At 39.7% G+C, this 144,179-nt stretch overlaps 4 protein-coding genes and 1 pseudogene across 5 annotated transcripts in view; 2 read left to right on the top strand and 3 right to left on the bottom strand.

Annotated features, from left to right (window-relative positions):
* Positions 1-2,305, bottom strand: part of LOC139470359 (uncharacterized) — a 34,704-nt gene extending 32,399 nt beyond the window's left edge. Inside the window, exons 1-2 of the mRNA XM_071252753.1 lie at positions 1,886-2,305; positions 1,267-1,467 (exon numbers count right to left, since the gene is read on the bottom strand). Coding sequence (XP_071108854.1) covers positions 1,267-1,467; positions 1,886-2,305 — 621 coding nt within the window. The remainder of the gene's footprint in view (positions 1-1,266; positions 1,468-1,885) is intronic.
* Positions 1-10,553, top strand: part of LOC139470360 (coiled-coil domain-containing protein 34-like) — a 54,720-nt gene extending 44,167 nt beyond the window's left edge. For both annotated transcript variants that reach the window (XM_071252755.1, XM_071252754.1), the window contains exon 4: positions 10,340-10,553. In XM_071252755.1, coding sequence (XP_071108856.1) covers positions 10,340-10,485 — 146 coding nt within the window. In that variant the 3' untranslated portion in view covers positions 10,486-10,553. The remainder of the gene's footprint in view (positions 1-10,339) is intronic.
* A 4,027-nt stretch (positions 10,554-14,580) lies between these two features.
* On the bottom strand, positions 14,581-17,095 carry LOC139470039 (uncharacterized; annotated as a pseudogene).
* A 6,965-nt stretch (positions 17,096-24,060) lies between these two features.
* Positions 24,061-125,379, top strand: LOC139470356 (uncharacterized). The gene is made up of 12 exons (XM_071252750.1): positions 24,061-24,152; positions 26,059-26,203; positions 26,752-26,951; positions 31,606-31,739; positions 32,857-32,951; positions 35,291-35,360; positions 37,484-37,686; positions 38,281-38,331; positions 38,558-38,632; positions 92,381-93,019; positions 112,532-114,256; positions 114,514-125,379. Exons 1-12 carry the CDS (start codon positions 24,061-24,063, stop codon positions 114,592-114,594), a joined length of 3,510 nt encoding a protein of 1,169 aa, XP_071108851.1. The 3' UTR covers positions 114,595-125,379.
* Positions 125,380-125,462: 83 nt separating this feature from the next.
* LOC139470357 (cilia- and flagella-associated protein 69-like) lies at positions 125,463-143,680 on the bottom strand. Its single transcript, XM_071252751.1, has 20 exons — positions 143,390-143,680; positions 141,337-141,399; positions 140,801-140,866; positions 139,941-140,127; positions 139,300-139,398; positions 135,829-135,902; positions 135,349-135,427; positions 132,908-133,085; positions 131,456-131,631; positions 130,948-131,069; positions 130,147-130,366; positions 129,571-129,735; positions 128,500-128,618; positions 127,879-127,997; positions 127,218-127,492; positions 126,518-126,930; positions 126,210-126,296; positions 125,996-126,060; positions 125,781-125,823; positions 125,463-125,599 (listed from the first exon to the last, which is right to left on the bottom strand). Exons 1-20 carry the CDS (start codon positions 143,510-143,512, stop codon positions 125,474-125,476), a joined length of 2,799 nt encoding a protein of 932 aa, XP_071108852.1. The 5' UTR covers positions 143,513-143,680; the 3' UTR covers positions 125,463-125,473.
* Positions 143,681-144,179: the final 499 nt, after the last annotated feature.

The following is a 144,179-nucleotide window of genomic DNA, read 5'->3' as shown; positions in this document are numbered from 1 at the left end:
GCAGGTACATACATGATCAGTGACAGTGTGGTGGCGGGTACATACATGATCAGTGACAGTGTGGTGGCAGGTACATACATGATCCGTGACAGTGTGGCGGGTACATACATGATCTATGACAGTGTGGTGGCGGGTACATACATGATCAGTGACAGTGTGGCGGGTACATACATGATCCGTGACAGTGTGGTGGCGGGTACATACATGATCAGTGACAGTGTGGCGGGTACATACATGATCCGTGACAGTGTGGTGGGTACATACATGATCAGTGACAGTGTGGCAGGTACATACATGATCCGTGACAGTGTGGTGGTGGGTACATACATGATCAGTGACAGTGTGGCGGGTACATACATGATCAGTGACAGTGTGGTGGGTACATACATGATCAGTGACAGTGTGGCGGGTACATACATGATCAGTGACAGTGTGGTGGTGGGTACATACATGATCAGTGACAGTGTGGTGGGTACATACATGATCAGTGACAGTGTGGCGGGTACATACATGATCAGTGACAGTGTGGTGGGTACATACATGATCAGTGACAGTGTGGCGGGTACATACATGATCAGTGACAGTGTGGCGGGTACATACATGATCAGTGACAGTGTGGTGGGTACATACATGATCAGTGACAGTGTGGCGGGTACATACATGATCAGTGACAGTGTGGTGGTGGGTACATACATGATCAGTGACAGTGTGGTGGTGGGTACATACATGATCAGTGACAGTGTGGCAGGTACATACATGATCCGTGACAGTGTGGCGGGTACATACATGATCTATGACAGTGTGGTGGCAGGTACATACATGATCAGTGACAGTGTGGCAGGTACATACATGATCAGTGACAGTGTGGTGGCGGGTACATACATGATCATTGACAGTGTGGTGGCAGGTACATACATGATCCGTGACAGTGTGGCGGGTACATACATGATCTATGACAGTGTGGTGGCGGGTACATACATGATCAGTGACAGTTTGGCGGGTACATACATGATCCGTGACAGTGTGGTGGCGGGTACATACATGATCAGTGACAGTGTGGCGGGTACATACATGATCCGTGACAGTGTGGTGGTGGGTACATACATGATCAGTGACAGTGTGGCAGGTACATACATGATCCGTGACAGTGTGGTGGTGGGTACATACATGATCAGTGACAGTGTGGTGGTGGGTACATACATGATCAGTGACAGTGTGGTGGTGGGTACATACATGATCTGTGACAGTGTGGTAGCGGGTACATACGTGATCAGTGACTGTCAGTGTGGTTGGGTATTCCTCCACAAGGTACTCCACAATGACGTTTCTCTGGAAGATGACGGCCTTCTGCAGTGGTGGCTGCCCGGTCCGGTCGCAGGCTGCAGCCAGCTGGTGGTGGGTGAGGACATGCTGCAGGTCTTTCAGACTGTTCCGCTGGATGCTGTGGTGGACCCTGTCCACCTTCACCTGTACAGACAGATACAGGCAGATCCTATCACGAGGTCAAATGTTCAAAGAGTAGTATTCTAAAACAGTAAAACTGATAATTATTAATCATAAGATTTTATTAGAGCATGTGTTACGTGTGTCCTTAGCAGGGATTTAATGATTTTACATCCTCAAGGTCAAGGTTGTACGTAAATGAAGGTCAAGGTTATACGTAAATGCCCAACCTATTAAATCCTATTTATTTAGCTAGTTTTGTCATCTCCAATTTCAAAGATGTGTTTTGTGACCCTCAAAAGGACACTCAGGAATTTTCAGAGAATGAACAGTGACAATAGTGACATTATAATAAAATCAGTCTGTTTACAATGGTATTTAAGGGGCACTAACTGGCCTGCCCAGCAAGATATTGTGAGGAATTATAAAATGTTGTACCCACCATAAAATCAGGCAGCTGCTTGAAGAACTTTGCTATGTCCAGCTTGACCTCCTGAATGCAGTCCACATCCACTGGCCAGGCATCCCAGCCCTGCAGAAGCAGGTGCTCCAGGGGGCGCACATCTTTACCCAGCGCCAGGAAACCAACATGGCGCAGGATCATTTCCTGGATGTGTGTCTTCTCGTATAGACAGGCCATGTCCAGAGCTGTGTCAGCATTTTCATCCCGGAAGCTGATGTCTATGTGCCCCAGGAGTTGTTTTATCAGATCCGACTGAGCTCCTTGGCCCACAGCAGCGTGCAGGTAGGACTGACCATCTCGCCCGCGGAGGTTCACATTCTGCTCCCGGAGAAGTTTCTTCAGACCTTGCAGGTCATTGTCAAGTAGCGCCTGGTATATGTCAGTGTCTTCTATGTCCATGACAGTAGCAGTCTATCTGATACCCATGGGAACAAGATCTGACTGACAATATGATCTCAGTCTTGTTGGTTTTGTCTATTTTCCAGCTCTCTCCAGACTTGAGAGCATTTGTTAATTTAGTTGGTAGTTGTATGTGTACAGTGTACAGGATAGCACTGTCTATGCTTAAGTGTTATCCTTGATCCTCAGCCTTGCCTCTAGAGGATTAGCCTCTTGCCTGAAAAGAAGACAAGAGAACTGAATGTTTAGAGGCCCGTGAAGACCCAGGTTAAAATAGATCTTCAGCAACCCATGATTGTTGTAACAGGTGAATAACAGGATATGGTGGTCAGGCTCGCTGACCTGGTTGTAGCATGTCATCGTATCCCAATTGTGTAGATTGATGCTCATTACATCAATCACTAGATTGTCTGGTCCCAACTCAATTATTTACAGACCGCCATCATATAGCTGAAATATTGCTGAGTGCAGCGTTTATAAACAACAAACAAGCAAACAGAAGGTTAAGAAAACATCTGTTTGCCTGGATTTTCATGAAGTTGGCTCTAGGTGAAGTAGGTGGCGCACATAGTAGAGTAGAATGAACAGAAGGGCCTACCTGCCATCAGTGAGACAGGTGATGTACCCTGTGTCACAGCATTGTATCATGTTGTAGTTAGAAGTTGGCACCAACAATCAGCGTTAAGCAGGGAGTAAACCTGACATCCAACACATACAATTTCAGTCTCATGTGGACTTAACACAGGGATTTTGTGAATAGTGAAGTCCTGAAAAAAATAGGACTAAAGAAATGTTCTTTATGCAACACAGTAGCACGATCAGGGGACTGAGTGTGGCCTCTGTGTGATGAGACTTCCTCACTGACTCTAGGTTGTATCAGGTACAGTTAATACTCAAGAGACATTGTCACAAGATGCAGGATACATTCTTATGTTACTCAGATCCTTGGATGTCAAGCACATGTCCTGCAAATCAGTGATGACTATATCTGTACAGGGTTTTACGCAAGGCAGAAATGTACATCCAGTACACACAAATGTATCGAATGGACGCAGAACAAGATTTCTATTGTGTCCCAAAGGATGTACAATAATATTAATTGTGCCAAATTCTTGACACAGAATAGAAAGTTCCTGTAATTAAAGTCATTATTTAGTCTTACAGTACACCATTTCAAATTTTTTCATAATTTACAGGACCCTGTAACGACCCTTGAAATAAGTAATTAGGGGTCCAGTATACATATATCTTTAATTACTCACCAAATTAACATTTATCAATAATCCTTTGCTTATTATTACTTATTAATGATGGCGGTTTAATGAAAGCAGTTGTCTAGAAAGAACCCTCACAGATGTTACTCCCTCTCGCAGCTGATTGTTGCCACATGGATTTGAACTTTAAGATGAATGTAAATAGTAATGTAAATTGTCTGTGAATAGCTGAATGTAATCATTAAAAGCAGACGAGGCATGGCCAATTAGCATGGGTGATTCAAACTATTCTTTACCCTCTTTGTCTGTTTCCTAACATTGAGTGATGTATCTCGTGTGAGCCCGATTACCCTAATCACACACAGACAGTGTCTCTGTTTGACATAAATCACTACCAACAAGCTTGAGGTGAAGCCGTTTGTGGGCTCCAAAGTGTGGAGCATCGCCCCCTCTTCATGTATGTGAGGAGTATATTATAGCATATCTGGGCTGTGAAATCTGCAATTACCATTCTAGCCGTCACCCACAGCCCAGCCCCTCAATGTGATCACAACACAGACTGGCGTGTCGAGGACCCCGCACAACTTGCGTAGTTACCAGGTACCTGTGAAACTGTTGTCCCTGTTGCTGTCCTGGGGGGATGGACCGGACAGCACACACTGTGAAGAGGAATCTGAACTCACTGACAGCGATATAAATCTGGTATTGATCTGCAACTAAGTGACTTCCTGTCAATACAGTAATGACAGTGTTAAGCAGATCCGAGTTCGAACAACAAGTAATTAATTACCTGCTGGTTTGTGCTGAATACCTTATCCGATTATTGGGATTAATTCCAACTGGGAGAGATTATGCTGCAACTGCTTCCAGGCTTATGCAGTATGCTGAGTTATCAGTGCTGTGGCAGGAGTCAATGCACTTTATCAGTGTCCTAACACCTGCATGACATTGCTATCATTAAACTGTCATTGCTGCCTCCTCAGGGAGATCATCTTCCTTCTGACTCAGCAATTAGACCTACACAATGTACTGTTATTTAAGGAAGAGCTCCAAAGACACAGAGTAGATCTCAATCAGGAAACTTGATGAGAATTCATTCAGTATGTCAACTGGGTTAGCAATGACTTGAAAAAGCGTTCAATTAACATGATTATTGTCCTTTTTTTAAAAGGTCTTGAAAATCATTAATGTGAATTGAAAAAGCCTTGAAGTTTCTTAGCAAGACCCTATCTCAGGGAAATTATTTAGAAAATTAATACATCTTTCCATTCTTGAAAGAAGGATCACTGAACCTTTAAGGAAAGCCTTGAAGATTCTATATGAACCCTTGTTAGATATCAAACAAGTTTTCTTGGGGATGTACTGGTTATAACATAACAATTAAAAAATACTGCTCTTTAGGCTGTTTGTTTGGAATACCTGATAGATAATCGGATCTTCAACATGTTCACTGTCAGACAGATGACAACAGTTGTTGGATATGTTTGCTTTACTGCCTTAGCATTATATAATTAGTAAAAAAGGTAGACAATTATACCTGTTCCTATATTTGGGTTGTGCAATACCTGGTATACCAGTATATTGCAACACGGCTGTCTGCAATACACGTATCACAATACAACCCTTGTGTATCGTTATTTTCCAATACAGTTACAGAAGAATTACTATATAATCACATAAATTATATCTACTAGTTTGAGGTATTGCTCTACCCACTAGACCAAGGAGGTGGTTTGATACAGAGGAAATACGTAGCCCATGGAGTAGCAGTGAGGGACAGCTGCCTGCCACACTTTACACAGGGGCACACTGTACATTAAAACTTTCACATCACACCATGATGAAAACATACATCCGACATAGGTCATGTCATTATTGTACATTTGATATCAATTTGTAAAAAGAAAATTGAAGTTGTATTGAAACCCAGTAATACAGATAATAGATAAGTACCGTACAAAAGAAAAACTGTACATTTAGCATGTTTAGTGGAAAACAATGTTTGTGCTTATAAATTTGTTGTGTTCTAAACAATCAACTCACCGTGATGGTTCAGTCACATAGTCATCACTGATACTTTTCCCATGATGCTGTCCTCATATGTGTTGTCATAGAAACATGACAACAAACTTCTCCTGACCTCACATAAATACTGAACATCACTTGCAAGTTAATTATTGAACATGTCTAAACTTTGCTGTCATGGTTGACTCTCAGTTCCCTCAGCAAACCTGCTTTCTCTCTGTGTCAGTGAAGCGTTTGTGATGTTTTTTTCTTATGTGATCAGTTGTTCACACTGCTGAATGAAACAGATTTTGACATTCAATCAGTTAAAACTGCCATGTTAACGTGAATTATTTACTATGTGTTGTCTCATGCTTGAGTTCACCTGAACCAAGGTTTTCATGCTGAAGTACCTCCACTGTCAACTTGAAGTTATACCAATTCTTGCATTGAAGACAGTTAGCACTTTATCGGGGCTATTTAATTGTTTTGACATGTATTTGTATTGCTGGTGTTTCCTAGAGACTGTTCTATGGCCTTGAATGAGACTATTCTGGTAGATGTCAGATCTAGTGGTAGACCTGCTCTGTCTGTATGTTGTCAACCTAGCCAACAAAGCCAATAACAACGTTTGGTGCTGTGTTTACTGTATCAATAAAGTGTTGATTTCCCCACATTGAGAGGAAGTCCTGTGAAGGCACAGTAGGTTGACCTAACCTAGCTATATATCTATCTAATTTCGGGGATGAACATAAGTAAATTAGGAATCTTTCATCTTCGTAAATGTTCTGTTCTCACCAAATCTTCTGATATCATGGCAGTGCTAAAATATGATTAATAAAAGGTGACATATTTATCTTAAAAAATTCAGTATGAAATTAAGTGTAGGTATCTCGTCTAGGTTCCAAGAATCGAACACAGGGAGTATTTCTGGGCATGCAATGAATGAAGATTATATTCAGTACTTCACCAATCTAGGCAAAACATATGAGTCTGCTAACCTGAACACCTCATAGATCATTTGCAGTATAATTAGGCCTAACATAAGATAGCTACATGGTAAATCTCAAGAACAATGAAGAACGAAGCATGGTTTCATTTCACGATAAATCATTGTTCTATCATGACGTCATTTCTGGAGATTCCTATATGCGCTCGCAATTTGATGACATCGTATATTGGAAGACGTTATGTTTGAGAGGGAAGTGTCATGTAAGTTGTTACCCATAGATGTAGCTGGAGTACACAGACAAACATTGTGGCCGAACGATCGCATCCGAAAGCTGGCAAGATCTGACAAGCGGTATCAGGAGAGAAGGTACAGATGATCGACGTGAGGATTGTGAGAATATACCGACATTAACAAACTTAACCCTTCTGTTCATAAAATGAACTTGTCCGACATTTCCGAGTTCGGATTCTATTCAGAGAGTCATCATTGTTAGAATTTGGGTAAATAATTTTAAAGCATGTAGATTTCATCAACATCCTTAAAAAGGCTGTACATAATGTTGATATTGTTGTTTATTGTACAATAAAATATTGCAGGGATAATAAACCATGAGGGGCTGTCATACTGACTTTACAAACAAGTGTCAGAATTCTTGTCTTTCCTTATCGAGAGCAAGGGTAATACATGAATTCTTACACAAGTTTTGTAAATTCAGCTTGACAAACATCTGAGTTTAATCATTTCCTTTTTACCCATTATTTTTTAATCCTTTTAAGCTCCCCTGCACAAAAATACAGTGATCATGACAACCATCTCGAAAAACCACAACTGTCGAATGACCTCAACTATCTTCAGCTGTGATAGTGTTTCTAGTATGACATCATTCCTACATTCGTCACAATGCTGTCTGGATTACGTTAACTTTTCAGTGGTACATGTGAAGTGATATTTGCCCTAGTGCACATATGATTTTTTTTTAACTTAGTTATTTCTAACTCTATGAGTAATAAACAGCAGTATTAAACAACATTCACTGGAATATAACAGTCTTGTTTATACTTACCACGATGATGGTAACAGTTCACTCACTAGGCGCTGTGTGTCTCTTGAACTACTCACAGTATAAAGTGTCACAACCCTGCCCCCTCCAGGATGATGGTAACAGTTCACTCACTAGGCACCGTGTGTTTCTTGAACTACTCACAGTATTAAGTGTCACAACCCTCCCAGATAGATGTCTACTCTCCAGGGTGATGGTAACAGTTCGCTCACTAGGCACCGTGTGTCTCTTGAACTACTCACAGTATAAAGTGTCACAACCCTCCCAGATAGATGTCTACTCTCCAGGATGATGGTAACAGTTCACTCACTAGGCACCGTGTGTCTCTTGAACTACTCACAGTATAAAGTGTCACAACCCTCCCAGATAGATGTCTACTCTCCAGGATGATGGTAACAGTTCACTCACGAGGCGCTGTGTGTCTCTTGAACTACTCACAGTATAAAGTGTCACAACCCTCCCAGATAGATGCCTGAATGACTGATGGATGTCATCTTTGTTGACTGACAACCATGGTAACAGTTTACTCTACCCAGATATCCCTAGATCACCATAACAACAGCATCTTGAAGCATCCTGTTGACCGTTTCTTTCAGACTGACAATTGCAACGGTGCAATTGTGTGTCAATCAATATGCTTCATTAGCCAAGGAATCTCCTTAGGTGCAGTTGAATCATTAGTGGATGCTTGATTATAACTTAATGAATTTGGTCGACAATGTAATGACCACATGGAACTTATTCATTATATGTGAGTCGGAGTCCTAGGTAGTTCAATTGCACTTAGTGTTATCAATGAAATTCTACTAGGAGCTAAATGCTGTTATTTTATTGATAATTCTGACTGTTTAGTGAAAACCTTTATTTCAGATATTGAATTTGCCCTGAGGTGACAACATATTTCCCATGTCAGCATACTAAGGAGATTTTTATTGTATCATTGTTCTGAGGCATTGCATATCGTCTTTCTTATTTGCCACAACTGCTGTCAACATTGTAACTAATGACGACAGGCCCAACTTGGCTCTCATCTCATATGTAAGTTGGGTAGATAATGTCCGTATTGCAGCTGTTGCCAGCTGATTCTTTACTCATGACGACAGGCCCAACTTGGCGCTCATCTCGTTTATAAGTTGGGTGGATTCTGTTCTCATGATGGAGCACTTATGAAACAGTGAACTTTGCACCTCACCAGGGTGTCTTTGATGAGAGTCAATAGCAGTTATTGTTGAACTTTAAGTCTCTGCTGAGGCTACATTTATGAGGAATGTTTCAATACGACTATTTCCCGATATGATTCATATAGTGATACTTAATTACTAATTAGCACCAATTCTGTATGAATTTTTATGTTACAAAGGGCATAAACGCCATTAGAAAGGCTTCAATCAAATTGAATATCTGGTCTATGAAATGAAAATCCCTCATTTTTGTCAAACTATATTTCAGATAAAACTAGAGTGTCAACATAAGTATTTTCTTTTATCAAATAATACAGCAAACTCCCTGTAGATGTGCACCCTAAATTATATTAATCAAATATGAATGAATGGAATTTGAATTAAAATATGAAGTGGTACAGGTAAGTGTGAATAGTGTATAGTATCGTTTGAGAATTTTATTGATGTATTGTGAATCGTGATATTCTAAAGTAATATCATTATAAGATTCTCTTTGAGTCATTGGCAATAATAATTTTGGATTAAGAGACTTATTTCTGATTGAATTAGAAATACATGCATTGTCAGTTTGTTCAAAGTGTTTGCTTTTTTTATGTTTTTGTTTAGTGTGAAATGTATTGTCATTTCGGAGTCTATTTATGATAATTATCCAGTATTTTTAAAGATGCCTTGGATTATATATCCCTTGACCCAGCTTTTATTCAATTCAAGGCAGCCATTATTTTGTATAGAGTTTTCTTTTTCAATATTGTTTCAAATGTCCCTCCTCCATGTCTTGTCTCTACCATGTCTTGTTCAGTTGAACAGGCTGTAGGTTAAAAAATGGCAGGGTGTGTTTTGGGACGTAAACGTTAAACCAGTATTATATGCTGAAAGTGCCCTTCTGCTTTGTAAGTCTGGATTTTTAGTTCCTATTTGTTGCATTTCCCATTCAGCAAAGCAGAATCAAGGTTAAGTTCCTTAAGGGAGCATAACTTTTAAGCTGTTCAACATAATTATAATATTTCGTATACACAGACAAGCGCCAAACTGAATCTTTTGTCTCATTAAAGTGAGATCTTTTACTCCCAATATGATAGTTCTCTGCAGGAAGAACTGATGACACCTCAATAACCGGTCACACCAAGTGAAACCTTTGAAAACATTGAATTGAATGTAAGGATGCATGGTTGTCATCCAATCAGATGTCAGCTTTCTTACCACCTGATTTGGAAATTTTGGTCTTAGCAAAAGAAAACCACCACAGAATACCAATGTACCCTTGATAGTTCAGCCTTTTGGGTGTAGATGCCATGGCGATCAAAAACGACTTGATGTATTAAATACATGTACCAGATATCCCAAAGCACTTGACACTGATTGACTGATAAACAGTTCACTTGATCTTCAAGCAGTAAGGTTGCATACTGGAGTCAAATATCGGATTCTAGTTTCATGAGACCGACAGGATTTTATGACTGAATATTTTGCTAGCATTTCCAAGATAGTTTTTCAGATGTAGCAAGTTTAGATCAAGCCATGATTCTGGTGCTAATTCCCTTGTCCTGTTATGTAACCCTAACCATCCTTTTCCCATCCATTCTTTCATTATGCCTGGAATAAAGTTGACAATCTCTGTTTCAGGTTACCATGACTCTGCAGCCTACCCAATGCCATCTTTCTACAATCCACAACCATGGCAACCCATACACATACCTCGAGTGAAGAATGAAAAGCCAAAGAGGCCAAAACCAAAGAAATATGTATGGAATCCGAATAAGTACTATTAAGGGTTGATTTTATTCGGATGCAGAAGTATTTATTTATGTTAATTTAATTTGTTTAATTGTTAGCGACATGAGACAATACCGGTAGGTACATGTATTTATGTGTGATTTGTCAGGTCACCTCTGATCACACAGCTACTGGTTATCATGTAGTGCAGAAGGGGAGGACTCAAGTAGTAATATCTTAGGAGACCCCATTTCGCCTTTCGGAAATATCATACCAAGAAGCTAATTACATTTTAAGTTTTATTATCAGGGCAGACCAATTAATCTTCATTTTTCTTTCTTCTCATTCTCTTTTTTCTCTTCATTTGACGGTAACAAAAAATATATAATGTAACTGATTTAAGGTGAAACTGATTTCCACATGGACATTTTTGTGTGGGTGTTATGTGTCTTTAGTTTGTAGCTTGAAACTGGATTGTATTGCAAAAGGAATTTAAACAAACTCTTGAGTAAGCCTTGTATGGCCTGTTTGTGACTTCATCTGGATTCATATATGCCACATCCAAATATGCCACTGGTAATTGTTAAAAGCAGGAATTAGGGCTGTGACGATTCCAAATTTACTACACGGGTACCCACACCTCTATTACCCAACCCTACCCGGGTATCCGCTGTTGGTGTCAAGAGATAGGTACAAAATGTCCGATTTGGAATAGTTTGACAGTAGCCCTGGCAGAATGTATCTAGATATAAAATGATGTGGTCATGCATACACTCAAGTTGACTGAAGTTTTAGCTATATATAAGTCAGAAGGAATGTGTTCATAGTCATGAAGAAATCGAACATTAGACACTCAAAATTGTCATGAAACCATGTAGGTTTATAGTGAATTTTTCTCATGAAACAATATATCACGTGATTAACCACGGGTCTGGGTAGTCCTGTGGGTACGCGGGTCCTACTCAGTACCCACCCGCCCCAAGTACCCGAGTTACCTGTCCCAGCCCAAGCAGGAATATACAAAGCTTTGATGGTATGAGAAGTAAGTCATTATGTGCACTTACTAGATGCTTGTAGTTTGTAGAAAACATGCTACTGATTACAACTGTTTTGTGTTGAGTCATGACATATGTATGTTGGCATATTCCGTCCATTTTGTTGATATCTTATTGTTCTCTAGATCTGTATATATCACACAAAAAACCCTCCACCCAGCTGCATATATCAGACCCCCTCTGGCTCTGCCTATGCAATTGCATGGGAAAATGTATGTTAATATTGATTGAAACAGCTATGATGCATGGGGCATCAGTGACTTCAGTCTTATGTACTTAAAGGGAGATAATTCACATAATTGAAGCCCTCATAAAATATTGCTGATAGTATCAGATTTTGTTGTATTATTTGGGGTGTTATTTTATTTATTTAAGGCTGACAAATTGAGAGAATATATCTTAAATACATGCCATGGTTTAATTAACTTAATTGTTTACTGACATTTTCCAAACTGTAGATAATGGTTAAAATATAGATTTACGCACATTTTCAAGTGCTATGACAGTTGCAATGAGAAGCAAGGCATTTGGCACAAAAATTCAAGCAGTGTTCCTAAGATGTATTGAGTGATTTGGCATGAGATTACAGTGGCATTGTGTGAGAGCGTGTGTTTTGTTGAACAAGCATGAATCTCACTCCAAGTGCTTGAGAGTTGACAGATATGTAGCTCCGTGCAGCTACCTGTAGCCAAACCTATGCATGCGCTACCACTGGAACAATGAGGAGAGCTAATGCAGTATGGGATCAGCATCGGGACAATTCTGCATTAGCTCAAGTCACACAAATGAGAGAAACATGCAAGTACTATAGGTGTTAACATGTTTCACTGAGTCATCAGCTGGAAATAATCTACATAGCTGCCATGTTTAAAGAACTTTCAACCACTGCTTCTGAAAGCTATTATTTCATCGGGCAGAATTTTAATCTTGTGTGTTTCTTGCCTCATCAAGGCAGTCACTGGATTGGTTGGAATTTTGCGATTTGGTTCACATTTACACTGCAAATGGCCATGAAACATGAAGTATATTCAAAAGGCAGTATGTGTATTATCCTTAATGGAGGTATTATTATCCTTGATGTCTGGAGTCGTAGAACTGTTTTTGGCATGTGTTTTGAAACAGAGAATAAAGAACTTGAATATGTATGCCCATGGTAATAACATGACCAAATTTGAAGTTTATGTTTAATTTTCTATGGATTATTGTGCCTACAGCAGTGTACTGTTAGAGAATATGGTACACAAGGGGTACATGTTTTCCATCATGTGTGTGTGTAATTTAGCCTTGTTACAAAGCACTGTCTGTGATATGTGTAACTGTATGTGGTCTGAGGATCAAAAATAAATAGCTAAACAGAAATTGGTTGTGTTATATATTGGTGATGACATTTGGGGAGTTCTCAAGTGACCACCCCACTACAACATAAGGCTGCGAGGTTAAAATTTATTGTGCAGAGTTGCATCCCTTAGTTATGCCAGAATCAGATGATCATGAGTTTGAATCCTATATTCAACCTGATTAGGATTCTTTGTCTGGACCATGAATTTCAACAAAGTGGCAAACATCTAGGGCCTGCATTACCCTGGGTTTATTACACCCATTAGGCATGTTAAACTGATACTACTTAAATACTTGTCTAAGTGGCTTCACACCCTTGAAGATCTGGGGTAAAAAAGGTCTTCAGCAACCCATGCTTGCCTGAGAGGCGACTAACGGGGTAGGGTGGTCAGGCTTGCTGACTAGGTTTATGCATGTCATTGTATCCCAATTGCGTAGATAGATGCTCATGATAACAGTCACTGGATTGTCTGGTCCAGACTCGATTGTTTACAGACCGACATCATATTGCTGAGTGTGTTGTTAAACAAGAAACAAACAAATCTAAGTGGCATTACAGAGAACAGAGGTATTCCGTCTAGGTTGAAGAACAACAAATACTTATTGGGGCTTCATGGGATTTATTCCGTTCTCCAATTGGGGATATGAAGATCCCAGCACCAGATATATGTACTGATATACAATGATAAGAATCTATAATGAAACAAACATACCATTACTTTATTACATTTGGCATTTACTGTATACCATGAGCGTCACTTTATCTAAGCATATATTACACAAAACAATCACAGATTTCGGTTGTTAGGCCAGAACAGCCATCAGTATAACATTACATACAAATCCTGTTCATATGTTGAAAGATGGATCAAAACATAATGCATTATAAGTTGCTGCAGTCACAGCCAGGATCACAAGGGGTGCATGGGGGAAGGGAGGCATGAAACCCCATGGACCCCTCGTGATACTGCTACAACGAATTTATCTTACCAATATGTTTTTATCTGCTATTGTGAAAGAATTAAAACAAATTCAAAATTGATAGAAAACAGCTGTCAAAGTGAGCTGAGGTTAACTTGTGCTATGTTAAGTGACTTTCATTGACTCGGAAAAATCCAGGTGCAGCCTGTTTTCCTCGTGGTCAAGAATAAGGGATTTATTCTCCCGCTCAGAAATTTATTTCCCTCACAGGCGAGATACATACTATTTTATCAAGATCACACAGACCAATCGGATCTCTTCATTCTGACATGGAGATGTGATAAACATATTTATACTAAACAAATAATTACTCTTGATGAGGCCAATATGTGAAAACAAGGACCCAAGGACATGACGCCTGAGGTGGTCTGACCGGACGGAGGCTACAGGCCCTGAGATGAGGTCGTGTGTGTGTTTGTTATACCACTATTAAGAATTCCATTGGTTAATACATACCACGTGACGCAACAATACATTTCATGTAGACCCCCAAATCGTGTGACTGACCCTGACCTCGAATATTTCCTCATCACATAATCAGTATGGACCTGTCACGTGATGAATATTGACTCTGCTAGTCGCCTCTTAGGACAAGCATGGGTTGCTGAAGACCTATTCTAACCAAGATTTTAACATCTAAAATGCAACTTGACAATCAGTTATGTTCAACTCTTCTTGACCCCTTGACCTTCTTCCTCTTTTCCCATGTTCATCCTATTCTTCAAAATGTGTGCTCATCACCACTTTCCTCCTCTACCCCTTCTTCCCCCTCCCCTTCTACCCCTCTTCCTCCTCTACCCCTTCTTCCCCCTCCCCTTCTACCCCCTCTTCCTCCTCTACCCCCTCTTCCTCTTCTACCCCCTCTTCCTCCTCTACCCCCTCTTCTTCATCTTCATCTTCCTCTCCCTCCACATATGCTGAACCTCCTGCATCTTCTACTGCCTGTGTAAAGACCACTTTGGGAACCTGGGTACACAGTCTCCGCTTATGAAGGTCAAGGCTTCTCTCTCCTCTGAAGATCCCATGTCCGCACTGATCACAGTAAAACAGGTTGGATCGACTGAGAACAGGACACAGACGGCGCTGATGGAGATGTAGAGAAGCAAGACCTCGGAGGTATCCTGTGTTACATGCCTCACAGGTGTACAGTCCACTCCCGTTTGGGTTACCTACACTTCCTCCCTTGTTACCACCAGGGGCTTGTTTGCTCTTTCCATCCTTCCTGGACTGGGACTTCTTACTGCTTGTATTAGCTCTACCTCTGTTGGATGACATGGTTGTATACCTTACAGTCAGTCTTATTTATGACTTCTGGAAGTGTTCTTGTAGGTTTCTGGGCAATTTAACATCAATTGTCATTTGATGACAGACAAAAGCACTCACAGACCGTTATGTAGACACTGTTGGAGTTGTTTGATGGAGTGGCTGTGTGATGGCATCTCACCCCACAACAAACTCTTCAACACTGCTAGAACTGAAGAAAAATAGTTCACTTGAATATTTTGGTCATTATATCCTGTTAATTTTATGAGACATTTGCAGGGAATATTTCCATCAAAAATGAAGAGAACCACAATGTAAGTCAGGACATTTCATCAAAACAGATGCCAAGGTGGTGTACTTCCTGACATGTGTCACTGCCTCGAGACCCTTCTCCAGTGACAATACATTCTGGAAAAATGTCATTTGGACAACCCAAATTGTATTAAATATCAGTCACATAACCAAATACACCATAACAATATGTCACATTATACCATTCGCTCATCATGTTATACTATGACAATCATATAACATCATACTTACACACACAACATAAGTCACTGCATCAAACACCATGCAGATCTTATTAACAGTCATGTAACACACCATTACCTGACATGACATGAACACACCAGACGGTTCACATCCTATACTATCACGTAACATTATACATACACTGTCCACATCACAAAATAAATTCACCACATCGCAACATACACTCACCACATCACAACATACACTCACCACATCACAACGTACACTCACCACATCACAACATACACTCACCACATCACAACATACACTCACCACATCACAACATACACTCACCACATCACAACGTACACTCACCACATCACAACATACACTCACCACATCACAACATACACTCACCACATCACAACATACACTCACCACATCACAACATACACTCACCACATCACAACATACACTCACCACATCACAACATACACTCACCACATCACAACGTACACTCACCACATCACAACATACACTCACCACATCACAACATACACTCACCACATCACAACATACACTCACCACATCACAACGTACACTCACCACATCACAACATACACTCACCACATCACAACATACACTCACCACATCACAACATACACTCACCACATCTCAACATACACTCACAACATCACAACATACACTCACCACATCACAACACACACTCACCACATCACAACATACACTCACCATATCACATCATACACTCACCACATCACAACATACACTCACCACATCACAACATACACTCACCACATCACAACATACACTCACCACATCACAACATACACTCACCACATCACAACGTACACTCACCATATCACATCATACACTCACCACATCACAACATACACTCACCACATCACAACATACACTCACCACATCACATCATACACTCACCACATCACAACATACACTCACCACATCACAACATACACTCACCACATCACAACATACACTCACCACATCACAACATACACTCACCACATCACAACGTACACTCACCATATCACATCATACACTCACCACATCACAACATACACTCACCACATCACAACATACACTCACCACATCACAACATACACTCACCACATCACAACGTACACTCACCACATCACAACATACACTCACCACATCACAACATACACTCACCACATCACAACATACACTCACCACATCACAACGTACACTCACCTCATCACAACGTACACTCACCACATCACAACGTACACTCACCACATCACAACATACACTCACCACATCACAACATACACTCACCACATCACAACATACACTCACCACATCACAACATACACTCGAATCAGACTAGGATTCCAAATGATGACGACAAACGTTCACCTGTGCCGCCCCCTCCTTCCGTGTTGACAGTGAGATGTCGTCAGTACCAGACAGTGGTTTACAACACAGTGTAATAACTACACACGCTGTTACTTCGAGCCGTCATGGTATATACCCCTTCAGTTTCATAGCATGCTGCTTTTCTTTAGACAGTTGTCAATTTTACTACTTTCGCTTTCGTTTTCCCGTTTCCGGCGAACAAACGCGAGTGTTTACTTTTTTCCCTCTTCCCGATGCAAGTGTGTTTACTAGCTTACATCAAAGTTCAGTAGACGCCCTTGCCCCGCCCGGGAAGATGATTTCCAGGATACAGTGTATTGTTTTTAATTCACATTTAGTTAAAGCTGTAGGTCTAATGTAAGCTATGAAATTAACACGTACAAACATATTTGTAAATATATACGCGTCAAAATAGATTATTTTGAATTAATAACAAAATTTCTAATTGCGTGTTTCTTAAAAGCAAACGAATCTTAACATTATCCATGTTTGCATTGAGTATCGGATGCAGCTCACAGTGTTTCTGGTATCACTGACGTTAGTAAGCAGAAACACATGCATAAATAACACTGGTCTCGAAACACTATTCAGCTCACTTACCGCTATACACCCGTGTCAGTGACGAAGCACAAGTATACCTGTACACTCGTCATTTCAACACGTGTATAAAACAACATACCTATTATATTCTATTATAGACGTTCAGACGTCCGGGCGTTTATATCGCGCAAGCCGTTGACCTGGCGTCTATTCTATTTAATGCGGGCACTATGGCAACTCACTACCTCATTGAATTCCAACTTCTACTGTCATACAAAGGGTACATTTGCAAGAAACAGCCATTATTTATCACTAACATATCACGTCTTAGCGATCCGGCATCATGAATCGAATATCCTTTGTGCTATAATATTGATATAAAACACGCCTCGTTACATGCATGCAGTGTGAACGGGTAATTTATTGTTAACAAAGGTTAAATTACCCGAACGAAAAATCAGAAGAAAAATTATGAACAAGTATCAGCACAACAAACGTCGCACCCACATGCCTTCGTGTTCTTCTAACTTCAAAATGCATATCAAAGACATGATTATTTTAGAATAGGCAACACTAATATTTAATGTTATAACGTTGTTAATAGCTGGCATATCATAATACATACACCGTCGCAGTACGATTTACACGAGATTGTCCAAGTCACCGTGCCTGACCACCATAAGTACGGCTCTTCCGAAGGTTGGCTGAACAGTGAACACTGCTAATGTATATATATACTCAACAACAAAAGTTCCTGTGACACCAATATTTTAGTGTATTTTCAAACAAGTAAAGACTGGTTTTCAATATTGTAGTTACAGAAAAGAATGCATTCCATGCAAAAGTTGACTTTTATGCAAGCCCCATGCATTTCACTACCGAAGAATGGGTATAAAAACATGTGCATTAACGGGATTCCATATGCATTGTTTAGCATCGTGCTGACAACAACCACTCAGAAACACAACAAAATTACGCAATTATTCAACATTACGAAATGCCACGCCTGTCCGAAAATGAGCGTCTGCGAGCCATTGGTATGCTTGAAGCAGGATCAAGTCAACGTGTTGTTGCAAGACAATTTAACGTCCACAGAAATACCATTTGGTATTTATGGCAACGTTGGCAACAGACGAATGTAGTCGGAGACCATCCTCGGAGTGGCAGGCCACGTGTAACCAATAATCGAGACAACTGGATTCGAACAACCCACCTACGAAATCGATTCCAGCCAGCAACAGTGACTGAAAGAAGCATCCCCGGCCTTCGACGAATATCTTCACAAACCGTACGTCGTAGCCTCAGATGTGCACGCATTGTCGCCAGAATACCCGCCAGACGTCCCATTTTGACAGGAAACCACCGTCAAGCACGTCTACAGTGGTGCAGACAGCGTCTGCGCTGGACGGCCATGCAGTGGGGACAAGTTCTATTCACTGACGAGTCTCGTTTTCACCTCAGCCACAGCGATGGACGGATTCGAGTGTACCGACGTCGAGGTGAACGTTACGTCAATCATTGTGTCATGGAAGAAGATCGGTTCGGGGGCGGCAGCGTTATGGTATGGGGTGGGATTACAGCAAGACAGTGCACCCGTTTGATAGTGGTAGAGGGAAATCTCAATGGACGGCACTACCGCGACGAGATCATCGGCCCTGTTGTTCTACCGTTTTTGCGTCTTCGTGGCCCAGGCATTACCTTTCAACATGGCCCGGCCTCATATTGCTCGACTTGTTGAGGATTCTCTTCAACAAAACAACGTGATTGTCATCCCCAGGCCGGCTCGCTCCCCTGATCTCTCACCAATCGAGCACATGTGGGATGAGATGGGTCGGCGCATTCAACGTCAACCACGTGTTCCACAGACACTCCAGGAACTTCGAAACATGCTCCAGCAGATATGGACAGATATCCCACAGGACTTTGTGCGACGCCTGGTCCATTTCATGAGACGAAGATGTGTTGCTTGCATTGCAACCAGAGGTGGACACACACGCTAATGATTTGTAAATTGACATTTTGGCATGTTCATGTATTATTATGAACTCACGCATTTTCTGAAGTCAGGATGGCAAACTAAACCATTTGAACACTTACAGGAATCTTTTATTTATTGCAAACCGAAATTGTTTCAGATTTGGTAAAAAACATAACTTTGCATTAAATCTTATTCAATGGCACAGGAACCTTTGTTGTTCAGTATATATTACACCCTTAACAGTTTGCATGTATTGAGTACAATACTTCCCAAGCTTACAGGTTGCATTTGAACCAAATACACGAGGATATTCCTGCATGCATTGAACTTAGGAACAGCACTCCGTGTTAGAAGTTGTGCCCGGCAACCTATACAAATATATATTATAGATGACTTATTGGATCAGGTGGTAAGGCCTCAGGCCCTTGTGTCGTTACTTAAATAGTTCTAGATCAATTAATATCACGAGTGTCGGAAATACACTGTTGGACCATATCCTATTAAATCTATAGATAAAGAATTAATAGGATAGTGCATTTCTGATACTCGTGGTATGAACTGATCTATAAGCAACGACACAAGGGCACGTGGGTCAGGCTCGGTGACCTGGTTGGTGCACCGGACGGCGGGGATCTTTGCTCATAATATATGTCCCTGGATTGTCTGGTCCAGACTCGGTTATTATCAGACCGCCCTCATGTGGCTGGAATATTGCTACAGTATGGCCTTAACTAAACAAGAAACCTATACTTACCTCCAGTGACCACGCGGTATTGCTGGAAATGTGATGAAAAGGATGGGGTCACACTGGGGCAACTTTCCAGTCCCAGCAAGTTTTATTCACGTCCATAAAAAACAGTAAATACGACCACACAAACAAACAACACATGCACAAGTCCACAACAACAATTATCACAGAAGTCCGCAGAAGTTGTTTTTTAGACAGATTTTGTTTTCAGTCATCGCTTGAGGACAATCTTTTTCGCTGAAAGAGGGAACCAAACATCTTTGGGGACACAACCAACATATCCAGGGCATTTTTTTTGTTATGCCCCGCGGATCAGAGAATAAAGTTTTCCCTTAGGTTTGTCTCGTGGGACAATGGCGTGCCAAGTTTATAAAATCGGATGGTACTAATTCTATTTGTTTCATATGGTTAGTATTTGAGACAGCGATTTGGTGATACATTTGCTGGCTCATTTGATTATCTTCTGGTTTTCGAGTCAAGCCAAAAGTTGACGAATAAAAACCGATCATATTAAAAGAGCATTTTTGTGAGCCATATGTAGTTTCCTTCTTTATTGCTGACAATGCAGTGTATCGGTGTATGCATGGTGGCAGTTACCGAGGATGACATCACATTGTACTATCTATATTGCTGACGCTGCAGTGTATCGGTGTATGCATGGTGGCAGTTACCGAGGATGCCATCACATTGTACTATCTATATTGCTGACACTGCAGTGTGTCGGTGTATGCATGGTGGCAGTTACCGAGGATGACATCACATTGTACTATCTATATTGCTGACACTGCAGTGTGTCGGTGTATGCATGGTGGCAGTTACCGAGGATGACATCACATTGTACTATCTATATTGCTGACGCTGCAGTGTGTCGGTGTATGCATGGTGGCAGTTACCGAGGATGCCATCACATTGTACTATCTATATTGCTGACGCTGCAGTGTGTCGGTGTATGCATGGTGGCAGTTACCGAGGATGCCATCACATTGTACTATCTATATTGCTGACGCTGCAGTGTGTCGGTGTATGCATGGTGGCAGTTACCGAGGATGCCATCACATTGTACTATCTATATTGCTGACGCTGCAGTGTGTCGGTGTATGCATGGTGGCAGTTACCGAGGATGCCATCACATTGTACTATCTATATTGCTGACGCTGCAGTGTGTCGGTGTATGCATGGTGGCAGTTACCGAGGATGCCATCACATTGTACTATCTATATTGCTGACGCTGCAGTGTGTCGGTGTATGCATGGTGGCAGTTACCGAGGATGCCATATCACATTGTACTATCTATATTGCTGACACTGCAGTGTATCGGTGTATGCATGGTGGCAGTCACATTGTACTATCCAGTGACATATATATATGCATGAACACTACGCTTATAACCTGAGAGGGGCAAAAGAAAGTATACCGACTTTGTTGTGTTGATAGATTACGCCTCTTTAACAATCACTTATTCATGAAACAAAAGATATTGGTTCAATGAAGACTGGGGCATGAAATGAATTTGCAACCACATGACCCCTACCATTTGAAGTGTAAATGTGTGCCGAAGAAAAGTAAATTGACTGATTTTCAAAGATAAAAGGTCTAAGATACCCGGAAGCAGTTGTGTATAAAGCGATTGTTGTTTTTTTAATTTGTAAAAGTTTAAAATCAAATTCTATAAAACAAATTAAACCATGCATAGCAGTAGTCTTTGAGTTTTGACTTAGCCCCAGAACAGTTCATTTTTGGTATATAATATCGCTAACTGAGAGGTATCCTTTCTCTGATTACCAGTTTATAGTTATCACAGGACACGTGAAGATCCGGGGTAGAATAGGTCTTCAGCAACCCATGCTTGCCGTAAAAGGCGACGTTTTATATGCTTGCCGTTAGAGGCAACTAACGGGATCGGGTGGTCAGACTCGCTGACTTGGTTGATGCATGTCATCGTATCCTTGACTGTCTGGCCCAGACTCGATTATTTACAGACCGTCGTCATATAGCTGGAATATTGCTGAGTGCGGCGTAAAACAACAAACAAACAAACCAAGTTACCACAGGATAGAGAGACACAGACTGGCACGTATGGTGTCTGTGAAAGAGTGGGTATGCGCACCTCACACCACCTACCCCATCTGGACCGATCAGTACCTCGATCAATGTAGGCTGAAGAAACAGTTCAAAAGTACTAATAGTTATTTCATTTATTAGGTTTTCAGACATACCCCCAAATACCCTTTCATTTTATAGAATCAACTTCAACTTGACTTTATGACACAAAAGGGGGCGTATTTTTAAGGAAGAGATATTTCTTTCAAGGGGATTTAGATCATGTCACCGGCTAGATTTAAGAAGTGCGGGACATTTTATGGATCAATTCAGCGGGCACTCTTAAACGTTGTTACTGGTTAATATAAAATGACATGAATAACCGGTAGATCGAGCTCAATACCTAATGAAGTGATTAGCTCCATACGTAATGAAGTGATTTTAAAACCATTTTATCAGTTTGGGTTATATGTTGAATTCAGGTAACCTAGCTCTAAATTGAAAACACAGCATGCACGTTTGTCTTCTATGAGGCTAATATCACGTGTGTATACGTGGCATAACAACATGCAGGTTTTGTCGTCGTTAATGGAGTTCCCAATAAGCCAATAAAAAACGTTGGCTCGGTCAGGTCCGACCCCTCAGAGGGAATTATGTTGAAAATTAATTATAGCAACGAACTTCGTAAATGCAGTCCATCATAGTTATCGCCTCAGAACTTTAGTTTCCAGCCACCCTTGTACTACCAAATCACTGGTCACGGGGAATCGGGGATGTTGGGAAATAAATGTACTAGAGTCAGCCATTTGACATTTTGTATTGAAATCCATATTTAGCAAATTTTCCATTCAACGGGTTATATATATCTTTTAAAATCAAGTGAAGGTATAACAACAGTTACTGGATGATTTTAGACTTTCGGGAAAAACCGTTTGACGATAAACGAAATAATTACTGTGGAAGTTCGCAAGACAAATGAATTTTCTCAACTATTTCACACTGTGCCAATGAGGAACTCAACAAAACTCATATTTTATGCCCCTGCAACGTAGATCTATTTTCATTAGGATTTGCAAAACATGTGCCCTACATTTTAGACTGGAGCTTGTTTATATCACGTGACATGCAGTTTGATTTCTATTGGCTAGCTCAAACACTGTGGGAAATTCAATGTCGAAGGCCGAAGGTAGGCAATCGAAAAGACTACAACATATGATCAAAAATAGTACTTTCAGAAAATTATTCGTGTATTTAGTTAATTATGACTTCGTGGTAAACTGCTTTGGGCTTTTGGTATGATAGAACTGTACTACGTTGCAATTAGGCCTATAACTTATTAATATTTGCTCACGACAATCGTAGCCTTGATCATTTTCAAACATTGTTTCACTGTTGGTGGTTTTAGTGACAGAGTTGAATGAATTTTGTATATGTTCAATATCATAACAACGGAGTGATGATTATTTTAAAGATTTTAAAGATGTAACGTTCCACTGATCACTAATTGCTGCACAAATATAGATGCAAAATGATTTGGCAGTGTCGTTTGGACACTATGCGGCTATTTCAAAGGGAAGTAACCAGCTGGTAAGACTAGGCCTATCTAGAAAGTACAAAAAGTGTAAGACCCTACTAGTTGCGATCGATCACTGTATTATCAGCTGCTTTGTTGGCTACCATCAGATTTATTCCTGTTTTAGATCTTTTGTTGACATGAGTGAAGTGTATTTTGTAATGAATATTATATGATGTGAAAGATGACGTTTGCTCCTCTTTTCAGGTTTGGGTCAAAATGTCATCAACAAAAAATAAAAGTGCTAGAGCAATGAAAACAGCTCAGAAATCTGACAAGGAAAATTGCCAACCCATCAGTCGAAAGAAAAGGTAGGCCTAGTGGTTGTTTTTATGTTTTGGAATGTCCTGAGGTTTTCTTTTACCTCCACCTTCGTAGGTGTCATAGTCATCATGGTCATAGAGATAATCATGCACATGTGGAGACACACACATGAAATAATTAGCAGTGCTTCATGGGTTTGTATGCACTGCTACTCCATCACCCACAATACATGGTTGCTGTACGGTGTCATGGTGATGTGTCTATTTTTAGTCCGCCAATGACATCATGTCATGTGCAACTCACGGATGTCAAATGAGGCCTACTCCGTCCCTGAATTTTGTGGAAACCCTATCACTGCCTGACATGGAACTCATGTGTAGAGCATGTTGCACATGGTGTACTCATTTGTTTCACACTCGCAGGAACCCAACCATCATATCAGCCCAATGTTTTCATGGGTGATAGAGGAACACACATGTATACCTATACATATCCGTGAAGTAATGACATGAAACAAAGCTAACTCATACAAAGTAATAATTGATAAATTATAAGATATCGATTATGTCCTTCTTTTGGTCTTTTATGTGGAATCTTATTTACAAGTCTATCTTGGTGAAATAAGGCATGTTCAATGTTCAAACATAAGCAAGCCATTCAAAGGGTTCTCGTCATAACCCTAATACTAAAACTAAATGTTACATATTTACAGTACCCACAGGTTCAGCTACAACCATTACTGTAGCAGCAGAGCCAAATACCCCCTTAACTTCTAATGACTCATGAAGGTTCGGGGTACAACAGGTCTTCAGTGGGGCTGTAACGATTCACCGATACCTACTTTATTATTGATACTTTTGTTTGTGAGATTGACTATAACTAGAACAGGAACCAATAAAGTTACTTCCCGTAATGGCTGAAGTAGCATATTGCCACATGTAAGCATGGAAGAATGTGGAACCTGAGGACGCGCCGACTGTTACATTTAATAACCATCCCTTCATTTAAAACTGTTTTGTTCTTGTAGTTTTCTTTGTAAAAGTTTTTCAGATAACAATAAATAATCGATGAAGAAAGAGGTTTCAGAACTGTATGTCAGTGGTTTCATAATTTCGTACTATTTGATGTGTATCGTGATACCAGTAGTATCGTCAGTCTGTATTGTGATATCAGCTGTAGTCTTCAGCAATCCATGCTTGCCGTAAAAGGTGACTATGCTTGTCGTAAGAGGCCACTAACAGGGTCGGATGGTGAGGGTCACTGACTTGTTTGATGCATTTCATCGTATCTCAATTGCGTGGATTGATGCTCATGGTGTCAATCACTGGATTACAGACTGTCGTCATATAGCTGGAATATTGCTGATACGGCTAAAAATGACAAACAAACTGAACTTCTTACACTACATTTATTCGTATCCCAGAGAATTTAGGTTTTGATGTTTGATGGCTCATTATAACTAGGGCTGTGACTGTAACTCTGGAACTTGAGTATGGTGGGTACTGAATAGGACCTGGATACCCACAGGTCTACCCGGATCCGTGCACATGATATAGAGTTGAATGACAAAAAATATCTTTGGTTACACTACAAGTCACTAATGTTTGCATTTCTTTCCGACTATGCACACATTCCTTCTGACTTTCATATGTTTATAAAAGATAAATTTCAGTCAACTCCAGTGTATGCATGACCAGATTGTTATATATGTGTGTCTAAATACTTTTTACCATGGCTCCAGTCAAACAATTCCCAATCTGACAATTTGTACCCAAGTCTTGCACCTACAATGCTTACCTGGGTAGGGTCAGGTAATGGGTTGGGTACCTGGCTCATAAATTTGGTCTTACCGGCCCCAGTTAAAACCAATGATTGATCAGTACTGTTATTAGTTAAATATGTCATTATTGAGGACAGATGTATTTTCTTAATATGTTCAATTCATTTCTTCAGCAAACTTCCTTTACCAGTTGAAGATGTTACTTTGAGGAAGATGAAGACTCGTGCCAAACCGGCTCCCAACTTCAATAAGTTGCATTCTCAGTGGACTCACAAGTTGCAGATTGGGAAAGCTTGTCAGAAGAAGCCATGTACTGTGGTAGGTCTAAGCTGTTAGGATGTGTCATGATTAGGGACATATCTCGATATAAGATTCAAGATGCATGATACCTGTTAGAGAACTCATGTACCATCTGTACAACCCAATCTTTAGTTGAATTTTGGAATTCATTTTCATCCCAGTGTACATGTCCTCATATTTTATTATAGTGTCATGGCTTCAAAACACAATAGGAGCGTTCACTCGTCACGCTGAATACCCGGGTTCGATTCCCGACATGGGTACAATGTGTGAAGCCCATTTCTGGTGTCCCCCGCCTCGATATTGCTGGAATATTGCTAAAAGCGGCGTAAAACCATATTCACTCACTCAAAACACAATATTTGTGTCATGGCATGAAGTTTTGAAATACCTTAGCTGAAATTGTAATGTTGTGCCCATTATTGATAGCTGAGGATCATAAGCGAATTGCCCGTGCCCTGCCTTATTTCCGGTGCAAAACCAATCAGTAAATCAGGCCTTGTAGTGACATTTTATGAATTGATTTTGATCACTGACATGTCATTCTCAAATGTTTGTAAATGCAGTCTCAAGAATTCAACTTGACAAGGCCAGGATCAAAGGCCCAGGTTAAAGTTGAGGAGGTGACTGCGGTGAAAGGCCTTGATGTTCAAGCAGGAGACCGACAGTGTTTCACACCAGATGCCAAGTCAGCAAAGGACCTGGAACTAAACAGAGAGCTGTCTCCTTCTCAGCAGTCAGGCCGGGCAACAATTGCTACATCCAAGTATGTACCACAGACATTTTGTGGTAAAACATATTCAATGGCAGTTTGGAAACCTCAGTTGCTTAGGAGGAAAACAACCTATTTTTTAACTTATCCTGCATTACTCCTTAATGCATATTGTAGTGGCCCGGACCCTAACTTCTGATAAACCTTGACGTCTGGATGTAACTAAGAGTCAAAACACTTCTTTTCAATGAATAATTTGTTTTTATTCATGTGGGTATAACAATGCCTTATATAGAGAACACAATGCTTCAAAATAAGTAGATCCCTCTGAGCTTTAAAGTTTATTTGTAAGGACCAGTGTCAGGGCAAAATAATTATTGCCTGTAACTATAATGGTAATTTACTGCTATATATATAGATGGCTTCTTTATCTGAATAACTTTACAGTTACTAAGATAGCCATTTGTGTCTGTTTTCAAAAATGCACTCTGATATAGAAATGAATTATGTAAGGACAAGGGGAACTGTGGGGCTGAATTATCTGCCCTTGGATTGAAACTGACCAAAGTCAGAATGACCCGGTATGAGTATTTATACCAATCAATTAATTACATCTAACTGATTCACTAATTGCCTTCCAATATCACAAGATGAACAATTACGTCCTGCTACATCAAAGCTACGTCCATGCTGCCTGCCACGAGGACGTAATAACAAGCAACATCGAATGGTTGTTTGTGTATGCATTTGTGTATGTGTATGTGTTTGTGTTTGTGTTTGTGTTTGTGTTTGTGTTTGTGTTTGTTTATGTTATGTGTTTGTGTTTGTGTTTGTGTATGTGTTTGTGTATGTGTCTGTATGTATGTGTTTGTGTATGTGTATGTGTTTGTGTTTGTGTTTGTGTTTGTTTATGTTATGTGTTTGTGTATGTGTATGTGTTTGTGTTTGTGTTTGTGTTTGTTTATGTTATGTGTATGTGTATGTGTTTGTATTTGTGTATGTGTATGTGTATGTGTTTGTGTTTGTGTTTGTGTTTTGTGTTTGTATTTGTTTATGTGTTTGTATATGTGTTTGTGTATGTGTTTGTGTATGTGTATGTGTATGTATATGTGTATGTGTTTGTGTTTGTGTTTGTGTATGTGTATGTGTATGTGTATGTGTTTGTGTTTGTGTTTGTGTATGTGTTTGTGTATGTGTATGTGTTTGTGTTTGTGTATGTGTTTGTGTACCGTATATCGCTGTGTATAAGGCGAGTTTTTCGTACCTAAAATGAGGGGGCTAAGAAGGGGGGTCGTCTTATACACGGAGTCGAAGATCTCACATTTTTTTCCACTGGCGATGTCAACCGGCGTCCGATAGCCAGCCCAGCATTTGACAATAAAACTTCGCATTTCGTCCTAAATAACTGTTCAAATAACTATTTCCATACATAAACATGATTTGTATCTCTTTTCCTTGAATAAAGTTTAATAATTTCTGCAAATAAAGTTGAAATGACCCTCTCCTCGATGCAGATTGTCAAACCAGCTGACACGGTAAAACAATCAACATCCGTGAGTAGAGAGCCGGAAGTACCGGTAATCATTTGCATATTGCACATGTGACCTAACATGTGAAAACCGGTGAAGCTGAAATCAATTCCCGCTGTTTTTACAGTTGTATTAACAAGTGTTGGAGACGGTGTGTACAAGTGATTGTGGAATAAAAACGCTGAATGTGAAGCAAACATAAGCCTAGTTAGTTACAACATAGTTAATTGGCGATTAAATTACTCACCATTGTCTCTTATATGTTATTACTTCATAAATGAATTTTATTTTACGGGCACCAATTTGGTGTCGTACCGTGTAAACACAAAATGGCGACGTGTGCCGGAGTTACACACGCGACCTATCATTGTAGAAAAAAAAACAACGCAAGATAAACATATTTTTATTGCATATATAAGGTTTGTGTGCGCACTTGTGATGTGTGCGAAATACGCATCAGTCGGAAAGCGCACATTCAATCTCCAAAGTAACTAACTAACTAATTTGTGAAATACGCTACAGTCGGCAAGAGCGCGTTAAATCTTCTACCGGTATATCAGTCAGACTTGTGATGTGTTTCATTCCAGGTCGCCTTATACACGGAGTATAGGATTTTGGGTTGATTTTTAAGGCGTGTACAGGGGGGTCGTCTTATACGTGGGGTCGCCTTATACACAGCGATATACGGTGTTTGTGTTTGTGTATGTGTTTGTTTGTGTTTGTGTTTGTGTATGTGTTTGTGTATGTGTCTGTATGTATGTGTTTGTGTATGTGTATGTGTTTGTGTATGTGTTTGTATGTGTTTGTATGTGTTTGTATGTGTTTGTGTATGTGTCTGTATGTGTGTGTATGTGTATGTGTTTGTGTATGTGTATGTGTTTGTGTTTGTGTTTGTGTCTGTATGTATGTGTTTGTGTATGTGTATATGTTTGTGTATGTGTATGTGTACGTGTACGTGTACGTGTACGTGTTTGTGTTTGTGTGTGTGTATGTGTATGTGTATGTGATTGTGTTTGTGTTTGTGTATGTGTATGTGTTTGTGTTTGTGTTTGTGTCTGTATGTATGTGTTTGTGTATGTGTATGTGTATGTGTTTGTGTATGTGTATGTGTATGTGTTTGTGTTTGTGTTTGTGTCTGTATGTATGTGTATGTGTATATGTATGTGTTTGTGTATGTGTATGTGTATGTGTTTGTGTTTGTGTATGTGTATGTGTATGTGTATGTGTTTGTGTATGTGTTTGTGTATGTGTCTGTATGTATGTGTCTGTATGTATGTGTATGTAGTATATGTATGTGTTTGTGTATGTGTATGTGTTTGTGTATGTGTATGTGTATGTGTTTGTGTATGTGTATGTGTATGTGTTTGTGTTTGTGTTTGTGTATGTGTTTGTGTATGTGTCTGTATGTATGTGTATGTGTTTGTGTATGTGTATGTGTTTGTGTTTGTGTATGTGTATGTGTTTGTGTTTGTGTATGTGTCTGTATGTATGTGTATGTAGTATATGTATGTGTTTGTGTTTGTGTATGTGTTTGTGTATGTGTATGTGTTTGTGTATGTGTATGTGTATGTGTTTGTGTTTGTGTATGTGTTTGTGTATGTGTTTGTGTTTGTGTTTGTGTATGTGTCTGTATGTATGTGTATGTAGTATGTGTTTGTGTTTGTGTTTGTGTATGTGTCTGTATGTATGTGTATGTAGTATATGTATGTAGTATATGTATGTGTTTGTGTTTGTGTATGTGTTTGTGTTTGTGTATGTGTCTGTATGTATGTGTATGTAGTATATGTAGTATATGTATGTGTTTGTGTTTGTGTATGTGTTTGTGTATGTGTATGTGTTTGTGTTTGTGTTTGTGTATGTGTTTGTGTATGTGTTTGTGTATGTGTATGTGTTTGTGTATGTGTATGTGTATGTGTTTGTGTTTGTGTATGTGTTTGTGTATGTGTATGTGTTTGTGTATGTGTCTGTATGTATGTGTTTGTGTATGTGTTTGTGTATGTGTTTGTGTATGTGTATGTGTTTGTGTATGTGTATGTGTTTGTGTATGTGTTTGTGTATGTGTATGTGTATGTGTTTGTGTTTGTGTATGTGTTTGTGTTTGTGTTTGTGTTTGTGTATGTGTCTGTATGTATGTGTTTGTGTATGTGTTTGTGTATGTGTTTGTGTATGTGTATGTGTATGTGTATGTGTTTGTGTATGTGTTTGTGTTTGTGTATGTGTTTGTGTTTGTGTATGTGTATGTGTTTGTGTATGTGTTTGTGTTTGTGTTTGTGTTTGTGTATGTATGTATGTGTTTGTGTATGTGTATGTGTTTGTGTATGTGTATGTGTTTGTGTTTGTGTATGTGTTTGTGTATGTGTATGTGTCTGTATGTATGTGTTTGTGTATGTGTTTGTGTATGTGTTTGTGTATGTGTATGTGTTTGTGTTTGTGTATGTGTTTGTGTATGTGTATGTGTTTGTGTATGTGTTTGTGTATGTGTTTGTGTATGTGTCTGTATGTATGTGTTTGTGTATGTGTTTGTGTATGTGTTTGTGTATGTGTATGTGTTTGTATGTATGTGTTTGTGTATGTGTTTGTGTATGTGTATGTGTCTGTATGTATGTGTTTGTGTATGTGTTTGTGTATGTGTATGTGTTTGTGTATGTGTTTGTGTTTGTGTATGTGTTTGTGTATGTGTATGTGTATGTGTTTGTGTTTGTGTTTGTGTATGTGTTTGTGTTTGTGTTTGTGTATGTGTCTGTATGTATGTGTTTGTGTATGTGTATGTGTATGTGTTTGTGTTTGTGTATGTGTATGTGTTTGTGTATGTGTCTGTATGTATGTGTTTGTGTATGTGTCTGCATGTGTGTGTTTGTGTGTGTTTGTGTATGTGTTTGTGTTTGTGTATGTGTTTGTGTTTGTGTATGTGTCTGTATGTGTGTGTTTGTGTATGTGTTTGTGTATGTGTCTGTATGTATGTGTTTGTGTATGTGTATGTGTATGTGTTTGTGTATGTGTTTGTGTAGATGTATGCAGTAGTAGACACCGTTTGTAATATTCAACCAGTTGACAACTCAGTTTGGATAAGTGGTTATGTAAAATGACTACCTTTTGAGAGAAAACTGCCAGTCTCTCCATATGCACTAGTCCTCTGATACAGTGGCCATGTCTAATCCTGTATTTTGTATCACTTCAAGATTGACAACAAATACGGAGAGAGGGTTTCTAAGAGAGTCTCGACTTGATCACCCCTTGGACAGACACCGACCTCCTGCCAAAAGGAGTAAACCCAATGCCATCTTGTCTCTTGCTGAGCAACAGAAGCAAGCAGGTGAATCAAATTGTTGTTCTGTATCTTCATGGTTGTATTGATTTGGCTGCAACACTAAAAGTACACTCATCAAAACTGTATCTTTCGTGAAATAGGGGATCTCTTGAGGCATGGTGAGATGGTTTATTGTTATGAAGTAATGACATTCAAGTGCTGATCTTATTCATCAATCCAAATTGATACTTTCATCAATTGCACGATAAGTATGACTTACCTTTATTAATCATGAATGTTGTAAGAAATTAATGTCTAATGACAGCCCCTTGTTTGGATCAGCACTGAGTTTGGCTGTTATTCAAGGCTAAAAGCTACTAATTAATTATTTGGTAAGATTTAGTTATGTCCAGATAAGATTTTATTGTCATACATGGTGCATTACTATATACAGAAAGCACCATACCTCCCAAAATGTTCAGTAAACATGACAAATAATACCAAATGCATTTTTTTAGAATTCTTTCAATTCAGGAGAAAGAATGAATGTGTCTCACCACACATATCAAAACCAATTTTGTGCATAATTATCACAAGGGAATATATATCCACCACTTGCAATTTCTTTATGTCTGATTACTTATTTCAGGGAATTAATATGGTAGCATATACACATGATATAAGATAGCTATATGTTAAAGAACGAAGGGTTTATTTCACACAAAACATATTGTTTTATCATATCATAATTTCTAGATAACTGAACATACGCCCTGCAATTCGATGTCGCAGCTGGAAAATGCAGATAAACTCAATGGGTGAACGATCGCATCCCAAAGTGTGTGAGATATGCAATCTGTGATTACGGCCTTGAAAATCAAATAGACTCGTCTGACATTGCCAAGATCTCATTGTATTCAGGGAGTCATCCCCTGCGGATAAATATTTTTCAAGCTGTAAATTATGATGATATCTCACATAATAAGAAATGAATGACTCATGGTCGTTGTTCATGGTACAATAAAACACTACAGTTAGAATTCACCCCTCTGTGCTGAGCTCTTTATGATTTATTCTCCCTGCAGTGTTATGTAGTATGATAAACAACTCCCCCTCGTCATTTATGTCTTTAATATGTACATGGCATGAACAGATACAACAATGATCAATTATCTTTTTTCAGATCTGCCTTTCAAGACTGACAAGTCAGCTCTCAGTAGCATCTTGACCAATTCTGGAATAGATAATCGTCCATCTGTGTTCACTCCAAATAAGCAGGTACTTTGATTTAATCCAAAAGGCATATCAATGATGGGTTAGACCGCTGTTTGTCAGTCCAGAGACTAGTGGATGCATATCGCTATAAAAGTGCAATAATTGTTAACGCAATATGAACCCCATTTATCATTTTTGATAGAAAACATAGAAAACGTGCATGATGAATCAACACTATTTGTTCTGTGGCTGTCTCAATTTAGCAAAATACCTCCCCATCTTTGTTGTGATGCATATGAATGGATTAACAAGATTTCCCAATGTCTCCACACACCATACACCAAATCTATCTTGTACGTTGGTGGATATATCACTTACGTATATTGGAGATTGGGTACCATAAGTTTTATCCACTTTTCTATTAAAATCCATTAATGAAGCATTTGATCATGCCCAGGAACATGGTTAGTTACCTCCCTTTGATCATGGAGGCGTGTATGTTTCATAGCCCCAGGCTTCATTCCCCTTGACTCTGTACCGGTATGTCTCAAGTTACCTCGGGTTGTATAAGACTTTTGAATGGCTAATGCAGTAAGTGTATTTGTAACCAAATAAACAGTTGTGTACAATCAACCTGAGAAAGAACCTCCCTACAAAATGTATTCCTTGATGAGTAAAATACTGGAATACAGTATTTGACTACCAATGGACTTGGAAAATTTAAGGATTTTTAATTTAATTTTTTTTAAATGGAAATAAAAACGAATTGTGTGGCGAACTTTATGATGAGAACCAAGACTATTATTTTTTTTAGCCTTAAGACTTTCTGATTTAAAGGTCAACTTGCAGAAAGCATGGTGTTGTGTTACATATTGAAAGAACAATTAATCGATCGTTAATTGTTTTTGATGGGGTATTGAAATTATGAAAAATAATATTTTTTAACTTTAATCCCTCCACAACAGTGTGCAATTTCCTTCTTGCTTCAATTATATAACAGTGTAGAACATTGTGAAAACAACAATCACCGGAACACACCCTCCGACCACCTCGCTCCTAGCATGCTACTACTCATCACTTTTTCCTTCATCGCCAATAGTGAAGGGACATGTTTGCTTCCTCTCCACATTTATGTTTTGATCTATTTGACTCTCCTTATGTACATTCATCTTAATAAATAATATCACCTCTTACCTTACGCTCACATTCTTTCCCCGCCATTGTTAACAAAACTCATGGCAAGTAAAAGCTATGTTTTGGTGTCCGTTTCTCGCGTTTTTAATACCTCCTTTGTTTTAACGTGAACACCTTGCCTCCTGTCGTCTGCTGCTGATTGCCCATTGGCAAGCCCTCCCTCGCATCCGATCGTGTCAGTCGATCTGGAGCTAACCATTGCATGGAACAAAAGACATTTCTCCACGCGCCTCACCAGAAACCATATACACAGGCACAGCTTCAGGGTTATCCGCCTTGGATGTTAGGTTATCACCCTGCTTATCTACAGCCATTCCAGGTGCCCTCCACCTGGCCTAACCCATTTTAGGGTTTAGAGTTTCAAGCAGCCATATTGGCCATTTGTTGTGGCAGACGATATTGCAGGAAAACTCGCCTCATGCTAGCGATGGACAATGCCTCCTGGACCTCACGTTCACATTCTATCGTCTCATAGACGAAATCCCGTTAGAGGTGAGGGCTCATCATATTCTGGGTGTTTCCAACATTCTCACCGACTCCCTATCTTGCTCCATCCAGTCAGTCCGCCCCCCACAGAGTGGCAGTTAGACCCGGACGATACAAGACGATTTCCCAGACCTTCGCCACACATTACAAGCACCAGCTTCAGATGTTTGTATAACCAATACCAGAAGCTCTGGCTTGAGATCACACGCACTCACCATTGAGTGGAACAGCCTACACGCGTGTGCGTTTCCACCTCTGGCGCTCTCGAGAAACTGGCATCCACAGGGAACATCCAGATTGTTTTGGTCAAGCCTCTAAGCTTGTCAAACAAGGAGGCAATGGTTGGTCAGGCTGGGTGACTTGGTTGACTGAGTGTCACCATACCCTGACAGATTCACAATTTTACCCACTCATATATATGGTCCAGATTTGATTATTAACAGGCTGCCTTGATATAACTGGAATATTACTAACTGTGGTTTTAAACATCAAACAAACTAATTTTTACAATTCAAATTTGCACTGACAAAACATGCTTCAAAGTAAGAAGTACAGAGTGCCTTTATTCACTGTGTCAGCATGTTATATTCTTCCATTCGTGTTATGAGAGTCTGTATTTTGGACATGATGCCTTTAATTGCTGGACAGTTGGATCCACTAGTGTTGCTCTTCTTGCTGTGGTCTCATTATTGGTAATTCTGTCATTTTCTTGTGCTCTTCAGTGTCCGAGATTATCCATCTACTATCAGGCTGAAAACAGGGTCTCCCTGTTTGACAACTGTATCAAGAAACGTGAGTAAAATACACTAAATCATTATAGTCATAATGTTATGATGTTTATGTTGCTATGGTTCCCTTTATCAGTGTCAGTGCAGCTTTCAGTGAAATATTGATGCCATTCTCAAAACCAAGATCTGTTGTCAAATTCACTTTGGAAACTATTTTTGACAAGCGAAATCACACCCAGTCTGCAAATCTATTTACTCACATTCTCAGTGACCAGTTGGTAACCAGGGATGTAGATTTTGTATATTTACCGGTACCATGCAGGGATAAGAAATTCCATGTATTAGAGTGCTTTTCATAAGGGCATGAATCCAGAATCGTAACTGCATGATTATAAAATGTTCCTGGTGCCTGAATGAAACACTTAGAAAACATTGTTTAGTTTTATGCATACCTTGTGACTGTGGCTAGATGTATAACGTAGTGTTGGTGGGGTAGGCTTTTGTAAAGGCATTAGCTTTTCAAGCTAAAGATCCGGGTTTGATTCACCACAAGGGTACAATGTGTGCCCCCTTTTTCTGGATAATATAAATGAAGTACAAACTGGCTACAGACAAACTCATTTTTTGTCTGTAGCCAGTTTGTTCTTTACTGCATCATTTGTGACATGATGACCACCTCAAGAGAAAAATCCAGTATTAACAAACCTAATTCACTCAAGCAGCATTTAATGATATTCAGTTGCTTATGTGAAGCACCTTTTACAATATGCCCTTGTCATTTGTTTTTATGATATTGTATGAGTCATAATTATTGAGAATTGAAAAATCTTTAAAATTGTAAATTTGAAACCCCCCCCCCCCCCAAAATAAAACGTATTTTAAGTGAGCACAAACCTTCTTTAATCAGATCACAGTAACATCAGTATTTTATCAGACCACCATTTGCTTCCAAACACAGTTTTATTCGATTGGGCAAACTTCCTATGAGAGAGGTTAGAGTCTTGTGGGTGAGAGAGTCACAATATCGCACCACCTCACGCTTCATGTCATCAACTTTGAGTCCCCACACATTTTCTTTAGGATTTAAGTCCGGGCTGTAGCTAGGCCAAAACGGTCACATTGTTGTGCACAAACCACTGCCGGGCATGTCTTGTGGTGTGTTTGGGGTCATTATCCTGTTGCAAAATCCGAGTATTTCCATAACAAAACATCTGCATTTGGGATCAGGTGAGCTTCCAAAATGTCTGTATACCTTTCACTGGTTAAATTACCCTCAAAGACACACATGGGCGTCGTTCCAAGTGAAGATATCCCTCCCCAAACATGAAACTTCGGACTGTACTTTGGTCTCTGGTACAATGGAACGGAATGACATTTTGTCCACATTTTAACATTGTTAGGATACACCCATACAGAGCTCTCATCTGTGAAAATAACACTGTTCCAGTCAAAGTTTTCATTGGCCAAACACCACTCTACATGTCTATCCATGTGTTCTTGTTTCAAGAGCGGAGAGGCAATTCCTTTCTTTTTTTCCCATCCAAGTTCAATCAAACTGTAGATTCTTACTGTAGATTTGGATACATTTACTGTCCCTCTATTTACCATTTCATGTTGGATATTTGAGATACTCGCCCTTCTGTTTTTAGAAGCCAAAATACCCAGTCTCACACAATCACCAAACACCAGTTTTCGAGGTCTCCCCGCTCTTTTTCTGTGCTCAATTCCTGAACCATTCTCAATATTCTTCTTAACTCTATACACTGTAGAAAGAGGAGTATCTGTGCTCTTTGCTAATGTAGCAGCATCAGTGATGCCTTCATCTTGGAGCTGTAGAATCAACCTTCTTTTCTCCTCTGCACTCATTTCTGACGTATATCAGGAAAAGTCGTCTGCTCCATAATCAAGGGAGATAACTCTAATTCGCAACTTCTAAAATTGAAGAAGAGTTGCTTCCCTTTGACCATACCTCAATTTTAACACTTGTCAATATTGATATTTTATGTATGCTTCCTTGAATATGACATTAAAATTCTCAATAATTTTGAACCAGACTATATAGCATGAGACAGAACAGAAAACATCTTTAAAAATAATCATTAACATAGAAACATCTTCTGGCAGTTTCATACCCCATGTAATTGAGGGTGTTTGTCCTCCTGCAAGATAATCGCTTGCATGTTTCAGGATTGATGACCATTCCCAATGATGTTGAGAAGGTGATGGAGACTGACAGAATCTGCATTGGGGAATCCCCCTATGTGAAGGGAGCTAGAGTCAAGCCTGTGCGAAACTCTGTGTATCCTGAGTATGTCCGGAGAACCTTCCTCACTCCCTCCACCCCCAAGGCAGACATTAACAGTCCCATCTCAGCAGTCCCAGCCAGCACGGTCAGTAGACAGGTCCCCCTTGGCGTCGTAGAGTGCAATATGTGTCAAAAGTGCCTTTTCATGTTTACATGTCTACGACCTGCATTACTATGGTATTTCTTCTATTCTTGTCTGACATGTCATGCTATAAGTGAAATACTGATGCTGATTCTATTGCTGATGTAAAATAACCTCTGTATCATACTGAAACCCAGTGTTCAAAATTAAGGGGGAATCTTTGACTTTCATGCTTTATTTTGATTACTGGAAACCTGTGTCGTTTCCTTTGTTTGGTTTGTTTGTTGTTTTACGCTGCACACGGCAATATTCCAGCTATATGATGGCGGTCTGTACATAATCGTGTCCGGACGAGACAATCCAGTGATTGACATTATGAGCATCAATCCATGCGATTGGGATCGATGACATGCTTCAACCAAGTCAGCGAGTGACCACCCGATCCAGTTAGTCGCCTCTTACGACAAGCATAGTCGCCTTTTTACAGCAAGCATGGGTTGCTGAAGACCTATTCTACCCCAGATCTTTACGGGTCGTGTAGTTTCCTGATGCATTTTCAATTTGTAGATATTGTTAAATATCATTTCATCTTTGCAGGCTCGACGAGTACCAAATCCAAATTATAAAGCACTACAAGGATCTGTTAATGTAAGTGTTTTAGACTCTGTGATGCTCCATTTAATTCAAAACCTATTCTTCTCCAGTTGTTTAAGAGTTACAGAGCATTTACTATTCATAAAGGTATTTCTATTTTGATAATGATAAAAAGATGACACTGTAGAGGATATAATCAAATTCCAAGCAAAGGAAACAGTGATAAACAAATGATGATATTGATATGGCAATAACTAAAGGTGTATCTATTGTGTTCCAGAGAATTAGAAAAACCCTCAGATGGGGAGACATACTGGCAAGTCCAGACTGCACCCTTAAAGCAGATAATCAGAAGGTAGGTCAAAACTGATTTTTGTAGGCTGTGAGCCTGTGGCAATAAAGTTATTGTGGTTTTGGAGATGTAATCTGAACGCTCATTGGTCTAAACACTTTGAGGTTTCCCTCTTGCTGAAACCAGGCCCAGGGGTTTACTTGCCCAAGGACAAGTGAATAGGATGGATTCCTTGCCCGGATTGAAGTTCTAGTTGCCCGAAGCGTTCCGTTGAATAAAGTATAAAAACATTGATAGCATGACAGGTACACTTGCAACTGGTAGCCCATTCTTTCAAGGCTGTTTAAGGGTTGAGTTCATTCAGACATTTTATTGATTGGAAGAATGCTGTTGAGATTTGCCTGGCTGAGTACAGTGATTTTGGATGCCTTCACAATTTACATATCAGAATACAATCTCTCTCAAGTGGCATATTGAATGAAATGTGAAGTTTGTCATAAATATTTCTAAACATGACTTACAATTTCTCTTGTATATCCTGTTACATTCTAGGCATTTTTAAGTATGCGGGATTATGATTATCACGTAATTATCTCATGAAAAAGCTGGAATTATAGGAAACAGCTGTTCACACCTTAAGTAACCATTTTTGTCCTAGGAACAACTGTCTTTTTTATTTTAGTTGCTGTTTTTACTATATTTATTTGAAATAAAAATGATCACAATTGCTGCACTTTGGTATATCGCTGGTTAGTTTTTGCATATGGAATAGTTGGGCGTGTCATCATTTGTGATCAACCATTTGTGATCACACCTGGCTCCCTGTCCTGCCAGTATCAACCATCCTTGACAGTATGGTGTCTACATCCGAAAGTTCTTCTAGGGGACTTACCACTGCCCAGAGATTGACCTATTCACCACCAGGTTAAACACACAACGCCCCAGATACGTCTCTCCGATTCCGGATCAAGAGGCTTGGGAGTACGGCGCTTTGGCCATATCGTGGGAGAATCTCAATGCTTACGCCTTTCCACCAACAGCGCTTCTACCACAGGTCATTCAGAAGGTGGTTGCCACAACTCAGCTATGCCTGATTGCGAAGAGATCCTCTCCTTTAATCTCACCCCAGCCTACTCCATCCATCCCTGGACATCCTACATCTATGCGTTTGGCTCATCTCCAGAAGTGCTTAGTCGCAAGAGGGTACTCGAGGCGAGTAGCAAAGAAAACTAATGAGGCTCATCGTACTTTGACCAAAACCTTGTACGACCATAAATGGAAAGCCTTCGAGGGATACTGCCGCGGCCTATACCTCTCCTGCAACTGGCTTCTCCACAGCAAGTTGCGGAATATCTTCATTGCTACCACAACAGGCGTGAAGATCGCTTTAGTCCCAAAACTTCAAGCTCTTCTCCGCACCTAAAAACTCGAGAAACCAGTTGTCCAGATTTCATCCACCCATATGGGATTTAAATCTGATCCTTCGACACTTGACGTCAGCATTATATGAGCCTCTCGAAGAAAAGGACTTCGAGCAGATCACTCTCAAAACAGTCTTCCTTCTAGCTTTTGCTACTGATGAGATGGTCAGCAAGATACATGCCTGGGATGTTAATAGGATTTGATTTCAGAGGCACAGCCATGGAAAGGTCCATTTGGGTCTGTGATGGGACTTCATCGCAAAGAACCAACTCCCTGGTCAACCCGACAGGCTATTCACAATCCCGTCTTTCGGGGCAGTCGGGTAGCCTAGTGGTTGAAGCGTTCACTCGTCGAGCCAAAGACCTGGTTTCAAATCCTGACATGGGTACAATGTGTGAAGCCCACTTCTGGTGTTCCCGCCGTGATATTGCTGGAATATTGCAAAAAGCGGCGTAAAACCATGCTCACTCACTCACTCACTCCCGTCTTTGGCCTCTATTCTACATCCCGAGGATCGTGAGGTCATCTTGGTATGTCCAGTCAGAGCCTTACACATCTACCTGCAGGCATTTCGACGATCCCGGAAGAGCTTGTTAATCCACATCTCCCAGATGGTTACCTCAGAGTTTTCCTGTACAGCAGCCTCCTTTTGGTTACAATGTACAATCCTCTGTGCCTACAACTTTGCGGGATTGACTCCACCTCAGTCATCAAATTCTCATGAGACTCCACAATGGCTCTGCATAGTAATTGCTCCCTCGGCACTATCATGGAAGGATGTTTCTGGAAGTCACAACTTACGAGATGTCTCCGTAACTGATGTCCAAGGGCGTCACCACTTCAGTCAGCTAGTCCTGACTCAACAATTAACGACAGCCCATCAACACAGCTTCGACAAAGCGTAAAATGAGATGCCAAGCAAAAGAGGCCTACGTCATTAGAGTGTTTGGGTGAGTTTGCTTGTAGAGCTAATTGACCCCTTCTGGGTTGGTTCCAAGTCGTGGTTGGATAGGTTGCCCTACTTCAAAACCACACGGTCGTCATAGTACGATATCCTCTGCGAAAACACACAACGCATGTTATACCCAATGGCATGACGTTGTGTCACAGTGGCGTAAAGGGGTGTTCTCACTTAAGTGCAGTGATCCACCCATAAAATCACGAGTCATTGTCTTCGGACACGAATGTGTGACAATCTTAGGATTGAAGCATGTTTAGCCACAGTTTCCTCATATTTATCTCACGGTTATAAGACAAATACAAGGTGGGGTAATCTCCAACCATGGGATAAATGCCTAGAGTGAGATGGATAAGTTTAAACATTTGTAAATTTTATAGTAAATTGTATATTTATAACACTTATCCTATCTCACACGATCTATGCCCGCTCATCCATTCCCGCATCACAATTACTCAATCTGTCAGCTTCAAGAAAGACAATGATGAGGCAGAGAGTGTCAGGTGGTCAACACAGGTACGGCAAGCTGCACGAGATCCAGGTGCAAGACCTGATTGACACGGTTGTTGCCAAAGTGATGCAAGGGATGTTTGGGCGAATGAAGCTTTGAAGCAGGAAACTTTGTTGTGGGACGTTTCCACACAAGGATCGGAAGAAGAAGGATGAGATAGGATAAGTATTTTGAATATACAATTTACTGTAAATTTACAGTTTTGCTTGCCTGAATTGAAAATTCACTTGCCTTGCATGTCAAGCAATGGGATTTTTTAACCCCTGAGGCTGTGGCTTGATTCTTTGATCGAATACACTGCAAAGTGGCCATATATATTTTCATGGATGAGGGAGGAACATTGTGTATGCAAACCCTTGAATTACTGAGGATGATGTTTACTGTACAGGTTATATGCAAAACTAGGTTTGATTCCCCACATGAACACAGTGCATGAGCATATGTTAGTGTCCACCTGCTGGAACACTGCTGAAAGTGATGTACAACCATAGTCCATACTTCCTCACATGAAGAACTTCTGTACATCCATCTTCACATCCATACTGTCTCACACGAATATAAGGAGTGTTAATTACCTCTGTGTCTGATACAGTTGACTTCCTTTGTTTATGGCTACACTCACCAATGTTCCAGCTTTGTCGTTGCAGCCTGTCTATGATTCAGTTGATTGCATTTTCAGCTTTATTCAGAGTCAGGGCACAATGACGTGCAATCGGGCTCTAATGAAAAGCATCAGATACCTGGGATGTACTCTGACCCAGAATCCCCCCACAGGGGGCCCATCTATGTTGCTGTGCATATAGACAGCTTCTATATTAGATGAAAAATGAGTTGGGATGAGAAACAAGCATTAAGCCAATCCAAAACAAATAGCAGAGTGTTTAGTAAAAGTGTAAATCTGCAACTGACAGGTGTCCAATTACAGTTGGTGATTTCCTGAGTACCGTGATTAAAACTTTCACAACAAGGGAACATAACTCCTCATGACCTATCCGTCTACACAGGGATTTTATGATGTCTCATCAGTCCTGGGCCCTCTTGCTCAGAGCAGCCTTAGTTGCAATCTATCTTGGGTGCTTACAATCAACTTGACTAACGACTTGCACTAACCAATCTTAGCAGGATTGTAAAACGACTTGAATGTAAGATCACAATCTTAAGTAAAATCAAAATCTTTAATAGTGGGGGTATGAATACTTTATGCTTGATTACCGGCTACAGTTGCTTGTATATCAAGACTGGAACTGATTGTGGTGTTCTACATTTACCTCTCTCCCCCAGCACCTTGCACAGGTCTAAAAAAGGTTAATTGAAGGATTATGTCATGTATTTCTTCCTGCATTGATTCTGTCATGATTTTGGGATTGTGAGTTTACCCGTGAAGATCCAGGTTAGAATAGGTCTTAAGCAACCCATGCTTGCCGTAAAAGGCGACTATGTTTGTCGTAAGAGTCGACTAACGGGATCAGGTGGTCAGGCTCGCTGACTTGGTTTAAGCATGTCATCGATCCCAATTATGTGGATCGATGCTCATGATGTCAATCACTGGATTTTCTGGTCCAAAATTGATTATTTACATTATTCGCCTTTCACGACAAGCATAGTTGCCTTTTTACAGCAAGCATGGGCTGCTGAAGACCTATTCTACCCCGAATCTTGAAAGGCTAATAAATTCTGAGAGGGAGAATAAATCCTTCATACCCTGTCATGAAGAAACAGTTTGCACATGGATTTCTGAACAGGAGAATATGTCTCTTGAGGCCCGTACGAAGCAAAAAAGCGACACCTTTTTAACAAGGAAATGAAAGTCACATGATAGACCACAAGGTAACCTCAGCTCAATTGAACAGCTGTATTCTATCTTTTTGTAATTTGTTTTAATTCTTTTACAATAGCAGATTAAAATATGTGGCATGCATAAACCACATTTACCCCTAGTGATACTGATACAACTTATAATATTTTCAGGAAGAAGGTGTTCAATGTATATTCACTGGATATGAATTATTTAACAATATGATATTTGCTAATTATTTAATAAAATATAAAAACTACTTTTGCTACTTATGAAACATCACATACATGTCTCATCATGTGTGTTTCCTTGTTTACAGAATAATTGTATTTATTTAAAAATTCATATATTAAAACCACTCATCCCACTTGATTTTAGATGTAAAAAATGATTATGAATTCATATGATTTTGCACTTTGACTTGTATATTATTGCGGATTATTTAAATGATAAAAAAAATAATTTATTATTTGAATGTATCCCAAACGAAATATTGGCAGAGCTTGGTGCATTTGCGACATAAAGACATTAGGTAATGTACATATATATACACCGAAGGGGGACACCTTACATTTTTTTACTTTCCTTGATTTCTAAAAGGTATGATGTTTCACACTTCTTTTGGCATAGAGTCAGGTGGAGATGGTGTTTTACCTTGACTGGATAGTTATCTGGTTCACAGTCGTGATTTATGATATTTCTGATGTGAAATCTGTGATGCGTTTTTCAGATTGAGTTGTCTAATCGAAACATAGTTTAACTAAATGAAATAGAAATGTTTAAAATTAAACCATATCATTTGTGTAAAACAGACCCTATCTTGCAAACCAATTTGTCAAGTTGATTCAGGTACTACAACAATCTTAGCCAATTAAGATTGGTCTGTGGATGCCCATTGTGACTGAAGTCTAAGATCATGATCTTAAGGATCTACAATAATTGTAGCTAAGATTGTTTAGCATGTTGAGTGAATTTTTGACCGGATTTACCCTGATTGAATGATGTTGCTTGTCCAGTCACAAGTATTTGCCCGTATTATGTTATCTTTATTTCAGTACATTGACCATGCTCCTAAATTCTCTCAAAAGGCATTTCCTTGCAATATTTATGGCCATTTTAGACATTTGACTCCATATCTAGATGAGCTACAGAACCGTTCCGGTGTATTTAACATTTGATTTTAATCTTTAAGAAACCCTTACGTACATAAAACAAATATGTGTTGGACTTCTGGCAGATTCCAGTCTGAGATGTGAGATGATAATGTGTGTGTCAATGGCACTGTATATTCTTAGTTCAACACTTCTACTGTTGGCAGGGATTTACCTGGGTCTATCATTCTACATATTCCATTTTTAATATATTTTTTAGGGTCTGGGGGACAGACTACTATAAGCTATGAATGTATTTAGTTCACGAAATGTCACTTATCTGCAACATGCAATCTACAATTTTGATAGTTGTAAGACACACCCAACTAGGGCTGGGACGGGTAACTCGAGTACTCGGGTCAAATCGGACATTTTGTACCCATTCCTTGCGACCTACAGTGGGTACCTGGGTAGGTCGGGTAGTAGGGTTACCCGGGTAGTAAAGTTGGACTCGTCCAAGCCCAACAGCCAACATTAAAACCCTACATTACTATAAGGAATTTCAGGGTAGGGCCCAGGACTGCTTGACTCAGAACCTAACAACCCTATAAAGTCAGGCCCCAAAGTTTCATTTTTTACCATATGGCTACAATACTATTTTCCAGTTAGCTACTGGTAAAATCAAGAAGCCAACATTGTAGGTAGCCAAAAACATTTGAAATTATCTTTTAGAGTCATTTTAATCAAATACCTATTCCTATGTTCAAGTCATAGCATTAGCCTTGGAATTGTATATTAACCCCACATACTTCATTTGTCATTTTTGTTTCTTTTCACAGCAACAATTTTGCTTTACGTTCGAATGTCACTGGCAAGGGTGGTTTCTCCATGTTTTATTTGCATCCATGGGCTTGGAATAATGTTAACCATCACAAGTTCCAATGTTACTGTCATCATTGTCTCGCTCACAACTCTGTGGTACAATTGTTTTTTGCTGTGAGAAGATGGAAAAGTACTTTGCCATGATGTTGTCAAGTACATTGGAATGGTTTACACATGTCACAAGTTTGTATGCCTGATGCGCTGCAGAGTAAAATTATTTAGAGTAACGGAACCCTCACTGCACTGCATTGAGCTAACCAAATGTTCATTGTTTATATGAGTTCCATTGCAATTAGAAAAACTGATGATCAAGACAACGCTGTAGCAAATGTCAATCAAGGTAGTCATATGGCCAACTTTGAAGTTTTGAAAGTAGATTAATTGCAATTGATCTCATATTGGCCACCGTGTTAGTCACAACTTTGAGGCTTAATCGTACAACACAGAAAGTCAACTATTTTGCAGAATCACTTAACGAGAAGGAGCAGGGACGCTATCTCATTATTATGCTTATAAGCATTTTTTTATGACAATGGTTTTGCTTATGTTAGATAAATATTACCAATAAACATGACACAGTAACATGCTTGTAATTTTCAGAAGAAAGGTAAATATCCATGACCCATGTCACTTTCCTCTTTATTTAGTAGGCATACAGGGTTGTGACTAAATATTGTTCAGATCTGTTTCAGCCACTCAAACACTACCGGTACCTCATTCAATAAGTAAGACAAAATGTGTTACTACTTCTCATTACATATTTTTTTATTTGTATATTTTGTCAGTTACTTATTGAAGCCCAACTAAGATCTCCGATAACTATATACACATCAACATAGTTTGTAACATGTTGAATGAAATAATATAATTTATTACTTGCCCGTGAAGAGATCACCCGTTTAATAAACATACAGCTTTATTACACATTGTGTAATACCAAAACGCGTGCTTATGTACTCTCGGAACACGTTTCACGAACAAATATTGAAAGCTCTCAACATCCCCTGGCGTATTCAACGACATTGTATGTGGAGATGATAGATCACTGGGAGGAGCTTATGCACACTCGATGACCCCAGCAACCTTGTTGCTAGGCTGACGTCACATGGCATTGTTTCGCCGATGGATCGTGCAACAAAATTCCACAAATTACGTCATCGGGTATTGTGACGTCAATGTAAACTTTGAGGTGCAAGGCCCCGTTCCACAAGGCGATCGTGCGGTAGCGCAACGACAGTCGTTGGTCTAAGTTAAATTATGTGAGTTGTGATAGCCTTAGCGCTACGATACGTTTGTGGGACGAACGCCTGAATCCTAAAGGTGGACCATTGTATGATATTAAATTCATACGTTTCAACTTTTGACGTGTTTGAAGTATTATTCTGTTAAACTCAATTGGATTATGCCATTAGGATCGTGTAGGTGTCAGCCTATTTACACTCAACAGTATAATTCTAAAAACATTATAAATGACAAGTAATAAATAAAATACTAAACTCGCTCTCGTGTAAAACCAATTTTATGAAACTCGTGAATAGTTGTGGTATCTGACTCGCTTTCGCTCGTCAGATACCAGAACTATTCACTCGTTTCATAAAATTGGTATTACACGGGAGCTCGTTTAGTATTCTATATGTCTGTTTGTGTTGTCTTGCCTAAACAACACACAGCAGAAGGGGGAACACTTCTTTGCAAACTCATTAGAAAGTTTGTGTTCTAAAATGCCTGGCATAGTTCATCTCATATGTCAACCAGTTTACTTTTTGCCCTCCGTTACTCTAGGAGCTTGGTAAAACCATTTTTGTGTAATCTTCACCCACTTTTTTTCTCATTTTCTATCCAAAAAGTGATTTTTGCTGTTTACAGTAAGAGTCTCAGTGATAATGTGAAACAGATGCCAGTTTATGCTCCTTGTTTTTCTTTAACTATTCTTTTTATAGACCTTTTTATAACCCCCATATGAGAACTCGCATCTCAGGTGAGTCGGGGGACCCATGTAAGTGAACCCCATGTGAATTGGCGAAGTAATTGCACTATATTGTATTAATGTTGATGTTATACAAAAATGCTTGGAATATTTTCTTTCTATATTTACAGCTTGACCCCAGAAAACTGATAAAACACTACCAATGCCCATTTTATGATAAGTGATATTCTTTGGACTTGGACCCACTGAAGTCACATACCTAGTACTTGAGCTAATGCATCAAATGAACCAAAGTAACTTTGGTTGGAAAAATGAGATATTTTGACTAAGTTAGAGGTATCGAAGCAATGATTTATCACAAGGTGTCAACATTGCCCTGGACTAAATTAAAATATTCCTTCTATGATCCAGAGCGTTTAAGTCAGTTTGTTTGAAACTGATTGATGTTGCAAGGATTACTTACTGCCACAAGTCTCTGTCCTCAGCTCAGTGGGGCCTTGGTGGCCAAGTGTTCTATCAGGATATAACATTTATACTAAGTTTTCACATAATAATTAGATCCACAGCAAGTGCTTTTATGTGTTATCACGGAGAAACATTTATACAAAATTTCATGCAATTATAGTTTAGCAAGTAATACATATCATCAGGTAAAATGCATATACTTTTAAAATATCAGTAGTTTCAGTTATAGTATTTGAGATAGATGCTAGCCTAACAAAAGTTGTCTACACATATACTGAACTACAAAAGAAACATTACCATGGATAAATGTATGACAAACCTTATTTGTCCAAACACTGTAAACATACTTTGAGACATATCAAAAAGATGAAACTTGACAAAATTGATCATGTAGGTTGAAACTAAAGTGTCAAATGTTCTTAAAGTGAAACACAACACTAGACTCTGAGAAAATCGCATCACAAGTCAGTATCTTGTGTGTCCGCCATGTGCATTGGTGACTGCCGTGCAATGTCGATACATGAAATAGATCAGGCGGTTGATGAAGGCCATACACATTTGAGCCCACACTCTGAGGAACACCTGACACAGTTCAGCTGCAGTTGTCGGCCTTGTTCTGACGTCATTCAGCAGTCTTTGCATCTCGTCCCACAGGTGTTCAATTAGATTTAAATCGGGACTGAGGGCAGGCCACAGCATGGTTCTGATGTCATTCAGTTGCTTGCGCAGTGTGGGCACGGGCGTTATCATGCTGTAACTCGTGGTTGTGGTGACGTGCCAAATGAGGTATGGTGTGTGATCTGAAGACTTGATCAATGTACCGAGCTGCTGTGACACCATTGCCTCCCACTGGACCGATGTTCTGGAAGACCACAGGGCCGGCCTTCTGTGCAATACAAATTCCACCCCACACCATGATGCTCGGACCACCCCACGAGTCTCTCTCAACAACACAAGCATCCGAATAACATTCCCCACGGCGTCGCCAGACTCTCTCTCTGCTAACTGCTGTTGAGATACAGTAACGGCTCTCGTCTGAGAAGAGGACTCTTCTCCACTGCTGGTGGCGCCAATGCCGGTGCTGTGTTGCCCACTGAAGATGATCCCGGCAATGACTTGGTGTCAGAATGGGTCCTCTGTGTTGCCTGTGACAGTGGAGGTGTCTGCTCGTCAATCGTCGATGCACATTGTTTGCACTAATGTGTTGCTGGTGTGTCCCCATTGTCTGTCGAGCAGTTTCCGCAGCAGTAACTAAGCAATCTTGAAGATGCTGTCGCACAATCTGATGATCCTGAGGTCAGGTGGTGACCCTTGGTCTTACACTACATGGTCGGTCATCTGTAGTGTTGGTGGTCCGTTGCTGGAGCCTGTATATGGTCTTTACGTGGACTTGAAATGCATTGGCTACTTGCCAGGCGGTTTCTCCAGCTTGCAATCGTGCAAGGGCTTGGTGTCGCTGATTTCTTGTCAATCGTGGCATGTGGTAGCAATTCAATAACAAATGAATGTTATCTGATCTGGGTGGATTTTTATAGGGCAAGAAATGGGGGAACGCATGTGCATTTCAATTTGCACGGAACTCACGTGCATCATGTTACCATGGCCGTTGCCATGATGCGTTTGGGCGATCGGTTTTATTGTCATCTGCTTTGTATTTTTATCATCAAATTTCATTTTTCCGGACAAAGTAATGTTGAATTTTAGAATCTATGACAAAAATTACCCAGATAATTAAATGACAACTTTTCATGCAAAGTTACTTCGGGTGACGTTTCTTTTGCAGTTCAGTATAGTTTAATAGATTTAAAGCTTTTAGGTAATTACTAGCCTAAGGTAACGTAAACCCATCTCCCAGACATACTATTCAACAAGACAAAAGATTTGTCTACATAGTGTTATAGATTGCCTTGAACTATTTAATTTAAGTAAATCTGTCAGCACCTTTATTAGAATAACATTCAGCAAATACTTCAATTTAGACTCATTAAGGATTAGCCCCCATATAAACCTGTCTATAAGTGATACCTTAATAATCTCTTTACAAACACCCAGTAAATATGTCAACAAGATTATTGCCAGTCCAACAGGATTAACAGGATTAAGTATTCCCCTCTGTCCAGCCATTCATTAACCATTGGGCACACCCAATCGTGTATCAACCAATCATATTCCTTTTTATTGTTTTAATTTTGTTAAATGCATACAGAAGCAAGATGTTAAGCAGAAGGTGTTTGACGCTCATACCAAGCAGACCTCTCTACCACAGCCCAGGGGGTTGTACCAACTCTCAGCGGTATTAACAGCTATATTTCAAGATATTGTAAATTGTTCATTGTTAACTGTATTAGTTTCCTGTGACTCCGGCTCTTTACTGACTAATTCCACTAAGAAAACCAGCACGCCATTTGGAAGGATTTGTTCCTCAGAACAGAACTGTAATAATTCTTAGGCACTACAGTTTGCTGAGCAGTTTCATACCTTACAGTGTTAAGTATGAAAGTACATGGGTCCTTGTCATAATGCTCATAAGTCTAACATTACTGGAGTCCCTAGATTCAAATAGCATAGAAGACTTGAAGGACCCTAGAACCACTAATCCATGTCAGAATCTGCTGGTTGTGGGTTTGAATCCCAGATAAGCCCTGATTATGATCATTGATTATGATTGAGGAACATACATGTGGTTGTGGGTTTCACCAAATGACTATAAAGCTGACATATAACATTATTGAAATAGTGACTCACTCACTCTCACTCACTCACTCACTCACTCTGGCCTCTCTGAAGAAAGGCTGACCTGGAGGATGTCAAGGGAGGATGGTTACATGCTTAGATGATGATTCATTGAGGTGAAATATATCATTTTGTTCAAGTGAATTTTGAAGTTAGAATGTTTAGTTTGGTGTTCCGAGCACTCTGTAGGGTGTTTTTGCCAGGAACATGTCTCTCATTCTTTTACATTGGGATAATATAAGAGCAAAACCATCTTGTTGGGCATGCATATTAGTGTATTGTAAATGTTAGCGCTACAGACTTGCAAACTCCCTCCACATCTTCAACATGTTAAAAATTATGCTTCAAAATAAGTAGATCTGCAGAGCATCTATAAACACCTTTTGTTTATGAATAGTTATAATGGTTCTGTCTATACTAGCTTTCAAATGTCTTATCAAGCACCACAGCTCTAAATTTGTGCTTTTAAAGTCATTCCCCTTTTCATGTGTTAGTTTACATACTCTAAGTAAATATGTATGATGTGCAGCTTCAAAATTAAGGATGAAAGTAAGTAAGTCATTGACATTCCTCGTTACAATAAATCTCCAGTACCAAATCCTTTGTCTCCTTGAGTTCCTGTGGCAGAATGGGTCCCCACTACATTGCTTGTGCCCCTGTAGAGATTCTGGCTCAGTCTCAACGGGGCCCCACTACATTGCTTGTGCTCCTGTAGAGATTCTGGCTCAGTCTCAACGGGGCCCCACTACATTGCTTGTGCTCCTGTAGAGATTCTGGCTCAGTCTCAACGGGGCCCCACTACATTGCTTGTACCCCTGTAGAGATTCTGGCTCAGTCTCAACGGGGCCCCACTACATTGCTTGTGCCCCTGTAGAGATTCTGGCTCAGTCTCAACGAGGCCCCACTACATTGCTTGTGCCCCTGTAGAGATTCTGGCTGGTCCCCAGTATCCTGCTTGTACCCCTGCAGAGATTCTGGGGCAGCAGTAGTCTCCAGTATCCTGTTTGTACCCCTGTAGAGATTCTGGGGCAGCAGTGGGCCCCAGTATCCTGCTTGTATCCCTGCAGAGATTCTGGGGCAGCAGTGGGCCCCAGTATCCTGTTTGTACCCCTGCAGAGATTCTGGGGCAGCAGTGGTCTCCAGTATCCTGTTTGTACCCCTGTAGAGATTCTGGGGCAGCAGTGGGCCCCAGTATCTCTGCTTGTATCCCTGTAGAGATTCCGGGGCAGCAGTGGATCCAGTATCCTGATTGTACCCCTGTAGAGATTCTGGGGCAGGATGGGCCCCCAGTATCCTGTTTGTACCCCTGTAGAGATTCGGGGGCAGCAGTAGTCTCCAGTATCCTGTTTGTGCCCCTGTAGAGATTCGGGGGCAGCAGTGGGCCCCAGTATCCTGCTTGTATCCCTGTAGAGATTCTGGGGCAGCAGTGGTCTCCAGTATCCTGTTTGTATCCCTGTAGAGATTCTGGGGCAGCAGTAGTCTCCAGTATCCTGTTTGTACCCCTGTAGAGATTCTGGGGCAGCAGTAGTCTCCAGTATCCTGTTTGTACCCCTGTAGAGATTCTGGGGCAGCAGTGGGCCCCAGTATCCTGCTTGTATCCCTGTAGAGATTCCGGGGCAGCAGTGGATCCAGTATCCTGATTGTACCCCTGTAGAGATTCTGGGGCAGGATGGGCCCCCAGTATCCTGCTTGTATCCCTGCAGAGATTCTGGGGCAGCGGTAGTCTCCAGTATCCTGTTTGTACCCCTGTAGAGATTCTTGGGCAGCAGTGGTCTCCAGTATCCTGTTTGTACCCCAGTATCCTGCTCGTACCCCTGTAGAGATTCTGGGGCAGCAGTGGTCTCCAGTATCCTGCTTGTACCCCTGTAGAGATTCTTGGGCAGGATGGGCCCCCAGTATCCTGCTTGTATCCCTGTAGAGATTCCGGGGCAGCAGTGGATCCAGTATCCTGATTGTACCCCTGTAGAGATTCTGGGGCAGGATGGGCCCCCAGTATCCTGCTTGTATCCCTGCAGAGATTCTGGGGCAGCGGTAGTCTCCAGTATCCTGTTTGTACCCCTGTAGAGATTCTTGGGCAGCAGTGGTCTCCAGTATCCTGTTTGTACCCCAGTATCCTGCTCGTACCCCTGTAGAGATTCTGGGGCAGCAGTGGTCTCCAGTATCCTGCTTGTACCCCTGTAGAGATTCTTGGGCAGGATGGGCCCCCAGTATCCTGCTTGTATCCCTGCAGAGATTCTGGGGCAGAAGTGGCCCCCAGTATCCTGAACTTGTAAAAGATAGAAGATTTGCTTGCTTTATATTATTGCATAGAATGCACCATTAAAACAATTAAGAATTTCAAATTATCAAGACTGACAGGACAAATTCTTTCTATTCATTAACAATCATTCCCAATTTAGAGGACTGTTTGGAAAGCATTTCATCAATGGCCTTAAATTTGGACAAATCTCAAATCCTTGAGCATGAAGTTTCCTTTTTGGCATTGATACTTTATTAGCATAACGACACTGTCTTCTGATTCAGTGTGTACAGTATGCAATACAGAAGATGCAAGAATAAACATTTAGAAAGTTGTCCTTGGCAACAATTTTAGACAAAGTTGATTTTGACAAGTCTCCTGGCTTGGGTCCTCATATGGACTTACTCTTGCATCATGTTTCCACAAGTTTCATAAAGTGCAACTTCCTGTTTATTTTTGACTCAATTGGATCAGTTTACAAAGATTTGAGAATTGTGATATTTGAGTTCCTTTGTGCTGAAAATATGGTCGTGAATCAGTAATTACTCTCAGTGCCCCACTGACTGAACAAGCCTAGATCCCCCTTCTGCAGACCTGCACTTAGTGAACCAGGAAGTAGGCAGGAGGTGAGCAAGGGGGATCACATTACACGTGAGGGCTTCCACTGATAATATCCACAGACAGACTCTCCTCCTCCAAGGCCTGCCACTGCAGGCTCAAGGCAATACACTCTCATACGTCCATTTGTTATCGTATGTCAGTCCTCTATAAAGATTATGATGACAAATCTCCCACATTCTTTGGTTTCTTTAGAGATGCAAAAGCCCATGTATATTGTATTGTGACAGAAAGAAGATTTTACTTGTTTTGGTACAGCTCACCTGGTAAAAAATTCTTTTCTAAGTCTTTGAATATTTTATAACCTGGTAATAGCTCTACTGTTACATGTATCATCAACAAATTATCAAGTACAATGTACCATTCAAACTAGTGAAATTAAGACTTGCAAGATGTAAACTTGCATTCCTTACACTGTCTCTATCAAGGTCTGTGTGTGATGTGTTTTGGACAATCTGACAATATTGGAAATAATCTTTACAATCTGTTTTGAGTGTGTTATTGGCAGCATGACTTACATTTAAGGCTGGGGCGGTTTACATGGGTACTCGGGTCAGGTGGGTACAGAGTTGGCCCCAGGAAGTCACCAGACAACCCAGACTCGTGGTTCATCATGCGATATATTGTTTAATGGCAAACTCCATGTAACTCTACGGTTACACTACATGCCAGGAGCGTTGGGTTAACCTAGTGTTTAAAGCATTCGCTTGTCAAACTGTAGGCCAGGGTTTGATTCCCCACATGGGCACAATATATGAAACCCATGCATTTCTGATGTCCCCTGCTGTGTGATATTTCAGGAATATTAATAAAAGCGGCGTAAAACCATAGTCACTCATATGTTGCTAATCTTTGCATTTCTTTCTGACTATGCACACATGTATGAGTAAAGATAGGCTTCTGTCAAGTAACATGATTAGATCGTTTTATATGTGTATCTTAATACCTTTTGCCAGGTCTCCAGCCAAACAATTCCCAATCAGACATTTTGTACTAAATTTTTGACACCTACAGTGGGTATTAGGAGGTTAGTAAATTTGGACTCATCCAAGGCCTACTTATGATGCATATTGTCCTAATATTGTCATTGCTAGAATGCTTTCGCATTTGCAACAGCATCTCATTTGCCTTGGAAATGCCCCATACACTGCAGTATGTATTGCATAGGTTTGGGATGTATAACACAATGTAGTGCCATATGCAACACTGTGATAACCCCGTGCCCTGGTAACACAAGGCTCTGTCATGAAGCCACAGCACAGTGCCATGTGCAACACTGTGTGATGACCCTGTGCCCTGGTAACACACAAAGCTCTGTCATGAAGCCACAGCACAGTGCCATGTGCAACACTGTGTGATGACCCTGTGCCCTGGTAACACACAAGGCTCTGTCATGAAGCCACAGCACAGTGCCATATGCAACGCCGTGTGATGACCCTGTGCCGACCCATGCGACCCTGTGCCCTGGTAACACACAAAGCTCTGTCATGAAGCCACATCACAGTGCCATGTGTAACACTGTGTGATGACCCTGTACCCTGGTAACACACAAGGCTCTGTCATGAAGCCACAGCACAGTGCCATGTGCAACACTGTGTGATGACCCTGTGCCCTGGTAACACACAAAGCTCTGTCATGAAGCCACAGCACAGTGCCATGTGCAACACTGTGTGATGACCCTGTGCCCTGGTAACACACAAAGCTCTGTCATGAAGCCACAGCACAGTGCCATGTGCAACACTGTGTGATGACCCTGTGCCCTGGTAACATACAAAGCTCTGTCATGAAGCCACAGCACAGTGCCATGTGCAACACTGTGTGATGACCCTGTGTCCTGGTAACACAAAAAGCTCTGTCATGAAGCCACAGCACAGTGCCATGTGCAACACTGTGATGACCCTGTGCCCTGGTAACACACAAAGCTCTGTCATGAAGCCACAGCACAGTGCCATGTGCAACACTGTGTGATGACCCTGTGTCCTGGTAACACAAAAAGCTCTGTCATGAAGCCACAGCACAGTGCCATATACAACGCCGTGTTGAGGACCCTGTGCCCTGGTAACACACAAAGCTCTGTCATGAAGCCACAGCACAGTGCCATATACAACGCCGTGTGATGACCCTGTGCCCTGGTAACACACAAAGCTCTGTCATGAAGCGACAGCACAGTGCCACATGCAACACTGTGTAATGACCCTGTGCCCTGGTAACACAAGGCTCTGTCATGAAGCCACAGCACAGTGCCATGTGCAACACTGTGTGATGACCCTGTGCCATGGTAACACAAAAGGCTCTGTCATGGAGCCACAGCACAGTGCCATGTGCAACACTGTGTGATGACCTTGTGTCCTGGTAACACACAAAGCTCTGTCATGAAGCCACAGCGCAGTGCCATGTGCAACACTGTGTGATGACCCTGTGCCCTGGTAACACAAAAGGCTCTGTCATGAAGCCACAGCACAGTGCCATGTGCAACACTGTGTGATGACCCTGTGCCCTGGTAACACACAAAGCTCTGTCATGAAGCCACAGCACAGTGCCATATGCAACACTGTGTGATGACCCTGTGCCCTGGTAACACAAAAGGCTCTGTCACGAAGCCACAGCACAGTGCCATGTGCAACATTGTGTGATGACCCAGTGCCCTGGTAACACAAAAGGCTCTGTCATGAAGCCACAGCACAGTGCCATATGCAACGCCATGTGATGACCCTGTGCTGACCCTGTGCCCTGGTAACACACAAAGCTCTGTCATGAAGCCACAGCACAGTGCCATATGCAACATTGTGTGATGACCCTGTGCCCTGGTAACACACAAAGCTCCACCAGTGGAGGAGTTCCTTATGGCTGACAGGCCAGGCAGCAAACAGCAAGATCAGAAAGAAGTTTTTTCTGTTGCCCATTAGAAACTGGATCCATCCTATGTCAACAGATGGCATCATGAGATGCAGCTTGTCAAGTCACAGACTTTCTCATATATTTTCCTGATAGTTTCTTTAGAGATTGTTATCAAAGTTATATGAAATGAAATTGTTTGTTTATTTTAAAAAAATACAAATAATCCATTATTTTTTAAGTTTATATATAATCATGATGTAATTCAGTAAGGTACTCCTTGATCCAAGTTAATGCAGAAATTTCATTCCATCAGTCATAGATTTGCTCTAACCTTTATAACTATTTCAGGACATACTCTGTACTTAAAACTTGGAAAGATTTTATGAATCTTTATGAAATAAAAAATGATTTGTTGGTCACCTGAACCCTTTTTTTTACATTGGACATTATTGTAAAAATGATGTTTGCTCATTCTTTGTAAGAAGGTCAATAAAAGGTATGAATAAAAAGAAGACAAGTTGGGTACAACATTTGTGACCCACCAAGAGAAAAGGGACCTTATGGGTGCTAGGATACAAGTATGCTGTCACGTCATAAAGAGAGATGTTTGACGTTGACTTACTTCTGTAGAAATTACCAGTAGTGGACTGTACAAAAATATGTTAGTTTTATTAACAGCATTTTGAAATATACAATTTGTGCTAAGGGTAAACAAATTTGACCAACTAAAATCCCATTTAGACTTCTAATTATATTTTAAAACTACAGTATCCTAGGACCACAAAAATATGATTCATAAGCTTCAATTTATATTTATTACAGAGATGCATGGCGTCAATCATTTGGACACACTTTCTGCAAAGTCACATTTTCAGACTTACAGCTTTTTATGTAATGAATCCAGTTTTTAGAATTGTGCTGAATTTGAAAAAAACATGTTTTTATTTCATTCTGAACTAATGAGAAAGAAATAGGAATCGAATCACTTGCTGAGATTCACTTTCCAGTTTTATACACAGTTATTTCATACACTGCATGAGAGTTTAATGTTACAGTTAAGCGTTTGTCAGCTACCTGAGAATTGCCTCCAAAAAGGCATTGACAGTTTTTGTGATATTTTAACCAAATAGCTTTGTTTTTCAAAATCAAATCTACATGCAGCTTCCAATAATTTCAGAAATGGTGTCAATGTGAAATTGAAAGACTTCTTTGATATGCCTGGCAATACTCCCCCATCATGGCCTGTCAGTGTACTTATCAGAAGTACAAGTTGGATATCTGTGTATTATATCTATGTAAGCTGCTGGGTGCCTCTTTACTTCAGGAACTGCTCTTGCCAAGATGATGAGAGCCAGTAGCTTTCTCACGCCTCTCCGATTACCATGCTGTATGTACATACACCTTGAAGTGGCGGCCACTGACTCACTGTATGCACCTACCTGGCAGCACCATCAGTCTCCTTGTCAGATAGCTGCTGGAGCACAGGTGCTGGAGGGACTCTTACATGTTATAGTTAGGGACAACATGTACTCTTCTGTTCAGGTTCACACATTGTCTGACAGGGGAAGTGCTTTCAGTTTTACATCTGCAGTGAGACACTAATATGTGTTTGCTAGGTCCTTTGAATATTTCATGAAAGACATATCTGAAAAGAGAGAGAGACCCTGCATTGTTCTGCCCAGGTCCATGTAATGCTCAAAAGAGACACAACCTATTGTGTTCTGCCCAGGTCCATGTAATGCCTGGAGAGACACACCCTACAATTTTCTGCCCAGGTCCATGTAATGCCTGGAGAGACACACCCTACAATTTTCTGCACAGGTCCATGTAATGCCTGAAGATACACACCCTACAATTTTCTGCACAGGTCCATGTAATGCTCAAAAGAGACACACCCTATTGTTTTCTGCCCAGGTCCATGTAATGCCTGGAGAGACACACCCTACAATTTTCTGCACAGCTCCATGTAATGCTCAAAAGAGACACACCCTACAATTTTCTGCACAGGTCCATGTAAAGCTCAAAAGAGACACACCCTATTGTTTTCTGCCCAGGTCCATGTAATGCCTGAAGAGAAACACCCTACAGTGTTCTGCCCAGGTCCATGTAATGCCTGGAGAGACACACCCTACAATTTTCAGCACAGGTCCATGTAATGCTCAAAAGAGACACAACCTATTGTGTTCTGCCCAGGTCCATGTAATGTTCAATGAGACACACCCTATAGTGTTCTGCCCAGGTCCATGTAATGTTCAATGAGACACACCCTACAGTGTTCTGCCCAGGTCCATGTAATGCCTGGAGAGACACACCCTACAGTGTTCTGCCCAGGTCCATGTAATGCTCAAAAGAGACACAACCTATTGTGTTCTGCCCAGGTCCATGTAATGTTCAATGAGACACCCTACAGTGTTCTGCCCAGGTCCATGTAATGTTCAATGAGACACACCCTATAGTGTTCTGCCCAGGTCCATGTAATGTTCAATGAGACACACCCTACAGTGTTCTGCCCAGGTCCATGTAATGTTCAATGAGACACACCCTACAGTGTTCTGCCCAGGTCCATGTAATGCCTGGAGAGACACACCCTACAGTGTTCTGCCCAGATCCATGTAATGCCTGGAGAAACACACCCTACAATTTTCTGCCCAGGTCCATGTAATGCTCAAAAGAGACACAACCTACAATTTTCTGCCCAGGTCCATGTAATGCCTGGAGAGACACACCCTACAATTTTCTGCACAGGTCCATGTAATGCTCAAAAGAGACACAACCTACAATTTTCTGCACAGGTCCATGTAATGCTCAAAAGAGACACAACCTATTGTGTTCTGCCCAGGTCCATGTAATGCCTGAAGAGACACACCCTACAGTGTTCTGCCCAGGTCCATGTAATGCCTGGAGAGACACACCCTACAATTTTCTGCACAGGTCCATGTAATGCCTGGAGAGACACACCCTACAGTGTTCTGCACAGGACCATGTAATGCTCAAAAGAGACACACCCTACAGTGTTCTGCCCAGGTCCATGTAATGCCTGGAGAGACACACCCTACAATTTTCTGCCCAGGTCCATGTAATGCCTGGATAGACACACCCTACAGTGTTCTGCACAGGTCCATGTAATGCTCAAAAGAGACACACCCTACAGTATTCTGCCCAGGTCCATGTAATGCCTGAAGAGACAAACCCTACAGTGTTCTGGCCAGGTCCATGTAATGCTCAAAAGAGACACACCCTACAGTGTTCTGCCCAGGTCCATGTAATGCTCAAAAGAGACACACTCTATAGTGTTTTGCCCAGGTCCATGTAATGCTCAAAAGAGACACACCCTATACTGTTTTGCACAGGACCATGTAATGCTCAAAAGAGACACACCCTACAGTGTTCTGCCCAGGTCCATGTAATGCTCAAAAGAGACACACCCTATAGTATAGTGTTTTGCCCAGGTCCATGTAACCGCTGAAGAGACAAACCCTACAGTGTTCTGGCCAGGTCCATGTAATGCTCAAAAGAGACACACCCTATAGTGTTTTGCCCAGGTCCATGTAATGCTCAAAAGAGACACACCCTATAGTGTTTTGCCCAGGTCCATGTAATGCTCAAAAGAGACACACCCTATAGTGTTTTGCCCAGGTCCATGTAATGCTCAAAAGAGACACACCCTATAGTGTTTTGCCCAGGTCCATGTAATGCCCAAAAGAGACACACCCTATAGTGTTTTGCCCAGGTCCATGTAATGCCTGAAGAGACACACCCTACAGTGTTCTGGCCAGGTCCATGTAATGCTCAAAAGAGACACACCCTATTGTGTTCTGCCCAGGTCCATGTAATGCCTGAAGAGACACACCCTACAGTGTTCTGCCCAGGTCCATGTAATGCCTGGAGAGACACACGCTACAATTTTCAGCACAGGTCCATGTAATGCCTGGAGAGACACACCCTACAGTGTTCTGGCCAGGTCCATGTAATGCCTGGAGAGACACACCCTACAGTGTTCTGCACAGGTCCATGTAACGCCTGAAGAGAGAGACCCGAAGAGAAAATTTCTGATTTGCCTTTATGCTTGCCTTGTTGATTCAATTTATTGCGATGACTCAAAACATTTCCCTTTAAACCAACAGCCAAGAGGCAATGGTTGATCTGATCCTAACAGCAAAATAGCTATAATAGCTGTAATTAAGAGGCAAAGTGTTTTTTCCCCCCAAAATTAAGCATATTTGATGTTCATTAAGTCTATTGTACCTTGTTTGTTCTCTAAATTAGAACACTTTCTTCTTTCTCACTGAGTTGAAGCAATGAAGGTAAAGTGATCGAGGTGTTTCTGATTCCGATTCTACAGCCAGTTTTTATGTTTTGTTATTGGTTTCCCACAGTTCTAAGTCATTAGAAGTGACCGGAGCAGTTTTCCCAGTGTCTGGACAAGCACATCATAAACAGTTTACATCATTAACATTTTCTACAGCACTTTCTCAGGTGTGTTGGAATATTTGAGTTGATAGTCTGCCAACAGCTGTGTGCTTGAGTTGAGTCACAAAGTTTTTAGTGTTGGAATTTTTATGTTGCATCCAACCATAGCTTGCAGCATCCTTGCTTTCTTAGCATCATGTGATTGCTGATTCCATCAGATATCTTAAAAGGAGCTTTTTTGGTGTGTTTGTCTAGTCTAATTTGTTGAGGAATCTCATAAGGCCAAAGTGTTATCACTGCATGATTTTCATTTTCAAATTATAGAGTTTATAATAAAAAAGTAGCTGCTCTCTATTTTCATTGCTTAAAGTTGTGTTCAGTCTACCACCTGTGCACATGTACTTGAACAAGAAATACAATGGTTTTGAATGCAAGAAAGAACAAGTAAAGAAAGATTTTTCTTTTTGCATCATTATATAAATCAGAACATTTTCAATAGTTGTCTTCATATTTCATCTGTGGCTTTGGATCTTTAAAGATGCCATTAAAGCTTATGTTCCAGCAAACAATTAACTTCAAGTTGTTGGAGTCTTGCAAACATGATTCAAATAAATAATAGCAAACTGAGATAGAAAATGACAGACAGACACAGACAGATGTGTTGGTTCATCGTTCAGGCCTTAAGGCCAATGGTACAAAAATAGTTTCAAATGTCATCCAGTGAGAGTAACAAAGAGTTTACAATTCTTCCCATATTCTAAATACACATTTGAGATATTTGGCAAGTTTAATAGGAGAATTTGAATCAGAGTTTGAACAAATAGATCTAATGCTGTGACACATGTTGTTTCTTTCTGGCACTTTACATATTTGACAGAATGCATTATCATTATTTAACTCACATTGTCCGATACAAACCTTCTGGATGCCTAAGCTATTGCACCCACTTCTAAATTTGGTTAAAATTCTTCTATAACTAAATGATTCTATATAAGATATTCAACGTAATAAGCGCCCAGGGGGCTCTCAAAATTGAAAATAGGGGGCTCTTATTAGAATATAATTTTGGTGAGAAAAAAAACAGAGTTGAAAGATTGTACATTAACGTGGCTTATGCTGACAGCCTGAAATGATACAAAAGAAAAGTCTGTGTATATTATACATGACAGATATTTTCTAGAATTTAATTGCCCATAATTAAGGGTGCATATAACACACGAGTGCGTATTATACACGAATAAATAAGTCTTGTGTACATTGATCAATCGGAAGGGGTGATAATTAGGATTGTTCACTAGCCAATATATCTGGAAATATCGCCATGGGCGCTTATTAGAGCGGGGCACTTATTACGTCGAATACAAAAAATATTCACATTCTAGAATGGATGTAAAGGTGCTGTAAATTTCTGATGATTGTTGTTGAGCACAGCAGGCCAGTTTTGGGTAACAAAGTCTTTCATTCTCTGCTTGAATGTATACAGAAATCTAATAGGATCACCCATTTCCTGTGCAAACCAAACATACCCAAAACCATGTTGGAATAGTGTCTTTCTTTCATGATGAAAAAAACCAAAACAATTAAATTGAAGTTGTTGGAGTCTTGCACACATGATTCAAATATCTAACAGCCAAATGAGATAAAAGTAAGAGTTTGCATCTATTTTCCTGACTTGCACCATAAATAAGAGTGAAACATGTCATGGCATGTCTGAAGTTTAATGACAGGTGAATTTAGGTTTTCTCCCCACCTGCACATGCCAGTTTCCCTATCCATGTGGCCGGCCATCAACCTCCTTGGGAACACCAGTAACCTCTTGTTACATATTACCCTGGTTTCTGATGACTGTTTATTGTTACTGAACTCCAACTGTGAAAAAGCCATCTGATGAAGGAAGGAGACACCTCTGTCCACCCTAATCACAATCACTTATTTGCTCCTTATCTACTCTCCTTGTAGAAAACTGTTTCTACAGTCTTGTTTCGTGAACAGACCAACTTCCCAGCGTTGTATTTTGCCTTTCCTATTCTTGTTTCCCCTATACTGGTTCTCCCCAACTCAAGTCCCAAGCTTCTTCACTCACTTGAGGAAACAGAATCCTGATTAAGGCATCGTATCACAACAGTGTAGATCTCTTGCTCATGCTATCAACCACCCATTTGTCCAGTCCAGACTCGTTTACTTACAGGTCAGTCATATAGCTAAATATATTGCTGATTATATTCGTTTTTGAGAAACCTGAATCAGATATGTTTGTCAGATTGCTTTGCTCAGTCATGTAATGAATTTTGAAACAATGATGCTGATTTGCTAATCAGAAAGTTCATCTGATATGACCTCCAATGTCATCAGATCTTCACACACAGAGGTATCATATCGGAGTAAAAGATCTGATTTTAATGAGATTAGTTACAGATGAAAGTAATAGACAACACATGCTTGTTCTGTGGAACTGATTACATGCCTTTTGTAATTGTATGTGAAAATATTCTGGTGTAACCTTGAGTAGTGCTTTACATATCTGTAACTGTAATACAATATCTATCAGTGTTCATAACTAATTCTTCAGTTCAAATTGGATATAACTCTTAATTGAAATTATTATACTTGCATGCAAAGATGTACGCATGAAGTATTGAAGGTCAGTTGAAAGTGTTCAACCTGATCTTTTTGTTCTTACAACATCTGACATTAAACTGTCTAACACTGAATTACGCACCTTTTAACAGACCACCATTTGGCAATTAAGGTAATTGTCAGTAAATTATATTTATTTGGAAATAATTTAAAACACTTCTGGTTTCTCTTTGTCTTCTTATGTTACCTTTCTCCCTGTCTTTCAACACTGAAGTGTCGGCAGCACATGGCCTCAATTAGATGGCATCTAATCTAAATAAAACTGCTCGGAGACCTGGAGCTGCAAAAAGCCAAGAGGCGGGCTTATTCAACACCTGTAGTAGATCCTCCTGCCATCTTCTTATGACTGGGACCTGGGCCGCTTTGGAAGTGGAGCCCAGGTCGGAGTTAAATGATCCAGTTGAAAAGAAAATGAGACTAAAATCCAATTAATAAATGTTGACTTGTGTTATTTCGATAAGGACTTGGAGCCTAGCAAACAATTTCACGTGACAATGTTAAGTATAAGTTTTGACAATGTTGTGATAGTATGTCCGTACAACGTTGTTCTGTGGACTCCGTTTCCGTTTACGTTGTCATAACGTTGTGTGCCAACGTTGTTTTATGTCACTTTCACGTTGTCACAATGTTCTGGGAATGTAGTTATGTTGTATTTTACGTTGTGGTAACGTTATAATATGAATGCAACGCTATACTCGCGTAAATGTTGTCACAATGTTGTCTACTAAAGTTGTGTTGTTAGTGTTGTGTATGTATTATGTTATTTGTCCGACCCGCACATTGGAGGAACATCAAATCTTCAGTACATAACAAAATCGCAGTTGGCTCAATCACTGTTTAATGTGGAACTGGCACTGCCTCACACAGCTGCCCAGGTTACAACAACATAATGACGTCACACCTAAAGTGACGTCACTGCACGTGCGCATTGGCGCACTTACAATGTAAACATACCTAACATGCACAACAGTTAGCTTGGAGGTGTCCAGCACTCTTACTGGTTTTCGTTACAGCTGACAAAAATGGAGGTTGGTAGTAAGTCTTTGAGATTGGGCTTAATGTGTGTTCTCATAGCCCAATAGGGTGGACGGTACTGATTCTGTCAACCACTAGATTTCCTGATTTGATTCAAGGGTTACTTAGAATATTGCTCACTCTGGCATAACACAAAATCCACTCACTCACTTATTGTTAACACCTCTAACAGGTCTCTCTATGATTGTCAGGCCTCAGTGTTAAATTCTTATCCAGGGAGACAAATGGCTCCTTAAGTTTTTGTTTTTTTAAGGAACAAAACAGTATTTTAAGGAGGCATGAAAATATATAGGGAACCAATTTTACAATTGGTAAAAGAACTGAAGTCATACAAAATCCATTCTACTGATAAATTCCAATCAACATGTACTACTCTGTTTTTCAAATAAAGTAGTTATGTAGTCAAACTCTGTTGTGTCTAGGCAAACACTGGAGTGGTAACTAATAAAGATTCCCATGACTTTCCAGATTATCTTAGTTAATCCTAAGCGAAGTGCAAGTCGATGGTATTAATCAAATGTCTTTTCAGAGTAAGACACCTCGCTTCTGTTCGTCTGTCAGTGTGGGTTACTGCAGTAAAAATTCAAAGTTAAATCAGCACTTTTAAAAAATCTGGCAGAGCTTCGGCGCACCCAGTCGGATAAAAAACTTCACCCCCAATCGCCCAGACACAAAGACAAACTGTGTCAAGCTTGCAATGTCTGACCCTTTCCCCATCATGTTGAAGCATATTAGAAACAAATCATACCTTGCACTTACCTTTTGTTAAAAACACAAGACAACATAGTAAACATAAGACATTAATGCAACAGATAATATTGTCGTGTCATGAACAATAATAAAGGAATGATGCTGAAAACACTGATCGAAAACAGGACAATGATATTTGTTACCTGGTTTCTGTACATTTTCAGGTTGTCACGAAAGGTTATGAGAGCATTTCACTGGTCATTAGCAAAGCTATTAATCAAACAAGATTACAAACCAGACGTATTTGCGATCTGGAAGTTCACTTAAGACTTGTATCAGTAGTACCAACATTGAAACCAGTTTAAATAAGCAGACAACGTTGCACATTCAGAACTAATATTCATTAATATTTCTAGACTAAACCATCATTTCCACTGTGTCATGGTCTCACTGACTGTCTGTTTTTTTTAGGTAGGGCAATCTGATTCATTATCCAAACCTCTTTGTTGTTGTTTAAAGGTTGGCAAATTTTGAAAAAAACTTTCCCTGTATCAGCCGCCATGTTTTATTAACCTTTGCTAGAATATCGGTACTGCACATGCGCAAACATTAACTTCATACAGCGTTGTGAACTCTTAACACTAGCGCAGTGATTAATAACCTTAAAAGGCTGCCTTCAATCAATGGGTGGAGCTTGTTTTACCGCACTACTTTGTTTCCTAATATATATATAGATTTTTTGTACTGTTGCTTCGATCATGTCAGTTTTAAGACCCAAAACATTTTACTCGCAAAACTCGAGTTATGACCATACGCAAACTGGTGACTGACTTGAAAATAGTGATCGCAAAATACAAAAATAGATCACTATAGCGACCAAATTAGTAAAAAATTGAGGTCTGATTGTCCATGTCATGATGTTCGATGTCATGTGTACAGAGACTGCACCTGTGGTCTTGTGGTAGAGCGTCGCCCTCAGAACGGAAGGTCCAGGATTCAATCCCCAGCCGTGTCATACCAAAAGACGTTAAAAGATGGTACTTCTTGTTACCCTGTTTGGCGCCGGCATTAAGGGGCTCAAACAAGGATTGGTCGGCTCGGAGACCAGTATGCTGGACAACACACACATGCAGGCCTGCAGGCCTGCCCACCTGCATGCACGCACTTGTCGCAATATAAGTGCAATAATCTTGGATGCAACGTTAAACCAAATTTCATGTCACCTCATGGGTACAGGTTAATAGTTTCAGCGAAAACTTAGATGTCAACAAGGAAGATCTTACGAAAGATGCTTATCTTCATCTTGCTATCCATGCAGCTAATTAATTCATCTTAAAAATAGTTTCATATGTCTGGCTCTGTTTTCAAATAGCATTTGGAAACATTACAAGCAATATTATTAAACATCTGGGCTATTTTTTACCTTGTTGATAAACAAAAGCAAGTTATCCCCATCAACCTTTTTATATCCTGTATTTGGTGTAATGACAATATACAAGCTTCCATATGCTGTATGGTAGATTATTCCATTACATCATACATGATGTTGTTACAAGGCTGTGGATGTGATCTTGATAGTGTGCTCTGTTGGTTGTAGTTCTCTTTATAGTCAGGGTCACAGATGGCCCTGTCGTTTAAGGCACTGCCAATTGTTGTGAAAGGTAATGTCCCTTAATTGCACCAGGACCTGCTGATTGTGGGTAATAATCCTCTGTTTTTCAGCACTGTACCTGTGAAGGTGGATTTCTTGAATGTGGTAAATGTCAAAGAACAAGTTAAGCTTTCCGACTATATCTGTTAATCTGGTCTTGTTACTATCATAGGACTGCATAAGTCTTAGTTCATCGTTATGCCCCACCTGCCACTAGTGTGCCTGCACAGGCTTGTTATTCCCCGTCAGGAAGTGGAAGGGGGATATAGAAATGGGTGCCGTCCGGCCGTCACATTTCGTTTCCGGAGCAGATCTTGAAAACCGTACCATATTTCTTCACCAAACTTGGCACATAGATAGATCCAGTGGTGAACTGGTGCCTTTTGATAGTTTGGATTTTTTTAAAAGTTATTTTGAGTTTCCATGGCAACGACTTTGATTTAGACTGAAAATGGCGGTAGTCCTCGTTTCCAGAGCAGATCTGGAAAACCGTACCATATTTCTTCACCAAACTTGGCACATAGATAGATCTAGTGGTGAACTGGTGCCTTTTGAAAGTTTGGCATGTTTAAAAACAATATTTTTTTAGTTTCCATGGCACCGACTTTGATTTAGACTGAAAATGGCAGTAGTCCTCGTTTCCGGAGCAGATCTTGAAAACCGTACCATTTTTCTTCACCATATTTTGCACATTGATAGGTCTAGTGGTGAACTGGTGCCTTTGGATAGTTTTGGAATTTTTTTAAAAGTTATTTTTCGAGTTCCCATGGCAACGACGTTGATTTAAACTGAAAATGGAAGTAGTCCTAGTTTCCGGAGCAGATCTTGAAAAACGTACCATATTTCTTCGTCATACTTGGCACATAGATAGGTCTAGTGGTGAACTGGTGCCTTTTGAAAGTTTGGCATGTTTAAAAACAATATTTTTTTAGTTTCCATGGCACCGACTTTGATTTAGACTGAAAATGGCAGTAGTCCTCGTTTCCGGAGCAGATCTTGAAAAACATACTATATTTCTTTACAAAAAGGCCCAGTGAACATAGTTCACAGGAGCTAATGCATTGCACACACCCGACATGTCATATTGGCTGGGGATGTGAGTATTTCATGCTTGTTAAACTGTGACTGTATTCATAGATCCCAAACACCTCATGCCAGTTGTCATAAGGGCATTTAAATTTAGGTTGTCAAACTGTGTGACCCTGCTTGCTGGTGTGGCCTGTACCAACCACTGATTTACCTGTCCCAGACCCATTTACAGACTATCATAATGAGTAATATTGCTGACGCATTCACTCACTCACTCACTCACTCACTCACTCGAATAAATGGGATCGGGTGTTCAGGCTCGCTGACTTGGTTGATGCATATCATCGATCCCAATTGCGTGGATCGATGCTCATGATATTACTCACTGCATTGTCTGGTCCAGACTCGATCATTTACAGACCGCCGTCAAAGCTGGAATACTGCTGAGTGTGGCGTTAAACACTCTCACTCACTCACTCACTCACTCACTCACTCACTCACTCACTCACTCACCATATTATTAATACAGCTGGCATGGTGAAACATCCCAGTCAATCATGCAAATAATCTCCTACCTGAGGTAGTTCATTTTGAGTCAGTTGTGTCTGGGGTGACTTGTAAAGACTGAGCATGATGCTCTGCGGTACAGCCAAGTGTTTCCCCTCTGCTGAATAGTACCCTACTGGACTGGTATAAAGGCTAGATTCCTTGTTTAGTGTGTTGTATGGTGAATCACCCGCAGACTGTAATGTATTATCACATTACTGACACAGCATTGCTAATATATCATCAACATGAGTATTTCCAGAAAGATGTTGATCTGTGCTAGGAAGATGGGCCAATCAGGAAACACTTGCAAACAATGTGGATGTTTCTGCTGTTCATGCACACACCTGCTTAATGTTAAGTAACAGATCTTGTCAATTGTTCAATGAAACATGAAATAAATAACTTAATTTTGTTTATATTTTGACTCTTCATGTGTCTCATTGGAAATTGTGTTCCCCCTAGCTACTTATTCTCTCTGCTTTCCTACAGCTGTTAAAGTAGTTTGCTGGCCTAAATTATCGTTTAAATTTTTCTCTAAATGTTTTGTTTATGGATCATCTGCTTATGATGTAGCTCACTGTCTGATATTGAAGCTCATTGTTGTTACTTGTAGATCTCTGTCAGAGTTCAAGTTATCTGCTTTTTTTGTAGAACCCTGGCATTTTGGCTCATTACCATTGTTGTAGTCTCCATCCCAGTGTTGTAGCTTTCTTGCAGTGTTGTAGTCTCCATGCCAATGTGGCTTTCTTGCAATGTTGTACTCTGCATGCCAGTGTTGTAGCTTTCTTGCAGTGTTGGAGCCCTCTTGCAGTGTTGTAGTCTCCATGCCAATGTGGCTTTCTTGCAATGTTGTACTCCGCGTGCCAGTGTTGTAGCTTTCTTGCAGTGTTGGAGCCCTCTTGCAGTGTTGTAGTCTCCATGCCAGCTTTTTTTGCAATGTTGGAGCTATCTTGCAATGTAGTAGCTTTGTAGTAGCTTTGTAGTAGCTATCTTGCAATGTAATAGCTCTCTGCAATGTTGTAGTCACCATGCCAGTGTAGTAGCTCTCTTGCAATATTGTAGCTTTCTGGCAACATAGTATCCCTCTTGCAATGTTTTAGTCACCATGTCAATGTGGTAGCTCTCTTGCAATATTGTAGCTTTCTGGCAACATAGTAGCCCTCTTGCAATGTTGTAGCTTCCTGGCAACATAGTAGCTCCCTTGCAATGTAGTAACTCTCTGCAATGTTGTAGTCACCATGCCAGTGTAGTAGCTTTTGCAATGTTGTAGCTTTCTGGCAATGTTTGAGCCCTCTTGCAATGTTGTAGCTCTATGCAATGTTGTAGACACCATGCCAATGCAGTAGCTCTCTTACAATGTGGTAGCTCTCTGCAATGTTGTAGCTTTCTTGCAATGTTGTGACCATGCCAATGTAGTAGTTGTCTGCAATGTAGTAGTTCTCTTGTAATGATGTAGCTTTCTTGCCATGTTGTAGTGACCATGCTAATGTAGTAGCTCTCCTGCAATGTAGAAGCTCTCTTGCAATTTTGTTGTTCCTTCCTGGCAATGTTCTCTTACAGTGTTATAGTGTTCTCGCATTGTTGGAACTCTCATGCTATTTTGTAGTTGTCTGGCATTGTGTCTCAATCCAGTGCTATTGTTTTCTGGCAACTTTGTAACTCTTAACCTACAAATGTAATAATCTGAATGACCTCTATGTCACACAATTGATGTGTTGTAGGAGCAAATAAAACTCCTGTACTTTGTTCATTTGTTATTTCAAGGTAAATGTGTTTGGGAGAATAGACTCTTGTTATTTAAGTTCCTCAACAGTATGTTCCTTTGCTTCTCATTGCATTAGGGGCGGTCAGGTAGCCTCGTTTGCTCATCACGCTGAAAACCTGGGTTCGATTCTCGACATGGGTTCAATGTGTGAAGCCCATTTCTGGTGTCCCCCTGCGGTGATATTGCTTGAATATCGCTAAAAGCGGCGGAAAATAAAACTCACTCTCATTGCATAATTGATTCCATGGAAAGGCCATTAGCTAAAAATAAATCAGAGCAAACATCATCTGTTGAATATTTTTGAGTTCTTGGAGCAAAAACAATGTGTCTGAATAAGTTTTTGGGTTGGTTCTTTGGCTTGAAGATGTCTTCCTCCTGTACAGTCGTTCTGATGTGTCTCTATGTAAACAGATTGACTTAATATGACACCATTACACTGATTCAGCTCTTCTCTAGGTCTGTCTATACAGTTGGCATGTGTTTATTTTCAATATCCACAAGAAGTGTGCATGTATGATATCCTGGCTCCACCTGAAAGTGTGACGCGTGTCACTATCCGCCACTAATCTTTCAGTGTTGTTTAAAGGTTACATCTATTGTTGGAGCCGAAATTATACCCCAGTTTTCCTACCTGGACTCGTCAGTTTCTATTTCTAGTTTCATGATGTCTGTTTTGAGTAAAAATAAATGTCAATAATTGTAAGGTGTGTGTGATTAAGTATGGTGTGTGCACATGCTGATATGTACACTGCAATGGCTTGATAAACAGAATGGTTAACATGTGTCGATGTTGGGAAACGATACCACCTGAGAATAGCTGTAGGGAATACACTATCTGATGACTTCTGTATGTGATCTGCCTTACAACTGTTTGAAAGATGAACTTAAGAAACAATTTGCAAAATTTGGAAATTTGTCAGTTTTTCACCGTTAAGATGTCCATTTCCATTTACTAAAAAAGAGAAAACATTCCAAGATGTCTGTGAATGTCAGAAGGCATAATAGTGGAGAGAATCACAAAAGCCACAGAGTAACTTCTCTAGCTAGGCTGGCAGGCATGTTCCCATGATTTATGACAGTAATCACCATTGTTGGGATCAGGATGTTTTCCAACATGCATGAAGAAGGTTTGGCTACCATAACAAGATAAACACAGGTTATCATAGGAAGCTATGCAGTATAATATTCCTACAAGGTATCTTCTTCATGTTTAACATGAATACAACCCTAGCTTCCAAGTGAACTACTGCTTTGTGTATTACAATATTGTGGTTCTGTCTGCTATAGAGGCAGGGTTACCCACTTAGAATTGGTGGACAAAGTAGAAAGATATTAATAGTCCAGTAGTTTCTTGATAGATATGATTGCCATGGGTTTGAATCTCAGATTCAAATGGTAAATTACTGTTCATCATACCAGTTCTCATGGTAATCACCAAAGAAATAAACATCTACAACCTGTGTTATATCAAGCTTTCTGCCCACTTGAAGTTGACACAGCATAATATAACAGTCAAAGCAGTTTCATCTTCCCGAGGCAAGGGAGTTAACCGATGATAAAAGTTCTGTTTCCACCCTTGCCAAACTAGGCTGGAATTTCTGAGTTATATTTTGGCTGGCCTCATGAGTCTATGCAAGTCCAAACCGAAATTGTGTCACAAAATCGACATCTGGTTTGATTTTGGGCGATTGCAGGATTCGCAAAGCATGTGTATTGTCACCTGGGATCTACAGATATTTTCCAATCTTTTTCATGTTTTGTTCAACTTTCTCAAGTGATTTGATTGTGCCTCAAGAGGTAAGACCTGTTTATTACAATATAGATCTTGATTATCGAGCAGATTGTCTTGGCTTGGCACTGCCATTTTGTGTGAAGTAAATGCAAGTGATATGAAAGGTAGATTCTGATTGGTTAATGCAAGGGAAATAACTTGTAATAGCCACTGGTGGCACTACAAATGAGGAACAAAATTTCAACCTAGTTCAGTAAGTGTGGAAATCAAACTTTTTTGTTTTGTTAACTCCCTTGCCTCCCTTGAAAGAAGAATTGGTAATAAATAGATACCAGGCTTAATAAGTTACAGTGTGCTCCAATTTGTGTGGACATTTCTAACAAATCATGGAAATCCCTGACTATGAGAGAAGGCAAAACTGTCTTACTTATATGTGCATAATTGTTTTAAACTGCATTACGACTCCATCAATAAGGAAACCATGTGACAGGTTGTCAACATTGAAAACCTGATATGTTCAGACATTTTTCCTTTGAATGTTCAATGTACCAAATGATTTCTAAAAAACAGATGAGCTACAAATCCTCATGTCATTGCCTTTATAAAACCCCAGATTCACGTTTATCAAGACTGATTTAATGCAGTTAGGGGGTTTATCTTTAAGGACAGGACTGATGAGGCTTCAGATAGACTTCATTGTTTGACCAAATGCCCTTCAATCATTTAAAGGGTTGGTGGAGCACCCTAGTGGTTACAGTGTTTGCTTGTCACCCCAAAAGCCAGGATTTGATTCCACACTGAGGTACAATGTGTGAAGCCCATTTGTGGTAGGCCCTGTTATGGTATTACAGGAATATTGCTGGAAGCTTATTAAAGCCCTTTCTCACTCACTCATGTTCGCAATGTACATGCTTTTATTTTATGAGCATCATGTTTGTTAGATCACTACCCATGTGACAACCAACATGATTTCTGACTGCTGCATAAATACCCTGTTTTTCTGGGTAAGTGACAGAACATCTGCACTGTTGCATTTTGTGATTGTATATTTTTCCATCACAGGAAATGGCATGCAGTAATCTCAACCACATGCAAAAATTGATAGCAATAAGTAATAAGTGTTTGTATATTGGCGTTGTATGTCTAAAGATAAGTGTTGAAGCAGGAGGCAAGGTTTTCCTTGGTGGTGATGACACCAGATTGGTATGTGGATGTGGTGAGGAAAGTCAATCTGCCAACTCCAGGCTATCTCCGAGGTATGAGAGAAGAGCATCCTGCCTGTTTCCCACGGTGAGGCCGAGGAACCGGGTGTGATTCACCCCCACACAATGCTAGCCATGTCCCCCCACACAGCGCACACACATGCATGTGTGCGACCAAACGCCTCCCTGTGTTGACTTAGATAGGCAGCTATACATGGCAGATATGCTGGCAGAACTCATCTACCGTAACGCAAGAAGTGTCCTGTCACAGATGTGGTGTTGTCATTCCACTTGCAAAACACATTAGCTTACCTGCTGCTGTCAGAATAGGCCCCCATCCCAGTTTGTCCTGGGGCCGAGTGATGAGCATTTAATGCTTGCAATGTGTGATGGCTCATTGCTTGTCATTGTACACTTGACACCAAGGACCAATGCTCCTTCTATCAACCATTGGTCAGTCAAGTGCAGCCTGGATTAGTTGAGGCACTTACAGAATTTAGCTGACAGGCGTAAATATTCACTCATCTGTCTGAAATGGGATCCTGATAGCTGAGGTTAGGCAGTTAATAGCTTTGAGTCCATGCATTTCATTTGCAGCCCCTGTTTATTGCTTACATTTCCAGAAATGTAAGATTCATGTATGCATTCTGCAGTAGCCATATATATACAACCACTGGTTGCTGTCTACCATTTGCTCTGAATTTGGAATTTTAGAATTCTGTTATGGTTAAAATATGTTTATTCATTGTTAATAATTCAAAGGGTGAGTTCTTCATAACAAAAAGGGTGTTGAAAAGTATCCGTGCTTGAATCGGTCTCTCAAGATCTTTTTGTTAACTATGAAACAATGGATGCTGTCACAGAAGTACAAGGGTTTATGTACTGTCACACAACAAACTGGTTTGTGTTTGCTGTCACACATGTGATGCATTCATTGCTGTTCCTACTATGTCTTGTCGGTGTTCTATTTCCAGGAAGTTAACCACATACCTACACTGCCAAAGTGATTTATTTAATATCAAAGAGGTTATTCAGCATCTTGACAGGCAAATGAACAATGTCTTATTCAAGGACGAAGAAAATGGGTCCTTTTTGTCTTTTGGGAAATGTTAAATTAAGGTATAGAAATATTTGAAATACTGGTATAAAAATATCAGACATATTCAAATGGCTGTTAACTAGTTTTTTCCCTCCTAAGCACTTGCATGTTTTGGATTTTTTCCAAGTTTAGATCATATCTAGAAACAGGTTCATGACCCTAGACTTTTTACGGTATGTTTGTGTTGTCTTTATCTAAATCTCCTAAGAAAGTCAGCTTGGATCAAAGACATGCCCTTATTTTAAATATAAGTAAAATGCTAACTGAAAACTTCTAAACTCATCCTCAATGAAATAGATACTTTCAGATTTTGCGCATCTTCACATATTCTAACATGAATGTGGAAATTACTCAAATCTGATTGTTCAGTTAAAGATCCGGGGTAGAATAGGTCTTCAGCAACCCATGCTTGCCGTAAAAGATGACTTTGCTTGTCCTAAGAGGCGTCTAATGGGATCGGAGGGTCAGGCTCACTCACTTGTTTTGATGCATGTAATCATATCCCATTTGCATGGATCGATGCTTATGTCGATCACTGGATTGGCTGGTCCAGACTTGATTATTTACGGAGTGCTGTCATAAAGCTGGAATATTGCTGAGTGCAGCATTAAACAACCAGAAATAAACATACATAAGAGGTATCAAATCACAATAACTGCCTCTGATTGACAATCAGAATTTTTTTTTACCAGTTTCATAGTAGAATGTAAATTGATCTCAGTGTTGAGCAAACACCCTTAATAAGCTTTTTTTTCAAAAACTTCTTTAAAATTTCCAAGCGGTTTGAATTAACTCAGAATACAATCCATGTAATTAATTATGTGTGAATTTATTGACCATATATTTGACTGCTAGTATTTTTCAGTCTTGTTCAAGAAAGCGAAAATGTAGATAAAATATATTGAAGAACTTATTCATGATATATCATCACATTTCCCTTTGAAAATAGGTTGATATGCATAATCAGTATCTAGTGACAATCAATTCTCTCTCTCTTATTTGACACATACAACTCTTCAAATTCACTTTCCTTATTTTTGGTGACATTTTTACGGTATTTATATTGCACATATGTTTACACAGCTTGCTCAAAGACTTTTGGTTTATTTTCCCCCGCCCAACAAAGTTGGCATGGGATATAGAAACGGGCTCCGTCCGTCCGTCCGTACGTTTCGTCCATCTGTCCATCAGGTTTTGTTTCTGGAGCATAAGTCAGAAACTGTTCAATATTTTTTCATGAAACTTTGCAGGTCTGTCAAGTACATGCTGAACTGGTGCCTTTTGCTATTTAGAAATTTTAGAAATGTTTATTTTTTACGTTTCCATGGCAACAAGATGGACTTAGGTTCTGTGAGGGTAGGGTTCGTTTCCGGAGCATAACTCATAAACCGTTCAATATGTTTTCATGAAACTTTGCAGGTCTGTCAAGTACATGTTGAACTGGTGCCTTTTGCTATTTAGAAATTTTAGAAATTTTAATTCTTTACATTTCCATGGCAACAAGATGGACTTAGGTTCTGTGAGAGTAGGGGTCGTTTCCGGAGCGTAACTCGTAAACCATTCAATATTTTTTCATGAAACTTTGCAGGTTTGTCAGGTACATGCTGAACTGGTGCCTTTTGCTATTTAAATTTTTTAGAAATTTTTATTTTTTTATGATTCCATGGCAACAAGATGGACTTCTTTTTTTTACAATTTCCATGACAAGTTCCACCTTGTTTATAAAAAGTTAGGGTTTGTTAAGATTTAATTATGTCATAAATTCTGCATCAGGGGTGGGGGATATAGCCACGCTAGTGGAAAACTCTTGTTTAACTACTTAATATTTTGATTTTTCAGGGTTTTTATTCCTAGTATTAGAGTGCATGGTTACAATAACAATAGCAAGATTAAAGTCAAGTTAACCAGGGATTCAGAAATAGAAAAAAATATTATCAATATCAATGAAAAAGGAAGAGGGCAGACTTCTAAATTGCTAATCACAAAGTGACCACGATTGATCAAAAGTATTTCCTTTTGTTGGCACACATGCACTCCATAGGGCACACTTAAACATGTTTGTGACTGCCCTGTGGCACACTTTAGAAAACTATCACTGAAGTAAGAAAGCTTTCTTATCATTTCATAAGTAAATTTAGATGACAGCCTATTTGGAAAACAAATAACACAAGCTATATTTGGAGGTGTCCTTTATGCTATAGCTGAGCATGTCATCTGTTGAGTGGTTCGATGCTGGGCTAAGAACATTCCTGGGTTTAAAGGTTGGGCCGTGCTCCACAGTCTGTTGCCCATGTCCAGGTCTAGACGTTGTAATCAGTGCCCTGCTCAGGGCGGAGCCACTGTCAGCGTTAACTTGGGTAAGCATTAACTGCTTCATTGATATCCATACAAAGCAACATAAAAGGTTGTTCAAACAATTTATTCAACGTTGCTAGAACTGCCAAGTGGCCTGAACCTTGTCACCATTAAAACACAACTGAAACAAAACAGGAAGTGTGCTGCCCGAGATAATATCACAAAACTGTTCCCAAGTAGTCAAGACAACAAATAGTGGTACACTTACATAATGCTGGATACCTGTCAGCCATATTTGTTTGATGCTTCTAAATAGGAGGATAAAGCTGTAAATAAGCAGAAAAAATGACCCTGTGTGCATTTGTATGGTTTAATATGATTATGCCACGAAGTTCCATAATGATGTGTGGCAGTCTCATCAGTTACATGCAGCGGGGCCACATTTCAATAGATAACATGTAGCATTTTTGTATTAACTATCATGACTGAAAATGACAAAGCTTTTATTACAATGACTTGTGTGTGGGGCAAGCCTCCCCACACCCCTCTTAATTTAGCGAAGGTATCCGGTATGCTGCAATCTAGCCCAAATGGTACTCCATGAGAATCATGTGGTTGGTTGTAGTGATGGTGTCTACTTGGTGGTATCTAGCTATGTATGGGTATTAATGTACTGTCACAGAAAGAGCAAGCTCTAGTTCTGTTAACACCTTTCTGTTTCCCTACATGTTGCTACTTGTGTGAGTTCTTTGAAAGTTGTGTGTCAGACATTGGCCTATTCCAACCAAATAATAAGGTTGATAAAATTTGACAATTAAATTTAAAGATTTTAATTTTTTTTACAAAGATTTCTGGACAAGTTCCAATCATATCTAAACGATGTTACAAAACAACTCCAATGCACTCACATGTATTTGTTCATATCTGCTAAGTTTTCCCTCCAAGACATATTTTCTCCGCAAAACTACCAGTACCACTCATCGAACTTGGTGTGACTATTTCCTTCACTTGATTAAGGAACTCACCCAGTCACTTTTCTACGGTTATTCTTGCTAACTCTCCCCGGTTTGTTGACTTGAAAGTAAGCTAGAGGCACAGGCAGCTTGGGTTGCTACTACAGCCGATGGTGACCCCGGTTTGTTGACTTGAAAGCAGTGTGTAAACTTGTTGTAAGCTAGACAACAGAAGTGCAGGCAGCTTGGGTTGCTACTACAGCCGATGGTGACCCTGGTTTGTTGACTTAAAAACAGTGTGTAAACTTGTGAGCTGGAGGTGCAGGCAGATGCTGCTACAGCCGATGGTGACCCCGGTTTGTTGACTTGAAAGCAGTGTGTAAACTTGTTGTAAGCTAGACAACAGAAGTGCAGGCAGCTTGGGTTGCTACTACAGCCGATGGTGACCCTGGTTTGTTGACTTAAAAACAGTGTGTAAACTTGTGAGCTGGAGGTGCAGGCAGATGCTGCTACAGCCGATGGTGACCCCGGTTTGTTGACTTGAAAGCAGTGTGTAAACTTGTTGTAAGCTAGACAACAGAAGTGCAGGCAGCTTGGGTTGCTACTACAGCGGATGGTGACCCTGGTTTGTTGACTTAAAAACAGTGTGTAAACTTGTAAGCTGGAGGTGCAGGCAGATGCTGCTACAGCTGATGGTGACTCAGACTGTCTGTGACTGTTCTGCAGAGTTAGACGGCACATGATGAGGCAAAAACTGGTGATATTTAGACTCAATGAGAAAAACAGATTGCAGACATTGACCTGCGTGACTGAAACATACAAAACATGAATGGAAATCTGTGTGCTATCAGAATTTGATTTGAGGCTTCATGATCTTAGATTACATTGGCAATAAGCAAAGTATGGAATACAAAAGGGTGTATAGATGTGTCCATCTAAATAAAACTGCGTAGTTATTGATCATATTCAGGGATCAAGCTGGCTTATTCATTTTAGGGGGCCAGGGAACTCACAGGTTAAATAATGGGGGTCTCGCTTGGTGGCCCAGAAGAATGTTAAAAATGAACTTCTATAGGATTTTTCGTTTTCAAATAACATGTTTACTTCATCGAATGATCTGATTAACTTGAAATTTTTCATAAGTGGCAAAGCCATGAGTGTAAATGTATACTTTGTCGGGTCACTTGATGAGATAAACATGTATTTTTTGACCAGACAAAACAAATGTTTGTTTTATTAAGTATTTTCTTTCTAATTTTCATGATCTTTTGCTTTCTGAAAGCCATAGTGTCATTGAGGCAGACTGAAAGTATACTCACAATGTTATTTCACTCCAAAGAGATATTGATTTTATATTTCTGATAAATACATATTAAAACAATGTTACATTAAAAATAAAACTTTATTCATTGCTTGTTTTTATAATAATTTACCATTAATATCATTTTTAACATTTACTCATGTTGGTTTTCCGAAGAGCTGCATTGTGAGGTTTCATGCGATCACCATACGATTCTTGATACATTTTTAACTGTAACGATACTAGACAATACACTTGCTATAATAAATTACATATACGTATCTTGATATGTATCATATCGTGATCTATGTATCATGCTTTGTGTTGTGATCTTTCTGTATCATTTCATCAATATGGAGACAGTACTCTACCACAAGTGACATAAAATTGGGCATGTTGAGAGGCCATTTTTTAAAATAGATATGGAATTCCCCAACTGAAATGAAACTACCAGCATTCGACTGTATATCGTATTTTTAAATAATTATGTGCAGAAATTAAAATTGGTAAGTAACAAATTATGAATCACAGCTTTCATTACAAAACATGCATACAGTTTTCTGCATCCATTTCCAATGTTTATGTTTATAGGATGCAGGAGTTCTCATCCAGTAAATCCCTGACACAGTGTTTGAACATAAACAAGGACAATAAACAAAGGATGATGCAAAGAAAGCTCTTGTAAAAGTGTCATCACTATCTTTGCAGTAAAACTGAACATATGTATTGTGTAAAAAAATGCTTAAACATAGTCTGACACAAATGAGAAGTGTATTACTGAATGATCAGTAACTCAGTAATACTGCTCATTTCGACAACGTTTCCACTGGTCCAAAGCCTAAGTCTACGGTTCAGGTCATAATACTATATAATACAGTTGAAATAGATGCCCACCGATACATTTGGACCACATAATACAGTTGAAAGTGATGCCCACAGACACATTTGGACCACGTTTTACAGTTGAAAGCGATGCCCACAGATACACTTGGACCACATAATACAGTTGAAATAGATGCACACAGACACATTTGGACCACATAATACAGTTGAAAGTGATGCCCACAGATACATTCGGACCACATAATACGGTTGAAAGTGATGCCCACAGATACATTTGGACCACATAATACAGTTGAAAGTGATGCCCACAGATACACTTGGACCACATAATACAGTTGAAATAGATGCCCACAGACACATTTGGACCACATAATACAGTTGAAAGTGATGCCCACAGATACATTCGGACCACATAATACAGTTGAAAGTGATGCCCACAGATACATTTGGACCACATAATACAGTTGAAAGTGATGCCCACAGATACATTTGGACCACATAATGCAGTTGAAAGTGATGCCCACAGATGCACTTGGACCACATAATACAGTTGAAAGTGATGCCCACAGATACAATTGGACCACATAATACAGTTGAAAGTGATGCCCACAGATACATTCGGACCACATAATACAGTTGAAAGTGATGCCCACAGATACATTTGGACCACATAATACAGTTGAAAGTGATGCCCACAGATACATTTGGACCACATAATACAGTTGAAAGTGATGCCCACAGATACATTCGGACCCCCAGACTTGCTTATTTTATGCAGTCAAACACTGTTGAAGCGAGGTTGAAGGGACCTATGTTATCCAAGGTTTGACACAACTGAAAATGATGAATAAGAAGAAATATGGAGGGACCAAGCTTTTACTTCGAGACAACCGTAAGTTCGACACGATGGTGTTTGACTGTATGTATCCTTCTTGACAGTTTCATGAACATCTACCAACCAAATCTGCATCACTGTCTCCATAAAAGTGTATATAAACTCAGGTGTTCATCCTCAATGTGTGCTTCGGATTGTATTAATGTTAGAAGAGCAGGTGTTCTTTCCAGAACAGGGGGCACAGGTGCCCCAGTCATCACATTTCCCTGCAGAGTTGCACCCTTTAGACGTGCTAGATTTACGCTGATTACCTAGACTCCTGCTTTGTCATCTCCATTCCTGTACTTGAGAGTATCACCAAAGTGGTAAGTGTCTCAGATCTGTGCCATTTCAGACTCTCTCCCCACATTAAGCTTAAAAGATATCATATAACTGAAATACTGTTATATTTTATAATCTTAACATGTCACTAGACTTACCGTAATCGACGCATTAAGCGCCCAGGGCGCTTAAAAAAGACAGAAGGGGTGGGCGCTTATTGGGACAAATCCAGAGTCAAATTGGCGTAAATTCATCAGTAAGCCTTACCGTATTTTCTTGAGAATATTGCGCACTTTTTTTCCCAAAAAAACACAGCTGTGTAGAAGGGGGTTCGCATTATACACGAATTAATGAGTTTTGATGTTTTTCCCCCATAAAAAGACAATACTGTGAGCATGTAACACCGGAAATACCATGTCAACAAATCCATCCTGAAGTTTGCAAATTATTCATGTAATTACACTGTCTGGCTATAAAAAGTGTTCTTTGTATATCTGGACTTATGTTTGTAACTTAATTCATTAATTTTATTCAAAATTCCTTTTAATATTGTTTTAATTAATTTCAGATTAAAAAAAATAGTTTCAGATACAACTTTTGCCGATCCTTGCATTTAAAATCCTGTAAAGTTATATCATTGGGTGTGTCTTGACCGAATCACCGGTAGATTCCAAGAAAACGTGTGTACAGCTGATTGCTGTGTCCGGCTTAGTTTACGAGAAAATGCACAAGGTAATCTTAATCCCTGGAAATAAAACAATGCCTAGCTGAACAAAAAATACAATTTAAACGGTAAATCAACATGTCTGGTGATTTTTTTATCTCAAATTTCGAATTTGTACTGATTAAGTTTCTCATCACCCGTTCGTTTGCCGGACATCGCTGAAGGGGTACGGTGTAATTTTTCTCTGTGCATAATATTCAAAGTCACAAATATCTAAAATAAACAGAATACAGTCATGCCCCGCTTATACGGACTTCAAATATGCGGAAAACCTCGGTTCCCGGACGATTTTCATTTAAAACGAAATAATTACTATATAATTTTTTTTAATTTTTGTTTTGTTTTTTGTAATTATTTATTTATTTTGGGTGGGTGGGGGGAGGGGCGCTTAATGGGTCGAATATGGTAGGTCAAATTAGCTCCTCACTTCTTGACCAATCAACATTTCTGTACATCAGCTTCAGGTAATATTAATTTTCAGGCCTGCTGTATCGATTCTCCAAATGGGTACACTGTGTGGAACCCATTCAGTAGACTAAAAGTCACTCACTCACTCACTGCTACACCTGAAAGCTTGCACAACAGTATTTCTTTTTTAGGAGCAAGTATAATAACTTGGCTGTGCGGATGTTTGTATTGCAGATTTTTGTTGAGGTTTGTTACCTGGGGCTTTGAAGTTTGAAATGAGATACTGTGTATATTTTTAGGTTTACAACTGTAGAGTTCTTGTGAGAAATAGTGTTGTATTTGCATGTTTTTGATCTTTGTAGAGTGGTTTACTACTTGCTTACCTAGTTTACAATCTGACAGAGTGTATTATCTTCAGCATAATGGATGCTGTCGAAAAAAGTCACTTATTTTCTGTAGGAGAAATACTTGGCAAGCAATGATTTACTGGCTGCAGAAAATATTCATACAACTTCTGCTGAGACATGCGCTTCTCTGCCACACCCTCCAGTGAGATGAGATTAGGCATCAGTTTACATGGTGAATGTCACTCCTGGTGCTATTAATGAGATCGTATGTTTTGTTGTGTCTGACTCCTCGGCTGGCTGTAGAGGGAGCCACTGTCCTGTCTTCCCCAGCAGTCGATTATGACCAGTGAGAAATGGGGCATGTTATGTGCATGCATGTCCCAGCAGTGATCAACCATGTTCCATGCAGAGCTGGTGCAAAACATGCACACAAATATTCACCTGATTGTTGGATTAATGTTTTTGTTATTTGGAGAATGTAGAAAAAAGGTTACAAGCACCAGTGTGAGAAACTGATGCTTACTGATCAGATGTTGTTGTTGGGACATTTCCGTTTTTTTCTAGCCTTGAGTTTAACATGTTTAAGAGATATACATCAGAATGTTAACAATCAATTATTTTTTATTATTTTATTTTTCAATTGTTATGCAATTGATAGTTGATTGTTTTTATTTTGCTGTGTTTATTTTTGTTCGAATGCAGTACCATGTAAGAGCCAGGGTCCTTTACCATTATCTTTACTCTTTGCAGAGCATATTTTGGGAAAATGTGGGAAATATACCAAAATCAATGTTTACTGAGAAGCAATCCTGTGTTTTGACCTCCCTTCAGTTGCACCAGCACAAGAAAGTGTACTGTATTAACAGACATGTTTCTCCACAATTTCCAACATGGCCTTAAGTGATAATTGTTTGTTTAAAGTAACCGTTACATTTGTGCAAAAAATACCAAGGCTGGTATCATTTTCTTTTGAAGTCTCTAGACTGTCTTTTGTTTCATTACAGTAACTTAGCTGCGAACCGTGAAATGTTAGTACCGGACGCCATCTTGTTTTCTGGAAAACGAGTCAGTATTCATCATGTGGCAGGTCAATACTGATCATGTGACGAGTCAGTACTTGAGGTCAATGTCAGTCACATGATTTTGGGGTCTACATTGAAATATATTGTTTTCTCACGTGGTACAGATTAACCGATGGAATTGCAAGATTCTTAATAGAGGTATAACAATGACGATTAAGTTGTTTAAATATGTGACCTGGATGATTATGTGCCCTTGTCATGCCCAAATGATGTGGACTGTTGCTTGTGCTGTCAACCACTGGTCTGCCTGGTCCATGGTTATTTACAAGCTGCATCAATATTGCTGGAAGATTGATGGCTGCACTGTAAACAAACCATCATTCACTCACTCTTGAAACTGTATTTCTTTGGAAACTCAGTCTTGCATGTCAAGAAAGATGTTTGGCAAAGCTAATAAATGATGGGCTGATATAGCTGTAGTAAAACCACTCTCACTCATTCATGAATTTTCAGCAACCTGTGCTTGCCGTGAATGGCAACTAGTCGTAAGAGGCGTCTAACGAGATCAGGTGGTCAGGCTTGCTGACTTATTATCCCCCGCCGGGCCAGAAATGGCCGAAGGGGGATTATGTTGTGGCGCAGTCCGTCTGTCCGTCCCACAGAGAGTACTAAGCTTATGAAATCAACTCCTCCTACAGTTTCCAGAGAATACCCCTAACGCTCTACACACAAGATGTCGACATGTTGATGATACGCATATCGCAGTCCCGTTTGGTTTTGACTAATTTTGACAGAGTTACTGCCCCTGTTTTACGGAGCTTCATTTGCCTTATTGTGAGAGAGGGTACTAAGCTTGTGAAATCAACTCCTACAGTTTCCAGGGAATATCCCTAACGCTCTACACACAAGATGTCTACATGTTGATGATACACATATCGCAGTCCCGTTTGGTTTCGACTAATTTTGACAGAGTTACTGCCCCTGTTTTACGGAGCTTCATTTGCCTTATTGTGAGAGAGGGTACTAAGCTTGTGAAATCAACTCCTACAGTTTCCAGAGAATATCCCTGACACTCTACACATAAGATGTCGACATGTTGATGATACGCATATCTCAGTCCCGTTTCATTTCGACTAATTTTGACAGAGTTACTGCCCCTGTTTTACGGAGCTTCATTTGACTTGTTAAAAATATTCATGCGGGGGATGTTGTGCTCTCAGAGCACTCTTGTTTAATGCATGTCATTGTATCCCAATTGCGTGGATCAATGCTCGTGATGTCAATCACTGGATTGTCCGGTCCAGACTTGATTATTTACAGACCGCCGTCATATAGCTGGAATATTGCTGAGTGCAGCCTAAAACAACAAACAAACAAACATACATAAGAGGTATCAAATCACAATAACTGACTCTGATTGACAATTAAACAACACACAAATCAAACAAACCATTCATGGGTCATGTGAAGAGTCTGTCCAGAAGAGATGGGACTGTCACTGAACACAAAAGGTATATGCTTGCTCACTCGATCAACCACTGGTTTGCTTGTCCAAGACCCAAGACTTTGCTGACTGTCATTCTGTATCAATGACACTGAATGGCACTATACTTGACTTCATACTGAAACATCATGGAGCTTTTCATGCTTATGTCAGACCTGACACCATACATCCAGATGAAACAATGAAAAACAAACCTGTACATTGGATGATTTTGTCTCATTAGCTGTTGTGATCTGACTGGAGCTGAGAACATATGGAGCTGCCTTGGTCAAGCCTCACCAAGACTTTAGTGTTTGTGTGGTATGTTTTAGGCCTTGAAAGTGTTTTAGCTAGATGTGGACAGTATAACTGCCAGGAATACATACATCCATGATCCCAACTGCAACTCCAAGAAAGACTAGGTTCCCCACTTTTTGTAAGATGCAGCTAAATTGGCTTGGGCAATCATACTTATGACTGTTGATTGGGTGTCAATATATCCCAGCTATATGGGATATTGCTCATACTATTAACCACCAGTTTGTTTGCCCTAGATAACAGTCTGTGCCAAAACCTTTTGAGATTACCAGCCCGAACATGGCCCAAGTAACCTTTTCAATTGAATTTAGTGTTATTATATGGACTATTATCAGCTGAATTTACTAGACGGAACAGACTTGGGACGTAAGTGGCAGACTATGGTTGGAATAGTGCTGATAGGTCTGGAGCAACAAACAAACAAGCAAACAAGCCTGCATCCATGAATAATGTGCAATGCTGAAGACCAGTGTGAGTATTGCCATCATTACTGGCATAGGTGAACAAGTACCATTGATGAGTAGGCAATGTCTTCAATGGCATACTTGGTTTTGACAGAGATTCAAATAGTCATTGATAGAATTTGAATTGTAGGATAAAAGCATATAGTCTTAGTTAATCAGCTACAACAACAACAACAACAAAACTACTACTACTACTACTACTACTACTACTACCAGTACCACATATTCAAATGTATTAGGGCTAGTAGTATGAGATGTGTTTACTCTCTTCCCAGAGTGTGTAATTGCAAGCTCCAGAGTTGCGTAGGCCTTACGTTGCCGTCAGCAGTGGCAAAGGAGGCAGCGGCCAGCCAGTGCTTGCTGGCCACCTCTATGCTAGGATCTCTCATCACACTGTTTTTTAGGTTAAGTGGCGATCAATAGTTGAATCCCGATCTGAAAATAGCACATTGAGCCTTGCAAGCGTCATTCACATTGACTGCCCTATTACGTCAAGCTTTGAGCTGAGTGGACGTTTACCAGCGGGAAACTTTTTTCTCTCCCTGATTCTAAATCGATATATTTCTACGATTTGTACTATAGTAGTAGGCTCTTTCAGCAAAAGCAAATTACTGGCACGCGATGTATAGCATGTTTATCACCTTCTTTCCTTCTGCTATGGTGTCGTAATGCTTGTTTTGTTTCTCACACTGTTCATCTGAGTGTATTGCTGGTAATAGCCTCCCTGATAATACATGTATCACACAGTAGACATCGGCTGTAAGGCACAAGAGTGTAGCTATACTGCTGGGAGGAGTTCGTCTTAAGGAGATTTGTGTGTTTTCACTTGTAACATTGTAGGATTGATGTATATGGCAGTATGTCATGTCTGTCAAGTATTGGATACTGATCACTAGCTCCTTGGCTACTAATGTGTTCCGCTATCAACTAGAACCTCCATGCTAGCTTCTTGACTCGAAGATATTACAACTTGTGATCCAGTATCAACTAGAACCTCTATGTTAGCTTCTTGACTCGAAGATATTACAACTTGTGATCCAGTATCAACTAGAACCTCTATGCTAGCTTCTTGACTCGAAGATATTACAACTTGTGATCCAGTATCAACTAGAACCTCTATGTTAGCTTCTTGACTCGAAGATATTACAACTTGTGATCCAGTATCAACTAGAACCTCTATGCTAGCTTCTTGACTCGAAGATATTACAACTTGTGATCTCAGTATCAACTAGAACCTTAATGCTAGCTTCTTGACTCACAAATATTACTACTACTGGTCCACTGTCAAGCAGATCCATTATGCTAGCTCTTTGACACACAAATATTACTACTACTGGTCCACTGTCAACTAGATCCATTATGCTAGCTCTTTGACTCACAAATATTACTACTACTGGTCCAGTGTCAGCTAGAACCTTTATGCTGGCTCCTTCTCTCACGAATATTACTATTTGTGGTCCAATGTCATCTAGATCCTTTTGCTAGCTCCTTGACACACAAATATCTCTATGTGTCATCCGCTATCAACTAGAATCGCAAATATTACTATAAGTGGTCGCCTGTCAACTAGAACGATTATGCCTGCTCCTTGACTCACAAATACTACTACCATACTTGTGGTCTTTTCTGTTACAATAGCATAGCAAATGTTGTAGGAATTACTCATTTGCTTGAACTGATATAGTTTGAGGGTGTTGGTTGACATCTCTGTTTATCCTTTAAGGGACAGGACGTCGACCATTCTGAAGTGTTGTTTGCAGTCAATAGCCGATAACTCCAGAACTTACTCTGCTCTGCTCCCTTATTCCGTGAGAGAAGTAACTGCTCCCGTGACCACAACGCGGGTGTAGGCTTATCACGTGACCAGACTTTTCTCTTGACATTCGTAAACAATTGCACTTTTTCTGAAATAAGAACAGTCGGGGCTAATGCAAGTGTTACAGTGCACTCTACATATTGATTTGCCAAATTATAAAGATATGCTACTACAACTACAACAGTGAGGAGCATGACAATATGTCTTTATACATCAATGTGACTGTCAAAAACAGATGAAAAAGATATCCAATATCTTGAATGGACTGTGTGAGATGTGACGATGTATCAGAGGTACTAGGCTGGGTAAGAGAGGCACAAGGAATGCTGGGTAGGAGAGCATTATGTAACATGATTGGCTTCATACGACTGAGGCATTTATATTGTCATCTTGGTTTTGATGAACATTGACTTCTAATCCAATCAGGCTGGCTGTCAGCATTTTGTAACTCATCTGAAAGAAAAACACACAAGCTTTCTCTTCAATTTGCCTCTAATAAAAAGCATGACTGAAGCCAGTTATACTGTGCTATGGTTTTCGAGTATGCTGTACATTGCATAGGTTTGAGAATTGAATTGTGCATGGTTTAAAAACACCCAGAACCATATGTAGGAACCAGTGTTATAGGGAACCCGCAATAGTCGCTCTGTTAGTTGTGTTTGCTCTTCAGTGTTAGGGATACTCACTAACAAGCAGATATGCCAATACACATGAGAATTGGGTGGCTGCGTACAGTATGGGACATAGTGCCCCCAACAGCTCGGACGAATGCTAACACTCTCAGGCTTCCCCGCTGGTGGGCTGTATTGTAGTTGTTACACTTAACTCATGGTATATCAAGAAAGTTGTTGTAGTTTACTGGAGGCATAACATTTGGCAGTGAGACATTATCTCTTATACTTCCCCGTTTAATTGACACACTAATAAAACAAAACAGTCAGAAAATCAGAAAAAAAGTGGCATTTCCTTGCATGACATGATTAATTGCAAAGCCAAATGTATTCATTCAGTTATGTTGGGAGTCTGTTAGAACCTGTGTATCAGTGATGTGGGTGCACACAGGTAATAACGACAGTTATACCACCATCAGTAGGGGATGAACTGATCAGTAAATTACCTCAGCTCACTTGGCCTCAGATCTTATCACTAGCCAACTTTCAACTCAGACTTCACTCAGAACCTGTTTCCACACATTGTTACATTCAGGCAAAAGATAGGTAAACCTTGGTGCCTTTTTCTTCTTTCTCACGTGAAATATAACAATTCAGTGCAATATAGGGAGCATGTCGTGTAAGAAGATGCAGTTTGCTGTGCTGAGTTGCACTCCTTAGCCGTGCCTTGATCTGCTGATTGTGAGTTTGAATCCCAAATTTGTACTGCTTATGCCGTATGTCGCCGTCTATAAAACGACCTCGCTTATAAGTCGACTGGATAAGCACATCACCAGCATATACACAATCAGTACATTTGCAATATAAATGTGTGTGTCATCCACAGAAAAAAATGACATCTCATCCCTTCAGTGAATTCAGGTAAAGAAACATGTGATAACAATTAGACACAATGATTTACCAATCAAATTGTATTTCCTGTTTGACTAGGCATTGTTTCATATGCAGAGATTAAGATTACAGTGTGTATTGTCTTGTAAACTAAGCTGGAAGCAGCCATCAACACATTTCCCGCGAATATACCTGGGATTTGGTTAAAAATTACCCGAAAATATAACTTTAAAGATTCAATGATCTGAAGAATTGTATCTGAAACTTTTATTTTTTCATATATATATTCCAATATCATGTTTTTTAGTGATATTTCACTTTATATATTTGAAATAAATGAATGACCATAAGCGTAGCACAGTGATACTGCTGACTGCTATTGCCGGATAGTTTTTTCGTTTGGATAATTTGATCAATCACCAGCCATGCTCCCTTGCTCGCGAAAAAAAATATTTTGACATCTTATCTTCAAACTATAACAAATATGACTTTTTAACGAGTCAAAGTATGATATTTTGTATCCATATCCATTCTCTGTCCACTAAAGTTTGTTTCCAGACATCAATAGTGGTAATCTGACCGTGGTAGCTGTAAATAATGGTGAGTTGTGCGATCTTCTGATCACTTCAAACACATTTTTGCCGAAATGAATGTAAACAATATTGCATGAAATTGTGAATAAAATTAATAAAATAGATTACAAACATAAGTCCAGATATCCAATGAACACTTTTATAACCAAACAGTGTAATTGTACGATTAATTTGCGTACTTCAGTACAGATTTGTTGACATGGTATTTCCGGTGTTTCAAAGCTCATGGTAATGACTTTGTGTTGAGGGAGAACAAACATCAAAACTCTTCAACCCTGTGTATAGGGCGACCTCCCTTGAAAGCCCCTAAATCTAGGTACAAAAAACCTGCCTTGTACACAGTGATATACGGTAGTTTCATTGTCAGCATTATACAGATTCTCTTTGGTTTCATCTGTGATAGATGCTAGCAACTGAAGGCTGCGTTATCTTTCCTCCAAGTATTATTCCTTGTCAGCAGCCATTTGTATCTTTCATCCTCCTGTTAGTTGCTTCTTGTGACAAGGAATAGCTACTGATACCTTAACTACCCCACTCACTATCCTTCGCCATCTTGAGAACAATAAAATCCTGGTTATTGTTGTGTGAAGACGGGTTGTGGAAATTGATTTGATATTAACTTGCTAGCTCATTTGTAATTGGTCAATGGGCTGAGCATGATCATAAACTGTCTATCAGTTCTAGCCTATATTTCCAATCAAGTTTTCAGAAGTTAGTTTTTATTCATATCTTTTCAAAAGTAGTCAGTTTCCTCAAGAGGTTAAAAAGAAATACTTTAGGACTGAAAATGATTTCCAAATGATAACCCTGGTTACGCATCTTACTCTTGGAATGTTGGTTCGAATCCCAGATGGGACTCAACCCCCAAAAGTCCTAGAATCTGTACTTTACCAGATTTGTTACATTAGGCTACTTTCTAAATGGCATTGAGTATTCATAGCCAATTAACACTTGTTAGATGGGTACGTACACAAAGTACGTGATCTAGACTACCAGTTGTCGGGCATTAGCTGTGCTCAAATCTGCTGATCATTTTATTCCTAAATTCTCTCTGATTATTATTCTTGGTTTGTCAGCACCATACCCATGCTCATCGGTTTCTCCATTTCATGAAACATCTTGGGACATGAGACACTTTGGATGTTAACACACCATGAGTTGACTGAATCTTGCTCACTCACCCATCGTTAGAAACTGGCACTAGTCCTGTAGTCCTTGCCAAACTGCCCCATAGTTAAGGTATCATAAGGACTAGTAGAAATTTGCCCTTTTTAAGGATTTTGCTATATGTTATCATTATAAGGACTAGTGGACGAAAACTGTTAGTTTCTACTACTACTCACCTCTCATACTTGCTTCTCCTGCCATCATCCTTTGTATGGTTAAGCGGAATGGTGGTCATATAGGAGGCAGAGAACCTGTTTTAAGGAGCAGTTGCAAAGTCTGCCCCAGACCATGTAATAACATACTATGGCATTGACTTTTTAATTAATTATATATGCAAGTGGGGCGCTTCCTTAAGAAAAATACATTTTCATTATGTCAGAATTCTGTGTTTTAGGAGATGTTTATGACATACTTTAACTGCTATCTGAACTGCGTGTTTTCCAGACATTGCAGGCGACAGTCAGGACTTGGTGCATATATTTCCAGTTTCATTGATTCTATGTCAAACCTATCTTAACCAAATTGAAGGAAGTTCACTTTAAGATAGATGTTGTCACTTGCTTTGCAGATATTTTCTCCATAAACATTTTATAAGATCTTGAACCGCATTAGCATAGGACATCTGGACTGTTTGAGTTCTTAGATACAATATAATATTGTACTCGATCTCATATTTGGTTTACATTGTCTTCACTGTAGAAAGACATGTTTCTATGAAACAGTTCACATGTCATTACTAAAATTTTAGTACATCTACATCATTACAATTGATATAAACATCATCAATAAGCCAACAATAAGCAAAAATGAAAGAAAACCTATGTATTCATGTGTATTCATTTTCTTAATGTCTATTTGTTTGATATACCAGCAGTAAATGTGATTTGTCTGACACCCTCTACAGTGTGTGATGGCTCGTTATCGTTTTGACATGCAGGGATCACCTTGACATGTCATACTCAGGGGCTGCTTTCCACTTCCTTGTTAACCCTTTATACTGGCACACACTGTTAGAACACCTCCACCAACAGGGTTAGAAATTACCTTATATCTTCACTAGTCCACTAAAGCATCTGCTAAAGAGCTACACTCTACCTAATGGTAAAAGTGGCAGTGCAGAAGGAAATGTCACTAGTCTTTCCAGAACTGTACTACTACTAGTTTCGGACTGGAAGACTTCAAACCCTAAATGACTAGCACATACAGATTTTTACTACCCTAATAAAATTGTGGGATTACCGTCTGGGCTTGGTTTGTGTTGTCTAAATGTCTGTGAATGTCATGAATATAGTATACCTGTAGTAAATGTGACATGTGACTTGCCATGTGCCTGGTGTGGGTGGGTACCTGATTTAATGATTCTGTGAATATTGACCTCCTGTGGTGAATATGACATTTGACTTGCCATGATAGATGATCTCCTCCTTTTGTGGTGTGAATGTGCAAGTTGCACCTCCTGCATAAGTGTGACAGTTCACAGGGAACTTGATTTAATGCTAAATATTTAATGCTTACTGGTCTGTGACTTTCTGTTGGGAGTATCTACGGGTTATAGTGAATGTGACCATTGTCTTTGTGATCACTTATATCAAGCACCTGATTTAGAAATCCCAGTAAGCGAATAATTTTAATTTCTGTTCATGGTGTATTTGTGTAGATTGAATGTTTGCAAGGTGTTTAGCCATGCCTCTGCTGGGAAGGGGTTAACTGCTTGGTAGCTATTACACACAAATTGCTTGTTTATAAAAGAAATAACGCCACAAGGGAGATATGCATGCACTTGAAAAATATAGTATCACATTAAGTGTAAGTACTTCATGAATGTTCTCCATGAGGGAAACTTTATGCTGAGCAAGGTAGTTAAGAAATCTTGAGCATTTGACATGTATGTTTTACTGTTTTTAAATCTTGCTTGTGTTTTATTTTGTTTTGATCTTCAGTGCAGCTTCTGCTGTCTGTGTTATACCATGTTTAGTTTCATGACATGCCACACACTCTCGGTCACATTCTGGCTCCCCTCTCTTTCTCATTAGCTGACATTATCAATCAGGTATTATGAAGGTGTCCTACTTTTAGTGTGAGAACAACACCTTGATGTTGATGTCATATGTCTGTCTATCTAAACTGATACTTTTTTTCCAGGTTGCAGACATCAGTGTGATGCCCTTGTCCCCAAGTCGGATTGACCAATGTCCAGATGTCCTGATGACCAAGCCAGCCCTTGGTGAATGTGACGTTGTGTCCAGCACTGAACAAGGTCCCTGTAGCCGTCAGTGTGGCAATGTGTATATGGGTGAGAGTGACCATCGTCCAGATGTCCGAGTGTCCAGGTCTGGTCTGGGTGAATGTGACGGTATGTCCAGCACTGAGCAAGGTCCCTGTAGCCCAGAGTGTGGCAATGTGTACATCAGTGGTACTAGAGCTGGGGATGATTCATCGGTGAAGGCAGGAGTGAGTCATCACCCACTAAACAACACCGGCAGCAGCAGCAGCGGCGGCAGTGGCCACTGTGTCAGAGCCGGCACCCTCCTTCCTCCTTCTCTCCCAGCATCCAGTAGTATAGTCGTCTCTCACACCACCCAGCCACACACACCTGGTCATGAGAACAGTTGCCACCAGCACTCCCTGCAGCCGTCACGGTCGTCGGCGCTGGTGCACCCAGGTGCAACTGTTGTGGGTACCGTCGGTGTTGACGCTGCACAGCCCCGGCCGGCAATGATTGACATTGGCACCACATTGGCACCACACCCCGGCGATGTCAGTTGTCAGCGCCCGTTACAGGTAAAAACATCGTCAATAACTCAACAGTAACCATCATCACAGGTGTTGATTGGTATTGATTGCATGTCATTGAACTGTGATTGTTGCCAGCCCTGCTGATACCTTGAACAACTGTACTGACACTTGGCTTTTTTGTGCCACTGTTTTCAACCTCCTGCTGACATGCCCTTGTTTTGTGTAGATTATTATTGAATGGTTGGTGGGCATTATCATTGCAGCAGACCAGCCTTGTGAAGATTGTAATCGTTCTGCAGCCTCTATTTGTTTAGTCAGGCTGAGAGGGGGTAATCACTTCATTTATTGGAATGAAGGATAGATGACGTTTTATCATGAATATAGGATTGCGTCAGGCATTACGCGAGAGATGGGGGCAGCGTGTTATGTTGATTGTTTTTGGAGTTAAATACAACTGCTGAGTAGCCACTGTAGAGCTTTGGATGCATGAGCGGACTGTTAAATCATTTCATTCTGAGAATGTGTCCCTTGTGAAGGTTTCTGTAGTATGAGTTAAAGTTTAACAGGAATGAGATATGTCAAAGAGTTACAGTTTTGTCTATTTTAAAAAAAAACATTTTAAAAGGGGTAATTTTTATTTTCATTTTCATTGTTAATAAAAATGAAAGAAAATCAATAAATCTGCAGAAACACTTGAATCGTTCATTTGATGTGTGTATTTTTCGAAATAGATAATGAATGGATTTGGAAGGCAGTATGCTGAAATAATGAGCTTAGTGCTTTTAAGTGTCCACTCATCACCTTATATTTCATTGAATGAAACATGTGGAGAACAACAAAGCAATTTTCTGAAACAGTATTTATTATATGCAGCAAGAGAGATCTGACATAATTTGTGTAAGTAGTTACACAGGCATGTCAGATTCATTTACAACATGCAGACTCAGGATTTCCTGTCATGTGGACATGTCCACTCTGGGCTATTCAGTTTAGTGACACCTATAACTGCCTTGGTCCTGAAGTCTTCAGTAGGTATCCTTCCATCACTTTTTGTCACATGTAGTTTGTCTGCATGGAGGATATAAACCCTTTGTCTGCTGGTACACCAAAACGTCATTTTCAGTAGATTTTGATCTGAACATATGAACAATTATCAACTTCTCAACCTATTAAACTGACCTTCAGTCAAAGTAGTACCTGATGCTGTATATAGTTAAGTTTCAGACTGCATTTGCATGTACAAAGGGCCTTGTGTTTGTTTCGGGTCTATGTGTTAGTAGCTTTCCTGGTCTGACGTGCCACTGAGCTTATGGAATGGGAAGTCTGGGTGCTGGTGACTTCATTCCTTAGTTTTAACATTTAATATTATCTCTGCTGTATTGTGCTGACACAGTGTGTAGGTGTTGATCATAACCATGGGGTGTGTAAGAAGCTTTCACTTTCAGGTATCAAATTGATATGGCCAAAACTTAGGGCAGATGATTAACATATATAGTTATTTATATATCACTCACAGTGGTTGTCAGTGGTAAAATGCAGAAAATGGTAATCTGTTGTTGAAAGCTGAAAAAAGGGGCTTTGAAATATGCATGGCACCCAGTAGATCATATCACAGGAATTATGATGCAGTATGCAAATGTGCATCAGATTCACAAGGCCGCGCCCATTTCTTTAGTCAAAATGGTCTTTTTCATGTAAATATCAATAGAAATAGATCGAAATTGGAAGATAGTGTTAGCTTATCACACAATGCTCTCTCAGTCAGTTGATAATTAATTATAAAAATGAGGTGAACTGACACCTATTGCCTTTATATTGTCTCAAAGTTGTTGTTTTTACTTATCAGTTTAAGTATTTATTAATAATGACACCTGTTTCATCTTATTAGGTGAATTTTGATAGCTGAAATTCACACTACTATATAATTGATTCAAATTTTTGTGTAGCTTAATGAAATATAAAATATTATCTGTGTGTTTGTGTATGAAAAGATTACAAATGGTGATCGTTATAGCTTTGGGGATATTTCATTAAACTGGACAAACATCTTCACCATCCTTTCTTTGTAAGTTTGTGACCTGTGTTAATATACATAAGACAATGTTCTAATTGGCGTCATGGTATACACATGATTATTAAAGCAAGTGAATCGTTTGTTTGAGACCATTATAGGTGCTGTGTTGGATTGTTACTATGATAAAGCCTCCAAGTCATATTCATTAACAGTCAGCAAGACATTCTGAACATTTTATCTAGGTATAGTAATGGTATGAACATCTATTTCTGTGATTGATGATGATGATGATGATGATGATGATGATGATGATGATGATGATGAATGTAGAATATCCTAAATCGCACAGTAAGATACAGTCAAACACTGTTGTGTTTAGTTGAAGTTGAAGTTGAAGGGAGACCTAACTCAAGAGTACACAGGGACTAAGCTTTTGACAGAGACAAGTACTGTTGTTTTAGAGACATTTGTTGAGAACAAGAACATATTGCATAGTAAAGTGAAGGCAAACAAGGAGGCAACAACCATTGTTGTAACTTACACATCATCCATATATGGTTGTTCAGGAAAATTGGAAACATGTATCTGTGAACTAATGGAAGCTGTTTTGAATGTGAGATTATAAATATAATGAATTTTGTTTGCTTCTTAGTGCTAATGATTATTGAAATAAAAACAATGTTTGAAATTAAGAATTATAGTTAATGGGACCTAATCTTCATTCCTAACAGCATTTAATAATTGGAGCTATAGAAGTCTCCTAGATCAAAATAATGCTAGACATGAAAACCTCAAGGCTCCAAGGACGAGTTGAGGATACACCCCACTGCCACCCCAAAACCATGGCTAGTGCAGTTATTGCAAATTTGTGGATATCTGTGTCGAGGACTTTTTCACTGGATTCCAAATGCCATTTGAGGGAGACATCTTGACATTGGTGCTTACAAATGTCACACAAGCAGGAAGTAACTGATCACTATGTATCTGGTGTAGAGTGGGTTGAGAAAATGTCTCATTTCTCTTGGTACTTGTTAGTTAATGATGACATATATGCAACATATCAAAGGCAGAAATTCTTGCCCCAATTATTTAGTGTTTTTACCTTCATTCTACTTTAGTCACATAGTTTTAGTTACAATGACATTGTTAAGAGCAAACTTGTTAACCTCATGGAACCACTGGAAACTCAAACATAGCAAATTATCCATAACTTGAGACAAGTGGAGGAGTCTCATACAGACCCTAACATACTTCACAGACTGCTTATTTAATCAGTAACACAACTGTAGACAATGATATGAAATCAGTGACATATCCTTCAGAGCACTAATGCAGACGCATACCCAGTTCACTCTATTATCAGTCAGTCAGGGAACATTAATGGCCTAATTTATGGAAGCCTAAACACAAAGTAAGTTTGGGTTAGCTAATTAAATGACATGGAATCCACCAATTTATTTATGATACTTTGGCAAGTCTAGATTTCTTCAGTTTCACTTTACTATGGGTTCCTTCCTGTTGAGTATCTAAAGATAATTAACAAAATAAAAAAAATTAAAAAAATGTTTTTCGGCCTTTCAGAGACTAAATGTTGGCCTAACAAGTGGAGTGCCAAAGTCCTGATGGGGCTCTGCCAGGGACCATAACATTTCTTTGTCTTAAAAGGGAGACTAGGTCTGGGACACAAGGGATCCGGGCGGCCCTGCAAAATTCAATCCCACCTTTAGGTCAAACTATATTATGTGTATCACTCTAGCAGTGAATAATTACTGTCAGATAGAGAGAATAATTGAGTTCACACATGGCACCACAGTGTGGCATATATAACCAAACTCACTCATGATGACCAGACCTAGCTTGACATGGGTCTGGTTCGTGGACCATAGTTCACCATTAAAGATACTTCAAGTTTACACGCTGCACTACACATGATGAACTTTTACATGTTTACAGAAGATGTTTCACTGTTTTAAGCATTGATGATTGATCACAAATTAATACTCTGAAAGTCCAACGTTGGCAACAAAAGTTTTAATGGCCATATGAGTCTGCACGATTATCATGTTTACTGGACTAGGAGCTTCAGTCCAGATAAACAAAATATCACATTATATGGTTCTTAGATAAGAGGAATGCAAGTCAGATAGCTGTCTAGTATAGGGTCACAGCAGCTGCTGGTGGAAAAGAGAGTGTTTTGTTCTGTGTCTTGTGTTGACTCTCGTGGGTGTCTAGGCTTGGTTTAGCTATTTCATGAGATTAGATCAGCCAAATACACTAGAATAATTCTTAAGAAACACATATTTGTAAAGGTATTAACTTAAATTAAAATATTTCCTGCTATTTTGAGCTGTTAAACAGATGAATTTTTGTTAACATAAATCTTGTATTGGTATGACATTTGTAGCAATCAGTAGCTTGCTTATTTTCTTAGCCGAAACTGGAACATTTTCTGATTGGTATTTATTTGCAAAATGTTGACTGGAATTTGCTTTTCTTCACATGTTTTCGACCAAAATATAATATCGGTGACTGCTTAGAATGTTGACCAGTAGTTATTTTATGGAACTAAAAATAAAAGAAATGCGTTCTCTTAAATTAATTTCCTGTTCTTCAGAATAGTCACCCATTTCTCACCTCATTTCTTTGTAATGTCTTTCTCAACCATCTCTGTTGCCCCTTGGTTTGGGGAATACTGATGTTTATGTTCAGAGACTGGCTGTTTCATTCAGCTCCTGAACTGCCTAACTTTATTGTGTGCCTCAACAACCTGCTCTACACTTCACAAGACAGTTTGAGACGGGGGGAAAATGTATCTTCTTATGATTAATATTATAACAGCTGTTGGGATATTAATATCTGCCAAAAGAGTATCCAAATCATTCAGTTTTTTCAGAAGTATCTTGTTGCTAACATTTGTTTAATTTGTTTACACTTTGTTAGAGTACATAAGTTTACATTACTAGAGCAGTAACTAAATTCCATTTAGTTACTTACCATAAATATGTCCGATTCCAAAGTGTGTATTATTGTATTCTTTTGGGATTCTGGGGTTGATTAGGTCCCCCGCATAGCCATCATAGTTGTAGAAGTGAAAAAAATGAGGATCAAGTAATGGAATGTCATCGTAACCAATGTTGCTCGTTCTTTCAACCACTGGCTACTTACAGGCCACCATTATAAGCTGAATATTGGTGGCTGCAGTGTAAAACCACATTCACTCGTCCACTCATACATTATCCCCTTGTCCTTGGAGATCAACACATTGTGTTTTCAATGTAGAGCTAGGCTTCCTGGGCCCCATTCCACCAAGTAAACACACAGCTAACGCGATCTTAACTCCCATACTTTAACACAGACTTACGACAGTCATTGCGCTACGATCACAGGGCCCTGTAGACTTGACCATGCAAAATTGAACTTAGAACCAAACACACCGCAGCATAAGTTTAAATTGTTTGATAGGTATTATTTAGAAGCTGACTGATGGCAAAGTAGACACAATTTATGGATAACAGCTTTATTAATTACTGTAAAGGCGACGTATGGGTATCGGTGAATTTCAGTGAATTATCCTCCACCTACTATATATTCTGTACCATGTTCATCACTGCTTGACAACAGTATAAGGATCTATACCTTAACATAGCCTTTACAGTAATTAAAGAAGTTGTTATCCATAAATTGAGTCTACTTTGACGCAACATATGGTTTCAAATGCTGAATTCAGCACGGGTTGTCTCCATTCTTCTGTGACGCAAACATGACATTGAGTGAAGTAGGATTTGTTTAATCCATCGTTTTGAGAAGGTTGTAGATCTGAATTAAGGAAACACTAGTAGTAGCCTTTGAGCAAGGTATGTATGCAACATTAAGTGGTCACCACTGAAGAAATTAATCAAGGCTTAAGTTATACAACGCATGTCACTCTAATGACATCACCCCACTCATTGCGATGCTAAATAAATTATGTCAGAGTAGTAAAATAGAAAAGCACCAAATTTCAAGCTGTTTGTTGTCCCTGATGCTTAAGTTCTGACACTCTATTAGTTTATGTCTATTGTGTTTTGTGCCAAAAGTATGTTGCCACACACACTTTCAGTCTTGTAGTAATCGCAAGTCTGCATTTTGTAACCTATAAATGTACAGAGCAATATTTTAAACTCTACCAGCAATGACTGAGATAGAATACTTTCCTATAACATTCAGCTTCCACTGTGATGCAGCAATCATATCAGCTCTTTTAATCAGAGGTGATTATTGTGATTTGAAATCTTTGATTGACCAGTAATGCAGTATAATTGTAGAGTTTATTATTCTGAGTTAGCTGCTTGTTCTGGGAAATGAAGCCAGGCAACAAAACCATGTAATATCCAAACTTTTGATACTCTTACTCTTAGCTCACAAATTGTGTTTATGATGTTTCAGTTTTAGGTCCAAGAATTATTTCTCACTTTTGAAAAATGCTCTTGTATGTTTTGATTAGACAACTGATCACTTCCCAGAATAAATGAATATTTCCTGCCAATATTGTGTCATATAAGGAGAAACTCCCTCAACATCTAATAATTCTGTTTTTTCTTCCTCCTTGGGTGCAGGCTAGAGCTGTTACTATTCACTCGCGTAGTCTGTGAATCGAACCGTATCCATTCATGAATTGAATTCGTTATTCGTGGTCACTAGAAACGAATATGCAGTCATGTGCATCTACATACCCTGTACCTATAAATATCCATAAGAACATATTATATGCAGAGATTTCTCTAAAGACAACACTCATATATATAATTTGACAATATTGTGGTCAACGGTCATTATCGTATTTGAGCAGATACTATTACCTGAATAAATGCAGTATATAAATGTATAATATATTAATAATTATACAACCAGGTCAAATAATTTAAATTGTTATTTTTCACTGAATATAATAAATTATACATCAACTGCTGACTCATTATTGTATTTGTGAATATATATTCGTATTCGTACCCTATATTTGTGATATGAATTGTATTCGCCCCTTAGTGTATTCGTTGCAGCCCTAGTGCAGGCTATAGTTGTTCTATCTTGACCGTCGTATGTCCTTACTGCCTTGCTGATAGAAGGGTAACAAACAGTGTTTAAATTGCTTTTTTTACAGTAAAAGTCTTTCTATGTTAGTCTTCCTTTGAATGTAGAAACCTCATGTTTGATACTCCAAAAAGATGCTTTCTGCCTTTGCCACACAGAGAGAATGGTTTTATACCACTTTTCGTAATGTTTCAGCACTGTCATGAAGCGGGGAAATAATGTAAAATCAACCCTTACAACATAGTTGTTTTGTGTGTGTGTGTTTTATTCAACTCCTGTCTCTTAGCAAGAAAGACCTGTGAAGACCTGGGGTAGAATAGATCTTTAGCAACCTATGCTTGCCTTAAAAGGCAACTATGCTTGTTTTAAGAGGCAACTAACAGAAACAGGTGGTCAGACTCACTGACTTGGTTGATGCATGTCATCGTATCCCAATTGCGTGGATCGATGTTCATAATGTCAATGACTGGATTGTCTGGTCCAGACTCGATTATTGCCGTCATATATCTTGAATATTGCAATTGCAGAGTGTGGCATTAAACAACAAACAAAAAACAAACAAACTTAGCAAGCAAATTTAAAAAGCAAAAAAAACCATAAATTGTTGTGTCCTTAATGAGAAATGAACAATGTTGTTTGTTCCAAATGAATGCGTTAAATACTCAATAACACCTGCAAATCTGAAAACACGTGTTTTGTTTTCTGTATTGTTATGTGGTGCTGTTGTAACAGTTTTAGAATGCAAGAATGTTTTGCTGTTGTTCTTCCAATTTGCTTTTTGTATTGTGATACTGTTATCTAAGAAGTCTTTATTTTAAACATTTCTTAAAGAATGGATGAAGAAAACAATTTTATGAAAACATTCTGAACCCTCCCCCAAAGGGCCCATCTTCAGCTGATCCTGTGTAAACCAACACATGAGTAAACATGTATATTGCTTATTTTTATATATAATGTTTAAGCAACGATAAGTAGGGTAAACAAATTGTTTTTCTCAACACTTGCTCAATGTAAGATTATATAAAAGAGACAAAACTAATAATACACGTCCACTCCCCCTGAATGCATTTCTTCATAACAGTTAACAGTTGCATCTGGAAAGTGGGATACTGGCTTACACCAGTGTTGTCTATACCAACATTTTGTTCTGTTCCCGAATGGAAATCCAGCTAGGCCTCATTCCACAAAGCGACCATAGAACGATGACTGTTGTAAGTCCCATACTCTAACATAGACTTATGATAGTCTTAGCGCTAAGATTGTTTGTGGCAGTAGGCCCTGGGTAGGTCCCGAAACATCGCTTTTAAGTCCATCATCTTTTCACTTTGTTTGGCTTTCACTCTTTGTGCACTAGCTATTGCAGATTGGGAAATGTACAGTGTTGTCCTAAGATATCTGGTTCCAATTTACAGGCATTGCTTTTGACCTCATGGTTAAAATGTGGTTTGTCATGTTCAAGACAGTGCTAGCTGTCAAGTCCTAACCTTAGATATTTTTTCTGTGATTTGACCTTTTTTCAATATTGATATAAATGGTTAATTTTGGAAATGGCTGAATTTAGAGATATGTTTCAAACAATAATGCTAATAGACTGTTTCCTCAAGCATGTTTAGTCTGGTGACTGTAGAAGAGGGCTGAGAATGCATGCTGTCTGTAATGCCATGACCACTCCTTGCTGTGCACTGTAAGTGGTGTGCGGGAAGGGCAGGTGGATGGGAAGAGAGTGGTGGTATTTTAGTGAGAGGAACTTCAGCAGAATTGCTGGGGTTGTAATAATGTGGCGCTCAGAATAGTTTTAAATGATTTAGATGGTTCTAAAATATAATCAGGAAATATATCAGTTGTGAAAAGATAAAATGACCAACTCATGATGGATGTAAATTTAATTCCTTTTTGAGGTCCTTTGTTCTCACAAATGTGTCCTGGTAATGTCAGGCTTGGTGTATTTTTATCTGAGAAATACGTCCTGATATTCAGTGGTGTTACAGAAACAATATGTTTTAGTGGCCTTTTGTGGGATATTAATGTTTTGTGATTCCATGATTTGGTTTCTAGTTTCAGCTTGTTAATTTCCTAAGCTTAATCAAGTACAATAAGCAGTGATTTAGGAGATAAACATACTGTGTTTTCAATGTTGAGCTAGGTTACCTGCAGATATGACCATGCTAAACTGAATTTGGAACCAATGTGCAGCGTGAGGTTTCAAATATTAAGTTCAGCTTGGTTACATCTACAGGTAACCTGGCTCTACATTGAAAACACAGTATGTTTATCTCCATTCTACCATGACTAAATAAAATGCGAACTCTGTGGTGTTAGCAAATATATTGAGTGAAGCGGCATGGGTTGAGTCAAGTGTTTTCAGTGGGTTGTCGATCTGAATTATAGAATCACCGACTACAGCGTTTAAAACAAAATATGGCATGGTATATGCTCAAGCAATTTGTTTACATCGTAATACTTCACGCGAACACATGACAGGTATTGAAAGCATATAAAGCATGGCAACTTGGTAAGCTATCATGAGGTGGGCACCCCAAAAGAAAACGAAGCAAGTTTTGTAAAGCTTTCGTTCCACAGTAAAAGTCACCATTATGATGTCATATCGCTCATTGTGAAGTCACAGTCGTATATAGAAAAGCACCAAATTCCAAGCTCTCTGTTGTCCTCAAAACTTAAAATACATCCTCTTTATTTATTTCTATCGTGTTTTCTGCTCTAAATGTATTGCCACACATCCTTTGAATATTGTAGTAACCACATCTTGGCATTTTGTAACCTGTAATTGTAGATATAATTATTTACATATGCCTACTGACAATGACTGAAAAAAGTACTATTCCATGAATATTAGCTTCCATGGTGGTGTGGCCATCAAATTGGCTGTTTCAAACAGAGGGGGTTTATTGTGATTTGATCTCCTCTGGTTGACCAATCGGAATCAAGTAATTTCCAAATTCATGGAAGATTCCCCATGAATGCGAAATACATGAGGTGGTTTTTATTACATTTGATTTATAGAAAGAAATCTATGCTGAACATCAACCTTCAATAAAAACTTCTAAACCCACCAACTAGTGTATGTCATAGGTCTGTGTAGGCAAGTTACGGAAGGTAAATATGATTTGTACTCTTTTCTACAAATGATATTCTTGTGGAGAAGGCATGGAAATGTCAAGGTAGATGTGGTTACCCAAAGCTGGAGGGTGCATTTGATACAGGGATGGGGGTCACTTTGACATACAGTCTGGGATGGGAGGAGTGCAGGTATTAGTGGCCTCTTGACATCTGGCTGAGATCACTGGTCCCGCTGAGAACATGCAGACATACTGTATTTGCTATAATAAGTGCCCTGGGTGCTTAGAAAATTGTCAAAGGTGGTGCTTATCAAAACCATACACAAATAATTAAATTGTTCTCAGAGATCGGGCAGTAGTAAACAAACTTAGTTCAAACATCGATGAAGCTAAAACTTTTTGTTTTAGTTACTTGGCAATTGTAACTGACTTGGTTGATGCATATCATCAATCCCAATTGTGTGGATCGATGCTCATGATGTCAATCACTTGATTGTCTGGTCCAGACTCTATTATACACAAACCGCCGTCATATAGCTGGAATATTGCTGAGTGCAGCATTAAACAACAAACCAGACCAACCTTCTGCACTGCTGTTTTCTGCAAAACAATCGGTAATATACACACAAGAAAATATGGACAGTAAGGGGTGCTTGTAAAGATTTCTCAAAGATTGGGCTACAAGTTGGTCAGGGGCATTTGATATGGTGACTACGGTATAGTTAAATATAGGGCTGACTGAAAGGGATGATTAAATGTTGTTATTGAATTGCAATAGATAAAAACCTTAACGTGATGATGTTGTTGCGACACATATTTAACTTGACTTTCTAATTAATTCTTTAGAATTCAACAACATCATAGAAAATCCTAACATGTCGATCATTTAAGCATTATGTTTGGAAGTTGATGTAGCCACAGGTTGCTACAAACAAGATGCATGGTAAACAAATGATAAAGTAAGTCAGTACATTGTCATGTTCAAGTTATCTGCGGTGTAGTGTGGTATCGATGTGAACTATTGATATATTTGAACTTGTCATCCATGCTTTGCGATCTGATCAAATATTAGCAATTATGATGCATCAAAAGTTTGGTCCATAGTTACCTCTTATTGCTATGGGCACCTATTTGAAGGAGTGAAGACGATCTTGTAATCCTAATGTAATAAAATGATTATGAGAGTCACAAAAATTAAAATACAACAAAACCTCAATGACTCTTGATCAAACTTAATTCTTGGGTGGTAGTTAAGTATGAGAATATTCCCCTGGTTGGTGAGGATGATCTTCACAGAAGGGCTGGCTATCGATATGGATCATAGAAATATAGATCAATAAAGATCAATAACTAAATATAGATCAATTTTCAATAAATATCGGAGAAGTAACTTTGAACAAATATACAAAAAGCTCTGAAAGAAAATTTCATGTCACTGGTGAGTGGTGGGTGGTGACTCATATATTCATGGATTACTATTTATCAGCACAATAGTTTATGGAAGATATTATAGAGGACGCAATTTCTATATTGATAATCTTTAATATTTTTTTCCATTGATGATAATTCTGATTATCAGTCTTTTTCGCCAGCCCTACTTCACAGGCAAATCTTTCTCCATGACTAGTGATTCAGTTTCTAGCCACAGCAATCGTCTTATGAAGAAGAGAACAATCCATCCATCCATCCATCCACACAGACATACACACATACACATCAATACATCGTACACAGACATACACACAGACAACACACACATACAACCAAACACACACACACACACACACACACACACACACACACACACACACAAGTTCTTTTCAATCAACCCACCCATGCTGTTTAGTTAGCAACAATCTGTATGAAGATAAATATATAGAGAGAGTGATTGTTAGAAGTATGATCCTTTGTTCAATCGTAACATTCTCACATGTTCAGAATCCAGTAATTACAGGTTTGAATCCCTGATTTACATTATGATGATTCTGGGTTCACTAGCACCTAAACCAAATTAGCAATGCCTTACACCTGTTTGATTTCTGAGTTTCTTTCCACATTAAGCTAAGATGCTGTGACATCCCGTATTCATCATATTCAGCACCCTGCACCGAACCCTGACCTACAATAATGTTGGCAGAAAAATAGTTGTCAAAGTAGTAATGTTGGACATTGTTTGCTGAATCACCTGTAGTGCGTAGGAGCATGTTCACTTCTACAGAAACAAGTCTTGTGTGTTGCAACAGCATATAAACCAGAGGGTCATGGATATCAGTGAAATTATTTTCAGCAATTCTCACTGAGCATTATGTTGTTTTCTCATGCTCACTGGCTACTTCAGATCAATTGTTCCATTGTTTTCATGTTAGTGGGGACCTTAGAAATGTAACATCATGTGATCACATATTGTTGTGAAAAATTGAACATGTGATGACATCTGACTCATTTCAGCAATCTAGATTGACAGAGCTCATGTCTCCACTTGGGATCAGGATTTCTTCTTGATGTTTGCTTAGAATTGCAGCAGAAGACATGATTCCTTTAAATAAAAAGTACACAAAAGTTAGTTTGAAAGTCCCAGAACATGTTCAGTGTTGCTGTGTATGTGTGACCTGAGGTCGTCCATCATGACTATTGAGAATGTGTTGTAGTTCTTTGAGAATTATGCCATTTGAAGGAGAAACTGAGCTGCATGATTTGTTTGTATAGTAGGCAGTAAGCCAACATCTCTGTGATTTAGGCATTTGATAATCAGGCTGAGAAGTTAACTGCTGAGAATAATTGGAAGCTATAAACGTCAGTGGTGTACATTTCTGTTAAGTTGGCAGAATGCAGTGAAAACGACTGATATGTGTGGAAATATTCACATATTACTCACTGGTGAAGACGCAATCTTTGAAAATCCAAACAAGATTATCCTGTTTAATGTGAACTTGTTATTTAGATATTTACTCTGATGAGAAACAGTTGTTTTTGCAGACAGACTTGTGTTTCTCATCAGAGATCTGAAGAGCCTGTGACTCCTGTGATAAGGATTAGCTGTACAGTCGGTCTTTACAGGCACCATCACCTGTACAGAGTTAGTAACACAGTGTATATGTAGCTGTCAACGAGTGAGTTAGTGAGTGACCGCTATGGCTATTTGTGTCTGGAACTAAATATTTTATACAAAAAATACCACCACCCTTTCATGCAGATAGTTACTTAATCAAGGTTCAGGTGATCATTATAACTGCAGAGTGTGGAGAGAGGGAGGCACTTTAGAGGGTGCAGATAGTGACATTATCAGGGATCAGGTGGTCATTGAAGCTGCTGAGTGGAGAGTGGGAGGCACTTTAGAGGGTGCAGATAGAGACTTCATTAGGGATCAGGTGGTCATTGAAGCTGCAGAGTGTGGAGAGAGGGAGGCACTTTAGAGGGTGCAGATAGAGACTTCATTAGGGATCAGGTGGTCATTGAAGCTGCAGAGTGTGGAGAGAGGGAGGCACTTTAGAGGGTGCAGATAGAGACTTCATTAGGGATCAGGTGGTCATTGAAGCTGCTAGGGCTGCAACGATACAGGAAGGTCACGATACGATACGCATCTCGATATTCTGGTCACGATACGATACGTATCTCGATACGCAATGATAAATAAAACAAGACTTAAAGCATGTCAAGATTGAACCTTTCATGATTTTGGAACAGTCAAAATTATTTTATAATAACAAGACTACTGAAGTTGGAACTTTCTCTAACTTTCCTTAAAAACAATTCAAAGTTCAAACACCAGAAAATAATTAATGTACTCCACCGGTGATACAACTTCAAAGAATTTTATCAGGAATAATATATTCCAATATCGTGTTACCTTAGTTGCAGCTTTTACTATATATATATATATATATATTTCAAATTATAAGAACCACAAGTGTAGCATTTTGGTACTGGTGATTGCTGTTGCTGGATATTTTTACGTATGGAACAATTTGATCAGTTACCCTAGGGACTTCCCGTGCTACATGTATTTCGATTGCGAAAACCTTATGTTGACATATATTCGCCAAATTGCCACACACATGACTTTTAAGGAGTCAAAGTATGGCATTTTTAATATATGTATCCCTTCTCTAGCAACTAAAGTTCGTTTCAATACGTCAAAAGCGGTAATCTGACCGTGGTTGCAGTATCTCTTCACACACGATTTCACATAACTTAATGAAAAAAATATTAAATGAAATTTTGAATAAAATTAATAAAATATATTACAAACACAAGTCCAGATATATAATGAACACGTTTTAATAACAAGATAGTACAGTAATGGTATTTAATTGCGTACTTCAGTTCAGATTTGCTGACAGGTATTTCCGGTGTTATGTGCTTGCGGGGATCAGCTGATAATGTTTTTTGAGATGGGGAAAAACATGTCGGTGTAAAACCTGAGCTTATTAAAAATGTAAGTACGTTTTGGGGAGCCATGCGTTACCGCGAGCTATAACCAATTTAGCGGTTTATTGAAAGGCACAATAGCGAGGAAACGCTTTACTTGAGATTTGCGTTCCGTATCGTGGCGTATCGATAAATGGGCCCACGTGTATCGTATATCGTATCGTGGGTCAAGTATCGCGATGCATCGGAATATCGGTGTATCGTTTCACCCTTAGAAGCTGCAGAGTGTGGAGAGAGGGAGGCACTTTAGAGGGTGCAGATAGAGACTTCATTAGGGATCAGGTGGTCATTGAAGCTGCAGAGTGTGGAGAGTGGGAGGCACTTTAGAGGGTGCAGATAGTGACATTATCAGGGATCAGGTGGTCATTGAAGCTGCTGAGTGTGGAGAGAGGGAGGCACTTTAGAGGGTGCAGATAGAGACTTCATTAGGGATCAGGTGGTCATTGAAGCTGCAGAGTGTGGAGAGTGGGAGGCACTTTAGAGGGTGCAGATAGTGACATTATCAGGGATCAGGTGGTCATTGAAGCTGCTGAGTGTGGAGAGAGGGAGGCACTTCAGAGGGTGCAGATAGTGACATTATCAGGGATCAGGTGGTCATTGAAGCTGCTGAGTGTGGAGAGAGGGAGGCACTTTAGAGGGTGCAGATAGAGACTTCATTAGGGATCAGGTGGTCATTGAAGCTGCTGAGTGTGGAGAATGGGAGGCACTTTAGAGGGTGCAGATAGAGACTTCATTAGGGATCAGGTGGTCATTGAAGCTGCTGAGTGTGGAGAGTGGGAGGCACTTTAGAGGGTGCAGATAGAGACTTCATTAGGGATCAGGTGGTCATTGAAGCTGCTGAGTGTGGAGAGTGGGAGGCACTTTAGAGGGTGCAGATAGTGACTTCATTAGGGATCAGATGGTCATTGAAGCTGCAGAGTGTGGAGAGAGGGAGGCACTTTCGAGGGTGCAGATAGAGACTTCATTAGGGATCAGGTGGTCATTGAAGCTGCAGAGTGTGGAGAGAGGGAGGCACTTTAGAGGGTGCAGATAGAGACTTCATTAGGGATCAGGTGGTCATTGAAGCTGCTGAGTGTGGAGAGTGGGAGGCACTTTAGAGGGTGCAGATAGTGACTTCCTTAGGGATCAGGTGTTCATTGAAGCTGCTGAGTGTGGTGAGTGGGAGGCACTTTAGAGGGTGCAGATAGTGACTTCATTAGGGATCAGGTGGTCATTGAAGCTGCAGAGTGTGGAGAGAGGGAGGCACTTCAGAGGGTGCAGATAGTGACATTATCAGGGATCAGGTGGTCATTGAAGCTGCAGAGTGTGGAGAGTGGGAGGCACTTTAGAGGGTGCAGACAGAGACATTATCAGGGATCAGGTGGTCATTGAAGCTGCAGAGTGTGGAGAGTGGGAGGCACTTTAGAGGGTGCAGATAGAGACTTCATTAGGGATCAGGTGGTCACTGAAGTTGCAGAGTGTGGAGAGTGGGAGGCACTTTAGAGGGTGCAGATAGAGACTTCATTAGGGATCAGGTGGTCATTGAAGCTGCTGAGTGTGGAGAGTGGGAGGCACTTTAGAGGGTGCAGATAGTGACTTCCCTAGGGATCAGGTGGTCATTGAAGCTGCAGAGTGTGGAGAGTGGGAGGCACTTTAGAGGGTGCAGATAGTGACTTCATTAGGGATCAGGTGGTCATTGAAGCTGCAGAGTGTGGAGAGAGGGAGGCACTTCAGAGGGTGCAGATAGTGACATTATCAGGGATCAGGTGGTCATTGAAGCTGCAGAGTGTGGAGAGTGGGAGGCACTTTAGAGGGTGCAGATAGAGACTTCATTAGGGATCAGGTGGTCATTGAAGCTGCAGAGTGTGGAGAGAGGGAGGCACTTTAGAGGGTGCAGATAGAGACTTCATTAGGGATCAGGTGGTCATTGAAGCTGCAGAGTGTGGAGAGAGGGAGGCACTTTAGAGGGTGCAGATAGAGACTTCATTAGGGATCAGGTGGTCATTGAAGCTGCTGAGTGTGGAAAGAGGGAGGCACTTCAGAGAGTGCAGATAGTGACATTATCAGGGATCAGGTGGTCATTGAAGCTGCAGAGTGTGGAGAGAGGGAGGCACTTCAGAGAGTGCAGATAGTGACATTATCAGGGATCAGGTGGTCATTGAAGCTGCAGAGTGTGGAGAGAGCGAGGCACTTTAGAGGGTGCAGATAGAGACTTCATTAGGGATCAGGTGGTCATTGAAGCTGCAGAGTGTGGAGAGAGGGAGGCACTTTAGAGGGTGCAGATAGAGACTTCATGAGGGATCAGGTGGTCATTGAAGCTGCTGAGTGTGGAGAGAGGGAAGCACTTTAGAGGGTGCACAAAGTGACTTCATTAGGGATCAGGGGGCACGGGTGGCCCAGTGGTCTAAGGTACCGCGATTCGCTGTGCAGAGTTGCGTCCCTTGGGCACGCCAGAAACCTATGATTGTGGGTTCGAATCCCGGTTCGCCCTGATTATGTTTCTAGGTTTGTCAGCACCATACCTGTGCTCGTGGGTTTCACAGAAGTGGTAAACATTGGAGACTTGCATCATTTCGGGATTTCCTCCAAAATTAAGCTGACACGCTGTGATATAACTGGAATAATGTTAAAAGCGGCGTTAAACCCAACTCACTCACTCATCAGGGATCAGGTGGTCATGATAGCTGCAGAGTGTGGACTGGAGGATACCTGAGTGGGAGGCACCCAAGGACAACCAAATATCAACTGTGGTCTGTCTCACAGTGAGTCAGCATGTCACACTACCAACCTTCTCAATCAGTAAATGAGTAATACCTCACTGAGGAACTGTTTATTATCATTCACTCTCTCTCTCTCACTCACTCACTTGTGGGTAGGTGGGGTAACAAATGATAAAAGCATCTTGGGCCCTCTCCTTGTCTCATTCATTAACTTACTCAATCACTAGTAATAATAAAATTATACCATAACCATAGAATAAACAGGGCAGTGTTTAATGATATTGCTGTAATCATTCTAGAAGCAGACAAGTATTTACTGCTTTTATAGATGGAAGCAGCTCCCTTTAGAAGTATGCATGGTGGTATTAATTTGGATTATGTACAACTACTTGATTAAATGATGAAATAAAGTTTCATGTGCACTGTTGTATCTATATCTAAACAAATTTTGTGAACTTTCTACATTTCTATAGCATACATGTAACTTGGACACATGTATGTAGGAATACTCTTATTGTATGTAGCGGTGTTAGGTGACAGCATGGAGTTAGTTATGTAGCACTGAAGAATTTGAAACACTTTCAAACAGGATGTCCAGAAATATTTCCAATGTGTTGAATGAGCTATGGTGTGAATGTTCTGGTAACAAAATGTGGGAAGCAATACTTGTGACATGAAGTAGCAGAACAGTGGTGAGAGTAGCGGAAGGGATACTTGGTGTCAAGGCTACATTGTAGGAGGAGCGTGGTATAGTCATGTGGTTTGGTACTTTGATTGGGGATGACTCACCCACAGCTCACCGTCAGACCATCACCACAGACCAGCTTGCGTCATAGCCAGCGCACAAGGAATTGCTAGCTGGCACTTCTCATTATTGATGTCAGTGCACAATTGTAAAGTGTAAGTGAAGCCATGCTCGTGTCCCCTTTCATGGGCTGTTGTGCATTGATGCTTATGTGAACCTTTCATGGTCTGTTGTGCATCAATGTTTATGTGAACCTTTCATGGTCTGTTGTGCATCAATACTTATGGGAACCTTTTATGGTCTGTTGTGCATCAATACTTATGTCAACCTTTCATGGTCTGTTGTGCATCAATACTTATGTCAACCTTTCATGGTCTGTTGTGCATCAATGTTTATGTGAACCTTTCATGGTCCGTTGTGCGTCAATACTTATGTGAACCTTTCATGGTCTGTTGTGCATAGATACTTATATATACACCTTTCAATGGCTGTTGTGCATTGATGCTTATATATACACCTTTCATAGGCTGTTGTGAGTATATCTTTATATACACCTTTCATAGGCCGTTGTGCATCAATGCTTATTTAAAATTTTCATTGGTTGTTGTGAGTATATGCTTATATAAACCTTTCATGGTTTGTTGTGCATCAGTGCTTTTATGAACCTTTTATGGCCTGTTATACATCAATGCTTTAATAAACCCTTCATGGTCTGCTGTGCATTAGGACCCGTAAAGATCCAGGAAGAGAATAGGTCTTCAGCAACCCATGCGTAAGAGGCGACTAACGGGATCGGGTGGTCAGGCTTGCTGACTTGTTTGATGCATGTCATCATATCCAAATTGCGGGGATCGATGCTCATGATGTCAATCAGTGGATTGTCTGGTCTAGACTTGATTATTTACAGACCGCCGTCATATAGCTGGAATATTGCTGAGTGTGGCCTTAAACAACAATCAAAATGTTGTAAAAACACATATAAAGATATTACAACATCAGCGATATTTATATGACTAGTAATATGTATATAAATATGAGATCATTATTGATTCAGTTTAAGTATACACAGATATATATATAAACATTTTTTTAATAAAGTCGACATATGTTGATATGGTTTGCATGTTTTCAGGTCTTTGGGGTTGACGTTATAACTGTTTTCAGTGCTCACTTCAGAAAAGACTTCACCTGAAGCAAATGGATAATATTATTTCCAAATATAATCTTAGTTTAGACTAATGGATAAAGACATTTTCATTGATTGATATGGCTCACTGACATGGCCTGTGTGGTGTTTTCCTATATTGTATCATATATGTTATCACAACCTTACATATCTTTGATCATTCCCTGGCAGATGCTGGCTCCTTGATGTGCTTAGTGCCATGTTTAACACATGATACCATGTATCATTCCATTAGGTTTCTACTGAGGTACATTGTGAAAGTGCACGTCACTGTTTCTATGACAGTTACTAGTACCTATGTCTGTGTTAATCTAACTCCCTGTGTTGTGTGTTGGCAGAGTTTGGAGGAGAAGGAGCGACAGCTTCTGCAGGAGTTGCAGCAGCTAAACATGGCCATGAGTGACGAGCATAAACAGGACGACAATGACAACAATCATCCTCATCCTCATCAACATGATCTCACCCATCACCAGCAACAACAAGAACAACAGCTGCTCACACAGCAACATCAACAATCTAGTCGTCATCATCCAGACACCTCAGGTGTGTCTGATGTCATCCACCATCTTCTTACACCATCATCCCGGCAACCTCAGATTCCTTACCAGCGTCTGCCTCATGGTGTGACTATATCTAACGTTAGTACAACACGAACACACAGCTCAGTGACTCAGGGATTACAACTGGGTGTTCCGAGTGACATCAACTCAAATGTGACACGAGTATCTCCAGGTCCTTGTCCACCTGCACCAGCAGAGAGTCAGTTGGGTGGCGGGGTGAGTGGGATCCAGGTGACTCAGGCTCAGATCCAGCAGCAACTCCTGGCTGTCCAACAGAGCCAGCTGGAGCTACTGAGAGTGCAGCAGCAGTTGGAGCAGAGGCTGAGGCAGAGTCAGATGTCTTCTGGAGCCAAACCTGACCAGCCTGAGCACAACAACAATACAGATCTCAAGTGCAATACACAGAGCATTCCTCCATGTGGCCCTGAGCAGGGTCCATCACAGCCAGCCTGCAGGCAGGAGCAGACTCAGATGAAATCTGGGGACATTAATGACAACTACCAGCCATCCTCATCAGCAGGAGCTGCACCTCATCTTGTGACTGACTCATGTGACTCAAATGAAGAAGTCAAGTCTCTGACCATCTCCTCTAGTGCTGTCCACGCAGGCCGTGGGCTGCAGTCTACACAATCTGACTTTTCCTTGTCTTCCAGTAGTAAGGTTGACTGTATATCTAACATTGAACAAACTGTCCCATCCGAGTCTCATGATTCCAGTCATGTTTCTAGTGGAGGGCAACCCGTGTCCTCAACTTCTGAACAACTTTCACAGGGAAGCAGTGAAAATGTGAGAGAATCTGTGACCCATGATTCCAGTGCTCCTCTCAACCTGAGGGCACCCTGCAAGCTACCTCTGTTGAGAGAAGAGCTGGAACTGACACCAGATGTTGTCAGTGGCACCAGAAAGTCCCACTCTCCTGCCCCTGTCACATCCATAGCCCTGGGTTTGTCCATGCCACAACCCAACCGACCATCTCAGGCAATTTTCGAGGAGTACTCTCCTCCCACAATCATGCCTCCAATATGGACACCTCTAGCTCTCAAAGTGGCAGCTAGTCGATCATCCCCAAAGGGAGACGACTCTAATGTTCCATCACTCAAACAGGATGAGGAATCTGTGTGTTCTGACAACAGGGAAATTCCAGAATCTTCATGTGAACCTTCTGAAGCCTGTAAGCGTCAGTGTGTTGAAGTCTCAGAACAGTCAAGGTTCAGGAGTCTCCTGCAGGAAACAAAATCATCTGCCTTTGATCAGGTCGTCCCTGCTTCTGTGACCCTTGTGACTTCCAGTTTGACCTCTGTGACCCTAAGTGCAACCTCTCCCCTGCCACCTAAGCAGGCGCGACATGTACCGAGTGACACAGACATTTATCTTGATGCACTCTTGGATGATGAGTGTGCTTTGTTCACTTGTCGACTACAGACTTTCTTCAGGGATGTATCAGAACCAGAGCGTGGTGTGCAGGATCCTGTAGCTCGGACACTAATGGAGGGAGATGATATGGTAAGTAGTAGTATAGGTACACACATTTCGGATTAACTGTTGAAAAGATGGACTTCATCTGAGATTGACTATGTATTGTGTTTTTAGTGTTATCGGAGATATATTCTGCAGTTAAACAATACCAGTTGCTTCACAAAGTTGTCAATCTTTGATTTCAGTTGAAACAGGTTACATTATATTTAGACAAAGGAGATTCATTCTACTCAGTCCACAGGGAAAGCAATTCACTTGAACCATTCAAATTTCTTCCATTCCAGCATTTTGTGCCGATCCATGACGACCTAGTGACAACTACTACTTTTGAGGATTCTGCTTTCTCAGCCTACTCCCCGGTTTGACTTTTGACATCAGTTGATCCCAAATGATCTGGACTACAATGATCTTGACATTCTCCCGTTCTCAATGATCTCATGTTGGCCCTCGCCACCAGCCATTGTTTTGTCAGCGTCTCAGGCGCCTATATAGATTTGGTTGATATATTGTTTATTATGTAATTTTGATATGGCATTTTGAATGATTGTGTACTGTTTTTATTGTCCTCATTACGTTCTGCCATGATTATTAAGCCACATTTCCCACTCTGACTTGAGCTGATGTGTTAGTGTTTGATGGAATGAAATTGTTCCACAGAACTAATTTCATCCAACAAACAGTCAACAAGTTGAATATTGCTGGTAGAGATATATGATTATATTTGAAGAAGTGCATGTCTCCTACATTCTGCCAAAAGAGCAGCTGGTCAGATTACCCACAATACAGGAGCTACAGCCTTCTGTCTGGTGTGAGTCCACACCATAAGCTCCTCCATCCCAACCCAGTCTATGACATGACACATGGACATTTATATTTATCACAATACTCCATAAGTGAGGTTACTGATAGGTCATTGAAATAGTTTGTTTATAAATATTCTATTTTCATACAAAAATGTTACCACATGCCATTTTTGACTACTATTCCCAGAACAATTCTACTATTTCTAATTCCACTAAATAGTTTTTTTTAATTAACATTATTAATTAATGTCCAATAAAAGTAATAATGTTACTTCTACCAGTGTATAACCATCACACCGACGGTAGAATACCCATGTTACACCATGAGGAACATCTGACACTTGGAACTATGCATAGTCCACCATACTGTACCTGTATCATCATTGGGTCCATGTGAATACTACATGTACATTCACCAGATGAGAAAGATAGAGTTGATTTCCTGCTAAGTAGTGACAGAGTGTTAACTACGCAGGTGTTTTTCCCTGCAGGTTAGTGCAGGTGTGATTAAAAACCTGCATACACACAGTATGTCAAATACAGGCAGACAGGTGATTACCTCAACACTTCTGCTCCACTGAGATTTGTTACTGTGTATTTACGATCCCTGCCTATCTGAAGCTACAAACAAGACCGTGCTGTTGAAGCTGGCGTAATTTGATTCAGTTTCCCACCTCTCCTGCTGGTACTGCCAGGCAATACCTCACTGACTGAACACACAAACATTGCAGTATTCACGTGAATATTATTGCCTTACCCTTGATGATACCGAAGAGATGTTTATCTGTAACATTTGTGAAAAATAAACCACTACTTATTCACAAAATCTGATTATGACATAATACAATAAGTCTGACATTTGTGAATAGGTTGCCTCCCTTTCACTGATATTTTGGAGGGGTGGGGATGGAGGTGAGCTTGAGTGAAAGGGGGCTACCATTCTGTGTGTACTGAATGGTGTAAACACTTGCGCACGTGTGTATATCCCCCCATTCTCACGGCAGGTGGGGAATGTGGCTTGGGAGGAAAATAAGAATTACTGTCCTTGAAATATACCCCACTCCAGTCAGCAGTCAGCTACATCAGAGACTGTGGTAACAGATGTATCAGACAGTGTTATAACAGATGTATCAGACAGTGTTATAACAGATGTATCAGACAGTGTTGTAACAGATGTATCAGACAATGTTATAACAGGTGTATCAGACAATGTTATAACAGATGTATCAGACAGTGTTATAACAGCAGCGTTAGAAATTGGCACTTGTCCTGTAGTCCTTGCCAAACTGCCCAATGGTTAAGGTATCATAAGGGCTAGTGGAAATTTGCCAATTTAAGAGTTTTGCTATATGTTATTATTATAAGGACTAGTGGACTAAAAGTGTTAGTTTCTACTGCTGAACAGATGTATCAGACAGTGTTACAACAGATATATTAGACACTTTTATAACAGATGTATCAGACAGTGTTGTAACAAATGTATCAGGAACTGAGAAAGACACAAGCATTCTCACGTGAGACAACATACAGTTCTTGTAATAGGCTATTCCTCAACTGTTCTGAAAGCATGCAATACATAGTAGGCTGACTCTCAGTTGTTCTGGAATAAAATCAGCAGTCATGATTATCAACTCTCAGCAGCAGTTTCATGCTGGTTCATTTATAAGAAAACAAATGAAAATTTAACAAGGCACTAAAACAATGAGTGTTAGGTTGTGGCACTTTACATTCTCTGATTTTCATGAGTAAAACACCATACCTTAGGAAATTGTGAGTATCTTTGGCCACAAGGAGACCAAGGACTCGGTGATTGTTGCTGGACGATTTGTCACGGGATGATCCTGGCTACACACCATGCAGTCCCTGTTCACCACCGTGGCATATTGGGCTGCACCACTGCTACAACACTTTATTGATTTGTGATCACATCCTGGCTGCTCAGCCCCTTGTCCAGCCTCAATGTTTCCAAATAGATCAATTAGCGAAATTATTGTTTGCTTTCTGAAACTGTGGGAGGAGACAAGGAATTGTTACATGCCACTGGAACAACTGCAGTGGGGGATGTTGAGAGGACTCTGATCATTAAACATGGTCCCTTCAAACATCACTACAACTGGACAAAGTGGAGTACTTGAGATGTTTCACAGTGTGGTCATCTTTTGCATGACCATTCAGGGTTGGACACAAGAACTAGTCTGCAGTAAAAGTCTGGATGAACTACATGTTTCCTCCATAATCTACTTCATTTACAAAAACAACAAGTCCAGATTGATCTGTGGACGGGTTGGATTTATCTCACGGTGTCTACACTGCCGTGTAGCTTAGATGTAACCTGTGGCATCTACAGAACATCTCCATATGATTTTGGCACTGTATACATGTACTTATGTTTGATGTTGAATGCTCCTAGTTGAGGTGTAGCACCATGACCATGTGATGTACCTCGCACTCACCAGGTCAGCGGTACCGAGAAAGGTGGGTGGTTGTTTCATGGGTTTCATCATGTATTCATCTGTGCAGGCAATGCTGATATGTAAAAATGTTCTTGAATTAGATGGGTAAAGTACCGTATTTCCTCTATTAGACGCCGGGCCTCTAAGCCGGGTCAAATGTTCAGTGCAAAAAATAGAAGCCGGGCCTCTAATAGACACCGGGTCGATCAATTGATACAGATATCTACGAAAACACAAAATATTTCCATTTCGTGATGATTCGGGCCATTCGTGGTCATAGTGAAATGGGGTTATTAATAGAAGCCTGGCCTCCAATAGACGCCGGCACTCTAATTGACGCCGGGTCAAAGGCTTGTCAGAAATAAATGGTAGCCCGGGCGTCTAATAGAGGAAATACGGTACTCCCTGAGTGATCTCATTCATGTTTCGTAGGACTGTAATTTTAATGAGTTTAACTCGTCTTTGGAGTCTTTTGTATAGATATCCCATAATGACTAGATGTAATACAATCTATGGTTACTTGCTATACTCTTCAGGCTGAGTGGTGGCTGTCTTGAGCACAGTGAGCCTATGATTTCTTATTTAGGGGTACTCACTGTCCATGCCAAAACAACGTCACTCTTGGACAATATTAACTAAACAGCTGAACCTTCAGTACTGATAGCTCTAAAACACAGTTGCAGGATGTGTTTTAAAGAAGTACAAATACAACCTACCTACCTGTTTTGGAACCACGACATGATCCATGGTTGTTGTTTATGAATATCTTTATAAGATTGTACTCTTTAACATTACAAATGTCATAACATAGTGGATCTGTCAATGATTCTTGTGAACAAGTACCCATGAAGCAACCACCCAGTAATAATCAACTACTTGCTTGATGTTCATGTCACAGTATTTCTGCGGATTTTTATGTTGCTTCACTGTCTTTTTTCATCATATGAATACATTCAGAAGTGTGTGTCTGATGTACATGGGTGTCTGATGTATTGATATGATACACGAACAAAGATTAATGCAAGTGAACAAAAACAATGTTTCTTTTTCCCTCAATGTGTTCATTTTTTTAAAATCTGAGGTGAAATCTAACAGTTTTTTCATTATTGAGTAGCAGTTTTGTCAACAGATCTTATTTTTGTGAACGAGGCACTAATTTGGTGTACATTTTTATTGCCAAGTATTCATGGCCAGATTCTTTTTATCAGGGTTTGCACTACTGTGTGATTGGTTTGTTTCTATTTCTGTTGATGTATGATGGTGCTGATTTTGTTTTCATGAATTATGATGTATGTGAAATTTGATTTGACCAACTATTGAGTGATGTTGATGGCAGCCATGTGGCCGACTGTGCCATGTTGGGGTGTCATCACAATACCAGGGAGTACTACAACAGCAGCAGCAGCAGCAGCAGCAGCGGCAGCAGCAGCCTGCACGGTCATGTCACAAGCAGTTAGCATTGATGTTGTACTCATAACTGACAATGTCATAACATTTGAATTCTGATGATTCACAAAGTGTGGATGGTGCTGAATTTGGAGATGTTTGAAAGTGGTACTAAGCATCAAACAACTAATATACACCTGGAAAATAACTGATCACTGCTTACTGGTATATATTTCCATATTTATACTGGCCGTACATTGACACATTTTTTGGCGTCTATTGTCTAATGAGACATATTTGTTTCTGTTTACAAAGTGAGTCATACTGAAATACAGATACTGATATGCATGATCTAATGACATATTTTCCAACTATTTGATGGCAATAATTATTTGACCACCCTTTAAGTTACCACCACTGCTTTTCTGTATCATATGATATAACCCAGTCATTTCTACCATCTGGTAAACCAATGATTTTGTACTGAATCATCATGTACCAGTGGTATCGTAAACAGTTATCAAAATGAGATCAATGTCTTTTGTAGATATTTCCAAAAGATACATGGAAGTTTAATATCTTTGAAAAAAACAAGGGGTAGTGCTTAGCTGTTTTCCAGGTTTTTTCCAGACTGTTAATTTGAAATACTTATGTGTTGAGGACAATAGAAGAACTGGAATTTTAGAGCAGTTTACTTGGTAAACCATGCATCTAAGTTAATGGTTTTCTTGTAATCAAGTGGTGCATGCTGGAATTCTTTTCTTATGTTATGGTAAGGAGACACGTACATGCATTGCTTCTTTTAGAACTATTTAACTAAATCACCTGGCAGCAATGCATCTAATGATGTTGACGGCAAAAGTTAAAGGTTTTAACCTGAAGGAGTAGTCATGGACATTTTATCAGAGTTGGTTCGGGAGGGGCCAGATGGCAGTTATGGTTGACGACACCATATTTTCAAGTCCTCTGATATTGAAGAGTCAGAACTTAATATTGCAAAGAAACAGTTCAAACCCAATAGGACAACTAAAACTAAGAGGTTCAGTGATATTTAGATGTACAAATTCTTCAAATATTTTGCCCTGATTAAACAAACATTGCTGCTTTGTTGTTGAGATTTCCAGTGTTCAACTTCTTCTGTCTTGAGCATTGTACTGAGCAAAATTGATTGATTTTTCTGCGGAGGCCTTCAATCTTGTGAAAACAGAGCTCGATTCTTACACCTTCTATGGGAGCTTCATCTAAGTTCAGCACCATTCATCACAGAGTGTTGGTGATGTATATAGTGTCAACCATTGTGAAATTCTGTGATGTGTTCTATGATATAGCATCATGCAGTGCAGCCACATTGTGGGGACTTCAGGACATGTCCTGGGCAACTGGTACCAACAATATTGGAAATTCCAAACAATGATCCCATCACTAGACAATCTCATAGGGATACATTTGTTGTTATTTTAAGAAAAATAATACTTGGTATCATAAGCCTATGTTGAACATGAATATTATTCCTCAGCAACTGGTGGTTTGGTTGTCCGACTGTATACAGCTATCCATTAGATATGCAAGCTCAGATATACTTATCAATCATCCAATGTACACCATATAGGGAGTAAAATCACTTGTGATGTTATTATTATGATTATAACTATTCATTGTTGAATTTGATCTAGACCATGTGTATATCATACCCACAAATTATTTTTTTATGCAACTGCAGTTACCATGGATATGAGTGATGCATTCATTGCTCATTGTTAAGGAATGTTTATAGTAACTGACGATGCAAGCGACACGATAATGTCATCTGTCCCTGTCCATCTCCACTGTTTCTTTACATCGTTCCCATCTTTCTCTGTCCATCTCCAATATCTCTTTACATCGTTCCCGTCTTCCTCTGTCCAACTCCAATGTCTATACATTGTCTCCTTCTTTCTTTGTCCATCTCTACTGTCTATACATTGTCCCCATCTTCCTCTGTCCATCCCTTCTGTCTATACATTGTTCCCGTCTTCCTGTCTATCCCTTCTGTCTATACATTGTTCTCGTCTTCCTCTGTCCATCTCCACTGTCTATACATTGTCTTCATCTTCTTCTGCCCATCTCTACTGATTCTATACATTGTCTCCTTCTTTCTTTGTCCATCTCTACTGTCTATACATTGTCCCCATCTTCCTCTGTCCATCCCTTCTGTCTATACATTGTTCCCGTCTTCCTCTGTCCATCCCTTCTGTCTATACATTGTTCTCGTCTTCCTCTGTCCATCTCCACTGTCTATACATTGTCTTCATCTTCTTCTGCCCATCTCTACTGATTCTATACATTGTCTCCTTCTTTCTCTGTCCATCTCTACTGTCTATACATTGTCCCCATCTTCCTCTGTCCACCTTGGTCTGTCCATCTCCATTTTTTTTTCATCTGCTCTGCTTGTTGTGTTGCTTTCTGAATGTGTTTTAAATTTTCTCCCTGGTTAGGAATCCAGGACAGATTAGGTCCCCTCTGGTCATTATAGTGTAAGATGGCAGTAATACCAGGAATGTAAATTTTTGGGGTTAAATGTTTGGTTAGTGGATTCGACAGACTGGAGCCAAAATCCACAATCAGAAATAATATTAATATTCATCAGATCTCCTCTAACGGCTTGTCTATCCAAATTTTGAAGGATTAGGAAAAGTAAAAGATACAACTATGAAAGTCATGTAAAGTTTAAATAACTGACCTTTCTAGATAGTAATTGATTAAATGCATTGAATATAGTCTCTGGCTACTGCAAGCATCTTACACATAGAACAAATACATTTACAGAAGTAAATAAATATACTTCTTACTATATGAATGCTAAGCATTGTGCAAAAATGATAGCACTTTTTTCCCCAACTCAATCGACTGACCAAAACAATTTTATGCTAAACAACATCAAAACATATTAAGCACCACACATTTATTCTTATGTTGACTGAGCTGTTTGGTTACAAAAACTTCCCTAAACCATAAATTCCAAAGTGTGCCCTGTAATTACACTTCATACAGGGAAGACCAACTTCCAGCTATGATCTTGTGGATTTCTTCCCAAGTTAGTGAGTGTTGCTTTGAGCCACTATCAGCAATATTACATCTGTTTTGGTGGAATCATTATAATGGATTGTGTTGTTTTGGTTTTAGCAGACCAAATGGCCTAAAACCCTTTCACTCGCTTGCATATATCAACCTATCCATAAGTGTCTATTGTCCATGAAGCATCCATTGAGGTCGAGTACCAGCCCGTAAGTCTATTCCTGAGCGTAGCTGTATCAGCAAGTGTTACATGTAGTCTTAGCTTGTTGACTCATTTTCAGCCTAAACATGATCATCAGCTGGAAAATACAAGAGTTCTACTTCGGTTTTGCGCATTGCATATTTTACTGAGACTGCAAAGTATGTTAAATTTAAAGTTCAACACAGTTATTGGTCTATATCAATATGATTGATTTCCTTTTGATGACAGCCATTTCCTTGCTTTTAATGCATGCAACAGGTATTAAATACAATATCTTGGGAAAAGGCTGAAATCAGAAACACAATATCTGATCTTGCACCTTGACTTTGTAATGTATAGATCAAATCTGGGGTAGGAAAATGGTTTTTGATAAGAATTCCCACTGTAATTTTGTAGCTTTATGTAAAATTGTTGAAATTGTACATATATATTATTAACCAGTCTCTGGCTGGGTTACCTATTGTTTAAGTGCTGATGATAACTGCTGATGCTTGGAAGCTAGCCTTGGACCCCAGCTAGACTGTTCTAGAACTTAGTGTCATAGATAGTGTCATTCTTGAAGGATTACTTCCTATATAAGTGCTGGATCAAGAAATCTTATATCATGCGTAACAAATGTTGAATAAAATAGAACCATGCATATTCAGTCAGTGGAATTTCAAAGCCTGTAAATCTGTGAGCTTTTAAGACTTTATCTTCAATAAATGTCATTGCCATTACTTTGCCCTGGGGACCCTTGAATGCAATTAATGAAATCTGGTTGTTGAAATAAAGAAACACCAAATCTATATATCCCAGTAGTTAGGTAATGCACATTCCATGTAGCTGGGTTGGAAATGATGATTTGAAGTTAATGTACTGGTAGCTTCTTATAACCATGTTTCCATAAGAATGTCAACTTTTGTGTTTGTCACTCAAGGTGTTTGTTTAGGTTAGACTGTTTAGTGTTGCACTAAAGAGGTTAGAACAATGATATGAACTGGATATTTTGTAATGAAAATGAAACTGGTTCATATGAAATTAATGAAACTTTTTCAAGTCCTTATGAACGGTTGTGAATTATTTTGTCCATGGTCGAACAAAGCTTACCAACCCAAGCTAGTTAACTGGAACAAGTTTGATTAATGGCCAAACATTGAACCAAGCTTACCAAGCCAAGCTAGTTAACAGGAACAAGTTACATTTCTCTTTCCCAATTCCTTATAAAGAATCAACTTAGTACCTTCCCTTCTGCCTGCACTGATTATGTGATGCTGTAGATGTTGTATGTGGATGTATGTCACCCAGGGAGTCCCTTTACTGTGATCTGTATATAACAGGCCGGGAGTATCTATAGATTATATATCTACATGCCTGTCTCTAGGTAATATCACCTATATTGTGCCGTGGTTGCCCAATTTACAACTCTATGTTAGATCTATGCACTGATCACATCACAGCAGGATTCCAGTCAGGCTTTCTGTCCAAAACTTTACTTGCATTATCTATGATTTGGAGAGACTGTTTATATTTTCTCTTTCCACTGTTAAGTTTAGTGCAAATTTATGGACCTACTTTTTATGCATTTATTTAGTTGTGTTTCTGAAATGAAGTCTTGATTAGCATCAGTGGGAGCATGAAATGGGGAGTACATTAGCTTCTTTATCAACCATATTAGAGGGGGAACTTGCCCCAGTGGTCATATACACAGCTGTCAACGCATGTCAGTGGACTGAATACACTGTACTTGTAAGAGCCAGGTAGTTGCACTGACTAATGGCAAGGATTGTCTGGTTTGCCAGTTTTTTTAAAGGCTGACATGATGTAGCTGTAATAATGCTGACGAGAAAAAGCATTCCCCAAGTGTATTAGAAAACCCAAGAATTATTTTGTCTATTCATGACCAACTTAGATGAAAATGCATCTGTAGATGAAATATTACATATGGAGGTTTGAGAAAGCTATATATTTTGTACCAATGTCCTCATAGTCTCAAAATGCTTGTTCTAGAACAGTATTATCCATTGCTCAATTTGTAATGAACAATGCTTTATCAGGTTTGTTTCATGAACAGAAGTAATAACTACACAGCTGTGGTCGACAAATGTTTACAGATAATTAGGCTTGTGTCTTCCGATCACTGTGGGCAGTCCCTGGGTTGTTACCAAAGGTTGTGTGGAGACTGTTGGTTGAGCATTACTCTGTTCATAGTCCCAGCACAATGTTGATTCCCGACACACAGTAGCATCTAGTATATATCATGTTGATTATTGAAGTTTTATCATGTATGTTTTATCCTTCATGTATTCTACCATTATACAGCATTTTCTCAGTGTTAGAAACTTGATGGTCGATCAAATAGATCTAGAATGTATATAACCTAGCTATTTATAACCATAGGTGGGTGGCTCAGAAATATGAATGCTGAATTGCTAAGTCTAAAGGTTATATCAGTAAAGAGTCCCATTCATTCAGAAAAGTGTGTAGTTATCTAATGATATAAGGTAAATAAGCAGCTGAATCGGTCAAGGAATGCCACTTAATGGTGTTTTCTGAGCCACCACCGATGTACCTGCCTTGGTGTCTATAACCATCACCAGAAACCCGACTGAAAATGGCCCCCTTCTGGTGCTTCTCCTTCAACTGTGACAATGGCACATGTCTATCATCCTGTGTATATCCAGTCAGTAGATCGAGAGGAAGAGGACCGAACCCATTCAGGCAGGACACAGGAGGAGTTGGGTTTTGTCTCAACTGGCTGGAAACAACAATCCATTCTTGTCCCCTGGCGCAATATTTCAAAAGGGACAACATAACTCCCATTTAAAAGAGTTTTCTCATCCGTTTGCTTTGTGGCCTACTCCTCCTCCAGCTTGTGTGGGTGTTGTCGGTAGGCGACACCTTAGCCAATGTTCAAATGTATAGTCACTGACTGGAACCATGTTCAAACAACATCGTGAATAAATTGCAGAATGAAGTAAACTATTGTTTGTAATAAATGTTTATTATGTACATTGACATGATAAATAATAATTCTTTCAGTTTTGACACATTTTTATACTTATCTCTTTCATAATGGATATACAGATGTTCAAATATATATCCAACATTTTCTTTTTGAAAGGGTACCATTTTCAAGACGACCATACAGCATTCCTTTAACAAGCCAATCTTCACGTATTTACAAAGCTGCTGACAAAACCGTCATATATCACAGACACTTCACCTCTTCAGTTTCTTTTCTTCTGTAATACAAAATTTATATATAAATATAAATATTGTTGATGCTGCATAAGGAAATTTTTACTTGCTTCCGTCAAACTTTTAGACAATTTCTAATAACTGAACAACATTACCTGCAGTGAAATCATATAGTGAGATGTTTCTGTATGAGGATCTTGTTGGGAATGTTGTTGGGGTCATATGCTGTGAGAGAGGCCTGGGCCTGATTGACAGGGGTGCTCTCCACTACAATGTGCCGGCCACTGAATGTCTGGTGACAAAGATAACGGTAAATAATAGTGATAGCATGCAAACATAAACGTTGTCAAGAGACGGTGTACAAAAGAAAAATGCATTGCTGTGAATGTGTTGACACATGATGCAATAAAATATACACAAGTAATGTCTTTTTATAAACACTTCTTTCAAGGCGGTGATAACTGTATACTCACTGTAGTTTGAAGATTTTGCAGGTCTGTGTTGTGAAATGTTTCCCTGGAAATAAGTATGCCATTGCTGTTACAATTTCATAAACTACATACACATTATCAATAACAGTCCTCTTATTCATGTCATATTAACGGTTTGACCTCCTTAAACACTTAACTTTGAGCAGCTTATGCCTTAGTCCAATAAGTTATTGACCAATCCCCGTATCAATACTTACGCATTCGTGTATCCTCCCTGTACCCTTGAAGCATCAATAGAAATCTCTTGCCTCTCCTTGGCTGCCTGTAAACAGACAAGTATGAATGATTAACCTAAAAAGGATGCCTTAAAAATACAAACTGTGGCACTGAATGTCATGTGATCCTGAACTGAATTGAAAACTATGATGCCAATTTTTTCCTTTATGAAAATAAGTTTATAGTCCTGCTTACCTTGAGGATACTGTAGTTGGATGTACGGGCCACATAGTCAGAGAAGTCGCTCAAAGCTTTCTCCTTTTGGCGGTGGTTCTCTCGTATCTGAACATATGAGGGTCATTATTAAACAAAGGTTCTCTAAATAACCAGAATTGTTCCTCAACATTTATACATTAGTACGACAAGTTCATATGGGCAGACAGATGACACAAGAAGTGGGAATATAAATGTTTGTTCACTCCTCTTTCCTGTCAATACCTCAATTTTTCCACCACTATCTCAGATCATTCCCTCTCCAACACAATCTGTTACTATTCCCTTACCTCAGCATAGAACTCCTGCTCATCCAGCACATCCTGGTTCTTCTGAGCCTCAAGCAGCTCCACCTGGGTGCTGGCCACAATTGCAGCTCGCTCTTCCACAGCTCGAGATATAGCCTCAATGGCCTCCAGGTCAGGGGTAACAGGCCGCATCCTCTCCGTCTCCAGCTCTGTGATGATCTCCGTCCACACTTCACCTTGCTTGAAGTCCAGGTATTTCTCTATGATGGTGAGAGTCACATGGTCCTCCACACACAGTCCAGGCAGATCTGTGAAGCCTATCTTACAGAACACAGAGTAGATCTTGGCTCGCATGTTCTCATATACATCAACAATGGACTGACTTGGACATCTCGCTGGTAGGGGGATAACTCCAAGCTCTGCTTGCATTTTTCCCATCAGAGGGCGCTTGACATCTGCAGATATGCAAAAAGGTGATGTTATTTCTAAATGATATATATATATATATATATAAAAAAAATTTTTTTAAATGAACTGAGATATAGAAGTTATCAAAGAGTGATAGGTTTAAGGCTTTTTAGGAGAAGAAGCAGGTTGTGAAACCCATAAGCACAGGTATATCACTATATGGTTATAAGAGACTAAGCTTCATAATCGGGGCAAAAGGCCATGAAACAACTCTGCACATCAGCACCTTCACTTGTGCCTCACTTGCATTAGGGCAACAAAATCTATACAGCACCTGTGATAGCGCCATGAGCATCCCTGCGTGCCCCGATCTCCATTTCCTCTGCCCTCCATATTTCACACAAAAGGTGAGCCACTGTGGAATTGCCCTTGCCTCGCCAGGTGAGCACATGGTTTACCGTCTTGGGGTTCTCACACAGGTCCAGCAGACATCCCAGGATGAGGTTGTGCATGTTCTTTGGGCAGACCTCCAGGAGGTCCACCAGTAGGAACACGCCCTCCCTCTCCAGGTAGTAGTCTTCTGTACTGTAGCAGCCCACTACTGCACACCTACAACAGGGAGACAACTTGTCTCTTTGTACAATCTCTTGTCTTGTCTTGTCTTTCTGATGTGGATATATGACAAAATAATACATTTTGCTGAGTGATTAATCATGAAAAGGAGGGACATTATTATTTTGAGTTTTTGTTATCTTTTCATCAAGATTCTACAATTTGAAATAAATAACAAAAATGCTTTATCTTGTCAAATAAATATATTACTAATAGTCATAAAAGAGGAATACACCACATTCTGTGATTGTCTAGTATGGTACTGTTTATGTTTCACCTAACAGATATAGATATAATCAGGTTTGTGAAGGGATTTAACAAAGCATGGTCATAGATCCATGGTCTTTCCTATGAGTGGCCGTAGACATGTTGCATTGACTCACCAAGCACAGTCTACAGCAGCCAGGAGAAGTCGGTGATGTCCCAGCCCACTGTTGAGCAGCTTTGTGTTTGTCCTGAGGTAATCCACAACAATGTCCACTCCTTGGTTGCCAAACAACTCCTGCACAAAAATCAAGCAATATAGAATATAAGGAAATAAGAAAATATAGGGTTATGTCTGTTCCATATGTTGTCAGTGTGTACATATCATATACAAACACATCACAACTAGATATGCACAGCATTCAACATTTGACCAAACTTTATCATTCTACAGTAGGGATGAGTAATGGAGGCTTAAAGTGTATCACAATATTTGCAATGCACAAGGCAATACGTATCACAATATATTTATAATTCAGAAGCAATCTGTTACATTAAGGGGCCCTGGATGCTCACTCCTGAGCAGTGAAGGCATTTGGCAAGTATATAACATTCCCAACTTGAAATCATCCGATATATCGAGGTTGAAAAAATGATATTGTGACAAGTATCGTGGAAAGAATGAACCTCAACGGATATACGAGTAATACCTCACACCCTTATTTTAAAGTATCTGATTTCTTATGAATTTTCTTGGCAATTTGTTAAGTATTTTGTTCCATTATTAGTTGAGTATTTACCTTTCTGTGCATGTCCCCATCACACAATGTAGACAAAATGAACAAGATGTCTGACTGCATCTCAATACCAATGATGTCATCCTGACCTTTTCCTGGGCCAAACGCAGCATTGAGAATACCTGGAGCAGTCATACACATTAATCTTAATGTGCTGCAGTCTTACAGACTTCATAGGTTGGAGTCCTATGATCATCAACATTAACATGATATCAATCACATTTCTATGTAGCACAATAACCCATTTGGCTAAATGTACATATAATTTTGATTCAACAAACAAAGGAAAACAGATGCATACTTTTTTTGTCACATGTTCACTACAGAATTTTCACACTCTTTGATCATATGAAGCATTTTGGATTGGCAATAGAAGCATCCTTGATGCCCATACCCAATGGGCATTTAGAGTAATCTCCCTTGGTTGCTCGCCAGAGTCTTAAGCTTTCACCATGATGATCTATTTGTGAAAGTGATTCTTCAAGTGGTCATTGATGATGAAGATGCAGTCCATAAATGTATTAACCTTAAATTTACAAGTTAGAAGTGTTGAGCACCAGTATATAGGAACACATTGTTACATGAAGATCCGGGGTAGAATAGGTCTTCAGCAACCCATGCTTGCCTGAGAGGCTACTATGCTTGTCGTAAGAGACAACTACGGGTGGACAGGCTCGTTGACTTGGTTGATGCATGTTAACGATCCCAATTGTGTGGATCGATGCTGATGATATCAACCACTGGATTGTCTGGTTCAGACTTGATTATTTACATACCGCCGTCGAAAGCTGGAATATTTCTGAGTGCGGCGTAAAACAACAATCAAACCGACCAACAATGTTACATAACCTCATGTGTTTCATATGCTTTAAGTACACATCCCCTAAACCCCATTCATTCAATGATGGTCAAGCTGGCAGCACCAAGTGGCTGTACCCTACATGCTTCTGGACACTTGTAAAAGGTCAAATAAACCCAGCAAGGTTTCTGACAGGGTGCATGTAAGCAGATCTGTATGAATATTTTTGCACAACCTAAATGTATATTATCTAATGGAGGGTGTCCTTGGTTTACCTATGAGCTGGTTGACTGCCCCCTGGTCGGCCATGTCCTGTAGGACCATCTCATTCTCTGTGGACACTACACTCCTCATCAGGCGCAGACATTGTCTCAACTGGGCCCTCTTGTTGCCACGGCCACCGGTGCCATGGAAACTGTTGCCCTGACCAGAAAAGTCCTCTAGAAGATGGAAGAGGATGTAATGTGTTAAATACTTTATCAATGTTAAAGAAAATGCTTAAGCAGACATTGTTGCAGAATGCCTGAAAGCACTGTGTATGTGGTCAAAGGTTTTACTTACCCTAAGAAAAGATAGTTTTGATATCTCACAATGAAACCTCACTATCAAACTCCATCAACTCAATACTAAATATATTTTATCGATATGCCCTGCACACATAATTAGTACTGACGATACATGGTTAAACATGATTTCCAAGCCTGTGCTGTAGATCTGGATGAATCATTAATTCGCCATGTTTATATAGACAGGTTGAAAAAGACAGATGGAAATATTTGATTTAAAATATCAGTTGTAACTGTTATATGATGGAAGGTAAGCAAAAGTACTGGTTGACCAGTGTATTGTACCTGGCCCGACACACCACTCCAGCAGCAGGAGGAGTCTGGTGCTGCCTTGACAGGTCATGTAGTCTTCCAGCATCACTGGACACAGCGTGCACAGACACCCCATAGCCAGCAGTTGCAGCTCCTCAAACTGAGCTGGCGTCCACTCCCGTGGGCCGCTTACCTTGTCATTGGCTCGCACATAGGAGAACAATGCCAAGAGAAGATGGCCCTCCGATAAAATCTGTGAAATAAGTTGCGACACATTTATTAAACGTATATATCTCAAACCAATGACAGGTCATTAATGAAGCAACTTGAAGATATTTTGTTTAATTAATGATTAGGTCATCAGATACATAAAATTAAGGTAGAATATGTTATCAGTATGGTCTTACTCAAGGCAGTGGATATGGCACATAAATACAGAGTGGATATTGCTGAAGGATAAAGATCCACAATATAATAAAGAGATCTATGGTTTGTCTATTTGTTTTCCCATCAAGTTTACATAGAGTTTGAAATTAAGAATAAAAGTCAAGTCAATGAGTCCATTGTCATGACCCTTATGTTAAAGACATACTTAGCAAGCTAGATTAAAATAAGGAAGGAGAAAACCTCAAAGACACCCCTCAATTTTGTCACATGGTAGAATTCCGACCCTCATCATGTCATGTCTACTGGTGTTTGATGAGTTGCCATAAGGTGATGAGGAAGGTGAAAACACTGAGACATGCATGTTTAGTTTTAGTACTAAGATTAATGGTGTTGAGTCAACACCCAAATTATGCATGCCTGACCAAGTGGGCCAAGTTGTGTACTCACAGGTATCACTGCACCATCACGACTCAGCATCACAAGAACATTAAACAAGGCTTTCTTCATTTCAAAATCTTCATGGTTTGTGGAGAACTTGAGGTGTTTCACCAGCGCATTATGAGACTTGACTGTAAAAAAAAAAGACTGATTGAAGCTGCAATATCATGACCCACGCTTGAAAAATTTAAATCCCTTGACGTGAAGAAAGGATCTGATATATCAAGTGATCCATACAATGATTCATCCTCTAACACTGCTACAACATTAGCATCTGTCATTTCCAGTTGACATATAGGCGAGGGTAATTCTCGAGCTACCTCAAAGAACACTCTGTATCACAAATTTGAAAACTTGATGTGTACTTTGATTTTTATGTCATTTATTAAAAAGCACAAAATTATCCAAGTTTTTTACACATGATTACTGTTTCATAACCTGTGGTTTTATGCTGTTTGTTGTATATCACCGATAGGAGTGCATAGCTTGGTAGAGTGTTGGTTGGTACAAGACCTACCTTCCTGGAATGTGGCAAACAAAGTCAGCTGTTTGCTGAAGCCTGTCTCTACAAATGGCGCCTCAGGGCAATGTGAGGCAACCAAGGTCGCGATGATGAGGAGGTCGTTGCGGAGCTGACGGTCATAGTGACTGTACCCTTGGGTCAACTCAAAGATGAAGGCATCCTGCAGCTGACTGTACAATGGTAAGAGATAAAACAGAGATAATGAAACGTCAAAAGCAGACAGGAGTCCATTTAAATTGCTGCTGGTGTCAGCTTATTTATTAAGGTGGCACAGATTTAAGATGTTTACCAAAAACAGCATCAGTATGCTGAATCATAACCTTTGACCTCCATTTTGAACATAATTGTTTGTTGTGTTGTTTTATGCCAGTCAGCAATATTCCAGCAATATCACAGCAGCCAGTACTTAACTAGTTGTTTGTGGAATAACGCCACACTCAGCAATATTCCAGCTATATGCCGACAGTCTGTAAATAATCGAGTCAGGACCAGACATTCCAGTGACTGATATCCTGAGCATCGATCCACGCAATTGGCACGATGACATGCATCAACCAAGTCAGCGAGTCTGACCACCCGATCCCATTAGTCGCCTCTTATAACAAGCATAGTCGCCTTTTAAGGCAAGCATGGCTTGCTGAAGACCTATTCTAACCACGATCTGCATGGTTTCCTGTACTTAACTGAGTTTGGGCAAGTAAAACCAGTGCGTCATATTATTATAAGCAACATGTCATACAGCTGGGATACGATGGTACATATTCAACGAAAACAATAGGCCTAACCACTCAATCCAACTTAGTGGCATCTTACAACAAGTAATCTGGTGCCGAGACCTACTCAATATCATTAAAATCAGATCTTAATTCTCGCTAGTGCTAAACAAAGATCGGAGGACACTCCATTACAGGTAATGCCAGAATGACCCTTTGCGAACTTTGACCGACCAATGAAATGACAGACAAGCAGTTTTCTCGAGCTATACAGCACTAGTTTCAAATTGGCGACTTCCATTCCAGACTATGCTTGAAAAATAACTTTCCCAAAGTTCAATACATCTTTTTGTGGACCACACTTTGTGTGGCTAACCTGAATTAGATCTGTATCCTCCTTTCTGGCTAGTCTGATCTAAACAGCCCCCTGGGGATTCCAGGTGAGGATAGTTTCCCAGTAACTGTGCTTGTCATACAGAGCGACTTAATCTATCTGGTGGTCAGGCTGGTTGACTGTGTTATTCGTACCCCAACAGTGTGGATCACTGCTTATGACATCACTGTTTTTTCTGGTCCATCCTGGTTTATTTACAACCTGCCATCATATTGCATCATATTTTGTTCAGTTTTTAAATTTTGAATCGAGAACTTTGTTAACATATATCTGAAGTGAGTGATCACCCACACTGATTGTCTACATCTGATACTTTCTGGGACTATATTCTGCTCCTACCTGATACAGGCCAGGTTGTTGAGCTGTTCAGCTATCATGGCATTGTCTCCATGCTCCAACAAGTTCCACAAAATGTCTACGGATCGGAACAGAGTCTGTCCAGATGGATCTGCATCCATGAGTCGAGAACACACCCGCCGAGCACCATCTGCTCTCAACATCTGGTCACAGTTCTTGGCTGCAACAAGAGGAGATGAGTTTTACAACTATACAACTGTTTAGGATCATATCTGTTGTCCTGGTAACTCCCTGGCCTAAAGACTATGAACTGAAGGAACCGTTACATCAGATCAGTCATGAAACTGGAATCTGAACAAACTAACTTCAATGTATAATGTCCAAGAATTTGTAATATTTGTAACCAATTTGCAACAGATATATTTCATTTTATTTATATTTTCCCTATAGATACAGATTTACGTCACAAATATCTAAAGGATATGCCTTGGTTTGTTAATAGGGGCTACTTGATGAAATCTTTAACTCAAGATCATTGGTAATTATGTAACTAGAGGCATTAGCTGTATGATTTACTCACTACTAAATGCCACATTATCATGTATGCAGAACAATCATGCATGTTATACACTCACATGGAAACTTATACATGGGCCCAAGGCATTACACAGAAAAAAAGGTGATTAATTGATTGATCTGATAATGTGGGTTCCCACCTAACAAAAACTCATTCAGTCACCTGGGGGACATCTTCCCAAGGCAAGGGAGTTAACTGACTATAGACATCCGGTTTCCAACATGCCGAACTAGGCTGGAATTGGTCTGTGTCTTGGTTGTAGTGCCACCAGTAGCTATTACAAGTTATGTCCCTCCTATTGACCAATCAAATTTACTAGTTGGATGTTGATTCCTTCACACGATTTTTATTGGACTATGCATAGACTTGTTAGTCGAGCTAAAATATGCCTCAGAATTCAATCCTAGTATAGCAAGGGTGGAAACTGGATTTCTATAGTAACCCCTCATAGTGTCATATGCATTTGCTTCAAACAAAATGGCGGCGCCCACTCAAGATGCCCAGTTTACCGTACACATGCTTTTGCAAATCCTGCAATGGACCGAAATCTGCACAAATCACTGTGTTCTTTACGAACCAGATGTTGCTTTCATTAAGAGATTTTGATTGGACTATGTATAAACTCATTTGTCCAGCCAAAATATGACTAAGAAATTCCAGTTCGGCAAGGGTGGAAACTGGACTTCTTGTTGGGAGGATAAAGTATGATGATTAATTTCATTTAATTGTTACTGAATAGCTACTAGGTCATGACCAATGTGTATCAGGTCATTGATCATGTTGAGAAAAACAAATGGGTTTAGGGCTTTACAGCAATGTAGAGTGTGCCCACGCGCACATGTAGGAGGATGAAATTAATGAATTTTCATTGTGTTCATTGTAATTCGTGCATTCTGATTAGCTGAATTAGTCATGTGTTATTGCATTCATTTCCCAAAGAATGTGAAAAATTAAGCCACACCCACCGAAGCGGACTACTTTTATTACTACGGTTAGTTGGTGAAATCCTTATATTATAGTTGAGGGAATTCCCTTTCTGCTCACATGTATCGTCATGCACAGGACATTTAGCGAAATTAATGCATATTCATTTCCAAACTACTCTTTGAGACCAAAGGCCGAGAAGGAATGAAACAGCAAACGTTCAGGTTCGGTCACCTGTTTTATGTTCGTTTGCCTAGCTGGGTTCCACAAATTTCATGTCTTTGGGTTTCATTTCTAAACTATATTTTTCAAACTGTGTCTTCCCGTTCTCAGGGAACTAATGTTTCTATCTGGCAGTAACTGACTATGTCATCTGAATCAGCCGCCTTCTCCCAAACATATTTGTTCCGGTTCATTACAGTCGGACTGTTGCAGTTCTTCTCGCCTCTTGCCTTGATTGACAGGAACTATGAACTTTCTTTTGATCCTACTCTCCGTTGATTGGCTACTGACTTTGTGGGTGTGTCGAGTTACGTGCATAAATAATCCCTGAATCATATGACGCCACAGTATGTATTCCTACACCTGGAATGTTTATCAATCTCGTCATTTTGATATATAACACTGTTGTTGGCTGAACTATTGTAGATTACACAAGTTTTCGTTCATGAAGTTAACCGATGTGCAAACTTTTGTAAGGATCTGCTATGCGGATTCATACACTTTGCACATTGGATTTTTAATTCATACCTCAATGAACAAAAAGAAATCCACAGTCAATCCTTAAATGAAATTGTAAACATAAATTCTTCTCAGTTGTTGAGTTGGTTCAATCTTTTCTGTAGCTATCTTGGAATGTAATCATAAGCTTATACTCTACTTATTTGTGTGTATCAATCTGTTCTATAGCTATGCAGCAACATAGCTTCTTCCACAATACTGCAAACTTCTGGTGGTGGTACAGGTCATGACTGCCACTGACCTGAGTTTTTGGAGAAGCGTTGCAAGACTTCCAGCACCTCATGCCTGACACCCAGGTCCGTCTCCAGGAGCGCCAGAGACTGCACAGCATCAACAGATTAGTTACATTCTTACACCAAGGACAAATACTTCAGACATATTCTTGGCTTTACACACGGGACAATCATCCAAGACTATCCTCATGAAGGACTCAGATTTGCTTGTTACACATAGCACACATTTTCCCTGCCTCTCAACAATACATCTTGAAAAAGGTACTGATTGCGACCCAACCAATTCTAACATCTTTTTAGACTTAAGTTCAACGACAGTCATTAACAATTTCATTTACTATTTTGTTGAGGAAACAGTAATAATTAATACACTGAACAAATATAATAACATTCTCAGATTGATTTTATCACATCAGAAGCACATGACATGATAGATGCCTTATACAGAAGCTATTCGGAAGTTGATGAGAGTGGCTCCACACACTCACCTTGATCAGGGTTTCCGAGATGTCGCTGTTCTCCACCATGCGCTGGTTGTATTCCACTGTCGATGCCTTGTGCTCTGAAATACAGACCAATAGTCTACATCAACAACTAAAATCTATTACAATCTGCTCTGATATTGCTTACCCTGTCATATTTTACAGAAAAGGTGCATAAAAAAATGGATGCACATCCATAAATCTATATGCTTTATATCACAAGAAAATAAGGGTAATTATTATCATCACTGTTTGATAGAATGCATTCCATCAGAAGCTTCAATCAGATAAGACTTTCTTCTGATTCCCAGTTATAAAGGCGGCGTGAATAAGGAGTGAGTTAGTGAATGATTTATGCATCCAGTAACATTCCATCTGTATCAATGCAGCCTGTAGATTACCAGTGTTATCCAGACAAGCCAGTGGCTGACAGCATGAGCAATCATCTACCCCATGGGGGTATGTAATGACACACAACCAGCAAGGTCAATTTTCAAACCATCTGATCCACATTAGACGGTCACCCAATGACAAGCATGGACTGAATCACACCTACTCCTGACCCACATAGCTGGCTCTTAGTCTTAGACTCACAACAAGCATGAACTCAGAACTGGACCTATTCTCTGCTACTCCTGACCAACATTAGTTGGCTGTAGGTCTCACAACAAGCTTGGACTGATTGGGACTCATTCTGTCCTACTCCTGACCAACATTGGTTGGCTGTAGGTCTCACAACAAGCTTGGACTGATTGGGACTCATTCTGTCCTACTCCTGACCAACATTGGTTGGCTGTAGGTCTCACAACAAGCTTGGACTGATTGGGACTCATTCTGTCCTACTCCTGACCAACATTAGTTGGCTGTAGGTCTTACAACAAGCTTGGACTGATTGGGACTCATTCTGTCCTACTCCTGACCAACATTAGTTGGCTGTAGGTCTTACAACAAGCTTGGACTGATTGGGACTCATTCTGTCCTACTCCTGACCAACATTAGTTGGCTGTAGGTCTTACAACACGCTTGGACTGATTGGGACTCATTCTGTCCTACTCCTGACCAACATTAGTTGGCTGTAGGTCTCACAACAAGCTTGGACTGATTGGGACTCACTCTGTCCTACTCCTGACCAACATTAGTTGGCTGTAGGTCTTACAACAAGCTTGGACTGATTGGGACTCATTCTGTCCTACTCCTGACCAACATTAGTTGGCTGTAGGTCTTACAACAAGCTTGGACTGATTGGGACTCATTCTGTCCTACTCCTGACCAACATTAGTTGGCTGTAGGTCTTACAACAAGCTTGGACTGATTGGGACTCATTCTGTCCTACTCCTGACCAACATTAGTTGGCTGTAGGTCTTACAACAAGCTTGGACTGATTGGGACTCATTCTGTCCTACTCCTGACCAACATTAGTTGGCTGTAGGTCTTACAACAAGCTTGGACTGATTGGGACTCATTCTGTCCTACTCCTGACCAACATTAGTTGGCTGTAGGTCTTACAACAAGCTTGGACTGATTGGGACTCATTCTGTCCTACTCCTGACCAACATTAGTTGGCTGTAGGTCTTACAACAAGCTTGGACTGATTGGGACTCATTCTGTCCTACTCCTGACCAACATTAGTTGGCTGTAGGTCTCACAACAAGCTTGGACTGATTGGGACTCATTCTGTCCCTTAACTCCCACTGGGATTAATAATGAAAATATGCCATGTCTATATCAATCAATCAGTTTATTCAGTACTTAAAAGGCGACAGGCCTATAGTACAATGCGTATTTACATGGAGGTGACATGGTTGTTAGCTAACAATTCTGTTTCTATGTGACATAGTGTGATAAACACAATGAGCATATTCTGTCTCTTCTATCAGTGTGATTATATCTACCAGTCTCTATATACAGGTTGTGAGAGGAACATCTAAATAGTGCTAGTGCAATTCTAAATTGTTTAAACTCAAGTTTACAGAGGTACGCCTCAATTTCAATATTACTTTTCATGATTCTATAATATAAACATTTATTTGATTTGGACATTAATTCTAACCATTTCTGCAAATACATATCTTTTAGTCTCTGGGTGAAGGACATCAAAAAGAGCGGTTCTGATTCTACACACAGAGTATACCACACATAATTAAAACCCGTAATAAATAATAATTCTTTTACGTTTGTTACCCAAATTCGTTTTCCAGTACTTTCGTAGAGTTTTAACATATCATAACACTTCCTAGGGTTTCTGGGGGCACGGGTGGCCCAGTGGTCTAAAGCGCCGTGATTCGCTGTGCAGAGTTGCGTCCCTTGGAGACGCCAGAAACCTATGATTGTGGGTTCGAATCACGGTTCGCCCCAATTATGTTTCTAGGTTTGTCAGCACCATATCCGTGCTCGTGGGTTTCACCGAAGTGGTAAATGTCTGAGACCTGCACCACTTCGGGCTTTCCTCCCACAGTAAGGTGACACGCCGTGATATAACTGGAATACTGTTAAAAACGGCGTTAAACCCAACTCACTCACTCCTAGGGTTTCTATCATAAGTCATGTTTATCAAGCGAAGCCAGTATTTAATAAGTTTTAAGGATTGAATATACAGCGGATATCGTCCCGTATCTCCATATACCATTATGCTGGACCTACTATTTTTAACTCATAAATATTTCTTGCAAACAAACAAATGTACTTTTTCAATTTGATCATGAATTTTTATACCCCAGATTTCAGCACCATAGTGTAGTATTGGAATTATCTTTGTATCAAAAATTTTAAACTATGATCTAAATGAGATGTCTCTTAGAAATGGAGACTGTCTAAATATACCAGTCCAAACCTCTTTAGCTTGTATAGCAGCTTGATTAGCAGCTTGTATAGCATGTCTATATCGCAGTGAGTAAAATTCTCCAAAATTTCAGTTAGACAGTGGCTACTTTGCCACCAATATAACCCACCAATATAGAACACATGTCCATCGCGAGGGCGCCCCCATTATGGTAACATTAACTAGAGCTCCATACACAGTGTATAGAATACTTAGTAATACAAGCCTAAAACATTAACTATGTGTGTTTCAGAATGAATAATTTTGAGCATTTGGCCACTAGAAGATCAGGACAGAAACTTGATATCAACATACACGTGACTGAATAATGTGTTTATTGTTTACACCTAATTTACCGCTTACATAGAATCAAAACTAGAATGCTTAGGTAATACAAAAATAGTCATTGCGCATACTTTTCAAAACTGACTGTTTCAAAATTGACCATCTCTGACGGTCAGGCAGGCAGGTATTGTAAATAGTCAACAGTCATCAATCCAACAAGAGCATATCTGGGTAAATCAGTGACAAGAAAGTCATTAAAACAATCCCTTTGAAAGTGGATAAAATAACTGTTAGAAATGTTAGATTTCCTCAATACACACGACTGAAGTATGTAATCCTGCAAACAGAACACCTTTCCTCCATACATGACTTACTCTGTACTTCCTGGTGTTTGGAAGACTTGGAGTAGAAGCTCGCCAGTGTCACACATATCTGCTGTCTCACCTCTGTGCTTGGCACTCGCATCAGATAACCTGTACAGCAGGCAACTGACTTATTCATTGGCACCAACCATGTACACAACATATAGTCTAATACAGTCCTATGTAATCAGTAACATCGTCCAGTAGGACAACATGAAAGAATTTCAACTGAAGAAATTAATGTAAGGGAGATAACTCTCATTCCGGTTGTGTTGTTATGATAGCAAGTGAATACTGTCGGTGAAGTTGACAGTTGTAAGTACAGAATGTTGGTTTGATTGTGTTGTGTTGTCAGAGTAATAGGAATGATATTGTGTGTGTGTGTTTGTGTGTGTGTGTGCGATTATTTGTCAGTTGTATAATGAATGCTAACAAATATTGTTTACTTGAAGCAGAGAGTTCTATTGTCTATCACAATGATAATTTCAACTTAAATTGACAGAAATACATCCTCTTTACAATTACTGAAACAATACATGTTCTACCTTATGAGGAATTTGACCAGTCAAATCCCAGATGCTAACCTGTCCAGCTGTAATATTTTTTAGTATTTTACAAATTGTTATTCCTCGAGAAAAGAAGAAAGTTCTCACCAAGCTGGGAGACAGATTCAACTACAATCTGTTCGTAGACCAGTTCATCAGATGACTTTTCCTTCAGGTATGGAAGAGAACAGATCTTGAGGATGTCAATGATTGGCTGTTCATATAGAGGCTGCTTGTCCACACGATCGGCACACACATTGAGGACCTTGAAAACCTGAACTAGTTCCTTCATTAACTGAACGTCATTAAGGATGCATAATAATTTCTATTTTTAGTTCAAAGCAATTTCTTCAAATCGTTAAGGATGTGACACAAAGTCACAATACAATATGTCATAACATTGTACTTACCATGATACCAAAACAATGTCACAAGTTGACATTAGGGATAATACTGCAGTAGTGTTATGATGCTGAGAAGTAGAGCCATGGGTTACATACTTAGGTACCATTTGGCACTGATACAAGACATAAGTAGCATGGCAACCCTTTCCATAGTCACAAGAAATCTCTGCCAAAAGCAGAGCCCGTTGTACAAATCCGACTGTATCATGAGCATTTGTTTATGAATCACTATCAAATAGTAATGATACCAGGTGTTTGCGAAAAATGTGAGCGTATCCTGCCCCACTGGTGGCACCAATCACAAACACATGCAAAGGCAAGTCACACACGAGGAAACTCAATCTATCTTCAGTAAGAAAAGCTTTCGTATTATCAATTTACAATGTTACAAGGACAATGTATCTGATTAGCAGTCAGCAATATGTTCGAGCAGCATTAATGAACAACTCAAATATTAAACAGGCCACTAGCTCTTCAAAGTATAACAGTGCCTCAAAAGACCATTGAAGCCTACATTGGTAGGTGCTCAAAATAAAGTATCAAACACATTTCCACAAAGGATACAAAACCTTTCTGGTAGTGACGAACCATCTTCTGAAGGGCATGAACATGACGATCATACAGCATAACCTGAAACAGAACCATCTTGGGTATTACCGAACAAATAAAATATTTTTTACATATTACAAATCACAACAGCCTGCATTGAGCCATTCATCCAAAACTTGAGTGTGTTCAAATATTCTTTCAGTCTAGTGAGTTCGGCTTATACTAACCAATATGTGAGCAGTAAATGAAATCTACTGAAAAGAATTCTGCTGGATAAGTTAAGGCTAGAAGACTGAAATGTTTGTTGTGCACAGATTACTGCAAGAACCATTGCTACCAGTAATAATCGTCCAATCCAGAATAAATAAATTATAACTTAACATCCCATCGGCACTGTTTCAGACATATAGCGACCTTATCCAAAAAGAATTAAAGAATAAGGAGTTTATGATTGGTGTGTTGGGTTGACAGCTATTGTCTTTAAGAAACCTATATAAATACCACCGGTCATATCTAATGATACTATTCAAGGCATTTAAAGATACACTTACAGAGTGAGGATCTGTTAGCAGCTTGATGACCCTGTTCAGGTTGACAGGCTGCAGCTTGGAACCCTGGAATTATGCATGATTATGACTCAACACATCAACATGACCAACTTAAATTTGAGTGCAAGACACACATGCTTAATTTCCCATTTTCTTGTATATTTACCATGTTTAACAGTAAAACTTTTTCATGAAATCAATGGCTCTAGACATGATCTACAATACATGCTTGAAAAAAAGCTTGACAATGCATGTATTGAAATATATCCTTCTGCAGATTAATAATATAGATATATCCTTCTGCAGATTAATAATATAGAGGGGCAATGATGTTTTTTCATCCTAATGTTTAGCATGGTTTGCATTGGAATCTTTTTGAAAATATAATACTTGTAATCATCATAGACAATTTGCTCTGCTAGGATTCCATACCTTGAGTGTGAGCAGTATCATGACATATACCACAGTAACTCGCTATGTAGGCGAGTTGATAACTCAAACATAGTTTTAGCATTGAGGATTAACTGGTGATTAGTTTGGGCATCTCACTACTAGGGACCTGTTTATGTAGGGGTAGAGGTATGGGGTATACATGGTATATGAACATTCATAGTTTTTTTTCTGTAAAAAAATGCTTTCTAATTACAATGTTTAATATCATAAGAAGTATTGCTGGGACGAATCCAAATTTACTACCCAGGTACCTGACCCCCTTACAACCCGAACATACCCGGGTAGTCACAGTAGGTCTCAAGAGTTGGGAACAAAATGTCTGATTGGGAATTGTTTTACCGGAGTCTGGCAAAAGCTATTTGTCCTGACGTACACTATTTTCAAACAGTTAAGATGATATTGTTGATATTTCTGAGGATGAGTAAATCAAAAATCAAATTCAGCTTCATACCAGTAGGTGATGTCTTCAACAATAGAATTGAGCTAGATTCCGAAAGAAAAAAATCCTTGATAAAAGATGTGACCTCTAATGCCTCGTCTGTAAACTTCTGGTGAACATGTGTGATGTCACCTATTTCTAAATACCTGATTGGTTTAGTACTTTAGCGCGGTTTCCATGAACATGTTTTGGCGCACAGTTCTCAACATAATACTTGCAGGTTGGCATTAAAACTTAAAAAGCAATTGAATGTTTGAAACCTATTCACAAAATAAGAATATTTGTTAAATTATAATGTTCACACTATTTTACTCTTTCTTTTCATCATGGCACGGGCACCAAAATTTTGAATGACAACGGACTGTTCTGACAAGTGTACAGCGCACATCACATGAGCCCAATGTTGACAGGCTGAACGTGTGCATTCTCAAGGCGAAAGTCTTGTTGATGTCCCACCTCTTGTTATAACGAGACAAAATCACTTTCAATACGGCTGTTCGAAAATAGGTGTCTGGTGAAAATAGGGTGCTTGGTGATATACATGTATATAAAGATCTGGTCATGCATACACTGAAGTTTACTGAAGCTTTTTCTCTAATAAAACATATAAAAGTCAAAAGGAATGTGTGCATAGTCAGAAAGAAATGCGAAATATTAATTTTTGTCATTAAACAATATATCACATGACTAACCACGGGTCAGGAAAGTCCTGTGGGTACCCAGGTCCTACTTTGTCCCCACCCAACCTGAGGACCAATGTCCCAGCGCTAATAAGTTGGAATGCGTGAACAGCTTGATTGAAATTAATTGCGGACAGTTTCCAAATTTGACACTGGAAATTTCTTCTGCCAGTAACCCCTGCTTCAAAGTTAGCTGTCAGGGTAATTACCCTTATATAAATGATATTTAATACTTTTAGCACGGGGTTATGGTTTTAATAAATTCCGAGGATGGGATTATAGTCGGAAGTTTTAACTTGACAGTTTGGTGGGAACCATACATTTTATCATTACTAGGCCTATTCTTCATATTCTTATCCTGTTATCGACTAGCCTAAACAAAATATTCCTACCATAAAATGGGATTCGCAAAACATAAAAACTGATGACAGCATTCCGACATGAAGTTAAAATTATCCCAATCCCATTTGTTGATTAAACTCACCTGAAGCATGCCGATGTCATCGTCAGTGATGATATGTGCCACAATAGGTATCCTTGTCTTTTCTGGAGATCCCCCCGTCAACCTGGTAGCGACGGGTTGCGTTTGTGTCTGCATTGCGGCCATTATTCCGCGTCAGACTTGATTGTCCGACAGTTGAGGCTTTGCTACTGTTCGAATTTAATTATTTGAAAGTAAGCCGACACGACTGGAAATGAGCCACATTCGGTTGATATCCGAGCAGTGTCAGCGTAAACAACACGCACTGCCACCCGACTCCATATTGCATTTACCGTCGTCAAGGAACAGACAGGTATTGTGGGAAAAATACATTCGGCTCATTCCGGAGGTTTACGGAAATGTCACTGATAGACTGGTTCACGTTCGCTATTGCGGAGGATCGGGGATCCAGTTGCTAGCTACGCCACTGACAACTCCCATAGAATCTCACAAGAAACGTGTATTAAAGAAACGCGAAGAATCATTATTGCTACGTAACAAACCTGTAGTAAATATCACTAATTACACAGGTCGTTGTTTGGACAGAGGATTTATTGTCGACGTCAGAACAAACGCCCCGAAACTAAAACCATCTAATATCCTCACTTTGAGTGCACCTTTTTGCCATCAATATATGTTCTTGCCAATTTGTTTCACTAAATGTTTTATTTAGTATACTTTCCCATTTTTCAATGTCATGGAATTTAACAAACTCCTGTCCTGATAAAGTCTTGTAAAATTCTTTACTACCCATATTTTGGTTTAGATGGTTGGTTTGGTTTGTTGGTTTGTT

Source organism: Haliotis cracherodii, unplaced genomic scaffold (genome assembly GCF_022045235.1).
Source record: "Haliotis cracherodii isolate W230 unplaced genomic scaffold, xgHalCrac1.p SCAF_20, whole genome shotgun sequence".
NCBI lineage: Eukaryota > Metazoa > Mollusca > Gastropoda > Lepetellida > Haliotidae > Haliotis > Haliotis cracherodii.
This window is presented reverse-complemented; position numbering and strand designations above follow the sequence as displayed.

Coding starts and splice junctions, on each gene's coding strand:
- LOC139470356 (XM_071252750.1), top strand. CDS start 24,061: ATGTCATCAACAAAAAATAAAAGTGCTAGAGCAATGAAAACAGCTCAG. Junction 26,952..31,605: donor GCAACAATTGCTACATCCAA/GTATGTACCACA, acceptor TATCACTTCAAG/ATTGACAACAAATACGGAGA. Junction 93,020..112,531: donor GTTGTCAGCGCCCGTTACAG/GTAAAAACATCG, acceptor GTGTGTTGGCAG/AGTTTGGAGGAGAAGGAGCG.
- LOC139470357 (XM_071252751.1), bottom strand. CDS start 143,512: ATGGCCGCAATGCAGACACAAACGCAACCCGTCGCTACCAGGTTGACG. Junction 131,632..132,907: donor AACAACCTGGCCTGTATCAG/GTAGGAGCAGAA, acceptor ACCATTGTACAG/TCAGCTGCAGGATGCCTTCA. Junction 127,998..128,499: donor ATGGGGACATGCACAGAAAG/GTAAATACTCAA, acceptor ATTTTTGTGCAG/GAGTTGTTTGGCAACCAAGG.